Genomic DNA, 144,179 nt, shown 5'->3' with positions numbered 1-144,179 from the left:
ACAATTCCTCGGTATAACAGGTTATTACCGAAAATTTATCAAGGACTATGCTAAAGTTGCATACCCTATGATTAAATACCTGAAAAAGTCTCAAAAATTAAACATTTTAGATCCCCAATACGTAAATGCATTCAAAACCCTAAAAATCTTACTTACTTCCGATCCAATTTTGAAAAGTCCCGATTTTAGTAAGAAATTTATTCTTACTACAGATGCATCCGGTTATGCTTTAGGTGCAGTGCTTAGTCAGGACAGCCACCCTATCTCCTACGCTTCGCGAACGTTAAGTAAACACGAGTTAAATTATTCCACCATAGAGAAGGAGCTTCTTGCTGTTGTGTGGTCTGTAAAATATTTCAGGACCTATTTGTACGGAAGAAGGTTTGTAGTTCGAACTGACCACAAGCCCCTTGTGTGGCTCGATGGAATAAAGGAGCCAAATATGAAACTCCAACGTTGGAAAATTATGCTCAACGAATATGATTTTGACATCGAGTACCTAAAAGGGAAAGAGAATTGCGTAGCAGATGGACTGAGTAGGTTCATTGACAAAATTGAGACCGAACAAACTTTAAAAGATAAATTGGAAATAAATTTGATTGACCTTTTCAATAATGAAATGGATCTGAGTGACGAATGTGGTAACGATGAAGTTATTCCAGAAGTTTCATTGGCTAGGAGCCATAACGAAGAAGTTATGTCCACTGATGCCACTATCCATAGCGCAATGGAAGATGAAACTCGTCACATTTACATAACAGAAAAACCTGTAAATCTCTTTAAAAACCAAATTTACCTTTTTTATGGTCTTAATGAAAAAGTTTCAATGAAAATTGTGCACAAGAAAATCCAGAACTTGGTTCAAATTAAAAAAAATAGTAGTGATTTATTAGAAATTATGAAAAGACTCCTCATAAAAAAAGGACTCATCTGCATTTATTGCAATGATTTGTCTTTATTCTTACTTTTTCAAAATCTTTATGTTAAATACTTTTCAATGAATAGAAACCTAAAAATATTAAAATCCAGTTCCAAGTTAACAGATATCTTAGACAGAAATGAAATGATCGAAATTATAAAAAATGAACACATGAAGAAAAACCACCGTGGTATAAGCGAAATGTTCATGGAACTAAAAGTATGTTATTTCTTTCCCAAGTTACAATTGGAGATACAAAAGTTCATCAACAATTGTGACATTTGCAACCTAGCAAAACATGATAGACACCCACTTAAAACACAAATGCAAATTACAGAAACACCTACACATTTTAACGACGTAATCCATATGGACATTTGGTTTCCTGAACGAGGGAAAATGTACCTAACAACAATTGACAAGTTTTCAAAATATGCCACTGTTCATCCCTTGCAAGACAGAAACTGGATTGCTATTCTGAGTGCAATCAAGCAACGAATCCAATTTCTCGGAAAGCCGAATAAAATAATTTCAGATGGAGATACTTGCATCTTGCACTCGGCGGTTGAACAGTTTCTGAAGGAAAACAACATTTCCTTTCATAGAACAACGGCATCTTTGAAGACTGGTAATGCGGATGTTGAGAGGTTACACGGAACCTTAAATGAACATCTAAGAATATTGAATGTAGCAAAAGATAATTCCGAAATGGATGAGAAGTTATTTAAAATTATTTCAATTTATAATAACACAATCCATTCGACCACCAAGTTCAGGCCAATAGATTTCATTTTAAAAAACGTAACCAAGGAAGATATTGAATCACTAGCAGCCAAATTCAAAAGAGAAAAAGAAATTAGAACAAATAAAAAAAATAAAGATATAGGAAGCAACTTGGATCTGTGCGAAAACATTGTTCAAAATAGAACTGTTTTCAAAAATAAACCCAAGTACAAAAACCTGAAAAACTTTCACAGAGATGGAAATTATGTTGTTGATAAATCAACAAAAAGAAACATTAAATACCATAAAAAACAATTAAAACGTAAATACAAGCACCAAAATTCTCAATAATTAAAAATGTGCCTACATACATACCTCCAGAATAGTGCATACCTTTAATAATTTCTTTTCCTCATTTGTTTTCTTCTGTAGACCATTTTGTAGCAGTTTATTGTATTTTGGTTAGCTTATATTTTATCATTTAAATTAACTTTAATTCCAATATATTTTGCTTTTCTTGCTTTGATTGTTTTTATTTGGATTTCCTTCCACCATTGTTGTCTGTCTACAAATTTAAACTTCCGATTTGATTTGATTTGAATTTTAGTAGTCAGTTCACAATAGAACTGAAATGACATTTGGATGTTTTCTGCTACTGTGAGCTAAATTTTCTTCTAGTACTTTTTTTGTACTCAAAATGAGTTTACACATTACAGTTTAAATCTGGGATTTATTTAAGCATGTTTCATTGGGAAAACCGTTCAAGAAGTTTTTAACAGGAATAGAAAATTGAACTATGTATTGAAGTATTGGGATTAAGAGCACGATGAAGATGAATTCAGAAGGAAGAATTATGTTTGCGTAAAAGTAAAAAAAAAGTATTGGAAATGATATTTACCTTAAACTATTGACAACAAAAAAAAATAAGAAGCAAAACAACTTGTATTCATGCATAGATTGTATCAAACTAAAATTACAAATAATTGTTAAATTAAAATAAAAAAAAGCACACATAATGAAAATGAATTCATGAATACTAAAAGTTTAGGAAATTAGGCCGGTATTCACCAAGCCTTTTAAATATAAAAATTAAAATTGTCGTTGAAATGAAAAATATATAGACAAAAACTGAAAATGTATGATATAAGGCCGGTATTCACCGAGCATTATGAAAATTAAAATTGTTTAAATTCAAAATAATAAAATAAATTAAAAACTCAAAATGTAGTAAATAAGGCCGGTATTCACCGAGCTTTTCAAATATAAAAATTAAATTTGTTAAAATTAAAAATTATGAAAAAACAATGACAAAAACTGAAAATTAAAGATATTAGGCCGGTATTTACCGAGCATTATGAAAATTAAAATTGTTTAAATACAAAATAATAAAAAAAAACTAAATTAAGAAAATTAGGCCGGTATTCACCGAGCTATTTAAATATGTTAAAATTAAATTATAAATGAAAATGAAAAGATGAAAAATGTTAAATTTATTTATAATGGAAATAATAAAAATACAAAAATATGATAGTTTGTATAATATTAGTCTGTTAAAATAGGAAGAATTTCAATAATTGTGTTTCTGTAACTTATCGTTTGAATTTTTGGAGACCAAAAATACTTATTGGGGGAGGAGTTACATAATGAAATTCCACTGATAGTATTATATAGTGATTTCCAAACACTTCTCTTCGTATGCACGATGCACCTACGCTAGAAGTGGATTTAAGTTAAGAACGTATGCTCTCTCCAAGATTGTCTTCTTAAGAAGACAATGCTGGAGAGATCAATCGTGATATCGTAATCTTATGTACCTATGTTAGTTCTTAAGTATTTTGGGTAGTCGACTATCACCCGTCTTATTGTTAACTTGTTCTTTTTTTCGTTTTGTATTAAATAAACTATTTACATTTAAAATACAACAAAAAGTGGTTTTATTTAAAAGATAAATAAAACACTTAACTATATGCAATCAGTTTTTTCTAAATTATCTTCTGCAATAGAGCGACCAGCCTCTTCCGCCGTTTTTATTGTTTTGACGATGAATTTTTTTAATTTCCCGGCTTTCAAATAATATCAAATTGTTTGTGTTCAGCATTTGCCTCCGTTTATTCTGTAATTTTATTCTGAGCTCACAAAGCGCGCTCTGAACATGTTCAGAACTAAAAAAGAAACACGAGTTTGAAGCTCTGAACGATCAGAGCTCAAAAAGAAACACAATTATTTTTTCGACAGTTCGAGCTCTGATCTGAACTAAAAAAGAAAAACGCCATATGTTTGGGGAGATTCTTCTTGGCTAAATTTCTAGTCAACTTTCCAAATAAAGTTGCCTTGATTGGTAGACAATTTTTGGCAGCTGGCAAATCTGATACCAAAAACTTTCCTTAGTCTCAAGCCCTTTACGAGTATGTCATCTGAACCTGCTTATTTTTACGTAAAGTTTACGTAAAGTAAAAAAAAACAATATGGCTGCATTCGTACAAACTGTCAAATACAGTCTTCGCATTTAAATACTCAATAAAGAGAAATAAAATAACATGTTTTTCATGTATGTGATTCTCTGACTAAAAAGCTAAAATGAAACAGAAAGCTAATTGGATCTTGTAAGTCGTTATTTCAAGGTCGTTGTGCACAATTCTCCTCAGAATCGTATATTAAATTGTTGAACTGATAAAATCGTTGATCGATAAGTTGTTGTTCGTGAATTTAGTCTCAAAAGCTCAGTTACAAGAACTTCGTTCTGTTCTTTGTGACGATCCTTCATAATGGCCCAAACTTATTTTTAAAAAAGGCAATAGTTGGTACCGCAGTTCTCACTTGGGAAATAATTTTTCAATACTTTCGAAAGTTATTTTAAGAGTAGAGTGACTGAATTCATTCTTAAAATGTATGATAATGAATTTCTGTCAATATTTTGTTCGGGGAAACGCTGGAGTGTCAAAATAACCCATCAGATTAAAAAAGAAGCTACTAGAAGACCCACCCTGTGTTTGGAATAACTTTTTTTTTCTCAAAAACGGAACCAACTGAAACTTACTTGTTGAACACAATTTTCCATTTCTTCCCATGGAACAAAACCAACTTATCTATAACTATCAAAATGTAAGTTTGAAACTTTTATGAGAGGGTTGTTTTGCGCAAAGATTTAACTTAACTTATTTAATTCCCTATACAGAGATGTATAGGTACAGATACAGACCAATAAAAGGATCAGCGGGGCTAGAATGTTTGTGGCTAACTATGTGTGCAATGTATGCAATTGTGGTTGATGTGTACACTTCCGTTCGAAGATAATAAGATATCCTTACAGTTTCGAAAATTAATATTCTCCATGAATAGTTCTGATTTCTGATGTTGAATGAAGAGGAAGTCCGTCGTCGTTCCTTTACGTCCCAACACGTAGTGTTCTATAACTTTTATCTTCTGTATTTATAACTTTCACCCCCTTCCCTTGTATATTATATAGAATGCAAGTAATTTGCCCTTCTTGCGTTATTATCTTATTTGCACAATTAGGTACACACTTTGAACAGAAAGACGTTCATTTTACCGGTGATTTTATATGAATGGTGGAGTGAATAAACGAAACGTGGGAAGAGGGCTTGAGCTGGAGCTGAAGCTGAAGCCACAGTTAAGGAAATAATATATGTACATAATATTGAAACTTTAACTCGAGTAAGCGGTAGAAATTGACTTGAAATTTTGGTTTTCATATTGAAATGGTTATTATACCCTGAGGGAATACTCTGGACAGGATATTGGATAAATAAGTTGTCATCGTCCTCCTCCTCGTCGTCGTCGTAGCGTTCGTCGTCCTTTTCCTCTTTCTCATAGTTCAGTCGTTGTCGTTGTCATAGTCGTTTTTGTTCTTTGGTTTTGGAAGCATATGAAGCTCTATAAGCTCTATAAAGATGGTTCTTTTTCGCGTTGAGGGGCAAACAAATATCTATACTGTATCGTATCCTTTATCCAACTATGTATATATAAATATTGATTACATTTGCAGCCCGTTAACATGCACTATTTTTGTGTGCTGAAGGATGGTAAGGAAGATATGGTTGGTGAGTGTCTTTGATGGTATGTATTTGATTAGTTTTATGACAAATAATAGATATACATAGATGATAGATAAAGTTTAAGAAGGGAAATTATGAGTGATGGTATGTCCTTATGGGAAAAACTTTATCCAATCAAGTTGATAATTAATTTTTTATAAAACCGCATGCCCCTACATTTAAATATTCTTCGAAGAGATTTTATAGTATTTGATTTATTTTACTTAAATGACATTTCTATAAGTTCAACAATCTAAAGTGTGGTTTAATTTTAAGGGCCGATTTTGATTTTTAATAAAAGACAAATTATTTCGGAAATTACTGTCATTTCTTTTTATTATGATACTATTGGTATGGTTCAATTATGTATTTAACAAAATATTGGCCAAATGGCCAACGCGACCAAGTTGACACACCTTCAAATTTTCGATGATGCTAACTTATAATTAAGGTTCAATGCCGGTAATGGGCCAAATTATCTTCATCATCCTTTAGTTTATGTATTTTTGCTTGTTTATCAACGTGTTTGTTTTTTAAATATCCCAAAAGAAAGAAGCCAAACGGTGTTGAATTGAATTGGTCGCCTAATAAAGCCATTGTTTAGTTGCGTGACAAGTGGCATCGTCGTGTTGAAATCACATATCGTCTACATTCATATCTTTAAATTTGGGCCTTAAAAAGTTCGTTATCATCTCACGAGAGCGAACACTATTCACAGTAACAGGGTGACAACCCTCATTTTGAAAAAAAAAAATACGGCTGGGTGATGCCCTTAAACCGCACCAAACAGTCATTATTAGTGGCAACATTGGTTTTTTGGCAATCGTTCTTGGATTACTATTCGCCCAAATTCGGCCTTTCTGCTTACTGAGGTGAAAATGTGTTTCATCATCTTGATCACACATCTTGACACCATTGTGACCATTGTTAAGAGGCTTTAGTTCTTGAGTCCATTGCAGATTGTAAGCGTGTAAAGGCAAGTCTTTATTCTAAATGTTCATCAACAGCAAGCGTGCGAGAGATGAAATTATTAGCCACACCAACGAGTTGAGGTAAACGGCACCTCAGCTACACTAACAGCTAAAAGCAGCAATATTTTCTGCAGAACGAGCTGCACAAGCATACACAAGTATTTTCATATCTCTTACAGACCGTAGTTTAAATAAAATTAGTCTGAAATTGAGAAATGTCAAATGAAATGCAGAAAAAAGCTTGACCTTTAGGTGTAGTACACATTCATAATCGGCCCTTAAAATTTAACCACCCTTTAGACATTACGATTGGGACTTTTGAGAATTTTACCAAATTAATATACAATTATTAGTAAGTTTTTCCTGAAAAATTATGTGCGTAAGGATCACGTTCGTAGGGCTAATACTTATAACCGTTCAAGTACCTTCAACAACAATAAATCTGTTAAATGCCTACGTTTATCTCGTTAATTGAAAACGATATATTATATAAATACAATTTCCTAGAATTAAAGCAGAATTAATCAGCTGAAGAATTAATAAATTATAAGAAATATTTTGTGCAATGTATTATAATTATCACAAAATACATTCAGTGGAAAAAATGGGTCAACCCTGAGTGAAAAGAGTTTTGTCGAAACGCATTATTTAAGGAGAATGAGAGTAAGGACAGGTGCAAATATTATCATACAGGAATGACTTTTATTCTTGGAACACATTATTTAAGGGCAATTTTTAATTAGAGTAATTTAATTAAGTTAATGAATCTTATGATGTGCGTTAAAATATCTGCTATAAAAGGGCGTTTGAGAAACCTTTAAAACTTCTTACGGAAACATTTCCAAAAAATAGTTTGTTTGCAAAAGTTGGTAAGAATAATTCAGTATTCCAAGAACCGTGAACAAACCTTCATTTAATAATTATTTTTTTTTCGAAAATCATTATAACGGTGTTGTTCTGAAATTATTTTTCAAAGTAAAATTATTGGCATTTTTGATTATCAAACAAGACCGTATAGGAACTTGTGCCGAACAAAAATTTGTTGAAATCGGTTCATTAATTCTTGAGAAAGATTGACTCAAAAAATAACAGTTCTTCACAAATATTTTGTTTGTTGTTTTTAAGAAGCCAAGTCAAAAAAAAACTTTAACAGAACATTTTATAAAAATCTATGTGTTCGTTTTTGAGAAAAAAGCTTATAAAAAATGAATAAATGAGAAACGCGAATGGGTTTAAGACCTTAATTTCCACGTTGGGACTCAATCTACCAAATGGTTTGGGCTGTAAGGGTAAGGATAGACAGACGGAATCGAGGGACCCACTTTTTTCAACTTCTCTATAATCGTAATGTCATGTTTGATTTAAATCTCGAGTTTGAAATTTTTTACAAATGTAAAATGTAAATATATTTTTTAGTTCTACTAACCCCATCTGTTATAATTCACAAAAATCGGATTAATGCATATGATGAAAGCCTATGACCTAGAGATGGACAAAAAAATAGGGAAGCCTACTTATATTCTGGCCCTATTTGAAGGTTGGTTGAAGGAGTTGGTTATCCGGGGTAAATTTGTTTTATTTTTTATAATAAGCGCACACTTAAGGGGATATTACTACCCTATTATGCAAAGACACAGTGTGAGCACTAGGAAAGGTAGGGAGGGGTTGAAAGAAGGTGTCGGTGCACATTGGTTTTGAATTCCTGAATATTGCAATGGCTGAGAAAGTCAGAGTGTGGTAAGGAATTCCACATTCGCGTAGTACGGCTAAAGAACGAACTTGACGGTACGACCTTAGATGGGCTCGAGGGTATACTGATGAGCATTCCTAAAAGCGCTAGTATTACGGTTGAACTGTTTAAGGGGAGGAATACAGCTGGAAATTTCTCTAGAACATAAACCATTAAAATAACGGTAAAAGAGGGTGAGTCAGGAAACCTTACGGCGATGTTCAAGCGACGTTAATGATCCTATGATGGTATTATCAACAATCAATCTAAATGCTCTACGTTCAATACTGTCCAAGAGGCTTAAGTAAGTTGCAGGAGCACCAGCCAAAGATATAGGAGTTACACTCAAGCTTTGGACGTGTATAAGTCTTGTAAATAATAGCCAGATCAGAAGGGGAAAAAAACTTCTTGCATCATCTTAGAAACCCAAAAACCTTCCTGCATTTTTGACGACATCGCGTATGTGATGGTTGCATAAGAGGTGGTTGGTGACATACATACCCAAAATACCGAGGTGTTCAGTGTCATTGATGCGAGTTCCATCTATGGATACTAGCAATGGGGGTATATCTCAGTTCAAAGTTAAAAAACAGCATTGGGTTTTCGAAGCATTGAATTCCACGTGATTTTTTAATCCCCATTGAACAATGTTGTTAAGGTCGGAATTTAATGAGCTTATCATATTTTGTCGTTGCAGTTCCACATTCGAAGAAGAGGGATGTGAGTCTGAAAACGAATATGAAAAGCTAAGAGTATTATTGTCAGCGAAACAATGCATTGAATTAAAAATTGCAGACAGTAGATCATTAATAAAAATGAGAAAGAGTGTTGGAGATAGAACAGAGCCCTGGGGCACATCAGCATTTATTTTGTGGTTTTAAGACTTGAATCCGTCCAATACAACTTGTATTGAACGATTCCAAAGGTAATTACTAATCCAATGAAGCAGGGATTCGTGAAAACCGACAGCACGCATTTTCGATAAGAGAGCCTGATGCAAAACCCTATCAAATGCCTTTGAAATATCAACTGAATTAATCTTACTTTCTCCAGAACGATGTAAAGATTTGTTCCAGTGTTCGGTGAGATGAACCATGAGATCACTTGTGAACCTATTGCTACGAAAGCCGTATTGTCAATGATTAAGAAGCTTTCGATCTTCGAGATATTTATTGAGCTGGTAATTAATCAGCGTTTCCATGACGTTGGATAGAAGGAACGTAAGTGCAATTGGTCGGTGATTAGACGGTGAAGAAGATTTGCCTTTTTTGGGAATAGGCTGGACAAATGCGGTTTTCCATCCGCTTGGAACGAGATCTAAGGAGTAGGACAGATGGAAAAGCTTACGTAGTAGTTTTCCCAGCGTTTAAGAACACCTCTTCAGAACAATAGCGGGGATACCATCATACCATATACCCTCATCTGTTATTTACTTGATTTTGGTGTCAAATAAAAGGTAATTTAACTCTCTTACGAACAATAAAGGGTTGCCTAACAAAAAACTGTTATTACCCAGGTTTTGGGTCTTTGGTAAGTGTAGAAAATGTATATATGTACAATGTACATACGTTATTATTATTATCTGTCTAATAGCATAGGTTTACCAGACTAAGTAATCATAACCTGTAATTTTATTTTGAACATAAAAGGACGACTACTATACTTATAAAAGCTTACCCATGTTAAATTGAAAGGGGTAAAAGTTTGGGTCTGCTTTCGACCCTCCCGACGCGACATTCAAAGTAAACACCTAAAAGATATATTATCGCCAAAACAACCTCGGCTCTTGACCAAAGATGATAAAGTTAACAAACTCCTTATTGACAATAGTACGGACAATGAGTTTATTGACGAGACTTACATAACTTGAATGCATTGAAAACTGAAGTGTGCTTACTTGACTTACTAAGAGGAACTTATCATTAATGTAAATCCCAACAAAACTCGTAAAAAGAGAGTTTTAACAATCTGCAAGACTCTTAAAACAAAGATAAAGAAAAATCGTTTGCTCAGAGAAGGAAATATTGTTACAAATAATCGCTTTGTGCTAAATAACCGTATTAAAAATCACAAAGGTATAAATATGAAATTATACAAACAGTCAAACAGTGAGATTCCGTAGGGAGTCATGCTGAACCCTACAACCCCTGCTTGGGCTCACTATAAGCTTCACGGTGAAAAAAATCTTTTAGATTTAAAGAAGAAGTATAGTTTTACTATTTTTCCATTATCTCAAGAACTTGAAGACATTAAAAGAAGTAGTTTTCAATGCTTAATCAAAAAATAATTGGAGCAATTATCTACATCAATAAATTTTTAACGGTGTCCATAATAATTTTAATTTTGAATAAGAAATTGTTTACTTGGTTTGTAGATTGCAAAGCAGCATTTGATAAAGTCAACAGAGAGGCTTTGATACATAAGCTCTCATTACTAGGGATCTCCCAAAATTTCCTGATGATGTATTTTAATTTTCTGGAGTCATAAAGCGCCTCTGTATGGGATGGATCTGAGTTTTCGGATTGGTTTGAAACAACAGCGGGTGTTCCACAAGGCTGCATTTTGAGCCCAATAATGTTTGCTTTGTTTATCAACGATATCTGTCATGAACTTCAAGGAGGAATACTTGTTGCCGATATCCAAGTGGAAATTTTGCTTTACTAGATGGAAATCCTTCCAATCTGCAGCTATACAAATAAACAGATTAAATTCCTTCTTCGAGAGGTGGGGCTTGCATGTTAACACAAACAAAGCGAAAATAATAATTTTTGAAGCGCGTCAAAAAAAAGGCTACCGGAAGAGAATTGGTCACTCAACAATGAACGTATTGAAGTAGTACAAGAGTTTAAATACCTTGGAGTTTTGCTTACGCATAATTAAATTTTTTCTAAGCATGTCAAACAAAAAAGCAAAGAGACTAAAATTGCGTTGAGTTTATTATGGCCAAAGTTTTTTGCCAATCCAAAATTCGATCTTGTGTCAAAATATGGGGTCTTTCAAGCAACTGCCAACAATTGTATTTGCTACGGTGCTCAAGTTTTTGGATACTTGGCTCTCTAGAAGTTTGAAGCAATTCAAAGATATTTTTTTCAAACGCTTGTTTAGATTACCAAATTTAACACCAAATTATGCTATTTACGTGGAGTCTGGCGTAACGCCAATATATACTCAAAACCTAAAATGAACTCTGATTATTTTTTCTTCCCATAATTGTTGGGTTCTAGAGGGTAATTTTTGTAACATAATAAAAATTAACATTGTATCCCAATGTTCTACTGGCAATTCTAAATTTTTTAGGCCATGAACAACTTCGGTTGTTTGGTCCAACAAACTTTTCAGATTCTATGACGACTCCTTACTATGAGCAGTTTAACTGAAAAGAACCTTTAAATACGAATTGACCAACACTTTCTTATGGTCGTACCTTTTAATAAGTAACTCCCATGCCTTTTCATAATTCCCGATGCTCAAATCTAAATGATGCAACAAACGTTCAACAACTCCCCGTTAAACTCACCTTCAAAATATGCATTTTTGTGTAAGACCTTGAAAATGTTGGAGGTTTTATGGGAGGAAGCTGAAGCAAATTTGATGGTGTTGCTTGTGATGACGGTGGAAGTGTAGGAGCGGTTCAAAGAGTGTATGAGGAGTAGTTGGAGTGACACGCTAACGCATCCAGCAATTTGCACATATTCTATTCGTTTATCTGATCAAACACGGATATCATCTCTTCCTTTTTCAAACCCTCTTCCAGTTTCCCCTCGCTAACGATTTCCTCGTGATATCTTTTAGCGTTATTTAATAATAATACTTACTGAAGTTAGCTGAAATTAAGTTTCGCAAAGCCGACCAAATTAATTGGAAATCAGTACTACTAATAGTTTATTAAATTTGTTGTCACGTTCGCGATTCACTTTTGTATATTTTCGGAACGCGACATTAGATCCTCCAAAGCGCACGCGAAGACTATTTTCATAGATATGATAGAATTTGAACTTAATGCAGCTATAATAAATGTCAAGTTGGTTCTTTGACGTTAGGAACACACCTAAATTGCTAAGACAACAGTTAGCGATTATAATTTGATATGAACTTTATTGAATAGCAATAAAGTTCAAATTGACTCTAGAAAACGTTTGTATGGAAAGTAGAAAAGGGCTGATTTGTAGGGTTCGCCCGGAAATTATTCGATTTTTTCTCGACTTTTAAACCTTCCCTAGACCTCTACGAACATTTCAAGACTAAGATAAAATAAATCCGCTCAGCCGTTCTTGTGTTTTAGAGAGACTTACGAACAGCATTTCATTTTTATATAGATAGAGAGATGAATAGATGAAATATCAAATCAAGCAGACGGCAGAATTGCCAAGCCCTTATTCATAAGTTAGAATTATTGTTAATTTTTATAAGAAAAATAAAGAATTTATCTATCTATCTATCTAAAAATTAAAAAAAAATGTTTATAAATTTTAACTTTGTAGTCAATTATTTCAAAAACTATTGGTTGAATAGATAGACCCCCTCCCATGCTAAAAGTTCTTGATCTTTAACTTAATTATCTTAAGAACAAAGAAAAATATTAAACAAATTTCAAAATGCTATACAAAATATGTTAAAATATTAAGATTTCTATACAGAAAATTAATACCTAAAATAAAAAAAATGCTGAAAAGTATCTACTAAAAATACTGATTTGAAAGCTTATTAATTGCATAGAAATATTGCTGTCAATGTTTTGTTACATTTAAAGACAGTTTTTCTGACAAAGTCCTATCAAAATACTATTTAATAGATTTAATTTCTCGAACATATCTCGACCGTAAACGTCTTTAACTAAAGCTTTTGTTGGCATACTCTTTTAAGTTCCCTAAGTTTTTAAAAGGAATACTCTACTTGAAAAAGTCTATCCAACCTCTTTTTAACTTCATAATTTTAAGCTCTAAATAAATGTTTTCAAGAATCATGAAATAATCGTCATACGAGAAATTATAACCTATTTTAGATCATTCATAACTTACAGTAATTTTTAATTTTTGTAGCACATGTAATTTGCATTAAAAGCTCTCAAAATTAAAAAAAAAGTTAAAAAAAGTCAGCCAAGAATACCAGACACCTATATTATAAATTTTAAATTTTAAGTGGAAACAGATTTTTATCAAAATTTCAAATAATTTGTTTGAATTGAATTTTTTAATGCCCACAGTGACATACAAGTCAAATACGTCTTCATATGAATACTTCTTTCAATTTCGACACTTTTTCTGATCCTGAAGTGTAAAATAAAATCAATTTCATTCGAAATCTTTTAAGCCTTCAGAAACATTCTGCACTATGGATGTGTCCATCGATTGCATATCGTCCCCATAGCTCTTATGATCACCATTTTACGTCCATATACTCGTATATGCACTTTGCAATAACAAAAATATTGAAACCAAAAAAAAAGATTACTTTATGTTTTATTTTTCGAAGGTATACCTGCCTTGCCGAACGAAACGAGCCTCAAGGATATCATTTAAACGTGCACATCACTTTGACTTCCTACGTAAACAAACAGAATTGTGAGCTTAAAAACCAAATTCACTCCAATAAAAACCGAATTTATTGAATTTGATTGTGTTTGCATTGGTACACCACCCTATACCATCCCACATCTCCAAAACAACCCCGAGTCGCTCGTTTTTTTAACGTTGTGAAGTCATCCCCGTCTCGTCTGATGCTCACATCGTCGCTTTCATCCCTTTATACAGGAAGTTGAAAGGTGTGCTATCGACCCAATATAACAAGCACTAAAAATCCTCTTTGTGCCGAAATTCTATCGATAGGTATATCCACATCACAAATGCAGAAACTTAAGAACTCGAAAAAAAGGTCCACGACTTGACACCCCAAGCTCAGCCCAAAGCCGAAAAAATGGTTTTCTCTCTGTAAGATAAAAGTACACCAGCGTGGCGGCGGGTGGGTAGGTAGTTTTTCCGCCCCCAATGCCACACAGAAAAAAAAATCACAAATCAGAATCCTTAGCAAATAGACAAGGACGAATACGACAACAACGATGAGCAAGACGACGACGACGATGACGACGCCGAGCTACGACGATATGCGATTCGATGCCAATGACTCCGAGGACGAATGAACGAACAAACCAAACATTGGAATACGCTTTTAATGAAATTCTCCACTTCAATGTCGTATTTTATTAAAAATTTGCTAAAGTCAATTCTTTATCCGCTCTTTGCTTTTTAAGATTCCTCAAGAGTAAAACTTGATGTTCCGTTTGCTATTTGTGCATCATACCAACCAAAAAAAAAAAATAATACCGGGTCTGATCCTTCGTTATTTTTTCTGCTTTACTTGTATTATTTTTCATTAGATATTTAACCCTAAACGAAAATACACCATTGAAGTTCGAAAAAAAATAATTAAGTCCTAAAGGGGGTTTTAAGGAATTGCTCCTATATCGTCGTGTTTCGGAATACAAAATTCTTCTCATCATAGCTAATGATGTTTTGAAATAAATTAAATTTTAGGGAGTTTTTGGAAATAAAATCCAGAAGAAAATATAATTATCGGGGATTGTTGATACACTTATCAAACTAAGACACAGTGGGAGCATTAGGAAATAGAGATAGGGTTTGAGTGGAGATGCCAGTACACATTGGTTTTGAATTTCTGACTATTGCAATGACTAAGAAAGACAGAGTGTGTTAAAGCATTCCACATTCGTGTGGTACGGCTACAGAACGAATCTCTGCATTTGACAACACGTCCCAAGTTGGACTCGAGGGTATAATGGTGAACATTCCTGGAGGCGTGAGTATTAAGGTTGAATTGCTTAAGAAGAGGAATGCAACTGACTAGTATTTGGAGATTTTCAGTCCTAAAATTGGTAAATTGTGTTTTAACGACAGTAAGCAGCATTGAGTTTTCGACGCATTGAATTCTACTCGTTTTCCCATTTAACAGTGCAGTCTTAATCAAAATTTAATAAGCTTATCATACATTACCGTTGCAGGTCCACATCCAAAAAGCAAGGTTTTAAATCTAAAAACGAATATGAAAAGCTTAGGGTACTATTATCAGCGAAGCAGGTGAGTGAATTAAAAGTTTCAGACCATTAATAAAAATTAGAAATAGTGTCGGAGACAGAACAGAGCCTTGGGGCACACCTGCATTTATTTTCTGATTCTCAGACTTGAACCTATTCAATAATACTTAGATTAAAGGGTCCAAAAAGAGATTTCTAATTCAACGAAGGAGGGATTTGTCAAAGCCGAAAGCACTTGTTTTCGATAACATACCCTGCGGCTATTTATGCATTTTTTAAAAAATTAATTGAAATTGGTTGTTATTTTCTTATACTTTTTTACCATTGGGTATTATTTCCTTATACTTTTCTTAGGTATTTCTTATTTTTCGTCGGTCTTCTATTGCTTTTTCAAAATATGAATTACCATTAGGTGTTATTTCCCAACACTTTTTTATTTCAAGCGAAATAATTCCCTCGGGAATACATTTACCGCCCAATTGTTTTTACGGGTTAAAATAAGTTTCATTTACACTTTTAAGTCTTATATTTCTCTTTGCTTAGGGTATATGATGCACCTGCTTGACCCTCTAGAGACATTCTTATTTTCATACTATTATCACAGCGTTTTGATAAAAATTCGGAAAGTATTTCGATAGAAGAAATATTTTGTCCTATTTTTGGTTAAAAGGGTTTTATTTCTTTTTTGTAGTTCAAATTAAAATAAAGAGGATTTAAGGCCCAAAGCATATATTGGAACCTCAGAAGAAAAAATTAGATAACGGGTGTTATTTTTTCTCTTTATTTTATTTATTTTTATTTTGGGACATAAGACCCAAGGGTCTTATTTATCACATAAAGTTTCAAATAATTTTCAATACCAATTCTTTTATGAAAACCTTAATCACCCTTAAATACCTTTTATCAGAAGTTTATACAAAAGAATCAAAATAACAAAACGGCATCCAGAGCAAAGGGAAAGCGAATAAATGTCAGGGGTTTATGTATTATAAGAGCTTTTAGGCCAGGGAGGGATAACTTAATATAAAAATGTTGCCAACCAAAAAATTGTTGGTTTGAGTTTGGGTTTGGGTTTGAGTTTGATGTTTTGGGTGCGAAAAAGTGGTTTTCTTTGGGGCACCTTGAACGAAGAACTTCGCAGCTCAGATAATATTATTCGAGGGTTGATGTTGACATAGAAAAAATGTTAAGTATATCATTTTCACTATCAAATAAGTGGGGGTGTATATGACGATTGAAAAAGGGACTTACACTGTTTTTTTTTGTATCTCTTTTAGGTTAGTGTTGTTATTGTATATAATTCTTGGCTGATGGGTGGAAGTTCAAGGCAAGCGAACTCTTACTCTTTTTTATTTACTCCCTCCTCTGTTAGTCAGATTAAACTGGTGGATTTCGTTTTATTAAAGAAGTAGGCAGGTAGATTTATGTTGTAGGTAGATGAAGAAATAATTAATTTTATTCGAAATAAATGTTGACAAAGTCGTTTTTTATTAAAATGTCAAATTGTATAAAATGCGAAGTGAAAAAAGTTTGCGGTTCTTTACAATTGAAAATTAAGAGCTAAGAAAGTCTTGTTTTATTTTTTTAATTTTGATTCCTTGACAATTTTTAAACGCCGAATAATTATCAGCAACTTAACTTTCTAACAACTGAAGGCAACTTTTGTTGCTAGCAACTTTTTTTTACTAGCAATTAAAGTGTGAAAAACTACATTTTAAAATAACTTTTCTGTTTGTCATTAATAAAAAGATTCATAAAAAGATTGCCGCACGCACTTGTTTTCTATATCTATTTGAACGTACAAAAGATTTATTGGACTATTAATACCGAATTAATTTCCAAAATTCATGGCGAATTCTAATTATGTTTTTATCATTTCATACAAAATTCAACATAAACTTATTGACAGTTTAGTTTTATTTAGTTTAATTTTACGAAATTAAAAGAAACAAAATGGCTCCCTTGGGATTTAATAATTTTCTGAAACCATTAGACATACGTTTCTGGCATTTCTAATTTAAAGGTCCGTTTATTGTCTGTCATTGCTTAGGCGTGTTTGAATGCACCGTTGTAAATAAAAGTGGAACACAGGAAAAGGTTTAAGCAAGCCAGGAAGACCTGCAACACCTATATTCGAAGGACCAAATTTTTACATGACCAAAAATATTTCAACGGCGAAAAATATTTCAATGTCCCAAAGGCAGTAAGAATTTTTGCTTATTCGTAAAAAACCCTGAGGAATTCTTCCTCGGTTCCTACGCTTGTTGTCAATGACAATCTTTTAGTTAGCTCTATTGATAAAACCAACTTATTTGCAAGGTAGTTTGCCGAAAATTCCACCTTACCAGATAGTGTCATGGCTCCGCCAGTTCTTGAACGCGTAAATGATTGGACCAATCTTTTTTCGTACTTGAACTTTCGAGAAAGTTCTTAAAGATCAAAACATTTATAAATCCGCTGGCGATGGCCCTGATGGTATCCCTGCTATTATTCCGAAGAGGTATTCTTCCACGCCAGCAAAACCACTGCATTAGCTTTTCCATCTATCCTATACTTCTGGGCTCGTTCCGAGTAATTGGAAAACTGCATTTGTTCAGCCAATCCTAAAAAAAGGTGAATCTTCTTCTCCCACAAATTATCGGCCAATAGCACTAACGTCGCTTCTTTCCAAGGTCATGGAAATGTTGATTAATTATCAGCTTTAGAAATATCTTGAGAAACGGAAGCTTTTTAATGACCGGCAATACGGCTTTCGTAGCAATATGTCCACTATGTGATTTCATGGTTCATCTCACTAAACAGTGGAACAAATTTGTACATCGTTTTGGAGAAAGGAAGATTATTGCTCTTGATATTTCAAAGGCATCTTGCTCATTCATCGAAAATGCGGGCTTTCGGTATCGAAGAATCTCTTCTTCGTTGGATTAGAAATTTTCTTTCGAACCGTTCAATAAAAGGACGGATTCAATTCTGAAACCCGTAATATAAATGCTGGTGTGCCTCAGGGCTTCGTTTTGCTTCCGACCCTTTTCCTTTTTTTTATAAATGATCTCCGGTCTGCTACTTCTAATCCAATACATTGTTTCGCTGACGATAGCACACTCAGCTTTCATATTCGTTTCTAGACTCAGAACCCTCCTCTTCGTACAAATTGATCCAGGTTTCTTAAATAAACTGTGCAAAACCCTGACATTAGTTCTGAAACTCTAGAAATACTTTTGAATGCTCATTTTCCAGGATACCTGGTAGCAATAAATTTTCGTAGACAATTGACTCCTTCTCAGCTTACAAATCTCCAGGGCCTAATGGAATAATCCTAACCTAATCATATTGGTCCAAAGCTCTAAAGACATAATTGTTCTGATTCTAGTGAACAAATAAAAGGGGAATTTGACAACTTTTCTAGCGCTGCTATTCGACAAACCCTTAATCCCGTCAACATAAAAGCAATGTTGTCCAATCAGATTGATTCTGTCTTTCACACAAGAATTTTAAAATGAGTAACAATAAGTTAAAAGTTAGGACATGTATCTCTACCATGCTTTGGTAACTAGTTGTCAATCATATTCTGGACGAACTAAGCATAAATGGATCAAAGGTCTTTGAATATGCTGATGATATTGATATCCATATAATGGCTTCACTTTGTGAACTTCTCTACTATCTATCTCTACTGTGAATGGGTTTTAATAAGCACAGTAAATGGGCCAGTGATTGTAGACTCATTTTCAACCCACTTAAGACAGAACTGGTTTTATTCACAAGGAAAACATTCCAATTGTAGACTGCCTTACCATTAATGGTGCTCCTTTACACATTTCTGGTTTGGTGAAATATCTTGCAGTATTACTTGATCGAAAAATTGCCTGTAAAAAAAAACATTAAAGAAAGAGAAAGAAAAACATAAGTTTACTTTTATACCTGCAACATAATTTTTGGAAGAAGATGGAGTCCAATCTCCAAAACCATTTTATAAATGTAAACAGCCATTGTAAGTCCAATATTTACATAACCATATTTGGTATGGTGGCCAGCTGCTGTGAGGATTAATAATGTTGAAAACATGAATTCTCTTTTGAAAAATGAGAATAGCATGATAAGATACTATACTATTGCCATAAGGTCTTCGTCTCGTTAAACCCCTCTTGATATATTCGTCGAAGAACTATGTCTAATACAGAATAATAAACTGCTGCTTTGAGCCAAAGCCACAAGACTAGCCTCTCATTGGGACTCTTACAAAGAATCCCTAAGAATTTACAAGAAGTTACTAAGGAAATCTAAGCGATCTTCTTCGCAATCCTTCTGTGGTACGATAGATGAAACTTCTGAAGCCTCTAGGTTACGAAGAATTCTTTCAACGAATCCAGCGATGCTGTTCAAATTTAAGTAATGAATCATTGAACTTACTATTGGATACTTATTTTCTGGTTGTTCTCTTACCGAAACAGACAAGCTAAAATGGATTCTCAACAGCTTCAAACTTAAATCTGAGGGCCAGATGGAATAATATAAGTCGAGCTACAAAAGTCTTCTGACTTAATTGCACCAAACCTGGAGACAATTTTTGCCAGCTGTCTTTATCCGGTCCATGTTCCCTCGGCATGAAGAGAAGTTAAAGTTGTTTTTTTACCCAAAGCAGGTAAATGCTCGCAAGTCAATCCTTAAGATCTACGACCTGTAAGTCTATCATCATTCTTAAGACCTTGGAAAGATTGATTGATATCCATCTATATGTAGTTCGCTTCCTGAGTTGATTCATTTAATGCTGACTAGCAGAATAAGCAACTCAAAACTGGTCAACTCTTCTGGCAGACGATTCGTTAGTAGAGGGACACCGCAAGGTGGAGTTCTATCCCATCTCCACTGAAACCTAGTGGTGAATAAAATCAAAACTGGTCTGGATGCAGAGGGCTTCAGAGTAGAAGCCTATGCGGACGACGCGACGTTGCTATAGCAGTGTCAGGAACACCTTAAAAGAACTCTTACAAAATGACTTAGACTGATCGGTGTGGACTGGGCGTTAACTCACACAAAACTGATTCAGTCTTATTTTCGAGGAGACACAAAATTCCATTTGTCAACCTTCCTCATATTAAAGGAATTTAATTAAAATTCTCAGACGAATCTAAATACCTGGGTCTTGTCTTAGATAAAAAACTAAATTGGAAACGCAACGTACAGGAAAGAGTCAAAAAAGCTGCTGTAGCTCTCTTTTCTTGCAAAAAAGCTATTCGTAATAAATGGGGCTTACAACTCAGAATCACGCATAGGCTATAAACATCGGCAATTAGACCCATTTTAATGTACGGTGTGGCAGTATGGTGGACTGCTTTAGAGAAAGCTATAAACCTTTACAAATTAAATAAAGTCCAACGTTCAACTAGCCTATGTATAGCGGATCGCTTCGCACGACCCAATCTGCGGCACTGTACACCTTACTCTACCTAACACCTTTTGACATATTTAGCAAACAAATAGCTGCTAGTTCTGCTATTCGCCTCAAAGCTTCGTCGCAGTGGACTAACAACAACATTGGCCACTCCGTAATTCTAAGGTACTTAGAATCAATTCCAAAGCACACAGACTACACCATCCCCCCCACTACAATTCGACAGAAACTTCCAGATCTCTATACCTACTAGATCTTTTTGGGAGGATAGGACATTCTTGGAGGATGAGTCAATCCATTTTTACACAGATGGCTCAAAAACCAAAGAAGGGGTTGGTGGTGGTGTGTACTCTGAACGACTAAAATTAAGTCTCTCATTCCGCCTTCTCAATCATTGTAGCGTGTTCTAGGAGAAACTTTCTTTGATAAAAGAAGTCTTGTCCTGGCTTAAAGAAAACGTGATATCAACATCTGATATCCGTATTTTCTCTGATAGCCAAGCCGCTATCAAATCTCTGGACTCTGCCTCTACAAACTCTATAACAGTCCATAACTGGCGATCATCTCTAATGGAGATGGCGCAACAGTTTAATATTCACCTTTGCTGGGTGCCGGGCCATAGAGGCATTCCAGGAACTTAAAAGCAGATGAATTCACCAGGAACGGTACAGTACATCCCACTCTACCACGTTTGGAAAATGCTGGCATACCAATCGCTACATGAGTTTAATGCAAGACGCTATGAAGAAGGCAAACACCAGGTGCAACCGCGTGTCAGGTCACAAGAATCATCTGACCTACACTAGATTTAAAGCGATTAAGATCCTTGCTATCTCTAAGCAGATCGCATATAAACTCGACCGGACACTGTCTAATTAGAGAGCACGCCTTGCGGCTAGGCGATTCTGAAATGACTTTTGCAGAAGCTGTATGGACGAGGAAGAGGAGGAAACAGTTCTGCATTTTCTCTGTACATGCTCTGCTCTGGCTCGAAAACGCAAGAATTACCTTGGAGAATTATTCTTTAACGATCTAAACGATCTAAATCATATCAGCATAATCAGCCTCTCACGTTTCGTAAGGGACTCAAACTGGTTGCATTGAGCTTAGGAGGAAGCCTCAAGATTCATGTGGTATCACAATAGGCCATTAAACTGGCATAAGTGTGTCCGTTTCCATCTTGGACAGCCACTTTAACCTAACCTTACGGAAATTGATACCTATAATATAGAAAAATATTTTTTCCATGACTCGTGAGGCATTTCATCTTTGGCACCTTAGGACATCGTGATACTTTCCCAGACTTCAGGATGTTTTAGGAAGGCACCTTCAACCTTAATCATCATCAACTTTCTTTATACCTTACCAAAAGCTTACCATTTCCTGATGGGGGAGCACAATAGATCGGTCCACTGTTGCACCAACACGTTAAACCTTACCTTACATATTAATGAATAAAACTCAGGTCAGAAATAAAATACTTAGGGTTTTCAAATGAACCTAATTTTATATGTAAACATGGAACTCCATTATAAATAAAATCAAGGAACTGCCGCCTTTTCCAAATTTCGATTTTAATACTCGTTCATGTATCAACCAAATCATATAAGTATTGAAAAATGTTGCATTAGAATTGAGAAATCAGACCCCAAGTCTTCTTTAAAAAGAAAACACACAAAATTTGATCGTATGTCAAAAATAAAATGCATTAAATCTTCATTACTCTTATCCTTAAAAGCTCACTTAAATGAAATTTCATCAACAAGTCCTTCAACAACATGAACTCTGGGTTCCATTAAATAAAACACATAGAACACAATTAAAATCTTTTAGCCAAGAAAAAAAATGTATTATTTCTGATGTAAAAATATCCCTGTAAGGAGTCACTACATACATACATATGCATATATATATTAGATCCAAAACACGATTAATAAATGACATTTTTCTACACATGTACCTACAAGGTTGGAATTCATTATTATTAAGGCAACGGAAATGCATTAAATCGAAATGAATCCTTGACATTTTCAGGAAATAGCGCTGAGTTCCGTTTAAAAGAGTATTAAGAAGGTAGCTATGAGCTATGTATGTATATGTAAGGTACCTTCAGCGTCATTCTTGTTCTTCTTGTTAAGAATATATAAAAAAAATCTTCATCTTGAGGAAATGTAACTGCGATTTAATGTAAAATATTAGTGAAATATATGATGGTTATGGCAATATGGTGTCTTAAGTTCAGGTTGATACTCTAATGTATAACCTATGTGTAGTGAAGGAGCCACCATGTAAGCTAAAATGAATCGGGTGTTTTTTTAAGAGGTTTATGACTTTAAATAATATACATTACGATACCAGTCAACTTTATCAGTCAAATTTCTCACATAATGCGAATGTCGTCAATGGTGGCTTGAATATTAAGTTCACAAGCAGATCCTTTCACAATTCGCCAGAAATAAGGACCTATAAAGACGACACACCGCAAGAGGTAAAATTCATCACAAAACTCTGTTTTTCCCGTAAAAACTTCTGATAAATTCAGAATTCAAAGTAAATGTACAGGATTTGGTAGCATTCGTGATAAATTGCATAGAAATGTCAACTCTTTTTGACATTTCCAACTGTCAAACCATAGACAGCAATTGCACAAAACTTCTCATGCAGTTTATGAAACACCCATTACATATTTCGAAGAAATCGAAGAAGTCATATTGTATCAAATGAACTGAATAATGATTCTTTTTGTTTAAGGTTTACTTGATAAGGTATAAAACAAGTTTAAATACAATAATGGGGTTGACAATTACGGATTTTTGTTATTTTGTTTTATTTATTTTTTCTATAAGGTTTAAGGATGGATTTGTTTTGGATGGTAATGGATCTTGAAGAAAGAAAAGTAAAATAACGAGGGATATGCGAATGCATTTCTAATACTTGAGAAAAATTACAAAATAGTGCATTATTATTCATTGAATTTCTTCTACTTTTGAAATATATGTATTTACATGTTTTTGTAAGTATTTCTATAAAGGGCAGACTTAAACAAAACTACGTACACATTTTGATAATGTATAGCGAAAAGGACTTTGCATTTGTTCGAATAAAACGAAGCACCTGCTCAAAACTAAACTTCTATTACCTTTTAAGGGAGGACTAGTGATTTCTAGGGAGGTCTTAAACCATACAATTTGAAGGGAGGTATGGAGATTGCAAGGGAGGTCTTGAAATATCAAAGTCTGGGAATTTATGGGATGTCTTAAAATGTCTGGGGATTTCAAAAGAGGCCTTAAAATAGTAAGGGATGTCTTAAGATATCAAAAGTTGTCTTAAAATTCAAATGGTGGACTTAAAATATTAAGGGAGGTTTTGAAATGGCAAAGGGGGTTTTCAGATATCAAGGGAGGTCTTAAAAAATAAAAAGAGAGGTCTTAAAAATCTAAGTTATGTCTTGAAATTCTAAGGGACGCGTTGAAATATCGAGGGATGATTTTACATATTAAGAAAGGTCTTAAGATTCCAAGATAGGTCTTAAAATATCAAAAGAGGTCTAGGGATTTCAAAAGAGGTGTTAAAATTTTAAGGGATGTCTTGAAATATCAATAACTTACAAAGTCTGGGAATTTCTGGGATGCCTTAAAATATAAAGGAAGGTTTGAGGATTTCAAAAGAGGTCTAAACATTTTAAGGGATGTCTTAAAGTATCAAATTTGGTCTTAAAATTCCAAGATACCAAGAGATTTCAAGAGAGGTTTTAAAATATGAAGGGAGGTCTGGAGATTTCAAGGATTTAGTAGTACCCGTGGTGTGATGGTAATTACGTAGGACTGTCATCATGTGCCGCCTTAAAGCTTTTTTACGGGTATACTACCTCTTTGCGAGGAAATGATACTTCAAGAGTAACTCTTATCATGAAAAGTGCTCCCTCAAATTAGCCGCTCTGATTCGGCTTAAGACAGTAGGTCCCCTCTAGCCCTGACAACATAAATCGCACACAGGAATGGTTGGGAGTTGTAAGTCACTAGGCCCTAGTTCTTAAATTAACAATTGCGCCACCTAATTCATTTATTATCCATGAATGAAGAGGTTTTGGAAAAGCTAACGAAGTCTGTAGAATTCAATTCTTAAAATATGAAGGTAAGTCTGTGGATTTCAAAAGAGGACTTCAAATACTAAGGGATGTCTTGAAATATCAAAAATTCAAACGCGGGTCTTGAAATATTAAGGTTGGTTTGGAAATAGCAAGGAAGGGAGATTTAAAGGGAGGTCTTAACATATTAACGGAGGTCTGGAGATTTCAAGGGAGGTCTTTAATAACAAGGAAGATCTTGAAATATCAAGGGACTTTTTAATATACATATCAAGGGAGGCCTTGAAATTCTAATCTAGGGCTTACAATAGAAAGGAAGGGCTGGAAATATTAAATGAGGTTAGGAGAGTAAAAGGGAGGTCTTGAGAACCCAAGGGAGGTCTTAAAGAATCGATGGAAGTCTTGAAAAATCTAGATATTTGTAAATTATTAAATGGGATTTTAACATGCACAACATTTCCTTCCGTAGAATAGTTCTTGCTATAAATATAATCCATCTGAGGTTGAGCTAAGCTAAAAGGTGCGGAATATTTTGCTGCGTGCACTAACTAAACCATACTCAATAGCCACGAGTATTTGCATACTAAAAATTAAAGTTTGACAAAAAATAAAGAAGTGGTCTACTTATTTTAAACAGTATTTACGGTTTATAAGAAACACGCTTATAAGACAACCTTTTTTACAAGAAACTCAAACAAAAGCAACCTATACTTTCCGATATATTTTTATTTTGAATTGTGCGTTCATAAGAAACACATTTATAAGAAAACAATGATAAAAGAAACATTTCCCAAACCAAAAGCTTACTTTTATTCAATATAGAGTAATTGCAGGGATGGAGGGGACCTACAGTTTATGCGCCGAATCCGAACGGCTAATTTGAGAAAACACTTTTTCATGACAAAAATTACTCTTGGAGAATTTGTCAATTCCTCTTTTTGAGAATAACTTTAAGTTGCCTGTTAGGTTTAAAAGGAAATTAAAAAATATATAAGCTTAGTAAGTAGATTAAGTTACATACATATGTTAGATGCTCCCAATCTGTTTCTTAGATGCTCATTCCAAGAAATGTTGTAATTAAACACTACCCCAAGATAATTGTATTGATAAGACACTTTTATTTTAGAATTTATGTAAACCCATTTTTCGCACGCTGCTCTTCTTCCACCATTGCTTCACAATGATAGGAAGAGCCGACATCGAAGGATCAAAAAGCTACGTCGCTATGAACGCTTGGCCGCCACAAGCCAGTTATCCCTGTGGTAACTTTTCTGACACCTCTTGTTAAAAACTCCTTAAACCAAAAGGATCAATAGGCCGAGCTTTTGCTTTCTCTGTAAATGTACTGAATACCGAGATCGGCACCAATGCGAAATATTACTATTTCCGACTTATCAAGATTTATTTCAAAATTCCATTGAATGAAGTAAACTCCTCAATTAGCTGTTGCAACTTGGAAGGATTATCTGAGAACAGTACAATATCGTCCGCATATAAAAGGGCGTTTATTTGAAAATCGTCTAAAACAATACCGATTGGAATTTCCACATGAAGATCATTTAAAAACAGAACTAAGAGAAGAGAGCTTAGCACACATCTTTCTTAGAGGGGAAGACAAACACGAAACATCCCAAACAGCTGCAGTAGTATCCTTATAAGGGGACTCTATAGTAGCCAGTATCTTCGATGATATTCCTAGAGTCGATAGCTTATAAAAAACAGCATTACTGTCAATGCTATCAAAAGCAGCCTTAATATTGATGAAAAAAGCGTAGAGTTTCTTCTTTTGGCATAGTTAAAGTTGAATTATGCATGAAAGATTATAAACTTGGTCCATAGTTTGTTCTATAAGCAGCTTGAAATTCATTGATGATGTTTGTCCTCTATAGTTTGAGCTAAATCAAACCAAGGCTTTTTTGGCTCAAATTTAACATTTTGTTCCATGGAAACTCCGTTTTCTTCGTAAATAAAGCTTTTAGCTTTGCATCGTTCTTCAATTGAATCTGTTGGTATTGTGATGGAGGATATAAGTGGCTCGAGTTTATTTTTATTTTACTCTGCCCATAATGCACCATCACCTCCGGAGGAGGTGTGCAAAATCATAACCGAAGCTAACATCAAAAAGGTAAAGCTTCTGATCGGAGGCGACGCAAATGCTCGGCATACCCTTTGGGGAAGTTCTGTGATCAATGAACGAGGTGAGTCACTTTTTGATTTTATTATTGAAAATAATATGACCATTTGTAACAGAGGCAATACTCCCACTTTCGTCTTTCCGAGCTCGGAAAATTATGATGGGAGGATGTGCTTGATGTTACTTTAGTAAACAATCGTAATTTATTAGTGGGGAATTGGAGAGTTTCCCCTTTGAATTCGATTTCGGATCACAAGTGGATTCTTTTTCAAATTAATTTCTAGTCGAAAAACCCTCCGCCTTACAAAAATCCCAAAAGAACTGACTTGACGAAATTCATTCAAATTGCGAATTCCAAACTAAGCAACTTACCGAATCTCACTGAATCGATAGGAGACCTTGAATCAAAAGTGAAAACCTTTGAAACTACTATAAGTAAAGCTTTTAGAGTCTCTTGCTCAGTTAAATATAGCCGTAAAACCCTTCCTTCTTGGTGGAATGAAGAACTGTCCAGTCTTAGGAAAATGACTGTCCAGTCTTAGGAAAAACTCGAGACAAGGCTTGAGAGAATACTGTCAATCAATCGAAGACATAAAGGACTCCGCAAGGCTCAGCAAAGTTTTATCGAAGGAACATTGTAATCCTTCATTTCTAAAAAAGACTGATGGGTCCTGGACAGCCTCTCCAGCCGAATCTCTTGAGTTACTGATGAAGACGAACTTTCCGGGTTGCGAGAGTGATAACCCCGAATCGCTTGAAACCACAGAGCTAAACGTAGCTCATGTGGAGCAAGTCAATTCCGTTATAACCAGAGGAAATATTTTCTGGGCCATCAATACTTTTTCTCCATAAAAATCCCCAGGCATGGATGGCATACTTCCACTTATGCTTCAAAAGTTGCATGATGTGGCAGCTCCATGGCTGGAACAAATTTTCAAAGGATGTCTCCTTTTCAAACATGTGCCCATTTCGTGGAGACAAATCAAAGTAGTTTTTATCCCGAAAGTGGGTAGGCGAGGTCACGAATCCGCGAAGGATTTCAGAACAATAAACTTAACATCTTTTGTGTTTAAAACCTTGGAGCGCATTCTTGATTACCATATAAGAGAAATCCTAGTTGGACGACCTCTCGAAAGCTCTCAGCATGCTTATCTTAAGGGAAAATCTACGGAGACTACCCTCCATGAGGTACTGCGTACTGTAGAACAAACAATCCATTATAAAGAATTTACTCTTGCCACCTTCCTAGACATAGAAGGTGCTTTTAACAACGTCCTTACCGAATCCATAGAAGAATAGCTCGGTAAGTTCGGTGTAGAAGACTTCATTCGAGAATGGATGATTTCCATGCTCAGTGGTAGGAAGATTCGAGCCACTCTAGGCAATACAATCGCAACAAAACACGTGAGTAGGGGAACACCCCAGGGTGGTGTCCTTTCGCCTCTTCTATGGCTTCTGGTCATGGATACAATTGTCGTTAGATTAAAGAGATGTGGAGTGATGGTGGTAGCCTATGCGGATGATTTGGTGCTATTGGTGTCAGGAAAATACATCTCTGTGATTAGTGAAATCACAGAGTCAGCTTTGAAGAAAGTTAGCAACTGGGCCACGAGTTGTGGACTAGAAGTTAACCAAAGTAAAACTGAACTGTTGCTCTTTACCACCAAAACTAAAGCACCGCTCTTCACGCTACCTCGACTCCCTGAGATATTATCTCGGTAGACACTCACTACTGCACTCCTACTTTGAACCTTAGTAAGGGTTTAAGTTTATTTTCCCATCGAGAGAAGATTGGGAGGATGACATCGTGTCGATAGGTTTCGACACAACCATCTTTACTGACGGCTCAAAGATGGAGTGCGGAGTTGGTTCTGGGATCTTTTCTGAGTCCCTAAATGTAGCCAAATCCTTTAGGCTTCCTGACTTTGCTAGCGTTTTTCAGGCTGAACTGCTGGCAATAAGGGAAATGTGGATATCTGTACAGACAGTCAGACAGCTGTCAAAGCCATTAACTCTGCCACATCCTTATCTAAATTTGTCCAGCAATGTCGCGATGAGCTTGTGAGCCTAAATATTAACCTCGGTGTTACCCTGATCTGGGTTCCGGGCCATAGTGGTATCGTGGGAAATGAACGTGTTGACGAGTTAGCCAGGCAAGGATCGGCCCTTCATAGCTCACTTGCGGAAATGGTTAACATTCCTCTTGGTGCTATGAAGGGTAAAATCTTTTCTGTCTACCAAACTGAATCAAACCGAAGGTGGAGCAATTTACCCAACTGGAGATATGGCCCACATATAACAAAACCCGTACAAACGATCTTCTATGCAGGCCAATGCAAGACATAGCCAGGATTTTTGCGGTTTGTACCGGACATTGTCCCATAGGAGTTCATGCAGAGAAGTTGGGTATCTCTTACAACACCTTTTGCCGTAACTGTAGTGACCAAAGAGAAAGTGAAACCATAATCCATTTCCTCTGCAAATGTCCTGCTTTGGCAAACACCAGAATGAACTTGATGAGCTATCTGAGACAAAGATTAGAGACCTAATCTTTTTTCTCAATGCGACAAAATGGCTCTAACATAATCGCTATGAAGCTTCTCTATCAATCTATCCCTTTCAATCAAAGGTCAAACGAGTTTTTTGTATCAAAACGGCGCACTACAGCGCTAATTGGTTCTCAGGCTAGGTTGCCTTGAGATCGCCATTTCTACCTACCTACTGTCACAGTTAGAATCTTTGGAATATCTTCTTTCCATTATCAACGATGTAGGAATCAAGTTGCGTTCCACTATTCTTCTTGCGCCTGTTCTCACATTTGAATCCCCCCCGAGAATGAAAGTGGTGGATGCGAACTCAGAAAAGAAGTTTTTAAGAAGTGTAAAGTCTCTATTCCAATGACTACAATTCAAGTAAAAAGGTATTAAATTTCCTATGTTCTATGCTTCCATTTATTCTAAAATAGACTAGTGTCGTTAAAATTAGGCTGAATTTAAAAACTCTATGTCAATCATTTAAAACAACAAAATAAGTTTTAATAAAAACATACCTCGAAACTAAATGTTCCAAATTCAAAGCTTATTTCATTCAACTGTAAGTCGCATCTCAGGAAATGTAAAACAAAAACAAAAAACGAGTTAAACACAACAATTCGCATAATGATTCATGATTGCTCAAGAAGGACTGAGTACAGGATAATGATTTTCTCATAAATGATGAATAACTTACCTACATTATATTCTACAGACAGAACCTAGATACTTTCATTTACATATTTACATAGCTAGTAGATAGAATTATTTAAAGTATAGTTGTTAAACAGACGACAATAATAATCTCATCTAATTGTGCATAAGACTTATCATCTACTATATTTAAGTGAACCTACACACATATAACGCATTAAACTACTCACAGACTCACAAACTAACTTAAAATACTGCGAATAAAAAAAAAAAAAAACAGAATCATCTTGAAGGATTTATAAAGTGCGCCAGCCAACCAAGAGCTAGAACAGAGGTATGTATATCTAAAAAATACTATTCGTACAATTCGTATAATACAACAGAACCCATCTTCTTGTATGCACATTTGATTAGAGAGTTTCCATTTTTCTCAAAAGCTTATTTAATATTCTACATTGTCTTGTAAACTGAAACTATACACTCCGAATCGCTTGCTTAACATCGAATTTTATATGGGTTTTGTTTGTCTAAAAATACCAAAGAAAAGTTTGACCAAATATATTTGATTATTTTGTGGAAAAAATAACAACGTCTAGTAAGAGTTTTATTTTAGTAAACAAATTAAAAAAAAATGGTAAAATGTTCGTAATTAAAGGTTGAAAACAGTAAACCCGGTAGTAGTAATGTAAAAGCAAAAAAATTCATCAAACAGACAGTAAAGAAACTTGGTGAACCAACAAGCGTAAAATCTTAAACAAGAACTTCAAATGAAGTCAAAACAAGGATATAAAGCAGAAATAAAACTAACAAGTCAGCGTGACCTAGAAACATTTTAGCCAAAGCACCAACAATAATTGGTTCACTTAAAAAAAAACCTAGTGGCCAATTAACAGAATCCTGTCACCAAAAGTTAAAACTCATGATGAACATCCACTTCCCGTGTTGAAATCATGAGGATATCAGAAGCAGATCCAAAAAATTACTCTGAAAACTTAATCCTGGTATTTTATCAGCGTACAACGAAATGGGACCTTTTTCAATGTTTAAATCACCGGACCCTGAAAGCATTTCCCTATTATACTGATCTCGTCATCCCACACATTGGTAATTTTTTCCTTATTAGTCGCAGAAGGTGATTTGTTCTAAAGTTGTATCGTGAAGTCAGAGTAGTTTTAACTTCCCATAGGAAGTTATTGTAATGGGTCCGATTTGCAAATTTTTAACATTTCTCGACGTTTCAAGGTCACTAGAGTCGAAATAAAAGATTTTTAGAAAGATGTCTGTGCGTGCGTGTGTACGTACGTTCGTGACGTTTTTTTTATTTTGTTATACGGATAATAAGGCAGAAAGATGCAGAAAAAGCTCTCAAGAAAATTGCGTGGGTAGTTTTTTTACCATAGCAGTTTGAAAAAAAGGTGAAAATGTTGGTGAACCCTAAATATCTTACGAACTAAAAACGCTAGAGACTTGAATTTAATAGTATATAATATATTGTAACGTGATATCAAAGAAGTATATTTTTTGCAAAAAGTCCATTTAACGGTTTTTTTACAAATCAAAAAAACTGAAAAAAAATGTGTCAATTCCAAAATTTTACGACTAAAATATGATTCCATCTCCAAAACAATTTTGTGCAACGAAGAATAATGTTTTTGATATGTGATACAAATTTGAGAAAAATCGAACTAATAGTTTTTTTATAAAAAATAAAAAACTAAAAAAAAAAAACATTACTCAAAGTTGGTAAAAATTGAATATCGATTCAAATAACTTTCCAAAAACTTGAAATTTAGGCTTCAAACTAATTTTATCTTATAAGAAATATTGTTTTCAACATTAGGACACATTTTGAGAAAAATAGACAGTTTTTTTACAAAACATAAAATCCTTAAAAAAAATTGAATACAAGTTGGTAAAAATTGATTACCGACTCAAATATCTTTTCAAAAATTGTACCTTTAAGGTACTTTTATCTTATAAGAAATATTATTTCAATCATTCGATAAAATTTAAAAAAAAAATTGAATTGACAGTTTTTTTACAAAAAATAAAACTCTAACAAAAAAATAATACTAAAACTTGGTATAAATTTACTTTCGACTCAAATAGCTTTTCGAAAATTAAAAATATTGGCTTCAAACTTATTTCATTTCATAGAAAATATTGTTTTTAATACTCAGTATATTTTATATAAAAATCCAACAGTTCGTTTTTTCCATAAATAAAATCTACCAGAAATAGTACGCAAATTTGGTAAACATTGATACGAGTACATATAGACAAACTTTTAAGCAAGACAAATCGACAGACGGGATGGGAAGTTATCAGTGTGAGTCGCATCCCAGACTCTTTTTCATTCCTAAAGCTGGTAAGCCCAGCTTCACTTATGCTAAGAACTATAGACCCGTAAGTCTAACATTATTCTTCAGACCATAGAGAGATTTTCATTCACGTTCTCATGCCTGAAGCCTTAATAGCATGCCTATTCTAAATGCTTAAGCATGCAAACAACCTGTGTTGTGATAACAATTGAAAAACAAAACTCAACGATAAGGAGTGTAACTACCTCGTTCAACAACGTGCAAAATAGCGCAATTAAAAGCTAAAGCAAGTCTTGTAGTAGTTGAAATATTTACCAATCTTGAATTAAGTGGACTCAAAGTTGTTGCTTATGCTAATGCCGTAGCTCTATATCCACAACTGAACAACTGAACGAAGCCTAAACTAGGATCTGCATTTGGAAATGGAACTGTGACGTGATGATTAACCTCTTTATTTCTTTTTACAGACTATTCCTAGTATCGATGGGACTCCATTTAAAGTATTAGATTAAGGTAAATATATCTTCGATAAAAAGCACAGCTAATGCCCAAATACGCTAGAAAGATCCCAAAAAACTCAGATCGCATTCCTACTTATGTAACAAGATCTTCAGTGAAAACTGGAGACCAACTCCTAAAATCATATTCTGTATGTACACTGGAATAATTAAGCCAGTCCTCACTTATAGTAACATGATATGATCTAATGATCTGGAAAATTCTACAAATCTGGGGACCATCCTAACTGAGGGATTGGAAACAATACTCAATCTCTTACAAATGGACCAAACAACGCCTTACTCCTCAGCCAAACCAGTTGCTGGAAAACTAGCCAAATAGGACATGAACGGTTTTTACAAGAATACTTAGGGAGCAATGTCAGCACAGACTACATGATACCATGTGTCCATCTATAATGACGGCTTTTCGGAAGCATTTGATTTCTCCAATCAAAACAGCGTCTTTTTACCCGAGGTATCGGCAGTGACAACCCCTGTAAAACAGGTTTAAATTATGGCTTTTTACTGGCTGATATCATCATTTTTATTGATAGCCTAGCAGAAATAGAATCGATTTCTGCCACAACAATCAAATAGAAGCTTGTAAAGTATTGTCGCCATGACCTTATAGTTCCTATCTGACAGCTTAACTCAGATTCGAGGCTAAGTGATGGGAATAAAAAAGCTGATGAACTTGCGAGGAAATGTAAAACAATGAACAATGAAATACGGCTTGAAACCCGCCAAAACTTAAAACAAAATTATGCAAATCTGATGTAATTTGAATATTGATTTTATTTTACGGCAAAAGTCAAAAATGCTTGTGCCAATTCGAATATAAGCTAAACACAAAATTTACTTAAGCCCTACAAATTTGTTTTAAGTCTGCCTGGTGAGGTGACCCATCTGACAATAAGCAAATTTTTAAAAACAATATAAAAATCAAAACTGTACACAATCTCTTGACGAGCATTGTATCCACAACCGTTTTTATGGCACTAAACTGTACCTACTCTATATTTCAACAAGGACAACAAGAACACGACTGTGTACATTATTATTTTCTATTAACAAAATAAAAATAAAAAACACAACAATATTCTCCATCAACAAAATAAAAAGGAAAGAGCAATTATAATCGTTTAATTTTTACTTCATCAACGTTAATTATCCTTGATCAGAATGGAAAAAATTAAAAACTTCAACTTATATGCAAAAACAAAAAAGGATGTAAATTGTTGCAAATGTATAATGATTATGCGCTTAAGCTATAGTTAAAAGTCTCCATCATAGACATTAGCTGATGCTATAAGGGAATTAGGAGAGTAGAGTCGGGAAGGTTCTGGATGGAAAGAGGGGTTCGAGGCTTGAGCACAAAGTAATGCCATAGAAAATTACCTCAATTACGCTGAGTAGCATAGAGCTAATGCAGTGAAATATGAAGGTATATGGAGAGTAAAAAATAAAAACGTTTCCCACAATTATCTGGCATTATGATGAAATTAAATACAACAAAAAAAGAAGGACTTTCTTCCCTTAAGTCGTATACGAGTACAATTCTTCCGTCATCGTCCTGGTTGTCGTAGTCCTTTAATTGAAATACACAATTAGTTTTCTACATCTAAATAAGCTCTCTTAATGTGAATAATTTATTTCAAGTGATTTGTAAATTAGTTAAAATTTTAACTTCCAAGTATGTATGTATGTATTTTTTGTAATTTCATGAAAAATTACGGTAATGTTCTCCATTAAGTTTTCCAACATCACGGTATCGTTGTTCTTGTCTGCGTTGTTGTTCTTTACCATCGATTCCAACTCCAAGGCTTTCGATCAATTTCGATGCTCGAAAACCATTTTTCTGTAAAATGGGAAATGTTTTTAATAAAAAACACAATTCGCTTTTCAAAATTAAAATGTACCTCATAAAATAGTCCCCGACGAGCTTTGCTTATTTCTGGATCGAAATCCCATTCTGTTCTTTCGTGTGTAATAGGCTCTCCAGCTACATTATTTTGAAGGGTTTCGGTTATAAGTCGATATACCACTTGTTCTGATTTGTGGATTGTGTTGAGCAGGCAGCATAATACGATCTATAAGATAATAGAATTTGTATTATTATAATTCTTTTGAATGTATTAAAATAAAATCATAAAATTTAAAATAAGGGAAACAGTCTAAAATTCCTTTTAAATAAAAAAAACTACACAAAATATTCGCCACCCCTTATATTTAAAGAACGAAAAATGATATTACCACCAAAATAATATGCATCGAATAATGTTGTTTTTGATATCTGGGAAAATTTTCAGAAAAATCGAAGTTTCAGTTTTTTTTACGAAAAATTAGAATGTAAAAACGGATATCTTCAAAACAAATGAAGGTATTGGCTTCAACATTATTTCATTCTATACGAAATATTATTGTTAGCATTAGGTTTTGCTTTTAGAAAAAATCAACTATCAATTTTTATAAGAAATACAAACCCTAAAAAGTACTACTAAAAATTTTTGTTATTAGAATTTTGTAAAACCTTTTAGCAATTGCAAGAATTCGAAGTTATCACTAAGGGTCGAATCCCATCAGCCTCTTCTTAAATTGTGTGTTTCCGACAACTTTTCCAAATCTATCAATTTTATGAAAAAAATTGTCATATTTTTGTGTAACTTAATATGAGCTGCAGGTTTCTCTTTTAACCTAAAAAAATGTTTGATGAAGATCAAATTTAAGGACCTAAAATGAAAGCTCCTTAACAATTTATATTTTTTCTCATATATATCTTGAGAAGGGAAAGCTACATTGCCTTTAATTTTGATACGGCATTAATGACTTTTTTAACATTCTTTCTATTTTCTTTCATTTTCGTATAAACTTAAAGTAAATATTTACAATAATTTTAATAAAGAATGAAAATTTAAATATAATTAAATGAACAAAATAGTGACATTCTGTATTCAATTTACAAGGAATTTAAAATAGTGTTGAATGCCACTTCAATTAATATACTTAATTAAAATTAATAGGTGGGGTGACCCTTAACATTAAAGTTTAGAAAAAGTTTTAGTCGAATCCTTTTGAGAATACATAGAAAAAAAAGATGTTATTAAATTACAATAATGAAAATAAAATTACTTTTTTAAATAACCTAAATGATGAAATAAAATAAGAATTTCGAAACGCAGTTGTACGAAATGTGGGAACGGTAAGGATTTTCGAAGAGTTTCCACGTAAACTAAAATTTGAAATTAAACGGAAATTACGATTACCAGACTTCATATAAAAAGTTTTAAGCACTTTAAAACAATACAAATGACGCACTGGAAGAATTTTCAGGTCACAAAAAAAGAAGAAAACTCAGATATCTACTTGGCTTAAGGCAAATTTTTCTTATAGCCTATTTTTGCAAAACTAACAAAGGCTGAATTTTGTTGAAGTAGATACCACCCAATAAACAATTCCATATTGTAGCTTACACTGGAAAATGCCATAGTAAATGCTTTTTAAAAGCTTAGTTGAAACCAAATTTTTGAAAAAGGAAAAATGCGTCATTGTTCACCTAAAGTACTTTCCCAAGTTATCCGTGTGAATTGAGATTTTTATTTTGGAATCCATTACAAGGCCTAAGTATTTAAAATCATTCACTTTTTCTATTGAAAAACAATTGGACGCACAGTTTTGGTTAGTATAAGTTAGATAAGTCTTGGTACCGGATAAAAAGTTACAGTTAGAAAGCTTGAACTTTTGACATTGTGGGGCATGGTACTGAAAATCAACTTCAAAGTTTTGGAAGGAAGATAAGCTGAACAACATTAGCTCCGTTTTCGAACTAATAACCAAATTATGTACCGAAAACCATATTCTCAATAACTCAAGGTCCCCATTTATATCTGAGACCAAATTTAATTTAATATTAGTGCCATAAGACAAACCAACATAAGTTTATGTACACTAGAAATAAAATTGGTCCCAAAACAGATCCTTGGGGTACACCGCGGTTGAGAATCATAAATTCACTTCTGATCTCATCCAACTTCACTCTCTGGCATTTATTTTCAAGATAATATTCAAACAACTTATACATAAAACCACGGTACCAGCTTTTTAATCATATCAAAAGACTTTGTTATATCAATAAAAAAGAGGCTGGGATGCGACCCACACTGATAACTTCCCATCCCGTCTGTCGATTTGTCTTGCTTAAAAGTTTGTCTATATGTACTCGTATCAATTTTTACCAAATTTGCGTACTATTTTTTGTAGATTTTTTTTTATGAAAAAACGGACTTGTTGGATTTTTACTGAATATTGAAAACAATATTTTCTGTGAAATAAAAAAAGTTTGAAGCCAATATTTTTAATTTTTGAAAAGCTATTTGAGCCGAAGGTAAATGTTTACCAAGTTTTAGTATTGTTTTTTTTTAGAGTTTTAGTTTTTGTAAAAAAACTGTCAATTCGAATTTTTTAAAAAAATTTCCAAATGCTGAAAACAATATTTCTTATAAGATAAAATTACTTTGAAGCCAAGATTTAAAATTTTTAAAAAGATATTTGAGTCGAAAATCAATTTTTACCAACTTTTATACATTTTTTTTAGATATTTATATTTGTAAAAAAACTGTCAATTCGATTTTTCAAACTAAAACTGAATGTTGACAACAAGATTTTTTGAAAGATAAAAGTAAATTAAAGCCAATATCTCAAAGTTTTGAAAAGATATTTGAGTCGAAAATCAATTTTTACCAACTTTTAAAAATTTTTTTTTTTTGTTTTTATTTTTTGTAAAAAAACTGTCAATTCGATTTTTTTAAAACTTTAATTGTATGTTGACAACAAGATTTTTTTAAAAGATATAAGTAAATTAAAGCCAATATCTCAAAGTTTTGAAAAGATATTCGAGTCGAAAATCAATTTTTACCAACTTTTATACATTTTTTTTTAGGTTTTTATTTTTTGTAAAAAAACTGTCAATTCGATTTTTCTCAACATTTTTTTAAAATGTTGAAAACAATATTTCTTATAAGATAAAATAAGCTTGAAGCCTAAATTTCAAGTTTTTGAAAAGATATTTGAATCGATATTCAATTTTTACGAACTTTGAGAAATGTTTTTTTTTAGATTTTTATTTGTATAAAAAAACTGTCAATTAGATTTTTTTCAAAATTTTATCAGATGTCAAAAACATTATTCTTCGTTGCACAAAATTGTTTTAGAGATGAAATCATATTTCAGTCGTAAAATTTTATAGGTAACAAATTTTTTTTTTCAGTTTTATTGATTTAAAAAAAAAAACCGTTATATTGATTTTTTTCAAAAAATATACCTGTTTGGTATCACGTTACATTATATTATATTAAATTTAATTCAAGTCTCTAGCGTTTTTGGTTCGTAAGATATTTAGGGTTAACCAAAATTTGCACCTTTTTTCAAACTGCTATTATAAAAAAACCACCCACGCAATTCTCTTGAGAGCCCTTTCTGCATCTTTCTGCCTTATTATCTGTACAACAAAATCTATTTGAAGTCGATATCTCTTCTGGTTCTTGAGCTATGGACGACGAAAAAACGTCGCGAACGTACGGACGCACAAACGTACGTACACACGCACGCACAGACATCTTTCTAAAAATCTTTTATTTCGACTCTAGGGACCTTGAAACGTCGAGAAATGTTAAAACTTTTAATTTGACAAATCACACCCATTACAATAACTTCCTATGGGAAGTTAATAAACCAGCTGCATAGCCTTTGCATATGCTTTCGATGAATTTACAAATAAACCGTGAGTAAAGCTTTCTCGAATAAGCCTTTCGAATTTGCAACAAGGTTAGAAAACTCTTCCTTCAAAATTGTTTCATTGGTTATGTTAAGTATAGCATACTTTCAATACCATACAAAATTTACCTTCACACCAAACTTATTTTCGAATAAGAAAAGTCCAATCACACCGCCAGATAACCGGGAGGTTTTTTAAAAATCATTCTTGAAGTTCATCAGTTCTAAATGTGATAATTCTACTTTTTACTGTTTTCAAACATCTGCGAGAAATCGATGAAACCTGACTGTTTTTTTCTTGTCAAAGTAAAAGTAAAAATAAAAAGTTAAACCAGTTATTGGTAAACCATTTTTAGTCGAAATAGCCAACATTTTAAACAACTTTTTTGTAAGGGTTAAGCGGGTTATAAGTTAATAATTTTCTAACCATGAAGTAATTTATAGCTGTTTACAATGTGTACTATTATTATACTCGTAAAGCTGACAAATTTGTTTCTTTGTTTGAAAGCGCTAGTCTCAATAGCTACTGGTCTTATTTAAAATTTTTGTTCAGTGTTAGATAGCCCATTTATTAAGAAGATCACTCATAAGGAATGTTTAAAAATCGAGGATTCGTTTCACCTTTGAGAGACTCCACTGCGCGTTTCATTGTGGAAACGTATAAAGACCAAGAGCATAATATGAAACGAATATTCAGCCCAATCCCAAAAACACAGCACAAATTCATAAACTTTTGACTAATGGACGATCAAGGGAGGGGGGTAATATGAGCCATAAAGCTTATACAGCTAAGTTGTATAAGTAAAGATTTCATCTAATAAATTAATTTAACGACGTTCACCAAAAAATGATTTGCTGTCAAAAGTAACTAAAATTTTTGTTTTCACTCAATTTAGAAGTTGAAAGTTGAACTTTAACCATGCCTCTAATTATTTTCATAAAAATTGTTTCTTAGAAAAAGAGCAAATATTCAGATTCTTAAGAAGAAACCTTGAATAAGGGGTCATCAATTTTATATTAAGTTGCCTTAAGATTCCTTAAACTAGCCATTTGATTTTATTATTAAATTTTTTGACACACTTAATTAGTGAACTTTACTTGCGACATATAAGAGATAAAAATCAAGTTTTGCATTAGTAAACAATTTCGAACAAGAGCTTTTAATCAAATATGACATTACGACGCTATAGAAGTCGAACTACGAGTTCCCTGATTCCGTCCGTCTGTCTGTCTATCCTGGGCCCTACAGTTCAAACAATTGTGTTGATTGAAATTAAGATTTTCAGCGCCGATTAGAGTAAGGCTTTTTTTTCATTTTATTAAAAGAAAAATTAAAGCAGTTCCAATACAATTTTGTTGATTAAAACATGTTTTCTAAAACTTTCTCTAAATTTTGTGTTCTTAATTTGGCTTCTTTCTAAAAGAAAAACATATTTTGACATTGGTCCGAAAGGACAGCCCTTAAAAAAACCTTCATTTTGTTTTTAAGTTTTCTCAAGAACTAATGAACTGATTTTTAAAATCTTCTCTTTTTGTGTAAGCTCTTGTAAATGATCAAATCGATGATCATTTTTTATCAAAATATATTTTTTTATTTTTTTTTAAATATCAAATTTGTTTACAAAACTCGACATCTCAGAAAGGGTTCACGATATTTAAATGTAAAATGTAAAATGTAAAATGTAAAATGTAAAATGTAAAATGTAAAATGTAAAATGTAAAATGTAAAATGTAAAATGTAAAATGTAAAATGTAAAATGTAAAATGTAAAATGTAAAATGTAAAATGTAAAATGTAAAATGTAAAATGTAAAATGTAAAATGTAAAATGTAAAATGTAAAATGTAAAATGTAAAATGTAAAATGTAAAATGTAAAATGTAAAATGTAAAATGTAAAATGTAAAATGTAAAATGTAAAATGTAAAATGTAAAATGTAAAATGTAAAATGTAAAATGTAAAATGTAAAATGTAAAATGTAAAATGTAAAATGTAAAATGTAAAATGTAAAATGTAAAATGTAAAATGTAAAATGTGAAATGTAAAATGTAAAATGTAAAATGTATATAATCTCTTTATTTAGTGCTTACGAAAAATATTTAAAAAAAAAAATAACTTTAAAATGATTTTCGAAAAAAATAAGTTTATCTAGAAATTTGACAAATAAAATGGCATTCAAATTTTTGAGAAAAACTTATTTTTTAGGTACATTTTTTAAACTTAAAATACATATAGAAAATATTTTTAAATGGACTTTTTGGAGGAATTTAGTAAGTTCTAGCGACCCATTCGGAAATTGTATTTTTTTTCAAAATTGGTTTACTGTTGAATACAAAAGATCTTAAAAAATTAAATAAATTTACTTTTGAAGTGAATTTGCTTTGGATGCTTGGAAGCAACTCCCCATATTATTTGTTTACCATAATTTGTTTTAAGTTATTTTAAGAGAAATTATGTATTTACTTATTTATTTACTTAAATTTAAGAACCAAACATTTTTCTCTCCCCAATTTTTAAGTTTGTTGACGCCTTTAAGTTCAAAATACGAGTTAGCAGACTGATAGCCATAGTAATAATAGACTCAAGAGAATTGAGTTCGAAAAAATTTCGTCAATAAAAGCCCGAAATTTCTTCATATCAGATTTTTTCTCACTTTCTGGATTTTGGAATTTTCGTAGCGTTCTTCACATTAATAGAGATGAAAAAAAAAAACAAGAAAAGCGTTTTTCAAAAACCCCTTTAACTATTGTGTTTAACTCTTAAATATGGCATATTTAGAAAACTGCTAGAATCTAGGAATGCTTTCATATGTATAGGGTGTCACAATGGCGGATCCAAGGATTCTAAACTAATCGTATTACGTTAATGGATATGACCCCCATTATATTTTGAATTATTTGTATTTTGTATATGAAAACAACATTTATATTTTACTTCCTTAAACTTTGTTCCTAAAAGTACTACTTTTGACTGAAGATTGGACCAAGAACATAATATGAATCGGATATTCAGCCTTATTCCAAAAACACAAATTCTCAACTTTTGACCAATTGACGATCCAGGGGGGGTCACATGAGCCAAAAAGCTTATAACAGTTAAGTTGTATAAGTAAAGATTGCATTTAAAGATTTATTATTAATTTAACGACATTCACCAAAAAGTGGTTTGCTGTGAAAAACAACTCAAATTTTGATTTTTGCTCAATTTAGAATTTGAAAAAAAAACTTTAGTCATGCTTTAAATTACTTTCATAAAAATTGTTTCTAAGAAAAAAAGAAAATATGTATTCAGGTTCTTAAGAAGAAACCTTGAAAAGGATATCATGAATTTTATATTAATTTGCCTTTGAATTCCTCTCTCGCCTTCAATTTTATTATTACATTTTTTTGACACACATAAATAGTGATTATTGAAGTGATTTTTACTGCGACATAATGTAGGAGCTTTATAGCAAGTTTTGCATAAGTAAACAATTTCACACTAGAGCTTTTAATCAAATATGACATTACGACGGTAGAGAACCAAAAAAAAATGGGTACCACGATTCCTTTCGTCTATCTGTCTTTCTTGGGTCCTATACAGTCCAAACAATTGTATTGATTGAAATTAAGATTTTCAGCCGATTAGTGTAAGGCGTTTTTTTCATTTTATTAATACGAAAAATAACAGCAGTCCCCACACAAATTTTTTAGTTCAAGATGTGATTTTTCTAAAACTTTCTCTAAATTTTGTGTTCCTAATTTGGCTTCTTTCTACAAGAAAAATATATTTTCGTATTGCTCCAGATGGGTACCATTCAAAAAAACCTTAATTTTGTTTCTACGTTTTCTCAAGAACTAATGGAACGATTTCAAAATTCTTCTCTTTCTGTGCAAGCTTTTGTCAATAATCAAATCGATGATGATTTTTTATGATCAAAAATGTATTTTTTTTTTATTTTTAATAAAATACTAATTTTGCTTACAAAACTCGATATTTCAGAAAGGGGACAACATTTTTTGACAAAATGTTCATATATTTATTAGCTCTTTTCTTAGTGCTGATACCAAATATATTTTTAAGACAAAATTTAAAAATAAATAAAAAAAAATAGGTTAATCTAGATTTTTTGACAAATAAAATGGCATTTAAATTTAAAAAAAAAAAAACTTAAACAGTCTTTTTGGAAGAAATTATTAAGTTCTAGCGACCCAGTAGTGCGTTTCATTTCTTTCAAAATTGGTTTTCAGTTGAATACAAACGATTTTAGATTTTGGATGCTCTAGAACTGAGATTCCAACACGAATTTCAAGAATACAAATGTCCCAAAAAAATCAAGTGACACTTTTGTTAAATAAATGGCTAAGTGAAAAACATAATAAACGTTTCATATCTATTGATATAAACGCTTTGAAACGTGTAATTTGTGAGTACTACAAAACTTTTCTTCCCAACTTATTTGTTTACTTACTTATTATGTACTTAAATGCAGCTATTTCCTTGAATTCAAGGAAGTGTTCTAAATAATTTGATAACTAAAGTTGGCATTTTAGCAATTATTAAATTTTGTTAGCTTCCTTTACAAAACATTTTTAAGCGGTGAGTAAAAACTCATCTTAGTGTGTGAATCAACATCCCCCCCCCCTCGACGAAAAGTCTGGATCCGCCCTTGCTTGCAGGACTTGGAGTTTTGAATTAATAAATTAAATTTGTAAATCTTTAAGTTTTGACTGTACTGAAAACATCGAAATTTCGAACATAAAATAATTATTTTTTGCCTTTTCGAACAAGAAAATATTATGTGGGTATTTTGCAGTGATACAACGACCGTACTTTTAATATTAGTTTTTTTACTTTCTTTGTTAAAAAGAAAAAGATTTAATAACAAATTAATTCGTTCTCAGACTATAACACCTGATATTGAACTAAACTATAACATTGATCTTAAGTACCTTTTCATAATTATATCATTCACAAAACCAAACAAGTGATCAACACTTTTCAAGACAACAGTCTGTGGGTCAAAAAGCCGAGGCAACCATTAAAATATAATTAATGTAAAACAAGTTGTACCTTGAAGAAACAAACCGAACTGAACGAAATAACTTTATGTAAACAAGGTACAGTAGGTCCAATAATCAGAGGTAACTGGCAGAGAATGTTTTCTGACCCAGTTTTTACTTATTTTATTTATATTTATTTTACGCACACAATACCTACGTTCACTGAAAAGAGAAAAAGATACAAATGTACCGGTTTTACTCAAAATTTCTAAGCTACCACAAGTTATGTTATTAAGACTCATCACTTAATGACATTCGAGTATATTTTGCTATCCCAAAAATTTACGTTATGTAAAATATTTATAAAGGTATTCAAAAACATGCCATCAGACCATTAAAAGTCTTAACATATAGATCATCAAGTTCGACTTTTTAACTGTTAAATTTAGTTTTTAATAGAATTTGTATTTATTTAGCTAGTGACGCTGTGATATTAAGACATCCTCAATTGGAAAACAACAATATTTTTAAAAATTTCATTAACTAAAGTAACGAGCGTTATTTTTGTCATCTAAATGAAATAAAACTAAAGCACAATCAATTATTGCATAAATTCTGGTTTAAACTAAACTAATTAAATGTTACAAGACTTAAGACTTAAACTAAAGTCTAAACTCTGAATTAAATGTCATTCACACATTGAGATAACCACTGCACTTTTAAATTGGAACTTCTGTCATTCAATAGTTTTTTAAATGCACTTATTTTCGTTGACCCTAAGATTAAAAATCTTGTTGTATATTTCCCAAGAACAAGTTATAACTTTTTAGGCATAATAAAAGTTCAAAACATACCACGATTGACACGATAATAAAAGTTCAAAACATACCACGATTGACACGAACTTATTTGCAACCATTCTTAACGAATTAAGTTAATTTCAAAATATATCAATTTATATGACTTTCTACTATCTATCTATATAAAGATGCCGAAGATAAATTAACTCGATTGATAAAGAAATATAAGAAACAATCTTTTCTTTTAGCTTATAGAGTATCTTAACTGTTGAAGTATCGCAAATCACTAAATGCCGCAGCTAACAGAAGTTACGTAAATTATTTTTTTCGGCTTCTTTTTACCCCCGCCAAGTCTACAGGTAAATAAAGAGAAATAATCCAATAGTAAGTCCGATACAAACATACAAACTGAACAACATTGGATTTATCTCTAAAATACGAAATGTTTCGTTTTAACCTAAGTTTGTTTCATTCATCACAAAATGTAAACACTATAAACAGCAACTTGTATACATATCTATCATTATCATATTAACGGGCTTTGGTTTGAAAATCTTGCGAAATTCTGTGATCAAGCGGACCATGGAAGAATTTCATATGACGCATTCTTTTGATATTGTACGTTGCATTTTCTTATAGTCTGGCAGTTAATGTTACATTTTGAGGATCAATAAGTTTATCTTTCTGAAATACTGATGAATTATGAGCTATTTGATAAAATTATTTGTTTGAATTAAAAAGGTCAACACTAACATTGTCCATAAGATTTGATTATGGAAGTTTGAAAGGTTTATTGGAACTCATTTAAAAAAAGGGACTGGGATGCGACCCACACTGATAACTTTCCATCCCGTCTATCGATTTGTCTTGCTTAAAAGTTTTTAGGTTTGCATGTTGGGTTAAAAAAGTTGTCAATTGAATTATTCTTACAAATTTTAAAATTACAAACAGTATTTTTCATATAAAGAAATAGTTTAGTTTGAAAATCTAGTTTTGTTAAATAGATTTTTAGTCGAAAAAAATTTATTACCAATTTAAGTAGCATTTCTTAAATTGTTACAAATTGGATAAATGAAATTTATTTGAGAGATATCAAGAACCGAAAATCAATTTTTACCAAATTGTTTTGTTGGATTTTTATAAAACAAAAAAACTACTAAATATCGAAAAAAATATTTTCTGTAAAGTAAAAAAAAGTTTGAAGACAAAATTTTTAATTTTTGAAAAGCTATTTGAGTCGAAAGTAAATTTTACCAAGTCTTAGTTTAGGTTTGTTAGGTTTTTATTTTTTGTAAGCAAAACTGTCAATTCGATTTTACTTAATGTTGACAACAATATTTTTTAAAAGATAAAAGTAGTATAAAGCCAATATCTCAAAGTTTTGAAAAGATATTGGTTTCAAACCAATTTTAGTTTGTGAGAAATATTATTTTTGAAATTGGGTAACATTTTGAGTAAAATTAATTTGACAGTTTCATGTAAAAAAAAATAAAAAGGCATTACCAAAACTTGGTAAAAATTTACTTTTGAAAGTGAATAATAGAAGATATTGACTTCATATACATAATTTTTCATTCATCCAATTTGTATTTGTTTTTACATATAAGAAATACAAAAATTTAAGGAATAGCTACTAGAAATTAAAATCAAACTATTTAATTATATGCAAAATATTGTTTTTAATTTTTTTTTAACTTTTTTAGCATAGCACGAAAACCTACAAACCCATGAGGCAAGACAAATCGACAGACAGGATGGGAAATTATCAGTGTGGGTTGCATCCCAGCGTCTTTAACTTTAACTGCAACATATTAAATGATTCTTTTCTTGTCAACAATATGAGTACCTTAAATCTCTTTCCTGTTAACACTTCATCACCAACCCATTTCACTTCTCACAGTAGCACCCTTCTTGATTTTTTTTGTCAGTTATATTTATAAAGTTCTCAAGTTTAATCAAATATCAGTTCCTGCCTTTTCGCTTCACGACCTAATTCATTTGACATTTCAATGTGATCCATTGATTTCGAGCAAAACTATAAGATTCCGCGACTTCAAACGAGTGAATACGAGCCAATTAGAAGATGATTTAAAACGAATTGAATGGTTTCGAGATTATGAAATGCCTTTTGTCGACGATCAAGTTTTTTTCATTCAAGAGAATATAAGAAACTTATTTGAAACACACATTCCACTGATCACAAAAACGGTAGTAACAAAAAATTCTTCGTGGTTTAACACGCACATTACAAAATCTTATATATGAACGTGACCAGGCCTATAAACGTTGGAAACTTTTTCGACTAAATATTTTGTATATTGAATTTAAACGATTGAGAAACAAAGTTACAGCTGAGATACGAAATGAAAAAAAAAAAATTAGCACCAAAGTTAGATCCTTCACAAGCGGGTAGAAACCTTTGGAAAAACTTACGTGAAATTGGCTTGGCAAGCAAAAAAAGATGAACTATGATGATGTTGACTGTGATGAGCTCAATAAAAAGTTTTTGTCGCTTCAAAACTCTGAATTAAATGAAGAAACATCTTTTGCTTCATTTGAGAATGCGTCTTTTTCATTTCCTTGTTTTAGTTTCTAGCAGGTAACTGAAGCTGACGTCTTAGAGAGTTGCATTAATATAAAATCCAACTCTATTGTAATAGATGAAATCCATCCAGTCTTTGTTAAAGCTTTACTACCCTACATTCTAAGATACTTAACACATCTTTACAATACAATATTAATGTCGAACGTTTTTCCATCAGCTTGGAAACAAGCAAAAATTATTCCAATTCCAAAAAACGAACGTGAGTTTCTACCAATTGCGATTTTACCTTTTCTTTCCAAAGTTTTAGAGACAATTATGAATGGTCAGATAAGGAATTACCTAACTGAGAACAATCAGCTTTGTGTTAACCAATCTGGTTTTCGTCCTAAGCACAGCTGCACCACAAATCTCATTAACGTTGTAGAAAACATCAGACAAGCTGTTGACAGCGACAATGTCACCTTTTTAGTTCTCCTTGATTTTTCAAAGGCATTTGATACGGTCAATGATAAAACACTGTTTAGTAAACTAACAAATCAACTTAATTTTTCTACTTCTTTAGCAAGTCTAGTTCATTCTTATCTGCATTTACGATCTCAGGTTGTTATTGCAAACTCTTCTGCTGCAGAACTTCTTATGGTTAAAAGAGGGGTTCCGCAGGGTTCAATATTAGGACCACTATTCTTCTCTCTGTACATCAATGATTTACCCTTATGTAAGCAGAACTCTAAATTGGATATGTATGCTGATGATGTTCGAATAAGTAAAAGTTTTCCTTTAGGATTGGTTGAAAACGCTGGCGTTGAAGTCAACGAAGACCTTGCCAGTATTTTTTCTTGGTCAGAGAAAAATGGACTTTGTCTCAATCCAGTAAAATCAAAATGTTTAGTAATTTCAAGAAAAGCCATCGACACATCTTATTTTCCCGTGATAATTTTAAATAATAAACAAATTGAGTTTGTCGATTCAGCCAAAAACTTAGGTTTAATGTTAACAAAAACGCTTTCTTGGAATTTCCACATAAGATTGACAATAGGTCGTGTTTACGGAGGCCTTCGTCTTCTTTGGACAAATCATAAAATAATACCACTCAAAACTCGTATGATACTGGCTAAAACATTGCTCGTGCCTATAATGCTCTACTGCTGTGAAATCTTTCATAATTGTGATTATGAGCATAAGCTCAAACTTAATATTGCTTACAACAGTATTGCCAGATACAATTTTGGATTAAAAAGATACCATCGAGTTTCTAATTTCTCAAGGTCTATCTATGGCCTTACTCTTGAAAACCTTTTCAAGTTTAGATCACTTGTAATAATAAATAATGTTATACAAACGCACCAACCATCTTACCTTTATGATAGGATACGTTACTCACATTCTACTAAATAGAACATTAAATATTGTACCCATACGTTACACGTTCTTAGTATCAGAACGCCAATTTTTCATAGCTGCGATTCGTCTGTGGAACTGTCTTCCTCGATCTTTAAGAATGATAAACTGTACTAAGCTCTTTCGAATTAATATTGAGGAATATTTGCAAACCTTAAGGTAGTGATGATTTGAGTCCTTATTATTTTTTTTTTCTGTTAGTTACTCGTATATATGTGTTGGAATCAGATTCTGTGTGTTCTAGAAGTTGGCCATAAAAATAGGTGTGCTCCAAAAAAATCCAAGCTTCTTATAATATTTTTTATTTTATGGTATAAACTCTTGAGGTGGGTTGTTTAAAATCATTTAATTAGCTTCAAATAATATTTTTTTCATTTATTACTGTTTGAATATGGGTCGTAGAGTCCACTGCTGGCCAGAGGAAAGGAAATTAGTTCGTAGATTTAAAGATGAGGGCAAGACCTACAAATTTATTGCGGAGGTCCTAGGCAGATGTCAAAATTTAATAACAAATGCTCTCAAGCCCAGAGAAATACGTGAAAATAGATGCTGGAAGAAAAAAAACATCAGCAAAAGTAAATTTGTTTTTATCGGCTTCTGGGCTTAATTTTAAGGCGACCAAAAGGTATTGACTAACAGCCCCGCTATACACCGAAAATTATTAAACACGCAGGATGGAATATAATGGTGTGGAGCTGTTTTTCCTAGTACGGTGTAGGAACTTATTCCGTTTCAATAACATCTTAACAAAATACGGATATAGTGATATTTTGGAAGATGTCATGTTACCGTTTTATGAGGAAAATTTGCCCCTGCGATGGCACTTTCATCAAGACAACAATCCTAAACATACCGCAGGTCTTGTAAATGATTGGTTTCGAGAGAAACAAGTATCCGTTGTCACATGGCCAAGTCAATCACCTGATCTCAATCCTATTGTGAACTTTTGGAATGAGATTAAGCGTTAGTTAAGGGGTCAATATTTCACTAATGGAAACCAATTGCGGTTCAAAGAGAATGGTATTCCATACCCCAGCAAACATGCCAAAAGTTAATAGAGTCAATGCTGTAGTCAATGTAGAATACTCAGGTTATTAAAGTAAGTAAAACAAACATTGCGATAAGATACATAAATTATTGTAAAAAATAATAATATTACTAATTTAGGAAGACGCAACTATTTTGTTGTCCAAGTGAAAAAACCTCCATCTGTAGTTTTGGGTCTATATTATCTATAATTGTAATGTTTTTTCAAAGCCTTAAAGTGTTTTTTTTTATTTAATTAATATAAGAGCTTTAAAAATATCTGCGTAAAATAAATATTTAACATAAAAAAAGAATAGAAATTGAATTAATACAATAATTAATTTTTATACCTATTTTTTTGACCAGCTCTGTATAAAAATACATTTATAAATGGATCAAAAATTATAACTTCAATGTACAATTAGTTCCAAGTAAGTTAAACCCTTAATTATGATCGCCATCGTGATTTTTTAAAAGCTTTATAAAAGTTTATAAAAAAAACACATATAATTCAGAAAAATGCATGAAATCTTTAATTGAATCGATAGTTTGGTCCATATAATTTAAGGTTTGAAGATTATTTCATACAAATGTTGACCCTGACTGCTCCTTAAACAGTCCATCCGCTTAGTGCAATTTTAGCATACTCTTTTCAACGTTTCAGCCGGTATCTTACGAATAAATGCTTTAATGTTGTTTTCAATGCTTGAAGTTGGATATTATCTCACGGTAGCCCTTACCATTCACAGTTAAGTTACGATTCTTATCATCTTGGAAGAAGTACGGTCAAATGTGCCACCAGCCTATAAACCGCACCTAACTGTGACTTTTTCTGGATGCATTGGTAGCTCTTGCAATGCTTCTGGCAGATATTTACTCCAAAATCGACAATTCTACTTGTTTACGTCAAAAAGTTTAAGCCAAAAATGAGCTTCGTCGCTGAACACAATTTTTCGGTAACAAAGTGGATTCTGAACTTTGTTAACAGAGCACGTATTTTGTTCGTTTGTAAGACGATTTATGGTTAAATTTTAGACCATACTGAAGATGTTTGACGGTGAAACAAAACATGAAACGTGCGTCAGCTATTTAAACCAGTGTTGCCAAAAAGATAATAGCTAAAAAAACACCCATTATAAGCAAATGATGATTATCAATACAGATTAATTGATGTTCTAAACTCATAAGTAAGAGCTAAACTTATAAATTCTGAAATTAAAATGTTGGTATATAAACGTATTTGATAATAACCCACTCTTAACAAACTGACTTTGAGTACCAAATGGATATAATGTAGATTATAAAAATGTCCTCATATAAAAATATTGTAATCATGCTAATTCTTCATTTTACAAAATTACTATAAAGCCTTATCTTCACAGCTGTCAAAATGCAAATGATATACCCCCTTAATAAATTATATGTATTTCTTGTTGCGCTTAAGCTTTGATGCATCAAATATAACTGCAAATGATAACATTAATGATAATATATCAAATATTATTACAATTACATATGTACAAACAATATACAAATATATATATTGAACGTCGATTAAATTAAAGTTCAGTTTATTCCAAAAAATAATACATTTATTCTTGTTTATGATTCTTTTTGGAATATTGCAGCTTTGTTCTTTACAAGAATTTCACATAATTAAACACACACACACACTTGCTGTGTGGGGCTTGTTATTTGTTATTAGTGTTGTTAACAATTTATTAAACAATTTTATGGTATCAGCTAAAATTTATTTTTGCTGTTAACAAGGTACAAACTCGTCCTCTATTTGATTATGAAGATATAATAATACCGATAATATAATAGCAATAATTTTTATCACAATATTACATTCCACGAGTATGTTTATTTTATCATTATTGCGTTTAATGAAATTTTCTTTGTAGACTTGTGTCATCCTTGTTTATCCTTTTTATTTGTTTGATAAGCACAAAAAGGCAAACAAAATAATGTTCTAGCAACAATTATCAATTCAAGTGTATATTTATAAATTGACATGCGATTGATTTTTGATGGAGAATCATTTACTACACATTTTCCTAAGTGATGAAAATTGTGTTAAAAAGATTTATTTTAAATACATAAGCAGTTTTGCTTATTGGGATCAATGCACGACTAGTTCTAGAGAAGGGACGATGATCAGTAATTTTTAATAATTACGGATACTTTGTTCGTACTCATGGTACATACTCGTACTAAGGGCTTAAAAAAGACTACAAAAATTGCAAGACATACACAAAAGTTCAAGGCTTCTGGTCTTTTTACGTAGAATATTGAAAGTTCTTCATGCTACTACTTTCTGCAAAAATATACTTTTCTAGAGTTGTTTATCATTTTTTTTATTTAATGGTTGCGGTTTTGAAAATATAACGAGAACATAAAATTTCGGACCAAAAAATACAATTTTACTTCCTTTTATATTCAAGTACATTCTTATTTTTCACCGATTTTTATTGACACAATCTGGGTCTGATTCAATACACTTGAAAATTCCCAAGAAAACCCATCGGCAGTACTTAGATTTTTATATTTAAAAATTGGTAAAACTGAAAAAGACCTGTCAGAATAATAATAAAAAAAAAACACAAATAGAAAAAAGTTTCGTACAATTTTCAAGAAGAAATTGAAATGAAATTTGGAAATTGAGAATCTATAAAAAAAAAAGTTCATTTAACAATAGCTTCAAGAAGGGGGTTTGTTCGTAGACTACTACATTAACATTTGGTGTTGAAGCGAGCTTGAAGTTCACCTCAATTCTTTATATAGCTGAATCGAGTTGAAATGAGCTTGATACGACTCGACTCCGGTTGGGGACCGATTTAACACGACTCAAAGTATTGCACTTGCACTTCATAAGAAACATCGAAACACTATTTGCATTTTAGAAAGTGATGTCAAACTTAATCATTATATCTTCTTGTGCGTGGAACCAAAACGGTTTATTTAATCTAAACTGACATAAACCTTTGGTGGAAACATAACAAAACTTAATTATCTTTTCTATTATTTTCTCTTGCAAAATAAGCCCAGTAAGTCCATTTTTGAAAACAAAGCTAAATAATATCAACAGTAACATATTGATTTTCCCCCAATGCAAAATACATGATTCCAAATGCTATATCAATGGTACCAACATTTAAGAACGAAATCACATGAGATCCATTCGAGACTCGTATAAATGTCAAAAACGCATCCGTAGTAAAATTCTACTTTAACTTTTATTGGTAGTATTCATACTGCGGATATTGTTTTTATTACTTGTGTAAAATCCTACTATACTATTGATAGATTTTCCAACAAAACACGGATAATATTTGATGTTGGCTTACAAAGTGGTTCCACATTTGTATATGTGACAAACTTTGGGTTAACTTCACTAAATTCGGTAAGTTAAAGTTGCTAAACCACATTTTATATTGAACCCTTAATGTTCCATTATCCCTCAAAAACGAAAATGAGTGATAACGGAGTAACAAAATAATGTTGTTAAATAAAACCAAAACAAATTTAAAATTGTACTTTAATTTTTCAGAGACTTTCATTGCAAAAGAAGCCAATATATCAAAAATCCAATTTCCTTGCGCCATGGTGGACGTCCCTATTGTACAGGAGTCGCCTATCCACGGTTCGTCTTCTGACGTGGTAGATTAGCGGAACTGCCAATCTATCCTGTATTAGACCGCATCTATCTAAAAAGAGGAATGCCTATGAAGCGGCTTAAGCGTGAATTCTCTAAATACTCGTCGGTCGTTCGGATAGAACGCCCCGACAATTAAATTGTTGCTCGAAGACATATCTCTTGCAATGTGACCTCGAACATATTACGAAATTTTCAATTCTGTTGATTCGATCCCCACTGTATATGACCTTGTTGGAAAAGTAATGCCGTAAGAATTTTTGGCTGTTCGATATAAACTCGTACAGCGTCATAAACACTGCCACTTGAACATCCGAAACTTCTAAATCTGGGAAAGAGCAACGTAAACCACACCACAAACGATCATTTGCCGTATGAGGGCCATGTAGCAAGTTACCTCCTGGTCAGAGCAGCATTTATGTGTGTCGAAATATAAATGCTGATCTAACCAGATACCGAGGTACTTCACTGCACATTTGCTCGCTAATTGCTGCCCGTGAAGATGAGCGATGACCATCTTGCACCAATTCTTGCACGTATCCCTCGTGGCCCTAGCCAACGGAGTCCGGAACAGAATTGTCTCCGACTTCTGGACATTTATTTTCAGTTTCCAGTCGTCGCAATATCGCTGAATCTTTCTGTACGCAATTAGACTACCTATCAGATCGCTGATGTAAATGCTAAAGAGAATTGGCGAATTCACCGCTCCCTGTTGAAGACAATGGCCCTTTAACCATACGGTGTCAAAGGCTTTTTCCAGATCAACCAGAGCAGCAACTGTGCATTGTTGATTTGATTTATTTCATTGGATATCAGAAACGAGTTTAGACGCAGCAAGAATTGTGTCATGACCCGCCTTGAACCCGAACTGTTTATCCAGAATTATTTTTTTATCCGCAGCCCACTTAGTCAGAGCTCTATTAATCATTTTTTCGAAAACTTTTCTGATGCTCGGAAAAAGACTTATCGATCGACGATTTGACGGGTTGGAGTTGTCCTTTCCCTTTTTCGGGAGAGGATGAACCATAGCGGTCTCTACATCTCCAGCTGCCCACTCAAAATTGGGTGCTTCACCTCCCACTGATCAACGGTCTTCCTCTATTGCGTTGGTCTGTGGCCATGGATTCGAAGACTTTTCGGGCCGGAGCATTGGTTTAAATGAGCTCTACGTGACCCAGCCATCTCAGTCGTTGGACTTTTATCCATCCGGCTACGTTCACCTCACTGCACAGCTCGTGGTTCTATTTTCTCCTCTACTCATTTTCTATGCATACGGGACCGTAAATCGCGCGAAGAACTTTTCTCTCGAAACGACCCAAGGTATGCTTTCATCCTCTTTGGTTATAATCCATGCTTCTGCATCGTATAGCAGGACAGGCATGGTTAGAGTCTTATACAGTGACACTTTAGTTGCTCGAAAAAGGGGTTTACTACTTAATTGCTTTCTTAGCCCAAAGAAACAGCGTTTAGCAAGAGTAATTCTTCGTTCGATCTCAGCGCAGACAAGTTACGAGCACAGACTCAAGGTTACGTCCGTTGATGGTTAAGCTTTTTGACCAAGATGTCGGAATTTTATGTGATTTCTTGCAGGATTTTAGCGATTATAACAGTTTTTGATAATGAATTTATCAAAAAACAATCAAAATAATTTTAAGCTGCATAAAATTGCTTTTTGATAGCTCGTAAATGCTCAAAAAAATCCACCTGATAGTTTTTTTTTCAAAAACTAAAAACCTACAAAAATGTTACTAAAATTTAAAAAAAAAATATTTTCTATTTATTTCTATTAGTTCGAGAAAAAATAAATGTACAGAGTTAAAACCTAATTAATCTAATATAAAATATTATTCTTAACAGTTGGTAGTTATTTTAGAAAACTTAAATTGAAATTTTTGTTTTATTTACAAAAATTAACTTTTTGTTTGGTTGGTTTTATAGGGCCTACAAAAATCTTGAAATTGACTAATTTTGTTCATTCCAAAGGACTTTCAAATCTTTACTCTGCCAAGACAATAAGCTAATCAAAATTTTGTCTAGTAATTCATGCTCACCATTTTAAACTTTCCATAGGAAGTTATTGTAATTGATCCGATCTGTCGAATTGAAAATTTTGACATTTCTTTACGTTTCAAGGTCCCTAGATTGAAACAAAGGATTTTTAGAAAGATGCCTGTATGTGCGTGGTTGTTTTTTTACCATAGCAGCTTAAAAAAATAGGTGAAAATTTTGGTTAACCCTAAATATCTCACGAACCAATTATAGAGTCTTGAATTAAATCTTATACTTTGTATTCTAATGCGATACCAAACAAATATATTTTTGGGAAAAATCGAATTAAGATTTTTTTTATAAATCCAAAAAACTCAAAAAAAATATTTGTCACCTCGAAAATTGTACAAACAAAAAATTATTTTATCTCCAAAACAATTTTGTGCAACGAAATTTTAAAATCTGGTAAAATTAAAAAAAAATCGTATCGGCAGTTTTTCTTTCAAAAAAATAAAAACCTAAAAAAACATTACTCAAAGTTGGCAAAAATTGATTTTCTACTCAAATATCTTTTCAAAATTTTGGAATATTAGCTTTAAACTAATTTCTTCAAACTTATTTTATCTCACAGAAAATTGAAAATTCCGTAATTTTTAACTTCCCATAGAAAGTTATTGTAATGGGTCCGATTTGTCAAATTGAAAATTTTGACATTTCTCGACGTTTCAAGGTCCCTAGAGTCGAAATAAAAGATTTGTAGAAAGATGTCTGTGCGTGCGTGTGTACGTACGTTTGTACGTCCGTACGTTCGCGACGTTTTTTTTGTCCTCCATAGCTCAAGAACCAAAAGAGATATCGACTTCAAATAAATTTTGTTATACATTTAATAAGGCAGAAAGGGCTCTCAACAAAATTGCGTGGGTGGTTTTTTTACCATAGCAGTTTAAAAAAAGGTGAAAATTTTGGTTAACCCTAAATATCTTACGAACCAAAAACGCTAGAGACTTGAATTAAATTATGTATAATACATTGTAACGTGATACCAAACAGGTATATTTTTTGAAAAAAATAAATATAACGGTTTTTTTATAAATCAATAAAACTGAACAAAAATTTGTCACCTCTAAAATTTTACGACTGAAATATGATTTCATCTCTAAAACAATTTTGTGCAACGAAGAATAATGTTTTTGACATCTGATAACATTTTGAGAAAAATCTAATCGACAGTTTTTTTAATAAAAAATAAAAATCTAAAAAAACATTACTTAAAGTTCTTAAAAATTGAATATCGATTCAAATATCTTTTCAAAAACTTGAAATTTGGGCTTCAATCTTATTTATCTTATAAGAAATATTGCTTTTAACATTTTGAAAAATATTGAGAAAAATCAAATTGACAGGTTTTTTACAAAAAATAAAAAACCTAAAAAAAATGTATAAAAGTTGGTAAAAACTGATTTTCGACTCAAATATCTTTTCAAAACTTTGAAATATTGGCTTTAATTTACTTTTATCTTTCAACAAATCTTGTTGTCAACATTCAGTTAAAGTTTGAAAAGTTTTTTTATAAAAAAATAAAAACCGAAAAAAAAAATTAACAAAAGTTGGTAAAAAATGATTTTCGACTCAAATATCTTTTAAAAACTTTGAGATAATAGCTTGTAATTAATTTTTTTCTTATAAGAAATATTGTTTTCAACATTAGGACACATTTTGAGAAAAATCGAATTAACAGTTTTTTTACAAAAAATGAAAACCTAAAAAACATTTATAAAAGTTGGTAAAAATCGATTTTCGACTCAAATATCTCTTATATCTCTTCAAAAATTTTAAATATTGGCTTCAAACTAATTTTATCTTATAAGAAATATTGTTGTCAACATTTGGTAACATTTTTAAAACATTTTTAAAACATTCGAATTGACAAAATATAAAACTCTAAAAAAAACAATACTAAAACTTGGTAAAAAGCTACCTCCGACTTAAATAGCTTTTCAAAAATTAAAAATATTGTCTTCAAACTTTTTTTATTTCACAGAAAATATTGTTTCCGATATTCAGTAATTTTTATATAAAAATCCAACAGTCTGTTTTTTTATAAAAAATAAAATCTACAAAAATAGTACGCAAATTTGGTAAAAATTGATACTATTACATATAGACAAACTTTTAAGCAAAACAAATCGACAGACGGGATGGGAAGTTATCAGTGTGGGTCGCATCCCAGCCTCTTTTTTTTATAAAAATCCAACTGTCAATTTTTTAATACAAAATTTAAATCTACAAAAAATAGTACGCAAAATTGGCTAAAATTGATGTTCTTAATATCTCGTGAACAATAGAAAATATTGGCTTCAAATTATTTTAATTAATTAAAAAAGTAATTTATAAAAAATTGGTTAACGAATAAAAACTTCGTTAACAAAAATAGATTTTAAAATCAAAATATTTCATTATATGCAAAATATTGTTGGTAATTTAAATTTTTTTTAAAATAATTCAACTGATAACTTTTTTAACAAAACACGAAAACCTACAAACCTTTTAATCAAGACAAATCTACAATCGGGATGGGAAATTATCAGTGTGGGATTCATCCCAGCCTCTTTTTTTTTCTTTTTTTTATCACTCATACGCCCGAGTGTTCAAGTTATATTTTTTCTTATTAATTTAGTTTGTTTCAATGTAAACTTCTATTTAAAAGATGAAATTAGTACACACATTTAAAACGCTTTTTTTAGTTACGAAATGTTGCAAGACATAAACTTGTCTTCCAACAAGTTTTAAACAAGCTTTAAAATTCACTTCTCATTGAACATAATGTGAACTATGTTTATGTTGTTTGACATGAATATGACATGAGCTGCGGTGTCCGAGTGGTTAAGGAGATGGACTTGAAATCCATTGGGTTCTACCCGCACAGGTTCGAATCCTGTCCGCAGCGAGAGTTCTTTTTTATTTTTTTAAAACAAGACATTATTTCTGAGACATTAAGTTAGCATTTTTGTTCTGGAAATACACATTTTTCAAATTTCATTATCATCATCATCATTATTATTCAAAAAGACATTGAAAACAAGTATTTTATATGATTTAAATCTGATTATATTGAACTTGATAATAAAGTTGTATCCTTTCCATTTCCCATTATGATTTGTCTTTAGTGACTTATTGAAGGAAAAGCTATTAACAGAAAGCAAAAGAAACAATATGGCCGACATGAGCTGTCAAAAACAAACCATCCCTATTGCAAAACCCTCTATACAGTTTCCTAATTCATACTCAAACTCGACGATTGTTTATAACAAAAACTATTATAAGATCGAGGAATGGTTCGTACAGAAAATACAAATTGTCATTTATTTACATTTACTTAATTTTAATTGTGTTTCTCAAGTCAATAAAACCTTGATAGTGAAAAAATACAAGGCCACTTTTTTACATAACGATAAAGCTTAAAACTGTTAGTTTACATTTAAAGATAAAACTGTTTTCAAACCACATTCGCTTTGACTCTCTTGTCTGTTTGCCTTTTTGACATTTGATGACAACAAAATTATTTGACTTGATAAGCAGTTAACTGTTTGGTGCATTATGGCCTACCTGTTGCTGTAAACTTAAAACGTAGTGTGTACATAAAATAACAAAAGCTGATAGTTGCGTAATAACCCACTTATTTTTCTACAGAGTTTGTTGTGATCAAAAGTTATCTCAGACAGTTTCCGCTTCACTCACTAAATTAACAAGAGTATGGTATCTCCACCAAACCTGTAAGTAATCTTCCAAATCATACCCACCTTACCTTCCAAACAAAAATACAAGAAGTAACATAGTTACCTTACCTACGCCTCTACCATCACGTAATACCTACGAGTATCTTAACAATAGATAGTTTTAAGCTACACAAAAAGACAATCGAACTAGTTCCGAGTATTCGGCTTCATTAAAATATCTGCACGAGACTGCAAAACATTAAAAAAAAAAACAACAAAAACAACAACAAAAAATCATCAAGACAAGTGGAACATCGCTCTCTGGAACGAAGCAAACTTGATTTTAGTTAAAAAATAAGTTGATTGCACAGTTTCAAAAAATGTCTATGCCGCGAAATTTGAAATAAGAAAAAATATTACTTTCACTTTCTTTAAGAGACATTGGTGCCCTGTGGTGGAATAAAATAAAGATAAGTGATGTTCAACTGTAGAAGAAGAAATAAAACGAAGTGTAAAAAGGAACGAGCAGATCATTGAGGCATAGGTTAATTCAGATGACGAGCTTATAGACTTATTTTTATTTTAAAAACATTAAATCAATGCATATTTATCTTTATACTTCTTAATCGCACATTGTTAAAATTTGTATGTATATTGTCTTTTATTTCGTGATTTCATGTTGGGAACGCTGGTGTTTGACACCTGTCAAACTTAGCTGTCATTCGAAGTGTCAAAATATTACATTAACGACTGAAAACTTTACTCATATCGTGAGGTCTGCGCATAATCGTAATGTGCACTCAGTTAAAAATATTGATGCTGAAAATGCAAGCATTACTGAATATCTGTATTTCGCGATATATGCAATTTCTACTGTTATGACCGAAATACCCAAAATGAGCGACAAAAATTTCCTCAAAAGAATCGTATCGTGTAAATCATTTCAAGGCCCTTTGAATTATATTGTGTTTTATAACTGGCAAAGTCCAGAATTAATACTGAAATTGATTGTGCATCAAAAATTTATCGATGCATGTGTTTTATTTAGCCTTGCTTTCAAAACAAAGAAATTCGTTGTAATTAAAAATATTTACAATCCAAATTCGTAGCAAACAGAAGTTTTCAGAGCAATAAAGGACTGAACTTTAAGACATTTTGAATCATTAAACAAAATTGAAATAATTAAAAAAACTAATTTTGAAATTTTTAATCAAATCTGAAACTTGGTTCTGATGAAGCAAATTTGTTGAGATAACTTTAAAGGAACCTTTTTTGAAACAATTATTTAAAATTTTTAAAATTAATGTCAATTAAAAATAAACAAACAATTACTGTATCCAAGCTGGAAGATCTTATAATATTGGCTGAATTGTGCAAAGACTTTCAATAGAAACCAATTAGCTGACAGTTGCCAATTTTATGTCAAGTGAAAACTGTCCGTTTATACAGTTGGATGATTTTATCTAAATTTCAGACTATTTTTTGGTAGAAAATCGGCTGATTTTGCCAACAATTTTTTGACTTGTCTGCTTACACGGTTGGAAGACTATATAAAAAACAAAACAAAAATTGTTAGACTCATTGAAAAACAAGATTTCTGTTGCCAAAACCAGCATCGACTTAAAGAATCTCTAGTAGATGGAGACCATAGGTCCGTTCGCGTACTTTCTGCACTAAAATTCGTAAAAAGAAATATTTTAAAGAGCGCGGGAAAAGTTCTCTCATAAGAAGACAAAACTTCAAATAAGTAAGCGAACGGGAAAACAACACATTTTTCCCACAATATGAATTTTTTTGTAAATGGATAAATTAAGACAATTGGTTTTTTTTTTATGAAAAAACTTGATTAAATTGAAACTTAAAAATCGCAATCTTGTTGCTGTTCTTTGGAAAAGAATTTTTAATTTTATAAGTGACAGCAAAAACGAGCAATCAATTAAATTTATTTGAAGTTCTATGAAATTTGACACTTTTCGCGAAATCAGCCTAAGGAAATTTCTTGGGCTACAATTCGTAGGTTGGAGAAATATTTTACTCTTACGTGAGTGCTCTCTTTTACGTAAAACTACGAAATTTTTGAGTTCGCTAACAGGATTTAGTTATTTCATAATTTTTCGTAAAATTAGACTGTTTAAGGAAGGTACATGAACGGACCTATTGTCGCTCGTCCCGAGTGCGGTTTTTTTCGTATTTTTTAACTTCCCATAGGAAGTTATTGTAATGGGTCCGATTTGTCAAATTGAAAATTTTGACATTTCTCGACGTTTCAAGGTCCCTAGAGTCGAAATAAAAGATTCTTAGAAAGACGTCTTTGCGTGCGTGTGTACGCACGTTCGTACGTCCGTACGTTCGCGACGTTTTTTTCGTCCTCCATAGCTCAAGAACCAGAAGAGATATCAACATCGAATAAATTTTGTTAATCAGATAATAAGGCAGAAAGATGCAGAAAGGGCTCTCAAGAAAATTGCGTGGGTGATTTTTTTACCATAGCAGTTTGAAAAAAAAGGTCAACATTTTAGTTAACCCTAAATAATCTTACGAACAAAAAATGCTAGAGACTTGAAATAAGTTGTATATAATATTGTAACGTGATATCAAAGAAATATAGTTTTTGAAAAAAATCCATTAAACGTTTTTTTTATAAATCAAAAAAACTGAAAAAATAATTTGACACCTTTAAATTTTACGACTAAAATATGATTTTATTTTGGTAAAAATTGAATTTCGATTCAAATATGTTTTCAAAAACTTGAAATTTAGGCTTCAAACTAATTTTATCTTATAAGAAATATTGTTTCCAACATTATAAAAATGTTGAGAAAAATCGAATTGAGAGTTTTTTACAAAAAATTAAAAAACTAAAAAAAAATTAACAAAAGTTTGTAAAAAATGATTTTTTGCGACTCAAATATCTTTTCAAAAATTTGAAATATTGAGTTCAAACTTATTTTATTTCATAGGAAATATTATTTTCAATATTCAGTAATTTTTATATAAAAATCCAACAGTCCGTTTCTTCATAAAAAAAAATAGTACGCAAATTTGGTAAAAATTGATACGATTACATATAGACAAACTTTTAAGCAAGACAAATCGACAGACGGGATGGGAAGTTATCAGTGGGGGTCGCATATCCCAGCCTCTTTTTCAAAGTTAAAAAATACAAACAAACTTAGACAAGTTCAAACCATTACAAGAAGTCGGCAAATTTGTTGATACAAAATAATCCAAGATTCTCCCAATTTGGTGGATAAAATTTGGAGCCAAAATTGGTTAAAATTTATTGGAATTTATTGAAATATTTAAAACTCATTTAAAAAAGGTCAACATTTTGCAAATACAATTCGTAATTTTGACGGAAAATATTTTTGAGCATATAATTTCTCGAAGAAGTCTTCCAATTTAACACATTTAGACATTTTTCTTTAAATCCAAGTGAAGGTTTATGCCAATACTGCACAGTCAATTCAAGACTTTAATGTTGGAATTCGTGAAATTATCGAGAATCTCATGAAAAGCTGCTTCCGTAACCGTAGCTGCTGACGTGATGAGTTGACTCTTTCGGGCATAGTTCTGATATTTCAAGACTATGTATACAATTCTCATGTTAAATTAACCCTTAATTAAACAATCTTTCTCGCAACTTTAAAGCTCATCTTTGAAGTGAAAATTAAATGAACTTCTTCGCGAAAATTCAAAGAAACGCATAGAGACATCAGCAGACTCGGGCACACGTCCCCATGCACAGAGGAGAGGTAAAACAAAATAACTTCTGTCTCATCCCCATTCCATTGCCATTGACGCGTCGTCGTCTTTTCGTCGTCATCATCGAAGCTCTATGTAACGTTTTCAAGCAAACCATGATGGACTGCATCAAGTACTTTGGTTGGGCCACTTACGATTTTCCAACTGACTTTAGTATCCAAGTGATCGCGATAGTATTCAAACGGCCCATCAAGCTACATTAGCGGCTCTAAGCATTTTATAATTCGGGTTTGGCCCAAGAAAACAAGCTAACAAAATTTTAATAACCATACAAGTTGACAATTTAATCAAACGTTTATTATTATCAACTAAGTAATTTGTGTTTTGGTTAATGTTATAATTTCAAAATGGCTAAATACATTTCAAAATTGTTATTTCCCGTAAGTGTTGCCATTTAGATTGTGCTGTGTTATTTTTCTATTAGCAGCAGCGTATAAATAGTGTAACGACAGTTACTTTCACACTTCCGCCGTCGTGGTTAATCATCGCCGTTTTGTGGTCTTTTTTGTTGTTGTTGTTGTTTGGATTTTCTTTTTAATTTTATTTTCTTTTAAGTTAGTTGCAATTAGCGATCGAATGTGAAAATGGCACAGTTTTTATATTGGAACATCACCGTATAAAATGTAGTGTTATAGTGGTCAAAAAATGTATAAACGTCTTCATGATGCATTTAAGAACTTATATGACGCATAGATTAGATGAAAGTTCGTTACTTTTAAAAATGGTACAATGACATTTGTTTTTTTCTCGAAAGACCTTGAATCAGAAACTTTGCAGAGAAGTGGGGCCTATAGAGTACCTTTGCCTTCTGCCTTGCCTTCCACTTAAACTATTGAGGTCACTAGTACAACAACAGCAACTAAAAAAGTGGTGTGGAAAAAGCTTTTGCGGGATTGTGGGCAAACATTATACTTCTCATAAAATGGAGATATATAATTTTAAGTTTTAATGAAATAACTTTTGTATAATGAAATGAACGTTAAACGTGTTTCAGCAGATATACGAGTGTTGGGAAATTTTCATATTCACATCACGTAATTTTTGTTGGTTTTTTTCTCTGTGTCCAATATGAAGTTGGGGAGGGTTTGGGTAACTATAACTATTGGTGTTGTTTGACATAGATTTATTCGGTCTTTACACTTAAATTATAGTTTGCTATTCATAAATAAAGACAAACAACGGTTTGGGTAAAATATGCATATGAGTCAAAGAAGCGTTATCAAATGGTTATTGCTCCATAAAGTTATTTGACATACTGAATTTGTATTTTGTTTGTGGCAGATATGTCAAAATTAAATTAGAGACTTTCTTACGTCAATCTTTTGGTTTTTGGGTATGAAATCAATTTGAATAATGTTTGAAATTGCATTAGAGAATACAAATTTGCTGGCAACAGCAGTGCTAAGAATTTAGTTTGATTAATCATACTTAATTTATGGTGAACAAATAGGACTGACTTGCACGAAATTTGTTTGACAGTCGTTTTTGACAGCAAAATTATAGATGGTAGGAATTTGTTTTTAAATTTTATCATCTAAATAAAATGTATTTTATTGCTTAACTACAATACAATAATGCTCACTTATTGAGTTAAGTAACTAAAAACAATTGTCAGACAATATGCAGTTCTATAAAAAGCCGACCTAAATATTAGTAACAACTTTGTATGACATTTTCACTCAGCGTATCAATCAAATAAGTTTTGCTTTTATTCCTTTTGGAATTGTGCAATAGATTAAATAAAAATTCTATTCTCAGTTGTCTGACAGCAAAAGTGAAACCTCTCCGTAAAAATTGTGTTTATACATATTTCTGAGAATGCAGATATCCCTCAGATCCTAGAAATATAAACTATTCAAACATATCCAGAAACGTCATTGTCAACAATGTCATACTTACTACGTCTGACAATTGCTACCATTATTTTCATTGTAAAAAACATGTGTACATAATAATACATAAATCGTTTGCTCTTCAGCTAAATCCATTGAGCTAAAGCAAATTTGACTATGATATTATTGTAAGAGTGGAATAAAATCTGCTAACATTTGTCATTAAAAAGTATTTGGCTATTGTCATCCCATTAGCAGAAGACATTGTCAAAACACTGAATTATATGACAATATTGTAAGATCTGACAATAGTTAAATCGTAGTTTGAGTGATATCCAAACAACACCTATTCAATATAATGCAGTTTAGATGCGATTCGTTAAGTTTCGTTAAAAAAAATTGCAAGAGCATTTCTAGTGGCGCGGCTCTGAATTAAATATCACAGCTCAAAATATACAAAAAACTGTATCTTTATGGAAACATAAGTCATAAGCTCTTTTTAAATGGGGGTTGAGATGAAATTGCAATATTTTTGTTTCGTTAAAAAAAAAAAAACAATAAAAAACAAAACGAACGTTTTCAAATAAATGGAAATAAGGGCCAGTTATTGTTCTTTTATTTTTTATAAGAAATACAATTTAAGTACAAAGATTTTTTTTGAGAAAAACACTTTAACTATAAAATTGTATTAGGAAAGTATCTAATAAAAATAAAAATTGGAGTTCTAGAAGAAGCAAAAGCCAAACGTTTGTATTCAACTGTATTTTAGGGGCTACGTTATGAGACTTCAAATTAAGCCCATTTTATTATTTGCAATCTTATGGGGTTTTCCATGGATAATTTCAGATTTCCGTTCAAAATTGATTTTTTCGTGGTGTATGGAACACGATTTTTATTTGTCATTGTGTTAGTGTAACTTCGTGTTTTTGTTAATGTGAGCTGTAGAGCTGTCAAACTTCCATAACGTTTTATATGAACTTGACAAAGATAAATAAGATAGACTAAAGGCCCAACTATAATAGGCATAAGCTCGCTTATGCGCGCATAAGTGAACGTGCGAATACAAAGAATCTCAATACGTTTGAACATAATGGAGTCTAGCTCCGTTTCGTTCAATTTTTCTCAGTTTCTTGCAAACTTAAGCAAACTTAAGCAAGAGTGATCCCAGTCGTTCGCCGCATAAGTAAAATTTGACATGTAGATACGTGAGCAAAATTGCATTATGGCTATCCGCAGTAATTTCACAAACTTAAGTGAATTTTCGTTGGGTTTTTGACATAAGCTTATGTTTGCTTATGCCTATTATAGTTGGGCCTTAATTCAAAAGTTTTCAAGTATAACTCCTTATTGCCAGAAAACAATTAAAAATATTACAAGTATGCTTATATTTTGCTTATTTGTATTATAAAATACTTGGGTTAATTTGTTGACAATTTCTCTAGAAAATGTGAAATTTTCTCATAGATAAATTAATTAATTATTAAGACAAATTTATTATTTATCACTCACCTCTTTCTCGGAATATTTATTTACAACATTCCTAACAAAGTCAGGAACCCGATTTGTGTGCTCTTTTTGAAATGGAATCCTCCTTCAGAAGTATGTAGTTGATGAATCTGCCAATTTGTTTAAAATTGCTTCCATAATTTGTTAAATTTGATTGTTTAGAAGCAAACTCTTTCCTATCGAAATAAACTACAAATAAAAAGAAAATCTTGCCTCTGTTAAACTGACAGCTAAAAATTGTAACAGTATTAATATAAAGACAGGTGAATCTACCAAAAAATCCAGATTTGCAGATTTTATCTTAAATAAAAAATTCAATTTATTTTGTCCCATGGAATGCAAAAAAGGGAAATTTGTTTAGTTTTGCAGATATTAATCAAAAACAAATTGATTTATTTTACCTATGGAAACCCCCTTAAATAACTATTTAGTTTTTCAGATGTCATTAATCTAAAACTTGAAAACTAACCTCATAAACTTTGTTAGTTCTCATGATTACAATGTCTAGTAATACATACATTACAGCAAAAGAGCAAAATTTCTTTTGTTGAAGTCGTATAAATTATTTAAAGTGACTTTTGCTGTGAAAAGGACATTTTTAACTGTCAGACTTTAATTTATTATTTGGTTATAAATAGAATTTTTTTATTTTTTAAATACTTAATACAAAAAATCTACTATAAACGCAATTTATATTTTTTGTGATTTCAGATGCTTCTTCTTTTCATCTGCATTGTTCAATTAACATCATCTACTGTACAACCAAGAGCACCAAATTTCCAATATTTTGAAAGGTAACGTCAGATAAAATATATAACCTATTATATAAAAGACTTCTAAATTATATTATTTTTTGTTCTAGGCCAAAATATCGATACCCTTATTATGATGAAAATGGCAAAGGAAAGTTACTTTATGGTTATGGAGGTCCCGAACTCTATCAATATAAAACATACACACCGTTAGAAGGAATTCATTGATACCAAAATTTATAACAAATTATGTACCTATACTCCTATTTATTTCTTTTTTGTTTTAATTGCGTGTATGTGGATGGAAAAATGGTGACAAAACGTTTCCAAGTAATAGATTTAAGTTTAAGGAATTTGTTGAAATAAAAAAACATATATGTAAATTTAAAATTTAATGGGTTTCTTAATTTGTCTTAGAGTAAAATAAAACAAAAGCCATTGTTACATGACTACGATATAGTCATTGTTTTTATCAGAGAATCAAGACTGGAAACGCCAGTAAAGGCAATATTATAACTGTCAAGCTAATTTACAATGCTTCTTTTTTGACTATTCCTTCATCTTTCTTAAAGAGCAAAGAAATATTTTAGATTAGACAGTATGTTCACAAATATAGACAGATCATTTTGACATCTCTACCCACTCATCTAAAAATAAAATCTGTCTTACTTTCATGTCCCTTTTAAACTATGGGAAGGAAACAAAATTATGAGATTTCGAGATTAGTTGACTGAATAAAGTCCAATGCGGGCACCGTTTAGTTATTACTTTCAAATTTGACACATGTACTGTAACTCTGACAGTTTTCTTAATTTGACAGTTTGGCAGTCTAATCAAATACCGTTATAAAATGAATAAAAGAAATAATAGTCTAACTTATTCATTTATCTAAAACAGATTTAACTGTCAATTTAAGAACTTTTGGGGTGTTATGTTAACATAGGTTTCATTTTGATATGTCATCGTAGCAGAAAAATGTATGTCATAAGTGTGTGTTACTTCCTCTATAAATAAAACTTACTTTTATAGCACTTAGCGCTAATTTTGCATTGAATTTTAATAATTTGTTAAAACGCCCATCGTTGCATTTTTAAAAAAAGGTGACAGATTCAAAAGTGAGCCATTCAGAATTAAACGCCTGAATTTGACATACACATATATCTGATTTGCTATGACAAATGTACTATATATTGTATATGAAAAGTTTTCATAATTTACTATTTAAAATTTCAATGATGGGATAAGAAACAAATCGATTTTTAAATAATCAAAGCCAGAAAATATGCTTTCATTACTTCAACTTGCGAACATATGCGCCCTCTGCATTTTCAATCGGTCAACTTTATTAAGAGGAATTTTTTGGCTCTGGGATATTTCTTGACAGATGTCAAACTTCAAAAAAAAAACATTTTTGTAGTTTAGTAAAATACAAACGTTTTAAGAACATTTTCAGAATTTTTCTTCAAACAAAATAATTTTGTTCGGGTTCATTAAAAGAAATTAAAAACAATTATGTCCCGCAAAGAAGCTCTTTCACAATTCATTAATCAAATCCACGGCCGTCCGGTTGTGGTGAAACTAAACTCTGGAGTGGATTACAGAGGTTAGCAAGAAATTTTGCCGGGGTTTTTCTCAACATTTTCATCCAAATTATTGTTTCTTGTCGATTCTAGGAGTTTTGGCGTGCCTAGACGGATACATGAACATAGCTCTCGATCAAACCGAAGAATATCTCAATGGACAGTTAAAGAATAAATACGGAGATGCATTTATTCGTGGTAACAACGTTCTTTACATTTCAACACAAAAGAGAAGAGTTAATTAAAATTGAATTAAAACCAAAAATATAATTCTATGTTACTATGATTTTATATTTAATTTAAGATCTATTTTCTAATAAATAAATAAAAGTGGCATTTAAGTAAAACAACACGTCTATAAGTCGAACTAATGATATGAACCAAAGTCCTGTGGTAAAACTCCATGGTATTTTAGTTTATCCACTGATGCTCCACTTCCTAGAAGTTCAATCAGTCTTTCAGCCCTACGACCGTAATGGTGCTCAAAGTAAGGCCGCCATGCCTTACCATAGTTGGGATGGAATTCAATTGGCGTTGGTGGTCCGAGAAGGGAATTCCCCAGCAAAAGTCTATCCAAATAATCTAGAACCGCTTTTTTCTTTTGAAAATGTTCCAAAACCGGATTAGCATAGGGAGCTGTTGCTGGATTTTGTGATGGTAGATTCCTGAAGAACCGAAATTTACTCCAATCTAGATTTGAAAAGTCAAAAATATCCGTAGTAGCTTGAATGGTTGGAACCAATAAAATGCCCTGAAATCAAAAATGCTTCAATATGAATATAAAAAAAAAATATGACAGGACTTACCAAAACAATTGCCAATCCTAGTTCCTTCATAGTATGATCCTTTTCTAAAATTCACAACCGATTAACAATAACTCAAAATATTTACTAAAACCTACCTGCAGAAAAACTATAAAAATCATGATGGAATCGAAGAAGCACCACCAAAAGCCACAGACCTAATTAAAAATTCAATATGCGTCCTCTGCAATTCAGCGCATTCGATTACAAGTCTTTCGTCTGTTTAGTTTGTGTGTCCCAATGAAAGTGAAGCTATGGGAGGTTTGATTTGTAAGTTTGGTCTCAAGATTATGAAATTTAATTTTGTTTTTATTTCATACAAAAGACGTAATGAATGATTTTCTGATAGTAGGGTTACAGAGTTCCGTGTTTACCGTGATGTAGGTACGTCTACTATAAATAATGATAACGAAAGGTGACCAATCGTCCCGCGTTATAATTTTTGGCTAAAAAATAATTAAAATACATGTAACGACAAAATATAATATGTACACAATAGTTGTGGAAGAAGCCCAAGAAATTGGGGAAAAATGCTTTAAGATGAGTGCATGAATCAAAAACACGTTTCGCATTTGAAATAGACTCCATGGATTGATTGTGCACTGGTTATCAATTGATAGTCGTAAATTGTCGGGTTCACAATATTTAAATTAAGTCAAGGTGGCTGTTATAACGATTTAAGTTGGCAAAAAGTGTAGTTTATGTTTTTTTTTATTAGGTTATAGAAAAGTTGAAGACATTTGGATGACTTTTCAGAAATCCCCAAAACAACTTTAGGTAGGTATTTAGTATATTATTTTTAGGTTCGTAAGGCAGTGCCTTTTTAAATTCATTTGAAAAAACCTCGTGTTGGTGATGAGCATTTTCTTTTTAATCTTTTTGTAGTGGAAATTTACAGAGGTACAAAAAGACCGTTGAACTCGCGATAGCTTAAACCATTTCCAGAAAGTAGACAAGATAGACTGTTATATTCTTTTGAAGCAAGATAATTTATCTGTATTTAAATATTTTACGTGGTTGGCTTAACTAAGAAAACTGATACAAAGCTTATGGTTGTATATTGTCGTCTTCAATTATTTTGTAATTGCTAATTTTTTTTTATAATTTTTGTCTTAACTTTAACCAATTTGGTCAACGTTGTTAATACCAGAAGTAGATAACGTTTCGTTGAGTATCCATTTCTCTAAAGTTGTAGATTTAGCAGGGCTGGATTTAGAGGTCCAGAGGCCTCGGGGCAATAAAGAATCGGAAGCCCCCTCGGCCCAAATTATTTTCAAAATAAAGTAAACCATTTTTTTCACTCGAGTTTTTCAATAAATAATTTCTTGTGAAACCAATTAGATTCCTTTAGTACACATATAAATACAAACGGAAAAAAGAATTATCTGAAATTAAATTTTAGAGTAAACGAACGGAACCTTTCGATCTTTTTTCGCCGAAAAATCTATGATGATTTCGTTGAAATCCATTCCTCGGAGTAAATAGCTTTCAATGCTCAGGAGAGAGAGCTTTGATAGACGGTTTTGTCCCATCGTGCCAATTTTGTATAGTTTTTATTTTTGAAAATAAGCGTACTCCAGTGCAATTTGTTACCATCAAAACCAAATACATTCTGAATGCAATTTCGAGGTTTGGGAATGTAGCTCTGAAATTTTGATTTTCGAGAATTTGGTATTAAAATAGTTCCAGCGATTGATCTGCTCTATAGTCCTTTTCCTTTTTGTATGAGTCAATCAAAGACACAAATTGAACCAACTCATTACCAAGACTAGACTCCAAATCATCCGGATACACTTTCACCAAATCCTCTGTTGCAGCGTGCAAATTTTCAGCATCCATATTCTCGATGTGATTTAGGAATCCAAATCTCCAAAGAAAAATGGATAGCTGGTCAATCACTGGGATGAAGGCGGATACTTTGTATTTTTCCTTCGGTGACAGATTTGCTTCTTGTACTTTCCCGTAATCGAGCGTATTCAACCTCACATTTCTAGTTCTGGTCAGTACGGGATATATTTTTGGCTGGTTCCTTGTATTTATCAAAATCATTTTGTTTGGATTCCACGAATGATTTCAATTATTCTAGTACACGCATTGCCGATTCAAGAATCATGTTTGGGTCTTGCAACATCATGTCTTGCATCAACATGTTTTTTAGCGTTGAATTGAATCGCTCCAAGATATTTTCTGAAATGTTATAAACAAAGCGGTGTCGCAGAGCTTTTTCAAGACTAAAATCTGGCCGCTTTTCTTCTCTGATAATTTCTCAATCAGAATTCGGTGCCGCTCTGTACTGGCTGTGCAAAACGTGTACGAATTCTGCACGAAATCAAATAATTGAACAGCCGATGGACAAGAGTTAGCAGCTCTCTTCGTACTAAATTTAGAGAATGATAACAACAAGATACGAACGCCGAAAAATGATTTTTCTCCAAAATCAAATATCTCCTTCGCTTTATAAAAAGCTCAAAATGGTTCGAGTAGTGGGAAGTAACTCTCTAGATTCATGTGGTATCACAATGGGCCTTTTCTTTTGGCCTATGTGTGTGGATTATGAATTCGCAGAAACTTTAACCAAGCCTAACCTATACTCATTTTCATTCATAAATGTGGCTAATTGATGCACAGATGGTTGTGGGCTTGTTGATATAGACCTGTGATTTTAAATAACCCCGAACAAAGAAATCTAATGGTTCTAAATCATACGATCTTGGGGTCCAATTCTGATCATTGAAACGAGAAAGTACACGACCTCTAAATGTCTCCTGTAGTAATTGCATTGTATCACAGTTGAAAATACATACAATACAGGGCACAGTAATGTCATGTAATTTGGACAAAAAGAATTGTGTTTTCATATCACGATATCGATCACCAGTAATAGTCACTGCTTGACCAGCCGCTTTCAGGCCAAAGATCACGTGAAACAGTGAAATGTTGTGGGTCCATTTGTTGAGCCAGCGCTAGATCCGACATAATTAAACAATTATAATATTATAATGCATAATATAAAAATAAGATTTCAGTAAAGGTCAACAAAATGCTTTGGAAAAGTATTGTTTATATACAAAAACTTTTATTTTTATTTGTCTCAAACAAAAGTTGGTTATGACAATCCATAACTTCTTTAAAGTCAAAACATATTCCCAAGCATTGCCTTAGTTTTTCATGGCTGTCACTTTACTTGATCCGAAATCCGTACGACCTTCTTAGTTAAAATATATTCTTTTGAGCCACACAACACGAATGTGAACCCTGAAAACCAAAAAGATTCGGTATCTCTTTCGCAATTTTAATCATACCCCCTGTACTTGATTTTATACTTTGTTCTTTCTATTCCCAATTAGTTTGTCTAGGTGTATGAACATTTAAGTGACGAATAAAGCTACTAAAACGAATGAACATAACATACATATCTGGACGCGACAAAAGCAATGAAAAATAATATAATTCAAAAAATAAATCTTGTATAAGGCTTATTGAACCTATGCAAATTCATGATGTTTTTTTTAATAAAATTGGTAATGATTTTCTAGTACTACAACTCATTACTTCGATAACCAGCTTAAGCATTTGTAGTTACTTAATTTTCAAAAAACATTCATTAGTTGGAAAATGAAAATCTTTCCATTATTCAGGCCTATTCTGCTATACGATTCGTTCGAATCTTTCGATTCACGTTAAAGATTCGTTACATTTACTTCAAAATATTTCTTGAAATCGTGCATCCTTTGAATGCAAAACTTTAACAATATTTATTATTGGATTTCTAAAGGCAATCTAATTGTTTAAATTTTATTTCGCTATCAATTTATAAGCATTTTCAAGTAATTTCTTTTATCCTGGCGGATAGCAGAATACAAACATTCGCGTGAACGTTTAGCAGAATAGGGATGATTATATTAACCTTAAATGAACGTTGTGGCATTTAAATGGTTCTAAACAGAAAAAATAAAACGAAATATGCATTCATAGTCATAAGTTTATAAACATCAAGTCAATTGAAAAAATTTTTTTTTTAAAAAGTGTTTGCTAAAATCAAAGTCGAAATAAGAACTAAAAATTAGATCTAAAATGAACTAATCAAATATGGAAAGTAATTTCATTCAACATTTTTCAAAAATTCAGACAGAGTTAAATGAAGAGCCACAAAGTAATCTAATAACCAATGAGAATTTACGAAAACTAAGTGAGATATTAAAATGATTTAAGCTGTATCTAGAAAATTCCTTTGAAAAAGTTTTGTATAGACCACAATACAGGAACAAAAATGTTCTTTGTTGACCCATACAATTTACGTCTAAAAATATGGATTCATTTTTAGAAATGTTGAATATTAAAAAAATAGTCCGTAGAGAACTAGCGGCTAGTGACACCAACCATTCTGGGCCTGATTATGAGGTTCGATTCGATTTGCGTCGTATTTCCTTAATAACAAATTCGCGGCGAACGTAAATAGTTCTTCCTATATTCCAGTGATTTGACACTTTTGATTTGACTTTTTCTTCCTATATTCCAGTGACTTGACAGGTTTTCACATATTTTGTTTTGATTGAATTTAAATTTTATAAGTTAGTAGGTTTTAGTGTTGGTTTAAAAAAGTTGTTAGTTGAATTATTCTCACAAATTTTAAAATTACCAACAATATTTTTCATATATAGAAATAGTTAAGTTTGAATATCTTCTTTTGTTAAATAGATTTTTAGTCGACAAATTGTTTTTACCAATTTTAGTAGCATTTCTTAAATTTTTACAAATTGGATGAATGAAATTAATTTGGGAGATATCAAGAACCGAACTTCCGTTTTTGCCAAATTTGCTTACTATATTTTGTAGATTTAATTTTTTTATGAAAAAACGGACTGTTGAATTTTTATAAAAAAAACTACTGAATATCGTAAAACAATATTTTCTGTGAAATAAAAAGATCTTAAAGACAATACTTTTAATTTTTAAAAGCTTTTTGAGTCGAAAGTAAATTTTTACCAACTTTAAGTAAAGTTTTTTTAGGTTTTTATTTTTTATAAAAAAACGTCAATTCGATTTTTCTCAAAATCTTACCAGATGTTAAAAACGTTATTTTTCGTTGCACAAAATTGTTTTCGACATAAATTATTTTGTATTCGTCAAATTTTCGAGTTGACAAATTTTTGTTCAGTTTTTTTGATTTATACAAAAATACGATGATTGGATTTTTTTTTCAAAAAAATATACTTGTTTGGTATCACGTTACAATATATAATATCAAATTTAGCGTTTTTGGTTCATGAGATATTTAAGGTTAACCAAAATGTTCACCTTTTTTTAAACTGCTATGGTAAAAAAAACCGCCCACGCTATTTTCTTGAGAGCCCTTTCTACATCCTTCTGCCTCATTATCTGTATAACAAAATTTATTTGAAGTCGATATCTCTTCTGGTTCTTGAGCTATGGACAACGAAAAAAACGTAGCGAACGTACGAACGTACGTACACACACACGTACAGACATCTTTCTAAAAGTCTTTTATTTCGACTCTAGGGACCTTGAAACGTAGAGAAATGCCAGAATTTTCAATTTGACAAATCGGAACCATTACAATAACTTTCTTTTGAAAGTTAAAAAAACTTATTTTGGTGAACCATACAATAGACGTCTGATACTATAAATTCATTTTTAAAAATGTTCACAGTCGCATTTAAGGATATTACAAAATAACTGGTGCAACAGTCCGTAGAGAACTAGCCCCTAGTGTCTTAAGACTCTCAACCATTTTGTGTGCGAGTCATTTCAAGGACGGAGAAGACCTACAGTTTGTTTATAATAAATCCGAGCGGCTTATTTAAAAAAAATTACATGGCAAGATTTACTCTTCGAGAATTTTTCAAAATTTTAAATGGCACAGATTGAACCTAAGGTGGTTGTCCATTTGAGAGTAAACGTGCTGCTCTCGAGAGCGATCTCACAAGTGGGCATAGTCTGCAGAGTAACTCGCGGAGAGTTGACTAATTACTCTCAACATTCCATCTTTTTGAAAGACACTCGCTAGTGGACACTTGTGTTTACCACTATCCGAGATAAGCTCGCCGAATACCAAAAGACTTCGTATTTTGCGAGCAGCTGTCGAGAGTAAACATGGCAAAGCAGTGGACATTGAAGGAAACCAATCAACTAATTGAAGAGTATGAGACAGTTGAATTATTGTGGAGAACTACGGATAAATCATTACGCGATAGAAATAAAAAAAGCGTAATATTAACCGAATTTGCGAACCAGTTCTCGTGTTACGAAGACCAAATAAAAAGTAAGCTTCACAACTTAAGAAACCAGGTGATATTCATTTTTACTTTCAAAATATTTTTTATAGTCGTCAAAAATATTACAGATGTCCCAAGAATTGAAGGAAAACGTGGAGCAGAAACTGACGAAATATATGTATATGCTAAAAATCTAAGTGTTACCAGTATACGTTCGCGTACTGGTAGGCATTCACTTAATTGGCTATCTTTTTAAAAATTATGGGTCCAACGTTTTGTAACAAAAATTCAATTTCACTAACTGACAAACAAACGGCAAAAATTTTAAAACTGTTGAGGATGTTCAATTTGAAGTTCTCTTGAACGAGCGCACCTCGCACCGCATTGTTTTTTTTTTGATTCTTTAGTCTTTTTTAAGAACAGTGCCGATAATTAAAGCAGCTGCAACCCTTCGCTTGTAAGAATACATGGCCAACTGATAATATGCTAGCAGAAGAAATCTATCAAGGGGACATGATTACGAGAGTACCCTCAGCAAAAAAAAACTCAATATTCTAGCAGAGACTTTGCGATAGCAAAATTTCTAAAATTTGGCTCTCAAATGGACAACCTCCCGAGAGTTAACTAGCAGAAGTAGTCTCAAATGGACACTCACATTAAAACCTCTAGCATGACAGTACTACTACTCAACTCAACTGTAACAAAGTCTTTTCTTGGACTTCCTGACATCTGTAGCGATATAATATTCCAAAAACTTTAAATCAACGTTTAAATAATTAATTATCAGCATAAGTTTATTGTATTTATTCATAATCAACATAAAGTTAATAGTGAGAGAAAAAAAATCACGTTTACATTCCGACGACAACTTTGATGGGTGAAAAATATAAAAATTAAAATAAAAACTATACCAAAAAAGACTTTAAAAAAAAAATTAACAAAAAACACAAAGTTTATTTCTAAAAAAAAGAAAACAAAATTCATAGAATTAAAATATGTAACTAATGAGTTTTTCTTTTACTTGATTAAACTTAGCAAGGATTATAATATTTAAATTGCTCTTGGAATAAAGATTTGCCATAGTGGTTTAACTCACAATCAATTTGTTCCATTCCTTATTTTGACTTTTTCTCATTTTATTTTTGTTCAATTTCGTGTTTTTTTTTGTGTTGCATAGAAAATTTTATAGAATTTTCCTAATTTTAACGCCTTAGCGAGACTTTTTGTTTTTTTTTTCAGTGTTATTTATTTTTTATTATTGTATAAATATCGAAGCATACTTTTTCTATATATTTTAAGAGACAAAAGACGGTTCAATTATTCAGCCCAGGCTAGGAGTTCCTTCATGCTGGGATCATTCATGTCGTCATCTGGGAAGATGTCATTTGAGTGTTATTTAGGATCAGTGTGATTTCTAAAAGAGAACTTACTTGCTGGTTGTTTCTTTTCTTTTTGTTTGGTGCCACCGGCCTTTTCTTTGACATCGTCCGTGGGTACTTCGGGAAGAGGTGTTGGCTCGCCAATTCCAATAATTTCTTTGTCGAAGTTTTCTTGTTCGAGCTCATCCAATTCACGCTCAAGCTCTTCATCATCGATATCGGCTCCTAAACAATGGAAAGTGCGTAATTAGTAGAGAGTTTAGCAGTTTTTCTATTCATGGATAAAGCTTAAAATAATCTTACCAAAGGCAACTGGATTCGAAATAGCATCTGAGATTTCCTTGGCAACGTCTTGTTGCTCGGCAATGTCGTCCATCATATCGTGCACTTGGTCGACATCCCTAAAAATAGAATTTTTGAACTACCACTCTTGACATAGACCTTTTGGAGAACTTACATATTTTGATGGGCAGCCTTCAAAGCATCGGCAGCGTTCTTCATTGTGGTCAGAACAGCTGTATTCGTGTTTGCACTTTCGAGCGCTTCCCTTTGCATTTCAATTGTAGATAGAGTACCATCGATTTGTTGCAATTGCTTCTCATAGCGCTTCTTCCGCTTCAAGGCCTGGATGGCAGCTATTTGAAAATGTTAATTAAACACATGACTCAATACGCTCGCGTTCACGAACTTCCGAGTTTGCAGTTTCGATTGCGACGCAAATATCATGAGCGAATTTTGTTTTTCTTTTCAAATAAACTTACCTCGCTTATTTTTTGATGCATTCTTTCGGGCCATATCGAGTTCCTGTTCGATTTTGGTTTCTAAAAATTCTTGTTTTTTAATTAGCATATTCTCTGTTTCACGGAGTTTTTGTATTGCTTCGCCAGTTGTTGGGCCAGTCTCTTTTTTTGACCCAAACATTTTGCCAAAGAAACTCATATTTGCTGTGTTTGTTATTTGCTGGTTTTGGTTGAAAAACTATCACAATGATTTTGTAGAGATTTTAAGATTGTTAAACAAAGCAGAAGAGTGCAGAGAAATCGACGAGTAATAAAATTTATAAAGAAATTTGTAAATTTCTTTATGATGTTTCTTATTGTGTCTCCTACTAAAGTGCAGATGAAAAATCTGACAGCATGCGTCATCCAACAAACATACAAAAACAACACTTTACTTAAGATAATGGGATTTTTCTAAAACCAAAATTCTACTACAATCTTGTGTTCTAGTTGGGATTACTTTAGCTTTTTTTCTAATTAGATTCTAAGGCACCAGTTAGGCGCAGACATATTTGATTCAGTGCATTATAAGTTCATCAGAATTAAATTCCAAAATTTCTGATAAATTAATTCTTACAGCTCCTTAATAGCTACTTATCACTTTAATTCCTATTTAAGGTATTCACAAAATTTTAAACACTGGATAAGTTTGCCATTTGGTTTATTTTACTATTTGCTAAATGAGCTGTCAGATTCTGTATGAGAAATGATTTACATAATTTGGTTAATATTTTCCTAGTTTTTTTTATATAAGTTTATTCAAATTGTGGTGGTTATGTAAACTAAACGTCATTGTGAATTTAATTGCTATAATTTTACTTTCGTTAAAGAAAATACACAAACCGAAATTGTTTTCGCATAGGTCTAAAATGAGTGAATTATTAAAAGTGATTTGTTCATATAGTTGAATAATTTTATTTTTGGTACAAATGTGATCATTAAGTTTTTAAAGTGTTTTCCGAGTATATACAAAATTACATAATTTTTCAATAACACATTTTTCATAAAAAACTGTTGCTTCTATCGATTCCCAGCTTTTGCATTAATTGAATGTGTCGTACATATCCTATTGGGGCTGCTGCGATTGAAGATCATTGATGCGACAGTTATGGCCTTATTGCTTAAGAAGTTACCTTATTCACCCAAATCATATCTGACTCATTAAAGATATTTTTGAAGTTATCACCGAGATACCAGTGTGAAAAAATGGCTGCAAAATATTATATTATAGTTAAAGGCTTGGCGCGCACATGCAAATTTAGTTTCGAAACTGTTTGGTTTCTAAACTGAACACTATAGACTTATACGAGAGTCCGCGCACATGCAGAAACCATTCTGTCGCCCATTCCAGCAACTTTTTAGTTTGTGTTTTGACACAAACTAAACGATCACCTCAAACCAATTTCTTAGTTTATGTCACAAGAAATTTTAGGTAAATGCACGGACATTCAACTTAGTCGTTGAAAAATGTTCTCTAAGTGCGAGAGATGAATAATAAAATAATAAAATTCAACTAAATAGTTTCTTCGGTATGCATTTCAGTCAAATGATTCTTTGAAGTATGACGAGGTTAGTAGGATATCTAGACGTGCAGAATAATATATCCTTCTCATAAGCATGTTTTCATAATTTAATTTGCTACTTTTTAAACGTCAAATGTATTTATGTACGTAAATATTTTTTTGTATCTCATAACAAAACATATTTTTTTATTTTTTTTATTTCCAGATTATTATGTACTTCAATCATATCGAAGTGTTTCATCGGAATAAAGCCTAAGAACTCATCAAACGGCACAATTATTTCAAATGGAATTTTGCCTCTCACAAATGGGAATGTCAAGAGTAAAACAACGCTGTCGCCGTCGCTGTCGACTGCAAATGGAAATGTATATAACAAAGAGTAACATAAACAACACTACAACGGAGAAGCAGTTACAGGAACAACAGTATCAGGAGAATTAGGATTCTATGACGATCCTAATCGGAACAAATCGACATTCGATCTCTACACATAGCCTGCCTTAAATATCTTAGCTTTACCGGCTCATGATATTTGGCTACATCAATCAGTTGATGTGTGCCCCAAAAGTAGCTAAGGAAAATAATTGAGAGGTAAGATGACGATTTGAATCGATTTGAATTCTGAAATTCGATTTGTTTTTTTAGGATTATGTTAAGCCTTACGATGCCTTCGAGAGCTTCTATTCACGCGTAGTGTCTCTGGTGTGGAGGAAACACTCAAGGATCGCATAACATCGCATCAAAATTGCCCTTTCACAAGGCGTTGTTAGTTCAACGGGTTAACCTCCAGATTTGAGCCGAATCCGAACGGCAAATTTGAGAAAACACTTTTCATGACAAGAATTACTCTTGGAGAATTTGTCAATTCCTCGCAAGACGCAGTACCCGTGAAAAAACTTTAGGTGGCATAGACAGGGATTGAACCCACGACCTCTCGCACGCCTAGCCTTAATGGTATTTTTTCACACATTATGGTAAAATCCTAACTTTAATTAAAATGTTCATAGAAAAAGTATCATTTTATGTGTGCCATTCAGTTTTACCTTCCAAAGCGAAAAATTTCTCAGGGTTAGTTATTATTAACGATGTTTAAAATATGATTCATATGGCGTTGCATTTCCTTTAAATCAAAAATTGTGTTCTTCAATTTCTTTGTATTCATTTTCATTTGATGAGTCAGTGAAAAATATCCAATTGAACACATACAGTTCATAGCGATATCCAAAATGTATGTAAATCAATAGAAATCACCACCTTCGTTCGCTTTTTTTGACCAAGGTTTAATTTGCTGGTGTGTTCATGGTGTAAATAAATCTGAAACTATAAATGAAAATTTAATGTTAGTATAGACTTATGGTGTTGTTCTACTACTTTTTTTCTCTGAAGGGATATTTTTGGAATTGACATTTTTTTACTGTCAGTTGTCAAACACTATTTTTCGGTTCTTGAATTTATTTACAAAAATATAATTTCTTGAAATAAAAAATAACATTTTAATATCATCCGATGGCAAATCGGACAGTTAAGGAGGCGAAAAACGTCCATGGGACTAATCCGCAGTATTTAATTGAAAAAATCATCCGTTCCCGCATTTACGACTCGAAATATTGGAAGGAACAATGTTTTGCCCTAACCGCCGAATTACTTGTGGACAAAGCCATGGAACTACGATTTGTTGGAGGTGTCTATGGTGGCAACATTAAGCCAACCCAATTTCTCTGCTTGACACTGAAAATGTTACAAATTCAACCCGAAAAGGATATTGTTGTGGAATTCATCAAGAACGAAGAATTCAAGTATGTCCGTGCTCTGGGTGCTTTCTACCTCCGACTCACTGGCTCATCAATGGATTGCTATAAATATCTAGAACCTCTCTACAATGACAATCGAAAGTTACGAAGGCAAAATCGTGGTGGTCAATATGAAATTGTGTACATGGACGAATTTATAGACGAGTTGCTCAAAAGTGACCGAGTGTGTGACATTATTTTGCCGCGTATTCAAAAGCGCACTGTTCTGGAAGAGAACAACGAATTGGAACCAAAAGTCTCAGCTTTGGATGAAGATCTGGACGATGATGTGGCTAGTGACGATGAAGTGGTTCAAGAGAAATACAAAGATACTCCAAAGAAGAAGAAGAAAAAGGAGCGCTCCCGGTCAAGATCTAGGTCGAGATCGAGAGAGAAGAAAAAGGGTCACTCTGATCCCATTGACTATGACCGCGAATGTTTGAGATACGAACGAGATAGGGAAAGAGATCGCGACCGAGGAGATCGTGGAGACCGAGACCGGGACCGCAGACGCTATGAACGTGATGACCGAAGAGAAGATTGGCATGGTGGTGGTGGGGGTGCAGGATTTGGCAGAGCAGACGACCGACATTCGGGAAGAGGAGAACGCGATGGTCGTTTTGCAAATCATGATGAACGCGACCGACGCAGGGACAAGGATAGGAGTGATCGGGATCGAGACCGAAGGAGGCATTAAAAAAAATCATAAGTTTAGGTACTAATAGAACTTTGAATATTACTCATAGAATTTTTTTTTAATAAAAAAGAAAAATTGAAGTTTTGTTTTTATTTTTAAGTTCTACCAAAAGATTTTAGGAAAAATAAACAAACGGATCTTTTTTGGAAATATATCAGACATTTTTCAGTTTATTTTTATTTCGTTCCCAAAGCAGAATTTGAACATAAAAATGAAATGAAAAAAAGCCAGTAACAAAATGAAAATTAGGCCAGAAAACGAAACATATATATTTGTATCTACTTTAACTTTTTCGAAAAGAAAAAACGAAAAAAGAATAATTTCTGGTGTTTTTGCAAACAAACAGATTGTGTGGTGTTTTCTCCAAGTTCTGTAAATAGAAAATTAAGAAAAAATAGCAGAATATGAATGGTTTCGGTTCAAAATAAATCTTGTGTAGCTAATTCTCTGCCTCATCTTTCGTACCTAAGTCGTAAAACTGGTCCTGAATAAATGTTGCGGGAGTAGAGAGATTTCCAAGCTTTGTTAGATTTCAATGTGGCCACTGCTTAAGTTCCTTTTCTTTGATTGAAGATTCCACATCTAGTAACAAAGCCTATATTAAAGGGTGTTTTTCTTAGATGACAAAACTTTTTTTGGAATATGTCTTTTTGACAGATGTCAATTGACTTATGATCAATTTAGTTTGTCATTTTGTTAGTCAAAATTAACAAATCTAGAAATTGTATTACCAAAATAAATGTTCGGTTCACGCAGCACATCAATTTATTATTAGAACATTTTGTTGAGCGTTTTATCTTACGTCGTGGCCTTTAAGATTGTGTGATTTCATACCTTTATACCGCTTTTATGTAGATAAGCCCGAGACGATTGTCGCTTTGCAAAATTGTTCCCAATTGGCGCAAAATTGGTCGAAAATTGAACATATTGGCAAGAATTTATTCTAGACATGCCCGGCGGGCAGTTGTCCGAAATCAAATTTTAAACAATGGCCAATTTGTGATAAAGCTGAACTATTGGCAACTCACAGCAATAATAACAGCTTATGATAAATCGACTTTCGGAATACTGTAGACTTGGTAATGAACATGAATAAGTCGAAAGTGATGGCTATCAAGAAAGGTGGAGGAACATTAACCTCAACTGAACAATGGTACTTCAACAATGAGAACATAAAAAGAGTGAAAGAATACAAATACTTAGGAGTATATTTTACCCAAAACTTAAGTATGGATAAACACCTCAACGAAACACTTCTTAAGGCTAAATTAGCATGGCGTGGAAAGAATGTTTCAACAATAGCCGCGTTTTATTATCACCATGATCTGATCCGGATCTTGGATTTACATGCATTACAACAACAACACAAGATCCTGCTTTGTGTTTGCATCTCAATTTGAGATCCAAAATTTAATTCTTTTTTCACAACAAGGAGCGTTCTATAATTGTGATTTCACATTTAAGAATTTTGTATGATTTTCTTTCGAAATTCTTGGAAGTGTTACATACAAACCACTGTCATTTCAAAACTACTCTCTTTATTGAGATGGTTAAGACGGTTCTGAGTTCTTATTTATGTCACCTAAGTGTTTCTTACAACCATTTTTAATTTAAAGAATGATTTCAAAAAAATCCCATGTAAAAGTATTTTCAACATTTTTTTGATTTTTGTGATTTGCACATTTTCAGAAGTTGTGGAGCTACAACTGGAACTTGAATGATCATCGATAAGATTCAATAGGGATAAAATTGAATTGTTTGATTCTTCGCTTTCATCACTTTCAAATAAAAACTGCAAATTATAAAAGTTTTTAATAGAGAAAAGAAATAAAAATTAAAATGAATACTTCGATCAACCACAGCAGCTTCCATTTTGGGTATTTGTTTATATTTTTTTTGCTTCAAAAGGTCACTTTTGAAAGAACGAATTTGACACTGCTACCAAACTTTAAATAATAAAAAATATGATGATCCAATGCTGTTTTATTATCATGATCTGATACGGATCAGATCACGGTGATAATAAAACGCGGCTAATAAAAACATTGTGCATAGCTGTAAATATAGAGTTTTCGAAGCAGTATCATAATTAGTCCTGTTTTACGCAGCCCAAGTGTGGGGAGCAAAGATATTCGAGACTGTGGAAAAACTCCTGAGATTTTATTTAAAACGAACTTCCGCCTGCCTTTATGCACCCCAAACTACATGATAATTTTAGAAACAGACTTATCCCCACTCTTCATAAAAACGTTGAAGCTTGAAGCTTCTTGCCTCACCCTTTTTTACCGTTATTTTAACGGACTATGCTCTAGTGAAATAGCCAGTTGCATTCCTCCCCTTAAACAATTTAACCGTAATACCCGCGCTTCTAGGAATGCGCATCAGTTTACCCTTGAGCCCAACTTCGGACGTACTATGAAGTACAGAGATTCTTTTTTTAGCCGTACTACGCGAATGTGGAACGCCTTGCCACGCTCTATCTTTCCCTGTCATTGCAATGTTCAGAAATTTAAAACCAATGTACACCGACACCTCCTATCCAACCCTTCCCTCTTTTCCTAATGCTCACACTGTGTCTTTGGCATATTAAAGGTATAAAAAAACCCTTTAGTGTTTGCGAATTATAATAAAAAAAAAAAGCTGCAAGTCGATTACATTCTGAAAGTACTGAATGTGCCCAACAATCGCTTACCAAAAAAAGCAGCTTTACAAGCGATACAAAGCAAAACAGGATGGGTTAAAGATTGGGCTAGCAGAAGTGCAGGTGAAAATTAAATATCAGTGGTAATTAGCCGTCTGGATAAACATTTTAGAAATGTTTTCACAGAACAGGCATAAAGCTCACTTCAGCGGATGATCTATAGCAGGCTGAATAATAATCTTAATGAAAGAAACTACTACCAGGACATAAATACTGTAGAGCAAATCTCCAACATGTTTCGGCTTAGAGGTGAACAGCTTAACATAAATTACGTCCACATCGCGAAGTTCTTCCACTGCTATGTGATATTTGCAACATGGCTGAACGAGAGGATATTTTTATTTTCTCGGAAGGTGTCCAGTCCTGAGAGAAACAAGAAGAAATGTACTTGGTTGAGACTTTTTATCAGAAAAGGAAACTTTAGCTCTCTTAAATGAAGTAGATCTGTCTAAAATGTTTATATGTATATAGAATTAGAGATGAAAATTTTTAGTTGACACACTTGCAACTTAATTAATTACAAAACTTTAATACATTTAAAACTTTGTCAATCAGGCAGACAACAAAACCATGCTTTAAAGATTGTTAATAAAATTCTACAAATAATTGCAAGTAAATAAAAATCTATATTAATCGAATCTAAACTCTTGGTCATAACAATAAATGACATAACTTTTAGTTCTTCTTGAAATTCTTATTTTATATGCCCTTTATATAATTTACGCCCTCTTCAAGAGTTCCTCGACTCAGTTAGCTCTGGTAATGTGCCTTGACGTACTCTGCCTGGTGTGTCGCGTCTATTGTGTTTAGGTGGTGCTTAAAATTGCTTGTAGCTCATGTCATGCCATCCCATGTTAAGCCAAATGTACCATGTAGATCGAGGCTATGTCAGCTGTCTGTTCTATTTGTATCGTCTTCTTCTGTTTGCCTGGTTTTGTTTTTATTTCAATTTCGTGTTTATGCACAATTTTATTATTTTGATAATCTCTTTTATTAACAACCAAATCAACGAATACCAACAACTTTTTATATTTAATTGACAACGAAAAATTGTGTTGAATCATCAGAGATTCAGAACTGGCGAGGCGGTTCGGCTCGGAGTTGACAGCGACTGCGAGTTTCTTTCCTGGTCTCTAGCAGTGGCAGGCTTTCATTTATTATTTTCAGTGTTCAGTCTCAGTTACTTATTTCGCTCGCAATGGCTTGGTCGTGGTTACTGAATCGTTGTACCTTCACATAATCTGTTGATTCATTGTACATATATAAATTTAGTTATAGATAGTGCAATTATTGTTTATTTTTCTTTGTTTAATTTTAAATGCTGTTTTACTAATAAGTTTCAAATAGTACCTACATATAACTACTTATATTTTTAATATTTGCCTCAAAAATGAATTCCGATGAGGAACGTTTGGTTGTCAGTGGATATTCTGAGCAGGTAGCAGCTCTTGATCCATCTATTCCAAATGTATCAAGTGCCATCACTGCAACAGATCCAGGTCCATTAGAAAATGTAGATAGAAGTACAAAAAAGCGATGGTTTATATTGGAACCAGCTGTATTGTTGCTATTTTTTGCCATGAGTCTGTCGTGTAAGTTATTACTGTGTTGTTTTGGTGAAAGTGTTAATCTTAAAATTACCTTTCCCTCCTACCTTTAGCTGCTGTTTATCAAAATCAGGTGCTCTATCAAACATGTATCATAGTTTTCAAATACAACGAATCAAGTTGTACTCCATTGTTGGGTATTAAAAAAGAGGATCCATCACCAGAGTCGAAGGTAAGCTTGAACTATTAAATCACCTTAATATGAGGTATGTAAAGTTATTTAAATATTGTTATTTTTTCTTATTGTTGCAAGTATTTTTGTTCCCAGCTTCAATAAGCTTTAGAACTTTTTATTTAACTACTTTTTCATTTTGTTGTTGCATTCAACTTATGAAAACTTTAAGATATTAAAACTTATTATCTCTTATCACAAGCGTATTCGTTTTTGCATACAAAAGGAATGTTATCATTTTTGATATCGGAAATAAGTTGGTTTTGTGTAGTGTTTATAAAGATAAGTAATTCTCAATTCAATCTTATTGTTTGCTTTGCTTGATCCTTTGTCATATTGTATTTATTTTTTTTGAAAATTTGTTTAAATTTTAACAAAGTAAAGAATATTCAAAACATCTGCCAGACAACGCATAGCGAATTGTTGTATCATATGCAAACAAAACAAATTACCAATTAAGGCTTTAACTTCCAGGAGCTTCAGATTACATATCAAAAATAAAGATAAAGACAGTTTATAAAATTTTCGTAACTGTCATTTTTGATGGTTAGGATCATTAATGGAGGCGTTTTTAAGCAATTTCTCATACCAACGGGTGTTCTTTTAGACGTGTGGTTTTCAATCTGGAAATACTTTTTTGAAGTTGGTCTTTTTGACAGCTCTCATTTGATTAATGTAGATAAAGCTAAGTATACACGATTGGAAAATGTTCTAATGTTGGCAGATTTTTCGGTACAAATAGCCAGTTTCAGACGATATAAAGGACAAGTTTCTAATATCTGAAGGGTCAGCTGCCAAAAATTATTTTCCAATTTAGGCAACTTTAATGGAAATTTAGTCAAGAAGCATCTCACCAATTATACTCCTGTCGAAATGACAGTTGATATTTTTTTTTTATTCAACAGAAAGCTAAACTTTATTATTCTATGACTTATTAATTTTCTGCACAACAGCAATTAATGCTTTCTGTAAAAAGGTTCCTTGTAATTTGGAAAAGAAATAAGTAAATTTCAAAATAATACAAAATACAAATCCTGAAAGACTTTTGTTTTTGGTAGTTTTTGTTCTATGAACTTAAAGTAGAGGTTTGTGAAGTAAGGTTCTGAATTTTAAATTCGTGACACTTTCAAAAGTAACTAGTTACCTTGGTCAAAATTTACGGTCAAAGAATAAAATTGGCTGTTAATAAAGTCCATTATGTTGTCTGAACCCGCCCAATAAAACCAATTTTCTATCAACCACGAAAACACCCAATTTTATCTGTCAAAATTAAAAATTGGATGTTTGTTGTTTTGTCAATGGCTGCGTTTAATCTCGTGTTGGATTTTTAGATACTCTGTTGAACGAGTTGGATAGCTGTATTGAGATAGCTGTCAAAACATAAAACCAACTTTCAGCTGTTCACAAAAAGCAGAGGAACATTTAAGTTTTAAAGTCAAAATTGTTGTAAGATAAAACATTTTATCTATTCTATCTATTACATATGTACAGAACATCCTCAAACACAACTTCAACTAACATTTTGTATCTTTATGTTTACCAACAAATATAAAAAGCTGAAATCCATTTTCAAGTTTTTTGAAATTCAACCATGTGTTGAATCAGCTGCTGTCAGATACCTACATACCCCAGAAATTCTTGGATACCTTTGGATTCTTTTTTTGACATCTCAACTGTTTATGATCAGCTGTTATTTTACACGTAAAACACTAACAAAAAGGTATCCGGATACCCTATCTGTCTGAGATTAAACGCAGCCAATTAGATTAAATTATCCAATTTTTATTTGACAGAAAGTCAAGCATTATCTTGCATCGTGTTTGAAGAGAATAATCGGTACGTCATTACTGACATACGATCCAATTGAAGCGAAAAGAAGTAAACAAATTAGGTCTTCGGGCTGGCATTTATTCAAGAAAGCCGAGGTGGGGATTTGCACGAAATCATTTTAAAACATAATGGCAAACCCTTCTTTTTAAAATAAAGCTAAATTTTTGGCCATACCATTAAATTATATGCGGTTTATTTTTTCTTGAAACCACTCGTCCAAAAAAACATCCTTTACTTTTTGTTTTGGCATTTCGTAACTGTTCACGCACTATCAGGTAATAAACCTGATAGTAAATCATATCTTTAATCTTTGGCACAAATGCGCGCTAGTTTAGACATATTATTATATTTTTATTTACAAACTTTTTCTTATTCGTATCGATTAATTTTCAATATCATTTGTTTTAAAAAGTACATTTATATGATTTCATGCAATCCCGTTCATGAACTGATGGCTGCATGATTAATGCTGCAAAATAATCATAAACAGAGAAGAAAAAAGCAAACAGAAATCTCTTAAAGTCTAACACAAAAGCTAAAGTCATTTTATAAATAAAAAGATTGCTATGGAATAACCAAAAGTCTCTAGAAGAGCCTTAAATGAGTTAGAGGACACTTTACTTGACCAAAAACGACTAGAGTCTAGAGTCATCCACGCTTAGGTTTTTACCAACAAATTCTTAATTTCGTTGAAGGAAGAAAATTAATGTACGACTTGGATGGTAAACTTCACAAGAACTTCACATAAATATGTCAAAATACGGAACTCGATTTTTTCAGAACTAAAATCATTTAACTCCTTTTTATAAATAAAAACATTTTCTTCAAATCATATTGTATGCATATGAAACAAATATATTGGAATATATACTTTTTTGTATGCATTATATACAAAAATATTTACTATCCTATCTACATTTAAAGAACAAGGTCACGGTGGTCATAGCTCTGATTATAACAATCTCTAAAGAAAAACTTATCATAATTCGGTGTTTTTTTTTTTTTAATTTGTAACTGCCCCCTAATTTACACTTGATAGAAAACTATTATCTTAACAGGCTATACATAAAACACGCTGCCACTACCGCAACTAATTCGCTTTGAAATAGATATCAATAGAAAATAATTATATACAAACGCAGACCCTTTGCTTGATTAAAAAAATGCATTAGTTTTCCCTTATAACGTAAAATAAACATATACACAAATTTAATCTATCTATAATATGAATTTCATCAGAAAAATAAATCTTTAAAACAATATTAGTATTAAAAATAGAAAAAGACTTTGAATAGGGCAAATATTGCTTTTGATTAAGAATGACTTTCGAGGTCTTAAGCTTATACAAAGTCGTGCGTCTGCCTATCTGCGAGCTGTTGAGCTAGGCCAGTTGCTACAAATGTGGAACAGATAGAATAATTTATTTTAATCAAAGCTACTACATATTTTATGTTTTAAAATTCGTATCTTCAATGTTCTAGTTCTAAAAGGGTTATTTTAACTTTGTATTCCTATATTTTGTAACATCTACTCCATAGAAAAATTGCGTGGCCAAACTTAAACAATAAGAAAAACTTTTAAAAAATCATGTCAGGTTCAATGTTGTCCATATTGCTGCTTCAAAAGTAAACCTAAATAAAACACAAAGCCAAATTGGCGAGTTGTTTGGCATGTGGAACTGTCTTGTTGAAACCGTATATTCCATAAGTCGTAATCTTCAATGGCAGGCAAAAAAGGGCGGTTATCATATGACCATAGCGTTCCGAATATAAGGTGATAGTCGTTCCATCGTCGTTTTTGAAGATCAGACATCCAGACCAAAGAGCACACCAAACAGTGACTTTTTGTGGATGCAATGGCCTCTCTTAATTGAGGATTCTCAGAACCCCAAATACGACAATTTTGTATATTAACATACCCACATGGTCAGCTGGCTTCAGTTGTTGTGTGAGCTAATATTCATGTGGGTTTAGATCCAAATGCGAAATCATAATGTGCAGTAATACAGTCTTAATTCCCGAAAAAGACGAGGAATCGACACATTCCACGTTCGGTTCTTCGGCAAAACTTTCAATTACATCAGCTATATTTTCAGTGGTACAAGCGAAACGATGAATCACAGATCTTACAACAAGGTTTTAACAATTTGTATGCCTTGTGCGATTGTTAAGCGATCAATTTTCGTAAATGTTAGACTTTTAACTGAAAAACAAAATTGGTTTAACAACTTAGTTTGACATATGTTTATCGAACTCCAGCCTTATGCTTTTGAAACCGCAAAATGGATAACCCGTAATATGTACATTATGTATTTGCCAAAACACAATTCATACAAAATATTCCTCATGTTGCTAACACACATGAATGTTCATTGCAAATTGTTTAGTTTTATTGAATAATTGACGAAAAAATACACAAAAAGTATGTAATGTACATACATGCCTACATTATGTACTCGCTATGTTTATGCCTTTATACTCACTGAGTCACAATTTCAATATTTTTTTAAACTTATTTTTGCTCTGATTGACTTCATAACATAAAATCATATAACTGCATTAAGGCGGATGGTCCAATATGTATTTTGTATTCCTAAAATTGAAAAAATACATGATGTTAGTCCTTATCTTGATTTAAAAAAAAACTGTCGCTTAACCCCGTTGCCCTTGTTTACCTGACAAAAATATGTTTAATCAATCACAATCTAACAAAATAATAGCAAAAAAAGCGAAACATCACAGATTCATAAAATTAATTAGATTTTGGAATATATTTTTCTTTGTTAATATTTTTGTGTAATTAAAGAATTAATAAGCAGTCATGTACATATAAATGGGTTTCGTTATCAGCTTCGGACAATGCATGAATCGAAACCTACGCAACTAAAAAAATCATTTTGCAATTATTTAGAACAAAAAATGAATTATAGATTAAGTGCAGTAATAGGCAATTTAAACAATTAAAATAACTACATATGAGTTTTGTCTGTGAAAAAAAGCAAACAATAAAATTGTCATGATCGATGATCGCTAGCGATTGACAAAAAGTTATATAGTAGATGCCTTATTTTATACTAAACTAGCTGACCCGGCTAACCTTGTTCTGTCATATAGGTAACTTATTTCTAGTTGCCAATTAAGAATAAAAATTGTATTGCAAAATTGTGGTAATGGGATAACAGAAAGGTGAATGAAGCATTGCATTTATATTCTTAACACAATTTAATAAATTTATAAATATTTTTTGATTTTTTTAAAAACAAAGTAAAAATGTAATGTATTCAAATATGACAATAAATTAAAAAATAATCAATATAATTTTCATAGAAAAATTGAGTCATTAATCATCAGATTTCACTTAACCACAAATATTTCTAGAGCTAGAAGTCGCAGAAACATTAGGTTCGTTAGCATCGCAAAACTTATCGATCGATTTGCATGTCAAAACCGTTATTTTAACGGTTTATGCTCTCGTGAAATAGCCAGCTGTATTCCTCTTGTTGCTGTCGATTTTTCCAAAAGTTTTACAAAACATTAATAACAACATTTTTTTTTAAAAACAATTTTTTATTGTTTTTTTAATATTTTTGTCAAAACAGGTCAATTTTGGTCAATTTGATTTTTCTAAAATATAACTCAAAAGTTAACATTAATATTTTGCATATAATAAATTAAGTTTGATTTATAACATCTATTTTTGTTCCCGCGATACTTTAGGTCTTGTTTTTCATATACAAAAATTCCGATTAAATTTTTATAAGAAAATTAACTTATGTTTAAAGCAATATTTTGTATAATATGAAATAATTTTGTAATACCTTCAACAATCTCAGCATGGAACCTCACTTGAAATAAAAATTAGTAAAAGCCAAAAGTGCCATATCCGCAACCTGGAAAAAATGTTTTTTAAATAACATAGTTGATCACAGTGTAAAATATAAAGTATTTCAAGCTGTATCTGAGTCTGTTATGCTGTATGCAGCACAATTTTGGGGGTACTATCAGTACGAAACCGTCGAGAAACTGTTAAGGTACTACGTCAAAAAATGTTTCAATTACAATGCCCAACTACATGATAAATATAGAAACAGGACTACCACCACTTTTTATTAAAACCTAAAAACTGCATGTTGATTATGTAACGAAAGTTCTAGAAATGCCAGATGATAGACTTCCAAAAATAATTGCTAGAAAGGCAATTGAAAGAAGAACTCTTTGCTTTAAAAAATTAGAGGAGCTTGCAACGAACTGCGGAATAGAATTCAATCTCGTGAATAGAAATGGAAGGTACTGCACAGATGTTTTCCAAAACCTTATTTCAAAAGTAGATGAACAATACAGAGCTGACTGTATAAGCTTAGCTACTGCATCAGTCCACAGATCTACATACAGCATTTTAAATCATAATTTAAGCGAAAGAAATTATTTTCACAATTAAAATGTGATCGAAATTATATCGTTTTTTTTCAAAATGAGAGGAGAGCTTATTCGTCTTAATGATATCACCCACCGTCCTGACTTACCAATTTACTGTAACCATTGCAACCTATCGATGAGAGAAGATGTTATGCATTTCTTTGGAAGATGCCCTGTTTTAAAAGAAGTACGAAGAAATTATCTTGGAAGTAACGCGTTATCGGAAGAAGAAGTCTTTGCACATCTCAACTGTGAAAACAATTTAAAGCAACTTTTTTATTTTTATAAATATGCTATGAGCTATCGCCATCAAATTATCAATGAAGGGTTTTAACAACAAAGAAATTTTTTATTTTTTTACCACAATTATTTTGTGTATACATTATGTTCTAAAAATAGAAACAAACTTAACTTTAACCTTAAAATAAACTTTTTTTTTACTACATTTAAATTATTCTTAAAATGTTACGAAATGCTAAAAAAATGTTTTTATAAGTTAATATTAATTTAAAGCCAATATCTTCATTTTTTCAAAAGTTGTAGTCGAAAATTACTTTTTGTACGGACACTGGAAGAAGGGGTTGGTGGAGGTGTGTACTCTGAACGACTGAAATTAATTCTCTCATTCCGCCTTCCCAATCATTGTAGATAAAAAAAGTCTTGTCTTGGCTCAAAGAAAACGTGATATCAACATCTGATATACATACGTATTTTCTCTGATACCCAGGCCGCTATCAAATCTCTCGACTCTGTCTCTACAAACTCTACAACAGTCCATAACTGTCGATCATCTCTAATGGAAATAGCGCAACAGTTTAATATTCACCTTTGCTGGGTGCCGGGCCATAGAGACATTCCAGGTAACTGTAAGGCAGATGAACTCGCCAGGAACGGTACAGTACAGCCCATCCTACCACGTTTAGCAAGTACTGGCATACCAATCGCTACTTGTAAAATGCTGCTAATGCAAGACGCTGTGAGAAGGGCAGGCACCAGGTGGCCAACACTGGTGCTTGCTCTCTTTAAGCAGATCGCATAAAAGCTTGATAATAGGTGTCATAACCGGACACTGTCTATTAGGAAAGCACGCCACGAGACTATGCGTATTCTCAAATGACTTTTGCAGAAGCTGTATGGACGAGGGAGAGGAAGTAACGGGTCTTCATCTTCTCTGCACATGCCCTGCTCTAGCTCGACAACGCAAGAATTACCTAACGTTTCGTAAGGGACTCAAGCTGGTTCCATTGAGCTTAGTCGGAAGCCTCAAGATTCATGTGGTATCATAATGGGCCATTAAACTGGCCTAAGTGTGTCTGTTTCCAATCTAACCTAACGGACACTGTCACATTGATTTTTCTAAAATTAATATTTTATTATTCCATTAATTCATTAAAAAACATTTTTTTACAATTTGAAAATCAAAATAATATATGAACATGAATTGCATAGGTTGGAGTCGAATTAGGTAACCGAAATAATCTTTTGAAAAAAAGCGTTGTTTCATCTCAAATTCTTCAAAAAAAAGAATACAGTTTGACAACCAAATTTATTGGTTGCTTTGAAAACTCGCTATTTAGATCCTTAGTCTATGTTTTGATTGAGAAGAAAGTTGTCTACATTATGTTGAGAGCTACTTTAGCTTCTTTAGTCTTCCGCTGAACATGTTTATTGAAGCTACCGTTAGCAGACATCAACACTCCTAGATATATGAATTCCTGTACTAATTCAATGGGTTGGTTGTTAAGGAACCACCTTTCTTCTCTCAAACTTCTGAAACTCCGTAACTCAAATACCATCATCTTTGGTTTCTCTGAGTTTATTTTAAGGTCCCAGATATTGTAGTACGTTTGGACTCTATTGATTTGTAGCTGGAGAGAAGATGGGTTATCCGCTAGCATAGCCAAGTCATCCGCGCAAAGAAGTTCTTTTATAAAAATATCACAAAAAGAAACTCCACCTGGTAAATTATCTGAAATATCATCAATGTAGAGCACAAACAAGATTGGGCTGAGGATACATCCCTGGGGAACACCTGCAGTCGTTTGAAACCAATTTGAAACCTCGGCCCCATCCCAAACTGTAGCATATGTTTTACATACAAATTTTTCGTAGATATTTAGAAATTTTCTAGATATACCAAGTGAGACCATTTTGTAAATGAGAGCTTGTCGACTGACGGTATCAAATACAACTTTTAAGTCGATAAAGCAAGCATACATCTTCTTCTTAAAAATTGTACAATGTGTCATAAACGTCCTTTTTCGGTTATTTGATTTTTTTCTTCGAATTTATACGAATTTGATATCACGTCACACGCTTAAACCCAACTTGCTTATTGTCTGAATCAAAGCTGGACAGAGAAGATGGTACAAGAAATAGATTTGTGTATAACATTTATTTTTTACATAATAACATTAAAATTAAATATATTTTAACTCAAACAATGTTATTTTCTGAACCTCGTTTCTTTCGTTATTGTTTTTTTGCAGAAAATAGAAGAAAACGTTCAAGAATATGTGACGAACATACTTATGGCTCAATCTATTCTAGAGAGCGTCATACCAGCGTTTATAAGCTTTTTCTTAGGTCCATGGTCAGATAAATTTGGTCGGCGACCTGTCATTATTCTAACTTACACTGGTAAGTATATTCAGAAGTTGTGTTTTCTTCAGTTTGCGAAAAACAAGACTTCGGACATTCCGCTTAACAACAGCTACTCAAATTTATTATGTTTCTATTTTTCAAGGATATACTATTTCCTATATCATAATGGGATTATTAACATTAATTTCTGAGCACACACAATTTAGTCCATGGTTCTACCTCATATCATCGCTTCCTTCTGTTTTCTTTGGAGGAACTTGTGCGTTGATTACAGTTATATATTGTTACATATCTGACGTGGCTGTTTCAAAAGCTAGAGATCTTCGGTAAGAACATTTTTATTTAATCCCAATAAACATTTCAATTCAATTAACCTAATCATGTTTATTAATTTTTCAGAATGGTTCTTAACGAAGCTTCAATTTTAATTGGAATAACAACTGGTTCCGTTGCCAGTAGTTTCATTTATGAAGCAACAAATGTTTTAACAGTTTTTGCTATCAGCTGTGGCTTCATGGTTCTTGCCCTTTTGTATGTTATATTGTTTGTTCCTGAGAGTCTACGACCGGATCAAATTTCTACTGAAGTAAAATAACCAAAGTTTTGTTTAAAAAACTTTAAAAAATTAATTTCCAAATATATATTCCAGTCCAGAATAAGAGGTTTCTTCAGATGGGACTTGGCTGCAGATCTATTTAAGACTTGTTGCGAACGTAGACCAAAATATGATCGTGCAATAATTTGGCTTATTATGCTTATACTCACATTATCAATTGGAACTATGCGTAAGATCGTTGCTTAAAAGTAATATACAAAAATAAAAAGAAACATTTCTTTCAGAGGGTGAATCTTCTGTAACGTATCTTTTTGTGAGAGAACGTTTTGAATGGACTCTGGAAGATTTTAACCTATTCAATGCAGCTAGAATTATTGTTCAAATTGGAGGAAGTGTTTTAGCAATGATCGTTTTAAGAAAAGTAAGTAAACCATATTTTGTAAGATACAAAAAAAAGAGAATTTAATTTATTTTCCTTTAGTATTTTGGTGTTTCAATTGTTGCAATGGGTCTACTTGCCTTAGGTTGCAGTGTCTTAGAGTCAACGGCTCGTGCTACAGCATTATACTCATGGCATATGTACTTTGGCATGATAGTAGGATCATTGAGAGGAGTCACGGGGCCAATGTGCCGGGCAATTTTATCGCATGTTACACCCGCTGCTGATCTTGGTAATTTCTCTATTTTTAATAATTAATAATATCTAAGAAAAAAATTCAAAATATTATTTTAATATTTAAGGTAAAATATTTGCGTTGACAACATCATTGGAAATGATCTCACCAATTGCATCTGGACCATTATACAATCTTGTCTATCGTGCAACTTTGGTGAATAATCCAGGAGCGTTTAATTTTATAAGCAGTGCAGTTTATATGATTTGTTATATTTTAATGGCGTAAGTTTAATTGTTGACATTTTAAAAAAGAATCATGTACATAATTATTTATTTTGCAGATTTGTTTATGGAATTCAAAAATCGTTTGCTAATTCTTCATACAAGGAAATCGGAAGTTAGAAGTTTTTTGAAAGTTCAAAGTGCAATTATTTTCAAATGAATATTATTTGTATTCAACTAACTTAACACAATAGCCTTGAAGGCAGTGATATTTGAAGTAAACTTTTATAAAAATGTATTAAGTTTTGCCAAAGTAGAAATGTTTTTGAATAAAAATGTTCAATTTTATTTTTTTAAAAAAAGGTGTTTTATGCATACAAAGAAATAAAATGTAGATGGTTTCGCTTGGATTCTGAAACCGTTTGTAGTTTGAATAAAGTTATGACAATTGGTGCCAACAACTTCGAATTCGAAGGCAATATTTTTCCTAAGGCTAATGATACTTTTTTTTCCAATCGTAGCACAAATCTTCTTCTTTGGGTCCTGTAATAGCATCTTAAATTATATACAATTCATTTCAACTTTCTATAAATATCATTGTATTTCAACAAAATTTGAACTGTAACAATATTCTTTGGAATAAACACCATACAAGTACTTTAAAATAAGTATTATAACATGTAAACGAATTTAATTGATTAATCTACGAGTATTACATTTGATTTCAAAACGCTTTAACATGACCAATAAAAAATATTGTTTCTGGATTCCTAATGACAAACATAAATGGGTGATCAGCAGTGAATGTGTCTTCAGGTACAGAACCAGCAGATAGGTACACGAGTTTAGTATCTGTAAATAATAAAGTTAAAATAAATACAAAAATAATAAATGGGCACTTTATGTAGAATCCTTACATGTTGAGGCTGCAGCCTCAGATCCATTCTCATTCACATCTATAAAAGCTTTATGAATAACCTCAGAAATCTTGGCAGGTCGAACTGTATCAAATATTCCCTTGAAATTGGCACCATATTCGAAAGTTTTGTTCATTCCCATCTAAATTGAGTAAAAAAGAAAAAACCTTTTAGTCATTTATGTCGCAAGGTACATAACACGGAAAACATACCTCTTTGAGAACAGGAATAAGATTAGTTTCGAACTCAATTCTAAACTTGGGCAGCCTAACGTTGACGTCTTGCTCAATAATATTTTCAAACATTTTGCCTAAATCCATCACAGAAAGTCTGTGCTCCAGATCTCTCAAACCATCGTGCTTGTTAGGAAGGATCACATCCATAACAATATTAGTTTTTTCATATCTCAACTGAATAGCTGTAGCGTCGAGGTCAGGTAACGGAACATATTTACAACTAATCTCACCAAACATTGTATCCACATCAACGGTTTTATTGTCGCTCATGTAAAATGGTCGTTTTTTGGTGGCACGCATGCTGAATTGATTTGCCCATTGTGCCTTAAAGTAAATAGCATTCACAAGCATAGCAGTTGTGGTGTCATCGATTGAATTGGGACTAATTAAGTTCTTGATCTTATTATTTGTATTTTCCTCAACAAAAGTATTTATTTTCTTTGCAGTTTCTTCTCTCAACTTAAAATCCACCATTTCCGCCTCCGCTTGGAAATATGCCTCGGCAATTTCATTGAATTTCGGAACAAGCTCAAATCTAGTGTAAATTCTGTTGGCACTTTGGATTTGCATTGTTCCATTATTTGCTGATGAAATTGATTTGAGAATTTTTGAATATCTAGCTGCAGTTTCTATTTTATTCGATGAATTATAATGGAGGACATTTTCGAACTCCTTGGCGGTATCGCCTTCAGCACCCATATAGAGTAGTGTCAAAGCCGATTGAATGGAAAACGGGGACATGATTATATTTTTGTTTTCATCTTGGTTTGAAACCGAATTAAAGAGAATCGATGGAAAGGTATCATTTTTTCTTGAATCCAAGGTTGTGCTTCTTGGCCAAAAATTGTTGGAAGGATATAAATGAGTGGTAGATGGCAGCACAAAAAGATCTTAAAATAAAATAAAGTAAAATTAAATTACACAAAAAAAAATAGTACTTCCTGCTAAAAAAATTACATTTCACTATCAAAAAACCATTAATAAAAAGCCAAAGTTCACGAGGCACAAATATTCCATAAGTACCTACTATCAACAATAACATCAGTTTGGACAACAAGTGACTGTTCTATTGATAGCAGATAATTCGAGGAAAGGGTATTTTTACTGGGGGCTTTCCATTGGGAAATGAAAAATCCCAAAATGAGTGCTAAGACTGATCGGGAATTATGCTTCCAAATCCGAAATTTACGTAAGAAATCCAAAGTTAAAATTTTCTTGTGCTACAAAGCTGCAAAAGTCTTTAATTCCATGTTGCTCAGACATCGGATTTAAGCTATAATATTTTAACATATTTTGAAACGATGAACATAAACATGGAGTGATGGTTAGTGCGTAGGACTGTCATGCTAGAGGGTTTGATTTCAATCCCCTCATATGCCAAATGAAATCATTGACATTTTTGGCACACAAAAATGGTTGAGAGATGTAAGTCACCAGGCCCTAGTTCTTTAAAAAATATGGGAACAATTTTGCAGTCTGTGTTTTCGTAGTCTGTAATGTTGACGAAACCCCAGATTTGTCCATTTCTCCTCGACATTTGGAATTAGACATTCTACAGAAGATATTTGACCACATTAAGCATAAAGACTTAGTTCTTAAGGCTTTTAAAGTTCAGTTAACACAAGAACACAAGTCGGTTTATAACCACCAACGTGTCGTATTTACGTTGATTGGGTTCTTAAAATGCATCAAGTCCTCTTCATTGATGAACCCCATTTTTAACTCGACAGTTACGTTTGAAAGCATTGCTGTCACATTTAGACCTCTTTCACACGGCTTCATCCGTACGGTTAAATTCGTATTTTTTTCCGTACGTACCTTGTTTTCACACATAACGTATTTTCCCCGTGAATCGTCTACGCTTAGTTATATTTTAGATATTTTTTTTAATACAAGTGACCACAAAAACGGACGGCAGACGAATAAAAATCGTCTTTTGTGAATGCGTTCGCGTAGCCACGTACGCCACTGATAAGACGGTATATTTCAGTCGTTGAGACGGCTGTTTTAAGTCGTCCGTACGAAAAAAAACCGGTCACCGTCCAGTGTGAAAGCTTTAGTTAATTTTATTAGTTTACTATCAATTGCTCACGGATAAAAACCGTACGGATTTCAACCGTACGGACGAAACCGCCTCATGTGAAAGAGGCCTTACGGATCGGAAAATCCAAGAATGATTGCTGAAAATCCCCTTCATTAGCAACGTGTCGTTTCGTGAGTTTTTTTGGCTGACGATGGCGAAGTTATTGGAGCTTTCTTATTCGAAAACGAGGCTGGTGTGTCAGACCTCTTTCACACAAGACGGTTTCGTCCGTATGGTTAAAATCCATACGTTTTTTTTGCCGTACGGACTTTGTTTTCACTCATAACGTATTTTCCCTATGAATCGTCTACGTTGGGTTATATTTAAGATATTTTTCTTAAGTAGAAGTGACCCTAAAAACGGACGGCAGACGAATAAAAATCGTCTTTGGTGAATGAATGCGTTCGTGTAGTCACGTACGCCACTGATAAGACGGTGACGGCACGGTCGCCCTATATTTCGGTCGTTGAGACGGCTGTTTTAAATCGTCCGTACGAAAAAACCCTTCTCCGTCCAGTGTGAAAGCTTAAGTTAATTTTATTAGTTTACTATCAATTGCTCACGGATAAAAACCGTACGGTTTTTTTGTACGGAGAAAATCTTCATATGTGAAAGAGGCCTCACCCTGAATGGATTGCGCTACTAAATATTACTAACGGTTTTTATGGTCAGAATTAAAAGACTTTGATGAGAACGACATTTATTTTCAACAACAAGGTGGCGTTACGTGCTACAGGAATAACGATACAATATCAATTTTGCAAGAAAAGTTTCCTGGTCGTATTTTTTCGCGAAGAGCATAATACACACGTTTTACCACCGAGATTCAGTTATTTCGCCTTAAGCATTTTTCTGTTGATCTTTGAGCAAGGTTCAAGACATTAAAAACGGAGTTCTTGAAGTTATCTAGGACACAAATGCGCGAACTGGTTATGAAAAGATTTATTTAACGAATTTGCTGCTTTGGTAGCCATTCCACTGATATCGTTTTGCAATGTTAATAGCATACCTAGCTATTTGAATGAAATGAACATCCATTGATTTCTTTAAAAAAAATTGTTTTAATTGTTATTATAATAAAACCTGTTTTTGGAAAACCGTGTTGTATACCTAATTTTCGAAGTCAGTTTGATTTTTTTTCGTAGCTCTTTTAAACATTTTACCATGTTTCTGTTAGGGTTTAAAAGTGACAAATATCCAATTGTGTTCTTGTAAGGGTTCGATATGCTCAGACTCACACTGTTTGGGTCTATTCACGTCATCCTTAAGTTTCGTTTGTATCCTCTCGAATTTGTTTGTAAAAACAAAAGTTTATCAGTAGCAGGGTCTAATAGATTCGCTTTAGGTCCCAAAATTTTAAGAAAAAACATATTTTGTTATCTATACAAAAGTGACACTTTAATTCACCATATTAAACCTCTCTCTACTTTTTCAAGATAATTAGGTAGGTATTGATTATAATTTCATCACTGTTTTGTTTCCACTTAAAATAACTTTCAGCTATTTATATTTCTCACAATCTTAATTTATTCCAACTTGATCTCACTCTCTGACCTTTATTTTACCTTAATAATCACAAACTAATAACAATTATAAAGGCATTTCATTAAAAAAAACAAAACAAGCAATAATTCTAAATGAAGAATCAACCGATAAAAATATTTATAGGAAAAAGTTTATGCTGTTTTGAGCCCAAATATTTATGAATCGATTTATTTTTCTTACATAAAATTACACTCGGTGACATTGTTGATTTGATTCTGAAAAACTGAAGATCGCAAAGAATATTAAACTTCTTTATACAAAAACCCGCTTTGAGAAAAATAAGATGTTAACTGAAGCACAAACTTGTACCTTTTACAGTACTTATACTCTCTCTCTCGTAAAATAGAAGCCAACTTACTGTCTATTTTATTTATTTAATTTAAGCTTAAAGTTGTTATCATGCAAAACATTGGAAATACCCAATTAACAATGCTGGTTAATATAAACCACAATTCATTGAGTTGAGCGCACGCTTTTTTATTTTTACGATATTTTATTTTTACTAAGAATGAGATACGTCATTAAAAAAAAATTTAAAGTTGACAATCCCTCGGGAATTTGTCATTTTATTGATCTGAAAATGTATCAGCAAAAATAAAACCTGCAGCTTCTCTCTATTTTTAATATTAATATTGATGGTGCATTAATGACCAATATGATCTCTACTACGAGCTACAAGTTGAAAATGTACATGAACTTGTATTTTTTCTTAAAGAATGAACAGACGATTAAAGATAGACAGAGTGTATTGGGTTCATGGAAAATATAAACGATGTTCAAGAAATGCATTTGCCTCTGTAAATTGTTCTTAAATTAAGTTCAAAACTTATGAGAACGGGTAAAGTTGTAAAACTACATCAGTATCAAATTGTTTGCGATTTTTAGTCATGCTTCGCAAAACACAGAGAAGTCAAAATATTAAATTAATAACAAATTAAGATAACGACATTCCAATTCAAAAAAAGAGGCTGGGATGCGACCCACACTGATAACTTCCCATCCCGTCTGTTGACTTGTGTTGCTTAAATGTTTGTAGGTTTTCGTGTTGGCTTAAAAAAATTGTCCGTTGAATTATTCTTACAAATTTTTAAATTACCAACAATATTTTTCATATAAGGAAATAGTTTAGTTTGAAAATCCAGTTTTGTTAAATAAATTTTTAGTCGTAAACAAAATTTTTACCAAATTAGCAGCATTTCCTAATTTTTTACAAATTGGATGAATGAATGAAATTAATTTGAGAGATATCAAGAACCGAACATAAATTTTTACCAAATTTGCGTACAATTTTTTGTAGATTTTATTTTTTTAATGAAAAAACGGAGTGTTGGATTTTTATAAAAAAAATTACTGAATATCGAAAACAGTATTTTCTGTGGAATAAAAAGAGTTTGAAGACAATATTTTTAAGTTTTGTAAAGCTTTTTGAGTCAAAAGTACATTTTTACCAAGTTTTAGTATTGTGTTTTTGTTTAGGTTTTTATTTTTTGTAAAAAGAACTGTCAATCCAAAACAAAAAAAGAGGCTGGGATGCGACCCACACTGATAACTTCCTATCCCGTTTGTCGATTTGTCTTGCTTAAATGTTTGTAGGTTTTCGTGTTGGGTTAAAAAAATTGTCCGTTGAATTATTCTTACAAATTTTTAAATTACCAACAATATTTTTCATATAAGGAAATAGTTTAGTTTGAAAATCCAGTTTTGTTAAATAAATTTTTAGTCGTAAACAAAATTTTTACCAATTTAGCAGCATTTCCTAATTTTTACAAATTGGATGAATAAAATTAATTTGAGAAATATCAAGAACCGAACATCAATTTTTACCAAATTTTCGTACTATTTTTTGTAGATTTTATTTTTTTTAATAAAAAAACGGACTGTTGGATTTTTATGAAAAAAAAAAGAGTTTGAAGACAATATTTTTAAGTTTTGTAAGACTTTTTGAGTCGAAAGTACATCTTTACCAAGTTTTAGTATTGTGTTGTTTGTTAGGTTTTTATTTTTTGTAAAAAAACTGTTAATTAGATTTTCCTCAAAATGTTACTGAGTGTCGACAATAATATTTTTTAAAAGATAAAAGTAGTTTAAAGCCAATATCTCGAACTTTTGAAAAGATATTTGAGTCGAAAATCAATTTTTATCAAGTTTTATTAATTTTTTTGTTTAGGTTTTTATTTTATGTAAAAAGAACTGTCAATTCAAAACAAAATAATGCTGTATAACATAAGTACAAAGAAAACATATACCGAAATCATCCAAAAATTCCAAAACAAAGTGCTTCGTGGAATAGTTAATGCACCTTGGTACATAAGAAATACCGATCTACATCGTGCCTTACAAATAGAAATGGTTACAGAAGTTGTTAAAAAATATGATGTATCTCACAACCTGGGACTGCAACGTCATACTAATTCTGAAATGGAGTCCGTCTTGAATATAAGAAACCATGTTCGGAGATTAAGAAAAACCAAGCCTTTTGAGCTTATGGTCTAAAAAAACATGGTAAAGTATTAAAAGTTTAAACTTTCCCCAAAGTGATTGTACAAAGTTAAGAAAGAAAAATCTTTAGTCGATCCTTCAAGATTGTTCCTGATGAAGAGGTGGTTTTAGTGGTTAAGAGTCCCACACTACTTGGTATCGAATACTGCCAAGTGTTTTATGAAGGATTCCTCCTGTCAAAAAAAAACTGTCAATTGGAATTTTCTCAGAATTTTACCAGATGTTGAAAACTTTATTTTTCGTTGCACAAAATTGTTTTGGAGACGTGACAATTTTTTTGTTCAGTTTATTTTGATTTATAAAAAACCCTAGTTTTATTTTTTTTTCAAAAAATATATTTGTTTGGTATCACGTTACAATATATTATATAAAATTTAATTCAAGTCTCTAGCTTTTTTGGTTCGTAAGATACTTTAGGGTTAACCAAAATGTTCACCTTTTTTTAAACTGATATGATAAGAAAACCGCCCACGCAATTTTCTGGACAGCCCTTTCTGCATCTTTCTGCATTATTATCTGTTTAACCAAATGTATTTGAAGTCGATATCTCTTCTGGTTCTTGAGCTATGGACAACGAAAAAACGTCGCGAACGTACGGGCTTACCGACGTACGGACGTACCGACAACCGCGGATCGTTTTTTTTTTGTCAATTTCTCACTGTACTATGTACACAGTTGAAAAGAGTCAAAAATATGTTTTCCTTCAGTTAGTTTTTATATTAACATTATTTTAAGGGAATTTTTACAATTGTCAAACGTACATATTATATAAGTGACTATCAGAACAGGGTCTTACTGTAATTGAAGTCTCTTAGAGGAACAGCATGATATTTGTTTGTAAAAAACAATTTTACTTATTAAAAACAAATTAAATTGTTTATTATGACTTACAAAATAATGGTTCTTAAAACTATAGTTTTGAATTTTGTATTTATTAAAATTTAATGTTTAACTTAGTTCTGGTATTTTGTTTTTTAATTTTTTTTACAATTATTTTCATTGTTTTTCACTGAGATTTCTTGAGATGTTTCAACCACCATAAGTGCTGTATAGCTTGTTCTGTGGACTTGTTAGAACAACTTTTCCTCCAAATGTTTTCCAATCGCATGATAAATAAAAATTCTACTAATCATTTGCCTATAGAATTGGCCATCCTAGGTAATGTTTCACATGTTAACTGCACGAAACAGAGATTTGATGAAGTTCTCTAAAAGTCTCATCCAAAAACTTCGATTCTGTTTGCGTTGGAAAAGTGTATGAAAAACCTTTTTGTTATAAAATACTCATATGTACAAGTGTTTTAATATCAAAATAAACCCCTTATTGAAAGACATGTCTTGTGAGGTTTTCCATGGGTAAATTCAGATTCCCGTCAGAAATGGATTTTTCTTCAATTACTTACTAAAAAACTTTCCTTAATTGGAAGGTAATTTTGTGGCAGCTGGGCAATAAAATACAAGTAATTTGCCTGACTTTCTAGTCCCTTATGTCGTCTGAACCTTCCCAGGGTCGTCAAAAGTCTGAACCTGTCCAACCTGTTTGACAGCTTCAATTAGAGCGGTCTGATTTTCTGGTAAACAGAGAATTTCTTAAAACATCTTGTTTTTTTTTTATTGTATTCCTTATCTATTAAACTTTATCTTAAAATTACAATTTAAATTTTCAAAAATATCTAAGACACACATTAAATTATTGTATGGATAAGTAAACAGAACTCAGTACATGTTTAAAATCTCTTAAAAAAAACGAAGCTCATATTTGTTCCTCAATAAAATATTAAGCTTATTTGCCGGTTCGTGCGACTTAATCGTGTAATTTATTTTAAAACGAGATATAAAAATGCTCATTAATGTAAGTACGTCATAGACTTGTCTAACAACATAATACGAATATTTCTATAAATAAATATAAATATAAATTACATATCATACATGTGTTGTGTGTATGTAGAAAATATGGAAATATTTAGGTTTTGTTAGGAAAATACAAAACACTGAGTAAGAATAAAAGTGATTCTGTTTTCGATTGGATTATTTGGGTTTTTAAACCCATCACCAGTAAAGGGTTCATATTGCAGGTCAATAGCTACTGGGCTCGAAATGAAATTATTTGTACGACAAAAGTTTAATTTTACAAGACAATTATTCGACATAATTCGTGTTTAAAAGTGTGCAATTTGATGAATTGAGATTTTTTATACCTATACAACTTTTTAATGGGGTCAATTTGGGTTCCTTGAATGCAATTTTTTTGACTGGAACGTGGTCAAAATCATACTAAAAATATGCCTTATTCTTTTAAGCCTCTTATGATGTCTGACAGTCTCTTGAATCTAATCTGGACCATGGGAAATGACGTAAAAATAAGTTACAGATTATTAGTTTAAGCACTAGTAGTATGTGTTTATTATTTTATACAATTTGTTCCCGTTATCATGTGGGTTTCCCCACTTATTTTGCTAATTAGTTCATTTATCTGTATTAAAAATAAAGCATTTAATAATGAAAAAAGACCGATAGAAGAAAGGAAAATTTTCAATAAGGCTTTCCATATCACCCCCTTATAACCAGAAACATAAATGTAAGGAGGTTTTCCAATAGGAACTTCCTTTTACCAGTTTAATTTTTGGACAGCTAACACATTTGAAGCTGCCAATTTTTGACTATTGACAAGTATTATTGACAATATTACTGCAAATTGAAGAAAACACATTAAAAAAAGCATTGATATTGTTAGAATGTTGGTTATTACAAAAACTTCAAAATTATCTTGATTTCAGTGCTGAGGCTCAGATAACATATCGTAGCCTTAGATACCCTCATCCGTTTTTTAAAAAAGAGGATGGGATGCGACCCTCACTGATAACTTCCCATCTATTCTGTCGATTTGTCTTGCTTAAGAGTTTGTAGGTTTTTGTGTTCGGTTGTCAGTTGAATTATTATTAAAAACTTTTAAATTACCAACAATATTTTTCATATATAGAAACAGTTTAGTTTAAAAATCTAGTTTTGTTAAACAGATTTGTAGTCGAAAACAAATTTAAACCAATTTTAGTATAATTTCTTAAATTTTTATAAATTGGATGAATGAAATTAATTTGAGAGATATCAAGAACCGAACATCAATTTTTACCAAATTTGCGTACTATTTTTTATGAAAAAACGGACAGTTGGATTTATATATAAAAAGTACTGAATATTGAAAACATATTTTCTTTGAAATAAAATAAGTTTGAAGCCAATATTTTCAATTTTTGAAAAGCTATTTGAGTCGAAAGTAAATTTTTAAAAAGTTTTAGTATTGTTTTTTTTTAGAGTTTTATTTTGTGTAAAAAAAATTGTCAATTCGATTTGTCTCAAAATTTTATCGAATGTTGAAAACAATATTACTTATAAGATAAAATTAGTTTGAAGCCAATATTTCAAATTTTTGAAAAGATATTTGAGTAGAAAACAAACGTTTACCAACTTTTGTTAAATTTTCTTTTAAGTTTTTATTTTTTGTAAAAAAAACTATCAATTTTTTATACAAAAACTGTAAATTCGATTTTTTCAAAATTTTACTGCATGTTAACAACAATATTTTTTGAAAGTTAAAGTAGTGCCAATATCTACAATTATTAAAAAGATATTTGAGTCGAAAATCAATTTTTACCAACTTTGATTTTTTTAAGTTTGTAGTTTTTTTGTAAAAAAAATGCCAATTCGATTTTTCTGAAAATTTTTCGAATGTTAAAAATAATATTTCATATAAGATAAAATAAGTTCGAAGATATAATTTCAAATTTTTGAACAGATATTTATGTGGAAAATCAATTTTTTCGAACTTTTATTACATTTTCTTTTAAGTTTTTATTTTTTGTGAAAAGAAAACTGTCAATTCAATTTTTCAAAAAATTTTACCGAATGGTGAAAACTATATTTCTTTTAAAAATATAATAAGTTTAAGGCCACAATCTCCCTTACGTGCAATTTTCTTGAGAGCCCTTTCTGCATCTTTCCGCATTATTATCTGTATAACAAAATTTATTTGAAGTCGATTCTCTAGGGACCTTGAAAAATTTTCAATTTGACAAATCAGACCCATTACAATAACTGACTATGGGAAGTTAATAATCACCAACTAATATTTTATCAAAGGTATACATTAGTATAAGAATTTGCGCTTGAGTTGCCTACAATAACCTGGCTGAATATTGCAAAATAGAAGCGGATTTTTGGGTTCAACTACTTTCATGTGTTAGTTAAAAGAAATGGTGTTTATAATAAATAACCATGACCTACATATGAAAAAAAACTAGGGCCGCCTACTTATATCCTGGCCCTATTAGGTTGCCTGGTTTAAAGAGGTGTGACGAGTGAATATACTCTCATATGTTATTTAATTCATTTTAGTGGCAAACGAAAGTTTATTTCATTCTATTTCAAAAATATTGGTTGCTAAACAAAACTTTTCATAACTTAAGGTTGTCGTGTTTTACATTACATTACATTACATTACATTTCACACTACTCTGCACATAAATGTGCAGAGTAGAGAACACAGCACCTTGAGCAACTAAGGCTATGAAAGGTGATAACAACACAAGACATTAATACAAGACAGAAGGACAGAAGAGAAAGAACAACAGAAAGAAAGAACACATGACAACAGCACGCGGTAGGTTTCGAGACGGTCCCCCATCTTTCTACTAACCACGCTCACTGATGCTTGATTTCGGTGATCGATGGGAACCGAAGCTTTATCAGTGACTAGGCCGTTGCCTTGTCGTGTTTTAAGTCTTCGTTAAGCGCAGGAAACTGATCACATGTGTTATATAGTCAGTCGTTCTTTGACTTCCAGCGAGTGAAGAAGTGTAAATCAATTTTCTTTTTATTTGCAATTTAAATTTAAAAGTGTTTGAGCAGTGGCTAAGTTGGCATTGTGCCACTGTTTTATATAAGTAATCGGTAGCCTAGTGGAGGTGGCGTCCGAACACCCGTTGGCTAGGGCCACGAGGGATACGTGCAAGAATTGGCGCAAGATGGTCATCGTTGATCTTCACGGGCAGCCATTAGCGAGCAAAAGTGTAGTGAAGTACCTCGGTATCTGGTTAGATCAGTATTTATATTTCGACAGACATATAAATGCTGCTCTGACCAGGGCCAGAGGAGCCTTCGCTCTGACGAAACGGCTGTTTTTTAGCAGTCGGCTTGACCCCAGAGTGAAGGTAATTTGCTACATGGCCCTCATACGGCCAATGATCGTTTATGGTTGTCCTGTGTGGTTCAACGTTGCCCCTTCCCAGATGGAGAAGTTTCGGGTGTTCGAGCGGCAGTGTTTACGACGCTGTACCGGCTTATATCGAACAGCCGAATCTTCTTATGTGCATTACTATTCCAACGAGGGCCTATACAACGGGGCTCGAATCAACAGAATTGACAATTTCGTGATAAAACTCGTTCGAGGTCACATTGCAAGAGCTATGTCTTCGACCAACAATTTAATTTTCGGGGCGTTCTATCCGAACGACGAGTATTTTGAGAGTGCACGCTTGAGCGGCTTCATTCCCCCAGAGGCATTTCTCTTTTTAGATAGATGCGGTCTGATACAGGATAGATTGGCAGTTCCGTTAATCTACCACGTCAGACGAAGAACCGTGGATAGGCGACTCCTGTACAATCGGGACGTCATGGCACAAGGCGGAGCAGAGCTCCTTCGGTTCAGTAGGGCTGTGTCCGAACGGGACCGAACTGATAGAGTGAAGCAGGAGTACCAGTTTTGGTGGCTTCAATCGGCACTTGATATTGGGTAGTCGGGATGGGGCTTTAAGCCTTGGCCGGCTTACATACTTGTTTTATAGTTTTAGGGTTTAGTTTTAAGTAGAATAGGCATGGTGGCACGAAAAAAAAAAATAAAAAAAAACAAAAAACAAGAAATTAAAAAAAAAAAATTAAAAAAACATTAAAAAAAAAATAAATAAAAATACAAAAAAAAAAAAAAAAAAAAAGACAACAAAATATGAAAAACAAAAATGTTAGATAGTTAGATTTGCTGCTGTGGTTGTTCTAGTTTTAAGCAGTTTATAGGTAGAATAGGTAGTTTAAGTTAGTTTTAAGTTTTATTTAAGGACCTTATTTTAAGTAGTTTGTAAGTAAAAATAAATAAAAAAGGTTATTGATATTAGTTTTTTCAAAATTTTCTAATAGAAACAAAACAAATAAAATTTAAATTGAAGTAAAATAGATCTTAGGGCCGAAAGGCATTAGTATTAAGTGTTATAGTTTAGCTTAGAGTGTCCGTATGGGACCATTAAGTTAGTTGTAAGTTATGGATAATTTAGGCTAGTTTTATGAATTTTTGTCTAGCTTTAAGATAGGTTTAAGATTGAATTAAATAAAAATGAATTTGAAAAAAAAAAAAGTGGCGTCCGAACACAACGCCAAGGGTCGTGGGTTCGAATCCCGTGCGGAGCGCACCAAAAATATAGAAGCTTTTTTTCACAATCGTGAAATCGTCGATTTTATAGATTGGGAAAAAAAGCAAATGGAGAAGGAGAGGAAAGCAGGGGTATCGAAAGATACCTCTGCCAATACATCAGGTGATGTAAGTGTTGTGCAAGCAGCGGTACAAAACATCACCGAAACACAATCAGACCATACATCGGACCACTGGGCAATAGTGAAGAGAAAGAGGCAATCTCCCAATTTGGTGAAGCGGACCAATCCTGCTAAGCGGAACGCCAATAAAATAAAAATGCAGGCAAAAACGAAAGGTGTGACGTCAGATCACGAAACCTCAGAAAGTGACGACGCTGGGAGCATAGACTACATCTCAGAGGGTGGAGAAGGGCAGTATAGGTCTCCGAAATATAGGAACAAGATCCTATCGGAGCCAGAACCGCCAACAAATAAATCGTTGGAGGGGGAGGTGGACCAAATCCTCCAAGAAGAAAATTCACTGATGGCGGCCCTGCAAACTAAACAGGCAGCCATCAGTAAGTTCGAAGACAGCTTGAGGAAACTAAAGGAGGAAATGGAGCCACTCCTCAGCCAACTTAAGCTGAAGCAGGAAGCGCGCCGACAACAAGAGGCAGCGCAACGGCAACTGCAACAAAAACAACAGCAGCAAAAACAAAAGCAGCAAAAACAATCACAACCCAAGCCCGCTAATAAAAACACAGGAGCGGAGCAAAAGAAAAAACCGCCATCAGCAGTGACAGGCCCGGATGTTGAGGGCCCATCGACATCAAGCAAAGCAATGCAGCAGCAACAACAGCAGCAGCAACAATAGCAGCAGCAACAACAGCAGCAGAAACAGCAGCAGCAACAACAGCAGCAGCAGAAACAGCAGCAGCAGAAACAGCAGCAGCAACAACAGAAACAGCAGCAACACCAGAAACAACCACAGCCCAAGAAGGAGAAAGTGCCACCTATTAGGACCTACCGGGTTGACATACAGGACATAAAACAGGTATGTAAGTCGGCCACTAAGGGCAAATTTCTTATACAAATTTTGAATGAAAAAGAAAAGAGCTATTCGGTCCAGTGCTTCTCACTGGCCGAATACAAGCTAGTAAAAGAGTTGCTTAAAGAGGCCACAGCTGAGTTCTTCAGCTACACACCCAAAAGTGAAAAGTTTAAGACGGTCCTTCTGAAGGGCATAAGTTCCTGCACGGAACCGGAGGAGCTCTTAGCTGAGCTCCGCCAAAAAGCCAGTGACGATCTCGATTTTATCGGGGTCAAGCCTTTCACTACGGTGAAGTCAAGACGAGGGGGTTATAGGCTGCCAATGTTCCTCGTAACATTATCGCCCCAAAGCAGTTTGAATAGTGTCGAGAGAATCGTATCTCTCGACAATCAAGCTGTACGCTGGGAGACATTAAAAAGGCACGACGACATTCTACAATGTACGAAGTGCCAGAGGTTTGGCCATGCCAATGCTAACTGCAATATGCAGTTGCGTTGTGTGAGGTGCGGAGAAACCCACAAAGAAGGAGAGTGCAAGCTGGGGAATGAGCGGGTTGAGGATTTGACCCTGCTCAAGTGTGTCCTTTGTGGAAACCAAGGGCACCCGGCTAGTTATAGGGGTTGCCCTAAGGTCCAAGAAATTAAACAAAAAAAGGCCAGTCAAAAAGCCGAAAGAAGTCGAACAGTTCGACAGGCTCCAACACAAAAATTCGTGAATCCCAAATTCTCTTACGCCCAAATGGTGTCAGGGAGTGGAAACACGAGACAGGCTACACCAACGGTTGCCCCAAAGGCCCCTGTGCCTAAGGCACCAGAGGTGCAGCCTGACATTGTAGCCTTGTTGTTGAGCATTCAAGGTCAACTAACAGGACTGCAAAGTCATATAAAGGAGCAAGGCAAAAGGGTAGATCATCTCTACTCTTTGTTGCCTGGCCTGGCGCAATTTAGACCATAATGGGCGCGCTGCCGGAGACGCGCCTAAAAGTCGTAGCTGTGAATGTAAATTCACTGATTAGGATTGAACGAAGAGCCAATATGTTCCAATTGTTGAAAGACTACAGTCCCGATGTGTTTATGGCTAGCGAAACTAAGCTAAACCACAAACACAAATTGACTCATAAAAATTACAATATCGTAAGAAGAGACCGGCCCGACTCCACTCAAGGGGGCGGTGTCGCTCTCTTTATACGAAAAGGCATTAATTATAAAGTCATATACAACAATGAATTGCGAAAGCTCAAGACGCTAGAAGTTTGCGTTGTATGCATCTCTCTCTCTCAAAGGAAGCGGATGTATATGATTGCGGCTTATGCGGCTGGGGCTCCGCAGGTCACTTACTTTGCATCAGAACTCGAGATTGTTTTTAGGGAACTTAAACTGAGCTTGGAAGAAAACTATTTCATCTTGGCCGGTGATTTGAACGCAAAACATGAAGATTGGGGAAATCAACATAGTAATCCCAGAGGTAATCATCTTTTTAATTTGATGAATCTTTACAGCGTTGAATATGGCGTCGACCTGCTGGCTACTGAAAGGCCATCGTATCCAAGAAGCGGCTCCTTTCTGGACCTTTTGCTGTACGACACTAGACTGACAGTTACAGACAAAGTGGGTAATCACCCGCGAAACTGCTTACAGACAGTCGAGTACGACAGTGATCACTGCGGACTGGCTGCTGTAATGCAGATTCCGAACGAACGCGTGGAGTTGGAGGAATACGTTGCAACGCACTCTTACAATTACAGTAAGATGCGTTGGCCTCGTTTCACCAACGCCTTAGCGAGAGAACTTCGTTCGAGTGACATAGCCCCACCAAACAACAGAAACCTGACAAATACAGAAATTGACCAACATTTACAACAGATGGACGAAACAATAAAACGAACAATGGAAAGGACAATTCCAAAGAACAAAGAACTGGACCAAATGGACGCTTACAGAAACGCGACTATTGACGCACTACGTAGGCACAAGAGTGGCTTACTGACAAGACTCAAAAACTTGTACAGACGACTTACAGACCCACGCGACTTGGAGGTTAGGACACTGAAATCGTCAATAAAAAATGTCAATCTGTTGATTAAGGAGAACTACAGGTTATCAATTAACAAGTACTGGGACCGCAAGATCCGGTCAGTTAATTCAAGTGACCCTGGTATGTTCCCCAAAATCAATAAGATATTCAGAAAAAAAAAACGACAATGACCTTCCGTGTCTTAAACTCCAAAGAACCGAAGAGAACAGAGACGTACTCAGGACAGCGCAAATAGATCCAGAGGAAGCCATCTTTGACGATGACTTTTACATAATTGAAGATCCGAAGGAAAAAGTGGAGGCGGTGGGAGCTGCTTTCCAGCAAGTGTACAAGGTGAATGTTAGCATTCGCCCCAACCACGACCTGGAAAACAGAGCACTACTTAATCACTTTTACCTTCGAAATGATATGACACAATGGCGATCTGAGAACCGCGGTTTCATGCGGTTCAATGACGATTCCTTGGCAAATGCCATAATCGCCGAGCAAACGGGACCAAGTCCCTTGTTAGTGACGAAGGTTGAGCTTCAGCTCATCTTTAATTCAATAAAAAACAAAAAGTCAGCAGGTGTCGATGGTATATCCAACGTTGTACTTAGACATTTACCTATGGAAGCAATTGACATTTACACCACGCTCTTCAATAATGCACTGAATAATGCATATTATCCAGTGCATTGGAAGACCGCTGTGGTTCATCCTCTCCCGAAAAAGGGAAAGGACAACTCCAACCCGTCAAATCTTCGGTCGATAAGTCTTCTTCCGAGCATCAGCAAAGTTTTCGAAAAGATCATTAATAGGGCTCTGACTAAGTGGGCTGCGGACAACAAAATTATTCCGGATAAACAGTTCGGGTTCAAGGCGGGTCATGACACAATTCATGCTGCGTCTAAACTCGTTTCTGATATCCAATGGAATAAATCAAAACAACAATGCACAGGTGCTGTCCTGGTTGATTTGGAAAAGGCCTTTGACACCGTATGGTTAGAGGGTCTTTACCTAAAACTGAGCAGGCTTGGCATTAGCAAGCCATTGTTGTATATACTTTATGATATGCTTAACGGTAGAAAGTTTGTTGTCAAAAGTGGCAATGTAACTTCTACCACAACATTCTCAATTAAAAATGGTCTTCAACAGGGAGCGGTGAATTCGCCGATTCTCTTCAGCATTTACACCAGCGATCTGATAGGTAGTCTTACAAAGGCAATTGCGTACGCCGACGATCTAATTGCGTACAGAACGGCCCGAAAGGTTGAGGTTATAAGAATTCTCTTGCAGCGTGATTTCGACAAGATTCAGCGATATTGCGACGACTGGAAACTGAAAATAAATGTCCAGAAGTCAGAGACAATTCTGTTCCGGACTCCGTTGGCTGGGGCCACGAGGGATACGTGTAAGAATTGGCGCAAGATGGTCATCGTTGATCTTCACGAGCAGCCATTGGCGAGCAAAAGTGTAGTGAAGTACCTCGGTATCTGGTTAGATCAGTATTTATATTTCGACAGACATATAAATGCTGCTCTGACCAGGGCCAGGGCCTTCGCTCTGACGAAACGACTGTTTTTTAGCAGTCGGCTTGACCCCAGAGTGAAGGTAATTTGCTACATGGCCCTCATACGGCCAATGATCGTTTATGGTTGTCCTGTGTGGTTCAACGTTGCCCCTTCCCAGATGGAGAAGTTTCGGGTGTTCGAGCGGCAGTGTTTACGACGCTGTACCGGCTTATATCGAACAGCCGAATCTTCTTATGTGCATTACTATTCCAACGAGGGCCTATACAACGGGGCTCGAATCAACAGAATTGACAATTTCGTGATAAAACTCGTTCGAGGTCACATTGCAAGAGCTATGTCTTCGACCAACAATTTAATTTTCGGGGCGTTCTATCCGAACGACGAGTATTTTGAAAGTGCACGCTTGAGCGGGTTCATTCCACCAGAGGCATTCCTCTTTTTAGACAAATGCGGTCTGATACAGGATAGATTGGCAGTTCCGTTAATCTACCACGTAAGACGAAGAACCGTGGATAGGCGACTCCTGTACAATGGGGACGTCATGGCACAAGGTGGAGCAGAGCTCCTTCGGTTCAGTAGGGCTGTGTCCGAACGGGACCGAACTGATAGGGTGAAGCAGGAGAACCAGTTTTGGTGGCTTCAATCGGCACTTGATATTGGGTAGTCGGGAAGGGGTTTTAAGCCTTGGCCGGCTTACATACTTGTTTAATAGTATTAGGGTTTAGTTTTAAGTAGAATAGGCATGGTTGCACGAAAAGAAATAGAAAAAAAAATACAAAAAATACAAAAAAAGAAAAAAAAATAAATAAAAAAAAACATTAAAATAGAAAGAAAAAAAACATGGATGAAAAAAAAAAAAAAAAAAAAATAGACAACAAAATATGAAAAACAAAAATGTTAGATAGTTAGATTTGCTGCTGTGGTTGTTCTAGTTTTAAGCAGTTTATAGGTAGAATAGGTAGTTTAAGTTAGTTTTAAGTTTTATTTAAGGACCTTATTTTAAGTAGTTTGTAAGTAAAAATAAATAAAAAAGGTTATTGATATTAGTTTTTTCAAAATTTTCTAATAGAAACAAAACAAATAAAATTTAAATTGAAGTAAAATAGATCTTAGGGCCGAAAGGCATTAGTATTAAGTGTTATAGTTTAGCTTAGAGTGTCCGTATGGGACCATTAAGTTAGTTGTAAGTTATGGATAATTAGGCTAGTTTTATGAATTTTTGTCTAGCTTTAAGATAGGTTTAAGAATGAATTAATAAAAATGAATTAAAAAAAAAAAAAAATGTGTTATATAGTTTGTTTTTGGTTTGAATGAAAGGTTATTAAATTATCTGTCTAATAGCATAAGGTTGCCTTATCAAAAGTTGGCTAATTTATGATTGCCTGAATTCTTTGTTTTAACCCTTTGGTTAGAAAATTGATCCAACGTGTTATTGAGTCGGTTTTTATTTTAAATGCAAACACATTAAAATATTCGTCTAATAGCGTAAGGTTGCTAAACCAAAAGTTGGCTCAATCCAAAGAAGACTGCATTAGAGGTGAACGGAAGTTAACGCGAACACACAGGCATCTACCTAACAATCTTAAATTAGGAACGAGGAAGTAAGCTAGAATGAAAAACTTTTTGTATTTGAGTAAATTGTTTTAAAATAGGGAATACGTGCGACAAACATTTTCTCCTCTTTTCTTTAATCGGGTTTTTCAAGACGTGTAGTTTTCAATCTGGCAATACTTTTTTCGAAGTGAGTCTTTTGGACATCTGCCACTTTGGTTTGCTGCCGTTTTCATTATAAATAGACTTTTTCCTAAACAACGTTTCCAAATCGTGTAAATTTATTACCAAAGTAATGGTTCGTTTTGCGCAATGGAACGAAACAATCAATTTATTAAGGAAAACTTAACTATGGTAGTCGCATTATCCCACGTCGTTGGCCTGTTTCGTAGCCTCCAAGATCGTTTGATTTAGCATTTATTTTTGTGCGGTAATTTGAAGTAGTTGAAGTTGCTTGCCCACGAAGATAAGCTCGAGAAGATTGATGTCTGGGAAGAGAATATTCGGCGTGTTATTGCTAAGAAACGGCCCAGTTGCTGCTAAAATTGGTCAAAATTGGGGCTTCTTGCCTGGAATTTATTCGAGCGAACCATTATGTCTACTAGCCTTAAATCATTTTTGAAACATAATGGCAAACCCTCACCTTTAAAATAAGGCTCAATTTATGGACATAACTTTAAATAATATGCGTTTTATTTCTCAAAAAATATACGTTTAAAAACATCATATACTTTTTCATAATTTCAAAACTTCTACACTTAACGGTTTTGGGGAAATTTCATATTTTAACAGAAAGGTATAAGTATATTTGAAGAATTTCAGGGAGAGGAGGGGTAAGTTGTTCGGTACATAACCAATTAATACATTGGTCTTGTTTTTGGTTTTCTAAATTAATCGTTTTCATTTCGTTTTTTTAAAGAATTTCTGCCCTGATGGTAACTTGGATTAAATTTTAGTTAAGGGAATTGTAAACTTCTATCAATGAAAGTCACCCTCTGATTCTTTTGAGCATGAGTCCAATGTGTACCTTCTCTTACTTTAAGTGCTTTCTTTTATTTCTTTCATTTTATTTTTTTCAAATAAAAAAATACAAACAAATTATATTAAATTAATTTTAAATTTATTTATAATTTATTTATAATTTAACAATATGGCCAGCAAAATAAACAGTATTATCGTCTTTTATAGCAAAGAAAAATGGTCGGTCGACTTTAAAGAACTTCAAATTATAATCAAGTGACATAAGTGATATTTGCAAAACTGAAAATAAATATAAAAAAAAACAGTTAATATAACATCAATTAATAAAAAACAAATATAATAACATACATGTAGCGGCAGCAGCTTCAGATCCAGCTTCATTGACGTCAATATAAGCCTTTTGTTGAACATCAGATATTTTTACATTTGGAACCGACTCCCCAAAGATTCCAGGCAAATCAGCTTTCTCAAACATTGAATTGATTCCCATCTGTTTAGAAATTTTGGATTTTATAAATTAATGTCATTTATAAAAAAAAATGTGTCCTCAATAACTACTATACCTCTTTTAAAATAGGAACTAATGCAATCGAAAAGTCAATTTTGAACTTTGGTACCATCAAGTCGACTTTTTTAACTGTCATTTTTGATGATAAATCATTGATGGGTATCGAGCTCAACTTGGCCTCTAAATTGGCCAAACCATCCTTCTGTGATGGCAGTATCAACATCATGGATAAATCTGAATCTTTGTATGGCATTTCGACGGCAGTTGCATTCAATTCCGTAAATTCACCATACTTTATACGTCTATCGCTGCCACTCATCATATCAACTTGAATTGATCGATCTTTACTAATCCAGAATGGACTTTTGTGTGTAAGATCCTGACTGAAAGGTTCTTTCCATTTTCCATTGAAATAGATCGCATTGACAATTACTGAAATAGTATCCTGATCTATAGATCCTGGTTTCATAAGATTGGTAATTTTCTTATTTGTTTCATTTTCAACCCAAGTGTTAATGGTCTCAACGGATTCCGAAGGTGATTTCTTAAAATCTAGTGATTCTACACCTGTTTTGAAATATTTTTCCGAACGACCATTGAATTCAGGATTGAGTGAGAATTCGGAATTGATGAAAATTTTGTTGGCAATATTTAAACTAGCTTCACCAGATTTTTTGTTTAAAACCTGTGAAAAATATTCACCAACTTGGTCTTTGTCAGTTGATGGCAAACGGAGTGCAGTTTGTAGTTCTTCAGCTGTTTTTCCAGCAGCTCCAAGGTATGTCATAGCCAAAGCTGTTTGAATGGATATTGGTGACACTATGACATTTTCGTTAGCTTTGTTTTTTGTGATTTGTCCGATAAAATCGGCAGCAAAAAGTCCACTATTTGGAGAAGGTGTGGCAGAGGCCTGGTCGATACTGGCTGATGACGCCATCTGAATAAAGGCTACGAGCAAAGTGGAGAAAATAACTGAAAGAAGAAATAATTTAAGATTTGAATATTTTATTTCACAAGGCTTCTAATCAATTTAAGGTACAAACAACTTCATTTGTAATGAAGAAGTTCTATAAGATGTCTCAAAGTGCTTAACACTCTTTCTTTGAATCGATTTTGTAGGGGTTTTCACGAAAAGGTTTAATTTTGAATAGGCTACTTTTGGGTCACTTTTGAAACATTTAACATAAGGAAAAACAATGGGCAGGTTCTGGCGACATTGAAAGTAATGCACGTTTCTAGTATCTGATTGGTTACTTGCTAAAATATTGCGTTGCAATTTAGGCAATTCTAGCGGAAAGTTAGTCAAGAAAAATCTCCCCAACTATCAGGTCAAGTCTACTTCTGTCAAAATTACAGTTTGTTTTTGTTGTTGTTTGTTCATTCAACTGAAAGTTGAACTTTATTTCTCTTTGGTTTATGTATTATCTGCCCAACTTCATTTAATGTTTTCTGTAAAAGAGTTAATTGTCAATTTGGAAAATGAATAAGTAATATTTCTTTATAATGCAAAACACAAATTGTGCTGAAGTTGTAGATTGCCTGAGAAGTGTTATGTAGACAATAATGTTTTTGTCAGTTTTTATGCTATGAACTTTAAGTAGAGGTTTGTGATGTAAGTTTTTGAATTTGAAATGAATGACGTTTGGAAAACAAACAAGTTGCCTTGGTCAAAATTTACGTTCAAAGCCTGAAGTTGACTGCAAATGAAGTCCCTTATCTTTCCTGAACCTGCCGAATGTCAATACCAAAGTGGATACGATTGGAAATCTTTCAAAATTTGCAGACTGTCGAAAAAGACAGACATGGTTAGGTTGGGTTATAGTGGCTGGCCAAGATGGAAACGGACACACTTAGGCCAGTTGAATGGCCCATTGTGATACCACATGCATCTTGAGGCTTCCTCCTAATCTCAATGGACAGACATAAATTGGTAGGGAATTTTGCCTGCTGTCGAGAAATTGTTTTCCAAAAAGTCTACTAATTTGTTTGCTTCGTCTGGCGGTGTATAAACAGACGATTGTCAACTAATTGGAAGATATTGGAAAACTTCTGAAGGTTCGGACATGTTCGGAAGACCTTCTAATTGTGTACACTAAGCTTAAGAATTGAAGAATTCACACTTCGGTATTCTTCAAAGTGAGCTCGCAAAATTTCGAACATTCAACAATTACACTCCGTAGTTTCCGGACAATGTTGTGTTTCGAAGAAGTGATTTCAATTGACAAGTAACTATCGAGATCTTGTAATTTAACACTTTAAAACATTTTTCTTTAAGACAATGTGAAATATAAAATCCAATGCATCACCTTCAAGATAAAATTCGTGGAGTAATCGAGGTAATTCTACCACATATGTATGTTAGACAATTTGGTTGATATCATTTTCCATAATTTTAAATGGCATACTTTGTTCTCCACAAAAAAAATAGAAGCCTATTGATTTTCTTAGAAAATTCTCATATCTCTTTAATACCAATATGCAAGCTATTATTGGAAAAGTCTTATATTTGCTTAAAACTCATAAAACGCATTTTTGAGATTTCTTAAAGTGAACATATTAATTTTTCTTATACCTTTTCCAGGGTTAGACATTTCCATATACGCAGCTTAATTATTGTATCAACTGTCAATTGATAGTTGAAAGGTTTTTGGCTATCAAAATTTTCTACATTAAAAAGTTAAACAATTTCTCAATGACTATTACTAGAAATGTTCTGATATTCAGTAAAGTTTGGAAGATTCCAAACTGTTATAAGTTTGTTTCAGTTAAATGTTCAAATTGGTTATTTGTCAACTATCATTCGATTGGGAGTGACTTTACTTGTTTCCAATTAAAAAAAACGGCATTAATAACTTTGATAATCTTCATAAACATTCACATACAACGTAGTATTTCTTTCTTATTATTTGCAGCTATAGCACTCAACTCATTAAAACTATTTTTAGGTTAATTGGGAAGAACAAATACAAAACTGACATTATTTCATTCTCTTTAAGTGCTTGAAAATTTTGCTGTCTTATTTATTCTGAAATATTTATCTTAAAGTTAAATAAATATTACATTAACACAAAAAGATAAAAATAGTACCCAAACGATAAAAAAGTTATAAAATTATCGTTTTCAAAAAATATAAAACTGATTGGTAAGAAATATTCACCACATGGAAGTAGGTACTTAAGAGAACATTCAAAAACCTCTTAAATGATTACCTAATTAAACATTTACGACCAAAACACGTTTTAATAATTAAGAATTGAAAAGAGATGCTGAGATGCGCGACCCACACTAATAACTTCGCATTTTGGTACATGCTAAAAATGTTCAAATGGTTTGTTATAAACAAGTCAATATTATAAAAAGAAAATATTGAAAGAGTTGATAGAAATGCAAATGCAATCCAGAACTTAAGTTGAAGCTCTTTTATGTAAAGATTCATTCCAGGAGTTAAATCAATATATTTGTATAGGAAAACACTGTCTTATATTACAATAGCGAAAATTTTAAACAACCTTTTGTTAAGAGTTTAACAATTTAATGGTTAGCAATTTGCTAAATATTTAGCAATTTAATAAGGGAGTCCAAAATGTGTTATCATTCTTTTCGTCTTGCTTACTAGTGAATTGCTTATTGGCTTTAAATAAATCTTTTTTAAAAACGAGCACCCAAACAAGTCTGAAACATGACAGACGGTGAAAATAAACAAAGCAAATACGATTTAACGGACCTATTATTTGGAATTCCGAACTATTGACTAAACAATTCGATCCACTGCCCCTATAAAAATAATTGTACAGATGTCATACAGATTTAACAAATTGATAAAAGTAAAAATACCCATTCCATAACTTTAACTTTAGAAAATTGTTAAAATCGTTTAAAATTATGTAAATCATCTTTTAAGCTTAGTTAAGTTCTAAAAACGGCTTTAAGATTTTATTTTTGTGTCATAAGACAACTTGGAAATCAGGATCTTTGTCGAAATTGAAAATTTTAAAATTTCTCGACGTTTCAAGGTCCCTAGAGTCGAAATAAAATAATTTTAGAGAGATGTCTGTGCGTGTGTGTGTACGTACCTTCGTACGTCCGTACTTTCGCGACGTCTTTTCGTCGTCCATAGCTCAAGAACCAGAAGAGGTATCGACTTCAAATAAATGTTGTTATACAGATAATAGTGCAGAAAGGGCTTTCAATAAAAAAGTGCGTGGGTGTTTTTTTTACCATAGCAGTTTAAAAAAAAAAAGATGGAAATTTGGGTTGACCCTGAATATCTCACGAACCAATAACTCTAGAGACTTGAATTAAATTGTATATTATATACTGTAACGTGATACCAAACAAGTATGTCTTAGGAAAAATCTAATTAACATTTTTTTATAAATCACAATAACTGAAAATATTTGTCACCTCCAAAATTTCACGAACAAAATATGATTTTATCTCCAATACAATTTTTTGTAACGAAGAGTAACGTTTTTAACACCTGGTAGAATTTTGAGAAAAACCGAATTGGCAGCTTTCTTACAAAAAACAAAAACCTAAACAAAACATTACTAAAAGTTGTCAAAATCTGCAAAAAATAGTACCTACGCAAATTTGGTAAAAATGTATGTTCGGTTCTCGATATCTCGTGAATAATAGAAAATATTGAGATTTCATTCAACCAATATTTGTTTATATAGGAAATAAAATCTTTTAAGAAATATTACTATTGTTAAAAATTGGTTAACGACTAAAAATCTCGTCAGCGAAAATAGATTTTGGAATGAAACTATTTCATCAAATGCAAAATATTGTTGGTTATTTGAAAATTTTTCGGAATAACTGATAACTTTTTTAACACAACAGGAAAACTTAAAAACTTTTAAGCAAGAAAAAACGACACACGGATGATGAAGTTATAATAAGCATCCCATCTTTTTTTGTAGGTTTTTATTTTTCTGTCAATTGGTAAATAGATTTTAAAAATAAAAGTAACAAATTTTGTTTATAAAATGAAGAGATTATTGACGCTAAGTCAATATTTTGCCTTTGTTATCAATATACTTGAGGAGAAAATTATTATTAGTAGTTCTAAGTTTTTTGTTGCAGGTGTTGGTTTTTTGTAAGAAAAATGTGAATCGATTTGTTTTGTAATTAAAAAAGAGGCTGGGATGCGACCCACACTGATAACTTCCCATCCCGTCTGTAGATTTATCTTGATTAAAAGTTTGTCTATATGCACCCGTATCAATTTTTACCAAATTTGCGTACTATTTTTTGTAGATTTTATTTTTTATGAAAAAACCGACTGTTGGATTTTTATATAAAAATTACTGAATATTGAAAACAATATTTTCTGTGAAATAAAGTAAGTTTGAAGCCAATATTTTTAATTTTTGAAAAGCTATTTGAGTCGAAAATCAATTTTTACCAACTTTTATAAATTTTTTTTCGGTTTTTAATTTTTTGTAAATAAAAATGTCAATTCGATTTTTTTCAAACTTTAACTGAATGTTGACAACAAGATTTTTTGAAAGATAAAAGTAAATTAAGGCCAATAAATCAAAGTTTTGAAAAGATATTTGAGTCGAAAATCAATTTTTACCAACTTTTATACATTTTTTTTAGGTTTTTATTTTTTGTAAAAAAACTGTCAATTCGATTTTTCTCAACATTTTTCGAAATGTTGAAAACAATATTTTTTATAAGATAAAATAAGCTTGAAGCCTAATTTCAAGTTTTTGAAAAGATATTTGAATCGATATTCAATTTTTTTTACCAACTTTGAGTGATGTTTTTTTGTAGATTTTTATTTTTTATAAAAAAAACTATCAATTCGATTTTTCTCAAAATTTTATCAGATGTCAAAATGATTATTCTTCGTTGCACAAAATTGCTTTAGAGATGAAATCATATTTCAGTCGTAAAATTTTGGAGGTGAGAAATTTTTTTTTCAGTTTTATTGATTTATAAAAAAAACCGTTATATTTATAGTTTATAGTTTAACCAAAATTTTCACCTTTTTTCAAACTGCTATGGTCAAAAAAAACCACCCACGCAATTTTCTTGAGAGCCCTTTCTGCATCTTTCTGCCTTATTATCTGTATAACAAAATTTATTTGAAGTTGATATCTCTTCTGGTTCTTGAGCTATGGAGGACGAAAAAAACGTCGCGAACGTACGGATGTACGGACGTACAAACGTACGTACACACGCACGCACAGACATCTTTCTAAAATCTTTTATTTCGACTCTAGGGACCTTGAAACGTCGAGAAATGTCAAAATTTTCAATTTGACAAATCGGACACATTACAATAACTTCCTATGGGAAGTTAATAAATGTCAAAAACAAAATTTTGTTCAGAATCAAATAATTTAAAAGTAAATCTTCTAATTTTGTCTTTATTTTTTTCGAGTCGAAACTCATTTTTTAGGAAATGTTAATAATATTTTACTAAGCAAAACTGTCAACTGTTTTTAATTTAACGACACCTGTTATAAAATACAACTATTTTAAAGCCATTATCTTTATTTTTTTGCCAAGATATTCGAGTCAAAATGAAGTTTAACCAACTGCCGATTTGATTTTTCTACAAAAAAATTTACCAGATGTATAAAACGTTATTCATCGTATTACGAATTATTTTGGAATTAATATGATTCCTTTTTGGAATTAGATATTTGTGTTAACCTAAATGTTCACTTTTTTTAAAATTGCTGTAGTAAGAAAACCACAAATTCAATTTTTTTGAAAGTCCTTTCTGCATTATTATCTTTAGAACAAGATTAATTTGAAGTCGACATCTCTTACAGTTCTTGAGGTACGGGCACCGAAAAAGCTTCGCGAACGTACATATACATGCACCCACAGATACCCGTATCGCTTTTAAAATATTTTATTTAAATTCTAGGGATTTGTAATCGTCGAAAAATTAAACATTTTCTATTTGACAAATCGGAACGATTCCAAGAACTTCCTATTCCAAGTTTAAAAGAACACTTTCTAGATAATTGAGTAAAAAAATAACTCTTTGCGAGAGTTTTAACGGTTTAACGGATTTAAAACATAAAATCAACTTTTAAAATATTTCTAAGTGAATTTAAAAACATCAATTAGATAAAATAAAAAACTGATTCCGAAAACCATGATTTAAAGCATCACATTTAAATTTTAAACTTACTGGCTGTATTTTGTTTTGCCATTTTTTGTTTTTTTTTTTTTTAAATTTCAATTCAAACACAAACAAATATTTTTATTTTAACACTCTACTGGATGAGTAGATATCTGACTTTGCCAAGAATCCAAGTTCGACTGCGAAGAGAATACTAAATAATTTGAATTGAAGTTCTGGTGTATTTATAATTGAAAAAAAACAAAAAAAAATATGTATATTAAAGCTTGCTAAGTCGGAAGTTTATAATTTGTGTGCACGTTCTTAAAAAAAATATATAAATATTGTAGGTATTTGCCAAAGAAGTACACAACATTATTATATTGCTTTCATTACCTTGGGTAATGGGTAATCCCATATGTCCAATACAATAGGCATATTAATTTTTTCTTTTAATATTGAGTTCGATGATGATATTTTGATTTAAATTGACTTGAAAACCACAACCAATGTAATGATAACAGAACAAAAAAAGAGATTTACTTTCGTTTGTTATCAGTTGGATAGGTCTCATCAAAAAACATCTACAGGTCATTAATTTGATTTGCTAAAAATATTTATATACCTCGCAATTTCAGATAACAGTACTTGAGACAAACAAATTATGTTGGCTAATGTTCATTTTGCCGGCCAACAAAGAACTGAAAATATTTGTCGGCCTGTTAAGTAGGGATGTTGAAAACGGGGATTTTCTATCTCAATTCATGGAAAATTGAATTGTTTTGTTTACTTTCTGGTGCATGGTGTTTTATTATCGCTACTTTCTATTTCTTTTGTAAAATTTGTGATATGGGCACTTCATTCCTATCCATTGTACACAGTTGTACTTCCGGTTTCCACTTTCTGTTCGCAAATTGTCACAGTTGACAAAACTCTTGTTTTCAAATAATCTTGAAATGTTACCTTTAAATGAATCAAAATTTGTTGGAAAGGGAGACAAATGTACAAAGTCGGGAGTTTTAAGTCGTTGGAAGAAGTTAATCTATACTAATATTATAAATCTGAAAAGTTTGTTTGTTTGTTTGTTTGTTTGAATGCACTAATCTAAGGAATTACTCGGTCGATTCGAAAAATTCTTTCAGTGTTATATAGCCCGTTTATTAAAAAAGGCTAGAGTATATATTACTTCAAAGACTAATAAGAGCGGAGTATCACTAAACAATATTTAAAATCAGAGATTTCTAAAAAGGTCGGCGACAGTATATGGGTATATTTTAAAGTTTTCTATAACTATAACTTTTTTATTCGAACCAAATTTGTTTTAAAATAAAGAATGTTGAGTAATGCTTCTCTGGTGTCCCAGACGTTTTAAGTGTCGCCACGATCAAACAAAACCCAAAATTAGGAGAAAACATCTGTTTTTTTCTTCTAACTCTGTATTTTTGTATTGTTTAAATATGTGTAGAAAATTAATAAAGACGGAAACTGCTTTAAATAGACGCTTATCACGAGCAAGAACTTTCTAATCGGTTTGTATTTCGGTAAATTAACAGAAATCTAAAAAGTAGTTAATAACTATTTAGAAAACTCCTTATTATATAGAAGAAAATTACAAAGCGCGTACTTGAATCATTCTTTCAAGTAAAGGTAAACGTAAAATCATTAGAAAAGCCTCCAGATCGCTGAATAAGATCAGATATGAAACTGGATTAGATGAAAGCCGAATGACTGTTAGGCGAGTCATCCAAAATGTCAAAAACCTGAAGCGTATGAAGCTGCAAATAAATCTCCGCTAAACAATAAGCGCAAGTTAAATTTGCAAGGTTGCAGATGGCTTGGAATACTGATGGTAGCATCATTGGATTAAGAGAAAAGTGATCTTTTCAGATGAAAAGAAGTGATTTAGTTTTTGTACACTGAAAATAAGACAGCTTTATCTCAGTTTCTGGATTTGTGGACTGCTCATACAGCTGGTATAGTTTAAACGTATAGGCAAAGCCAAAATATAAAGCAGTTAAATTGGCCACCATACTCACTGTGAATATTATCGATATAAGAAAAGAGTAGCTTATTGAAGGTTTAAAATTGGCCTGGGCTACTATATTACCTTAGATCTATTTAAATCGTTATACTATTCCCTAAAGAATCGAATTTTTAAAGTAATTCAGAAGGCTGCACAAAGTATACAAAATAATTGGCTTAAGCAGGGTCGGATTTATGGGAGGGCAACCGGGCGGAAGCCCCGGGGCCTCCACAAATGGGGGTCCCCAACAATAGAGACTTCGTAAAATGTTTGTTTAAAATTCTAACTAATAAACACTAGCACACATCATTTACTTTGATATGTATTTTTTTTGCTCTTTTACCTTTACCTACAGCCTACAGTACTTTGTAAATACATGATTATATAATTATATTAATCTTAAATAACAGAAAACATTGATCTATATTTGTTCACTCCAATCAGGCAATCAGTGAAATATTTAAATCTCAAATGGTCCTGATATAGTATCACTTCCAATTCACTACTTATTTTGAGGGAGTATCCCAATCGCTTAATGGCTGAGTGGGATGGTAATGGGCCGCAACATCGGAGGTTGGGTATTCGATTCCGTGTTCTTCAATTCTTGGAAAAATCAATTATTATTGACTAATTGGTCATTTTTCCATCGGCTGTTCAATTCTTTGACTTCGTGCAGAATTTGTACACGTTTTTCACAGCCAGTGCAGAGCGGCACAGAATTCTGAGTGAGAAATTATCAGAAAAGAAAAGCGGCCAGTTTTTAGTCTTGAAAAAGCTCAGTGACACTCGTTGGTTTTGTCACGCTGAAGCTCCGAAAGCCTAAAACTACGGCTGTTCGGAAATCGAAGAAGCTCTTACCAGCATATCTTCCAATAAAGAGCAAACAGACATCGTGAGGAATGAAGCAACGCACCTTCTACAGAAGATGAGTGGTTTCGAAACCGCTTTGTTTTTGGAACGATATCTTGGAGCGATTCAACTCTACAAAAAAGATGTTGCAAGACCCGAAAATAATCGGCAATGCGTGCACTAGAATAATTAAAATCATTCATGCAATTCAAACCAAATAATTTTGATAAATACGACGAAATATTCCATACTAATAAATATGTACAATCACGCATCCGCACCAGAACGAGAAATGTGAGGTTGAATCCGCTCGATTACGGGAAAACACAAGACGTAAATCTGTCACCAAAGGAAAAATACAATGTATCCGCCTTCATCCCAGTGATTGATCAGCTATACGTTTTTCTTACTGAAAGATTGCATGCATATAAAGCTCTACGTTCGAGATTTGGATTCCTGAATCACATCGAGAAGATGAATGCTGGAAATTTGCACGCAGAAGAGGTATTGGTGAAAGTGTATCCGCATAATTTAGAGCCTAGTCTTTGTAATGAGTTGGTTCAATGTGTGTCTTTGATTGATTCATGCAAAAAGGAGAAGGACTATTGAACAGATCAATCGCCTGAACTATTTTACTACCAAATTCTCGAAAATTAAAATTTCAGAGCTACATTCCCAAACCTCGAAATTGCATTGAGAATGTATTTGGTTTTGATGGTAAAAAATTGCACTGGAGAGCGCTTATTTTCAAAAATGAAAATTATACAAAATAGGCTTCGGACCACGATGGAACGTAACCGTCTATTGCAGTTTTCTAGCTTTGAAAGCGATTTACTCCGAGAACTGGATTTCAGAGAAATCATCAACGATTTTTCGGCGAAAAAAGCTCGAAAGGTTCCGTTCGATAACCCTTAAATTTTATTTTAGATAATTTTTTTTCCGTTTATATTTATATGTGTTTGTTCAATACTAAATTAATCTACTTGGTTTCACAATAAATTATTATTTATTAAAGAACTCGAGTGAAAAAATGGTTTACTTTATTTAAAAAAAAAATTGGCGGGAGGGGGCCTCCGCTTCTTTGTTGCGCCGAGGCCTTTGGACTTTAAAATCCGGCCCTGGGCCTAAGTCCTTAATGTATATACAAAATTAAAAACAAAACAAAAATAGCTGTGTTTTACTCTATTAAATTACGGTGAGGATTTTAATGTTTCAAAAAACATTCAAACTTAAGTCTTTCCATACAAAAAAACCTTACAAAATTTCGATAGCGATTATAATTAACTTGTAACTTCTCAGATATCGAGTTACGAAAATTAGAACTTAGTTCCCACTTTTATATAAAATAAAAATATGGTTTTTCACGGGTATTTTCTAAAAATTTTGAGAACATCTGATTGGTTGCGGCCATAATTAAAACGTGTCTGACTGGGAACCACACATCCTTATAAGAACACCAGAAGGTAGTTCTTATAAGCTTACATTTAGTTTGAATTTGTTATATCTTCTTAAAACCTGGAAAATTACGGTTTAAAATCCCCCGATAAGCAGATAACGTTGAAGCTTATTTGACAGTTCTAGATTTATTTGAGGCTTTTTTGGTTTTGACAGTTCATTTTATGCACTGGAGGAGAAATGCAACATTTGTAAATCATTAAAATTTTATTATTTCTACATTTCTTTTACTGACAATTAGTGTTCAATGATTAATCACATTTTTGGTAAAATGACTGTTAACAATAAAAGAATTACAACATTTGAATCAATGATAACATTGGTCAACAAAATTAAGCATTGATTAAGTGAACATTTATAAACTGTTGAGTATTTATGTGAATTGTCATATTGCAATCAATTTCTGAGACTTAAATTAATGAAATCCAATGTTGTAACGAGTTCAGTTCTAAACGAAAAATTATGTTTAATGTACGAAGTGAACATTAAAGATTCAGAGTTTTGTTTGGGCTTTGATGATCAAAATCAGAAGACTTTATAAAAATTGCCAGTAATAAACTTATCGATCGTGTCGTGCTTTTGTTTTAATAATAACTTTCTTTTTCATAGCTTTGTCCTTAATAACGCTGCTTCTTCATGAATTGACTTTTCAAAATTATTCTGGTATCGAAATTGCTAAATTTTCGTTTTGAGCATTTTGTGTTTTACGGATTTGGATTTCGAAAACTTATTAAGATACATCATAATCTGTCATTGATTAAATTAAGCATAGAGGTTGATTTATTTTCGAGGGAATTATTATAAACCTCTTTCTGTTTAAATTTAATTTTGTGTTATGTTTAACAAATAAATAAAAGTAAATTATATATTTTTACCTGAGGGAATCAAATATCAATTGTGACATTTCTGCAGTAGTAAAACAGTGAAAATATGCTTCAAATTAATGTGCAACTCTTGTAATTTGTTCTTTTCCAATTAATTTCTTTTTAATTAACAAGCTAACTAACAAAATATTCAGGAAAAATGGATCTTTTAGCTTTGCAGGCTTAATTAAAAATTCATATGAATTAAGTACGCCAAATATATTTTAAGCAGATTTGTGATTGATAGTTTAATAGAAGAACAAATACAATTTATTGGTACATATTTATTTAAATTCAAAGTACAAGCACAAGTATATGCCTACTTTTTTAGTACCAATGTAGGAACTTGTATTTGAATTCATCGTTTAAATTGATTAATTTTAAATTTTTAATGAGTCGGTACTTTAATAATTCCTTTTCAATAACTTTAAATTACTTTTGTAGTTTAAGCCGTTATTGATCGGTTTTGTAATTTAACCTTTCCTTACACAAAAGGTATAAAAATACAAAAGAAATTAAAAGGTGTTTTAAATTAAAATATGAAAACACCAGCCCCAGCACTGGCAATTAAAACTTTCAAGTACAAGCACCCAAAGTTGCTCTACTTAAATAATTTTCAACCGGTAAAGCTGATATTATTAATACGTCATTAATTAAAGATTACTCATCGAAAAGGCAATTGAAAACAAAACAATAATCGGAATTCCCCGCCAAATCTATGTAGTTAATCTAGTTATTTGCACTAAATCATTAATTAAAAAGTAAAAAATGCTAATTAGAATAAATAAAAACCCTATGTAGGTAGGTTTATAATTTGCAATTGCAATCTATAACTCACCGCTTGAAATTTGTTATAGGATAAATAAAAATAATCTTCAACTTTATGCAAACGAATAAGAATATTCACTGAGAGAAATTTAATAATTTATGGTATTTTATGTATTCAGTTGTTTGATTTCACTTCACATAGAGAAAGAGTTGCTGAAATGAGAAATAATTTTTACTTGTGACATTTAGAACTTAATGACAAGTATTGCATTCGTAAAAAAATGTATACTCAAGATTTTAAAAAAACATGGCATTCGATTTTAGAAAAGTGAAAACAAGTTCGTCCCCCGATTTTGTCTCTCGTTTATAGATCAATCCATTTAAACTTGAAAATTAAGGCTCTAAGTAGATTTGCGTAAGGACTAAGAATGACAGTAGTCCCAATACAAATTTGTTGGTTAAAAATCGAAAGTTAAAATTTTCTTGAAAACAAACAGATAGATTTTTATTACATTTTCTCTAAAATTTGACTTCTTTTAAAAAAAAAAATATTTTTATTTTGCTCCAAAAGGGTACTGCCCATTATTTTGTTTTAAAGTTTTTTTTCAAGAACTAATGAACAAATTTCAATAATTTTTCTCCACAAGCTCTTATATACTCGTATTCTTAATAATATTTGATGATAAAAACTGCCTTTGTTTTTTGTTTGGATTTTTAAAAAATATTAAAATTTTATTTTTCAATTATTCGATTTCTCGAAAACGGGTAATTTTTTACAAAAATAAAATGTATAACGTATATTATAAACTATAACAAAAATATTTGTATATATAATTGAACAAATTTTTATACAAAGTTAATAAAAAAAACGCTCAAAAGCGAGAATCACACGGTCAACAATACAAATGTTCTATCAACTGTCAACTTTCACATCGTCAATGCTTATAACATTGACTATCACACGAATTTCATGCTTCGATTTTGGCGATTTCAATCAATAAAATTCATAAATCAATTATTTTGAATATTTAAGTTATGTTTTAGCTATTATTCCTGAATTATTTTTAATTAATAGATACAAACAACAATAGTTAACATACATTAAGAAATAGAGAGAGGAAGTCACTCTTTCAAGGCTTATGGTTCTAATAGACATCAAAACATGGAGAAACAAAACAAACAAAAATAAAACTCAACTGTATTTTAAAAATAAAGTTACAAAACCCTCTGTCAACTTAATTTCCTTTTTTTTATGTTGCTGCATTAAAAATCTGTATTGACCCTGTCCGATATTCTGCCCAGCCGATATTGGGACACAGTCATTGCGATGACCGACCGTCCCAAAGCAAGTCATCGTGTACACGTTCACAGAAAAGAGTCAACTCAAAAATGCGTGTCAACTTGAGCTTCAATGTGCTCGTCAACGCGTTGACAACGTTTTTCGTTGACGATTAAACAAGGTGAAACTCTGGGACACATTTTTACTGTTTAGGTTGGCCTTCTAATAGGAGCTTAACGATTTTCGAAACATTAATAAATACATTAAACAGCATTTAAATTTTTAAAGACACACATATTTTATAAGTAAATTAATTGAAAAATATTAAAAGAGTCTTTGGAGCAAGTTCCTGCGACCCAGTCGTGCACTTAATGTTTTGTTTTTAATTTGATTGGTTTTGCGGCACACTCTTAAAGATAACGCTTAATTTTGATTGATTTGTGATAAGCTTAAAAGTAAGCTAGTGTTTAAGGTATAGTTAAGTTTCCTGAAAAAGGTGTCGATATAAAAGAGAATCAATGAATTAGTGTCCTACATTTCTAAGACAATTATTTTCTTTTATAGTTTCTCAAATATAAATACAAATACCCAAAATAATACATCTACAAATATTACAGTAAAACCCGGTTATCTGAAACACAAACAAAAATATGTTGAATTCTTTCATTATTTAAATTTCTCCACATTTTCAAAAAAAAAAAATAACCATTAAATTTCTGATTAGACCAGAAAAGCCGAAATAAATATACTTGAAACGTTTGGATGTTTTTTCGTTTTCAATAAATGGTGATACCTAGCGAAAACTTACGAGTAAAAGGCACAATGTTAAAAAAACTATTATTTTTCTTGTTATGTTTGTCTATCAACATTTTCTGAGATTGGAATACGAAAAAAGTCCTCAACAAAAAACTTTGAGTTATAACCCATGTTTTGTTGGCATTCTATAAATAGTATAGTAGAAAATTCCCAAGAAAACGCATCGGCATTAACCAGATTTTTGTATTTAAAAATTGGTACAACTAAAAGAAGGCCTGTTCCTGGTGGAAACATAGCAAATCTTAATTATCTTTTCTATTGTTTTCTCTTGCAAAATAAGCCCACTAACAGAACTTAATAACATCAACAGTAAAAGATTGATTTTTTCCCCAATTGAAAACACATGATTCCAAATGCACAACTACTCAACGAACACAGCCACCGAGATACAAATGTAATATCAATCGTATCAACATTTGAGAACGAAATCACATAAGATCCATCCGAGACTCGTACAAATATCAAAAACCCATCCGTAGTAAGATTCTACTTTAACTTTTATGGGTAGTATTCATACTGCGGATATTGTTTTTGTTATTCGTGTAAAATCCTACTTTCCTATTGATAGATGTTCCAACAGAACACGGATATTATAGCTCGAAATTTTGCCAGTGTCACTTACCTCCCTTCATCAAAAACTTGCAATTATTTTTAACTTTAAATTTCCGCTTAATGGAATTTCAAATTCACTAAGGTTTATTTTTTTCACTTGATCTTTGTTTCATTTATTCGTGACCTTTTGCCATTTTCTTTAGCGGGTTTTATAATTTCATTGGTCAACAAGATTTTGTATTTGGCACACAATTTACTCTTTTTTCTCTGATTTTAATGGCACTTCGAATTTGACTTCAAAATCAATATAAAGAATCAAAACATTTTAAAATGCGAAAAAAACCTTTTTATACGTTTGTTGAAACTATCTTAACTTTTTTTTCAATTGAATTTGTGATGATTTTCCAACCTATGATTGCCATCTTTACTATTATAGTTTAAAATGGACGGTATCTTATTTACTTTTCAAACTTAATTCTGTGCGGAATGAGAAATGTTATCCCCAATGAAAACTCATGGTTTGATTCGAGCTGCAAAGAGGTTATTAGGATCAAAAATGTAAGTTTCCAGAATCACAAAGCCAACTCAACTGAGGAAAACCGGAATAAGTTCAAACAAGAGCTAGAGAGACCTGTAAAGGACATATACGAGGGACGCATTAATTTTTTGCATGACCAAAAATTACGGCAAAAAATACTACAATGTCCCAATGGTAGTAAAAATGTCTGGTCATTTGTAAAATATGTGCGTTACACTACGTCTTCGTTGGTTCCGACGATTGTTTCCAATGACACTTCCTATGTAAGCTCGATTGATAAAAACAATTTGCTTGCAACACAGTTTGCTGTTAATTCGATGCTACCAGTGAGTGACATGACTCCACCTGTACTTGAAAGCGTAAACGATTCTATGGGACGAATCTTCTCTTCTCTCGCACTCGTTCAGTTACTAGAGTACTTAAAAATCTTGACATTCACAAATCAGCTGGCCCGGATTGTATCCCCGCTATTCTGAAGTGGTGTTCTTCAACGCGCGCAAAATCCACTGCGTAAGTTTTTCCATCTGTCCTATTCTACAGGTCTCTTTCCGAGTGTATGGAAAACTGCATTTGTCTAGCCTGTCCCTAAAAAAGGCGGATCCTGATCAATTTTCAGCTTAAGAAATATCTTGACAAACGAAAGCTTCTTAATTACTGGCAGTGTAGCTTTCGTTGCAATAGGTCCACTGGTGATCTCATGGTTTATCCCACCGAACAGTGGAACAAATCTTTACATCGTTTTGGAGACAGTAAGATTATTGCACTTGATATTTGATGAAATATTCGTCTCCTTGAAGAATATTTCTAGAGTTTTCCTTTTTTAAATTAAACAACTTCTTCGTACGTTGAACAAAAACAGAATAATACAAATTTTATTTCAAAGTCAAAACATATTTTACAAAACATAAGTGATCATATATAATTAGAACAGTAGATTTTATATATAGTATTTTTCATTTGCAACATTCCCACTAAAACTTTATTTGATAAAATCTAAAAAATGCCCATTAATTTCGAAAATTTAGTATTCTTTGCAAGAGGTAAAGATTTAGTAAAAATGTCTGCAACCATATTGTTTGTATCTATTGTTCTTAAAGTGATTTGCTTATTAATAATTGTTTCTCTTACAAAATGATGACGAACTTGAATGTGTTTTGTACGTTGTCTATAAGCTTCATTCATAGCAAGATCAATCGCTCCTCGATTATCACAAAAAATGTTGGTTGGAGTTAGGTTTGTATTAAAAATTTCTTCTTCAAGACCTCTTAACCACAACGCTTCTTGCACTGAGGATCCTAAAGCCATATACTCAGCTTCGCAGGTCGATAATGCTGTAGTTGTTTGTTTTTTAGATCCCCAAGAAATCACTGACTGAGAAACACGTAACCTGTGATTGACTTTCTCTCATCTGGATCATTGGCATAGTCAGCATCACAGAAACCTTTTACATTAAATTCTTCTGACTTGAAATTGTTCAATTTGTAGTCAATTGTTCCTTTTAGGTATCGCAACACACGTTTAGCTGCCTTCCAATGTTCATGTCCGGGGTTATTGTTGAAACGACTGAGTATAGGTTTACTGCATAACATATATCGGGACGAGTTAACTGTGCAGCAAACAACAAACTTCCGATTAACTCTTGGTAGGGAATTTTAGCCATTTCTTCTTCCTCTTCTTTTGTTGAGGGACTTTGTTCTTTGCTCAATTTCACATTGGAATCTAAGGGTGTACTAACTGGATTACATGATTGCATGCTAAAACGTTCAAGCATTTTTAAAATGTATTGTTTTTGATTTATTGATATTTTTTTTTAAATCATATTCTAAATGTAGTCCCAAAAAAGACTTTGCTGGTCCAAGCACTTTTAATTTGAAATTTTCTTGAAGATGTTCTACTAATTTATTTCTTGAAATTTCATTTTTCCAAAGTATAAAAATGTCATCTACGTATACCATCAAAATTAAAAAATCTTCAGAACCTTCGTCAAAAACATAAATACATTGATCTGTTTTCAACTGCTTGAATCCAAATAGTTTTAATACTTGAGTTAACTTCATGTTCCACATTCTTGACGATTGTTTAAGTCCGTAAATTGGCTTGTGAAGTTTTAAGACTTTACCTTCTGGTATATCGAGACCTTCTGGAGCTTTTAAATAAATCTCCTCTTCAAGATCACCTTGCAAAAAGGCTGTTACTGCATCTAAGTGATCAATATGTAAGTCTTTGTTCAGTGCTAGTGATAAAAGATAACGCATCGAGTTGTATCTAATAACTGGTGAATAAGTCTCTTGATAATCCACTCCACTACGTTGTCCACATCCTCGTGCTACAAGTCTTGCCTTGTATCTCGATATTTCACCTTTTTCATTTCGTTTGGTCTTAAAAACCATTTTGTTGTTAAAGCCTTTCTTTCCTCTGGTAGATCTGCTATAGTCCATGTCTTATTTTCTTCCAATGAATTAACTTCATCTTTTGCTGCTTCTGACCATTTTTTTGCGTTTTCACTGTTTATGGCTTCATAATAATTTTCTGGATCATCGTCACAGTGAACGTTATCAGCCAAAAAACTAACACATTTACTCCTTTTTGTTTGGTTTCGAATTCTTTCAGAACGACGAATAATTATTTTTTGCTGTTTGTTCTTGGTTGAATTGTTCAGATTTTTCTGTTGCTGGGAAATACATTTCATTTTCTATAAATGTAACATCACGACTTATTAGTAGCTGTCTCTGGATTGGGTCATATAATCTATAGGCTTTAGTTGTTTCGGAATATCCCACCATAATACACTTTGTGGATTTCAAATCCCATTTCTTGCGTTAGGCGTTAAAACCATAGCAATGCATCCAAAAACGCGCAAATGAGACAAATTCTTGTCTACGCCACTCCAAATTTCTTCTGGCAACTTATAATTTATCTTTTTTCTTGGAATTCTATTAAGTAAATACGCAGCAGTGCATATAGCTTCTGCCCAATAAAATTTCTTCAAATTTGCATCTGCCATCATGGTACGAGCCATTTCACATAAGCTTCTATTCATGCGTTCCGCTTTCCCATTCTGTTGAGGGTTGTACGGAGCTGAAGTTTGGTGAACAATGCCATTTTCTGCACAAACTTTTTTCATATCAGCATTGCAATATTCCAAGCCATTATCAGTTCTTAATATTTTAATCTTTTTTCCAGTTTGATTCTCGGAAACATTTTTGAAAATTTTAAAATATTTAAAAACTTCAGATTTCATTTTCATAATGTAAACAAATACTTTTGATGAGAAATCATCAACAAAAATTACAAAATACCTTGAACCACCAATTGAATCTCGTTCCATAGGACCACAAACATCTGAATGTACTATTTGTAGTACATCGGTCGTAGAACTTTTTGAATTTTGATAAGGAATCTTAGATTGCTTACCGAAAAGACATGAAATACATCGTTTTTCTTCCGAACTTCTTGTAAGTTCTATTCTTCGAGCCTTGACTTGAGATAATTTTTGAAGATCGTCGTGATTTTTATGACCTAAACGTTTATGCCATAAATCGGTCTTTGTAGCTTGAAAAATCTTATGATCCTTTCTTATATCAAGTTTATACATATTATGAACTACCTTAGCTGAACCAACCAATTTACCTTTGTGTAAAATATGACATTTATAATCATAAAAATTGACAGTCAAACCATTCATTGTCAACTGGCAAACAGACAATAAATTTGCACATATTTCTGGCACCAATAAAACATTATGCAATGTAACGTCATAATATTTTTCGTTCAAAAACACTTGTAAAGGAACATTTCCTCTTCCAATGAATCTTAACTTATTGTTATTAGCCACTGTTACAAACTCTTCTGTTTTGAACTCTTGAAAGTTGAAAAAATATCTCTTTTTTTTGACATATGGGAAGATGCACCTGAGTCTATAAACCAGTTCGTTCCATCATCATTAAAATGTGCGATAAATGAACTGAGAAACCAGCTTGAACCCATACCACCATTATTCGAACTATTTATTTTCGATTTGTTCTTGCAAAATTTAGCAACATGACCTTCTTTGTTACATTTGTAACATACAACACGCTTTGTATCAAAACGACGTTCTCTATGGTCGTGTTTCTTACCTTTGTTGCTATACAGAGCTGCAGCACTTCCGCCGTTTGCACCTGCATCTTTATTGTAATATTCGTAATCTTGAAGTAGTTTTGTTTTTATTGCATCGCCAGTTATTTTTAATTCACTACTTTCCATTGCCATAATCATGGGTCTAAAATGTTCTGGTAACCCCAAAAGTAACAAACTTCCCACCCATTCTTCAGTTACTACCATTCCTATTTGGTTCAATTTTTGGGCAGTATCAATAATAATGTCAACGTACTCACTCATATTTGCACAATTTTCTAGTTGAGTTTTTGTAAGCTTCCGAAGTAAGCCCCATCGTCTTGTAAGACCGGAATCATCATATATTGAACATAATTTTGTCCAGATATAATTAGCTGTTGATATTCCCTGAATATGCGGATATAGGTTTGGAGATATATACAATATTAGTCTTGACATTGCCTTCTCTTGAATTTCTTGAGACTCTTCTGTCCCCTGGACCGCCTTCCAAAATCCTTGAAGCTTGAGAGCATGTTAGACCGTGAATTTCCATTTATGAAAATTTTCTCTTCCTTTTAGTTTTTCAATTTGTTCTGAAAATTTATCCATTTTTAAACAATATAGTTCTTAGTTACGTAAGTGGATGTAGCGAGGGCCCATAACCTGATGAAATATTCGTCTCCTTGAAGAATATTTCTAGAGTTTTCCTTTTTTAAATTAAACAACTTCTTCGTACGTTGAACAAAAACAGAATAATACAAATTTTATTTCAAAGTCAAAACATATTTTACAAAACATAAGTGATCATATATAATTAGAACAGTAGATTTTATATAAAGTATTTTTCATTTGCAACAATATTTCAAAAGCATTTGATAGAGTTTGTCGTCAAGCTCTCTTATCGAAAATGCTTGCATTTGGTATTGATGAATCCCTTCTTCGTTGGGTTAAAAATTACCTTTCGGACCGTTTAATTCAAGTAGTATTGGACGGATTCAAATCTGATATTCACAAAATAAACGCTGGTGTGCCCCAGGGCTCCGTTTTGTCTCCGACGCTTTTCCTCATTTTTATAAATGATCTTTTGTCTGAAACTTTTAACGCACTAAATTGTTCGCGGATGAACGTACCCTCTTGTTCTTCGGATGTGGACTAACAACGGCAGTGTATGATAAGCTCATTAAATTCTGATCTTGACAGCATATTTTCAGTGGGGAATCAAAAACGGTGTAGAATTTAATGCTTCGAAAACTCAATGCTGTCTACTGTCGCAAGAGCCAAAAGTGCTGCTAAGTGTTTAGCTTTTCTCCTACTATGCAAGAAGTTTGTTGCCCCTTCTGATTTGGCTATAATTTATAAAGCCTAAATTCGTCCAAAACTTGAGTACGATTCTCATATTTAGGCAGGTACTATTTTAAACCACATCGGTATCTCCTTTCAAATCCTATCCTCCCTTCCTAATTACTCGCACTGAGTATAATCATTATAATAATATACAAAAAAAATCATCATTAGTTATTAGGGTTCACCTGTTCCACATAAACCTTAAGTGAAAATGTATGTTAAAAAAAAAACTTGCTCTAGAAAGTATTTTTCAAAACTATAAAACCTTCATTATATGCAAAATAATTATCAAGTTGTTGTTAATAACTGTGTAGTGTTCAAACCCTAAGCTTTAAAACACCATAGTATCTGTTTTAAATTTTTAAAAAGGTGCATTTCAAAACCTTACCTGAAAAATAAATTTCGAAGCAAGTTTTTAAATCAGTAAAGAAAACTCGTTTGGAAAAGAGTATTTGGTTTATTTTGAAGAAGAAAAGGCTTAATTTTGTAGATCAAAATAATCTTGCCAGTAAGGTTAAAATCGGAAGCACAATTATTTGTATAAAAGTTGACTATAACATTCAACTGTCAACTGTCAACTTGAGAAAGAATTTATTTCAATTGTTTGTTAAAGCAGATTATGAAAAAAGTTAAAACTTGAATGAAATTTGTCAAAATTTAACAATTGACTTATAAAAGGTTGAAAAAGTGAACAAATTCAATTTCCAATTTACCAATAAAATATCAAATTAGCTTCAAAATAAAACAAACTTCGAGACTTTCTGCATGCTGCTTAAAAAAAGTTGACAATACTCGGAAGAAGCAAATGAAACAAACTTATTTGCAGGACGGTACGGCTATAATTGAAGCTGTATGTCCTCGATAACTTCAATAATTCCATTTGTACATATGTTCTTGAATCGATTTTGGTGTTTGACAATTTATATTCCATAAGGCTCCAAATGGAAAAGTGTTTAATTATAAGATCAGAGCGGTCGTTTTTGATCACCTCTAGAGCAATTAAAAACATGATCAGGAAACTTTTCATGCGTAGCGTATGGCGTATGGTTATTCATGTCTAAGTAACTTGTTTAGAACTGAAAGGCTTTTTAAAAATCAACAATTATTACATTTTTTGTTAATTTTGTTTTTTCAAATTTTCTTTGCGTTGGTAATTCTTTCAACCTTTTTTTCTTCGTGGTAAACTTGACTCGTTGAACTCTTTTTCAAAACAAAAGAATCCCTGAAATCAGTGAAACCTGTTCGAGTTTATAAAAAATAAGCTGAAGTCTAGAAATAATATTGTCAACCATCTTTATTCAAAACTTTGCTAGATGTCCAACAAAATAAACAATTTCCGGGCTTGTTATAGCAAATACAAACGGATGATCAGCATTAAATTTCTTCTTATTAAAATCCAAACTCATTGGTGATATTTTTACAACTGAAAATAAACAAAAAACAAGTTGAAGTTACATTAGGAAATTAAACATAGTCTTAATGTTACATACTTGTTGCAGCAGCTGCTTCGGAGCCTGCTTCGTTAACTTCGATGAAAGCTTTGTGATGGACATCAGATACTTTTACTGGTGGCCCTGACACAAACATTTCCGGTAAATTTGCATTTTCAAATAATGAGCGTATTCCCAACTGTGCAAAAAAAAAGCGAAATAATGAAATAAGGGTCTTTTAAGGAAATCAAAAAATGGAAGACAACACTTACCGCCTTAAGAGTATCAGTAAGTCTAGTTGTAAATTCGATTTTAAACTTTGGCATATACAAATCTAAGCTTTTCACACACATTTTCGCTGACATCTCATTTATCACAACCGAACTCAACTTTGATTCCAAATCGGCCAAACCATCACGTTCTTTTGGCAAAATCAAAATCATTGATATGTCTGAGTCCTTGTATGGCATTTCGACAGCAGTCGCATTAAGCTCAGGAAATTCTCCATACTTAAAATGCTCACTCCCATAAATTGTATCCACTTGGACGGACTCAGTTTTGCTAACCCAAAAATTACTTTTTCGTGTCATATCTTTGCTGAAAGGCGTTTTCCATTTACCCTTAAAATATATGGCATTGACAATTATCGCTTTTGTATCACAGTCTACCGATCCGTCCTGAACAACATTGGTGATTTTTTTGTTCGTTTTCTCTTCGACCCATTTATTGATGATATTGATGGCTTTTGAACTTTGGCTAAAATCAAGTTGTTCTGCATCAGAATCGAAATATTTAGTAGCGATTTCTTTGAAAAACGGTACGATTTTGTATTGGTCATTGGTGAAAATTCTATTAGCTATGCTTAGCTTTGCCTCGCCATTGTTTCTTAAAAGTATATTGGCAAAATGTCTTCCAACTTGTTCAACATCACTCACAAGCAAACGAAGGCCGGATTGAAGTTCTGTAGCGGTTTCACCTTTGGCTCCGATGTATGTTATTGCGAGAGCTGTTTGAACGGAAATTGGTGAAATTATAAGATTCTGCGATGATTTGTTTTTACAAATTTGATGAAACAAATCTGCCGCAAATAGTCCCTTATTTGAGGCTGGTGTTGTTGTTGTGGTCATTCTATAAAATCGAATTCCTGAAAATGCAGAGACTTTATACAAATATCTATAACACTTTATATATGATCACACTTTAAATAAAAACTTAATTATGAATTGGCCGATTTCGATGAGTATAACACGTTTCTATACTGAAGCTTAACATTTTTTGAAAAAGGTCTTGATCTTATCAAAAGGTTTAAGAGTGACTGGTATTATTGCATACTTTGGTGAGTTTACTTCGGGACTTCCCTTTTTATCAACTTGATTGTATGGATATTGAATTAAAAATGGATAAGGTCAAAAGCTTTAAATAAACAAACAAAGACTGTAAGCTCTTAAAGATCAACAAAGTTGAAACAGTTGTTATTGGATTGGCTTCCAATTTAATATTTTTACTTTTGTTTTCATTGTTTACAAATTATTTGTTTGAATCATAAACAATTTATTGGAGAAATCAATTTGGGTAAAAGTATTTAATAACTATGGCATAGACTCTTTTATAACTTTTTACGGAAGAAAAATACCTTTCTTGTATAAAATCACTTTAAATGTTGATGATTTCAGTTATAGTTTTTAGGAAATCTGAAATATTGATACTATTGAACTATTGAAAGTATTTTTTCCAACTAACTTGCTGCGATATTGTTTTGGTTAAATGAGTCAATTGTTTATAACTTTTTTTTGTCGACGATAAGATTGCAATGTTTTGATATCGAGGTAGATTGTGGAACAACTTGTTCGCTCTTAATTATTATTATTTATCACATATCTCATTGAGATAATAATTTAATGTTTAACTCACTCAATTATAAGAAGAGTGATATATTAAAAGTGAATAAAACCTTGAGAATTTGAGTAGAAATCCACATGTCAAACCCTTTATCAACATCTTCATTCATTAAGTATTTCAAGATAATGTATCTTGATACAATTTTTGGTTTAAACTTGATAAGCAACTTGATAAAAATGCATTTCTACTATTTTTAGTTTTAGATTCCATAGCTTTAAAAATAATGTATAACCTTTCAAAACTTATATTTGCACTTTTAAATCAAAAATTATAACACGAACTACAAGTAAATACGATTATAATAACTTTAACCATGTTGAAAAAAGGTTTGTATGTTTTGAACCTACCTCACAGAACTGACTGCGCTGAAAAAGACTAAACAATTGTCTCGCTTTGAAAAAAAGCTTTTTAAGGTTTTGTAAAGTTACAATTAATTATCAGAAAGCAGAATATTGTACCTGCGTAGATGGGTTTTTAATTGATATTGACAAGACAAATTTATTTACTAAAAACTTTGTGGAAATGGTTGAAACTTTGATGATAAATTTTATGAAAATTCAAATATTGAAATCTTTGCATTGTACTTGTAAAGAAGAGTTTGCAACTAGAATCAAATTACAATTTGCAGAGCGATCTTTTAGTCCGAATACTTATTCCTTACAGGATTTTGAGATTTCACCGAGTCGGGCTTTTAAGCCAATGTAAATTCGCAAAATAGTTTTTTTTTCACCCAGTCAGAATTTTGAGTTATGAGGATTTTGGATTTTTGGGATTCTGGTCTTTCAGGATTTGGTATTTTCGTGACTTTGAGTTTTCTAGATTTTGATCTTAAGGATTCTTTATACTTAAAACTCTCAACCATTCCTGTGTGCGAGTAATTGCAGGGATGGAGGGAACCTACAGTTTATATGCCGAATCCGAATGGCTAATTTGAGAAAGCACCTTTTCATGACAAGAATTACTCTTGGAGAATTTGTCAATTCCTAGCAAGAGGCAGTACCCACGAATAAAACTTTAGGTGGCACAGGCAGGGATCGAACCCAAGACCTCTCGCATGACAATCCAACGTTCTTTTTTTATTCATTTTTATTAATTCAATCTTAAACCTATCTTAAAGCTAGACAAACATTTATGAAACTAGCCTAGTTATCCATAATTTACAACTAACTTACTATTCCCATACGGACACTCTAAGTTATAATATAACACTTGATACTAATGCCTTTCGGCCCTAAGATCTATTTAACTCAAATTCAATTTTATTAATTTTTGTATTTTGAAAAAAAAAAAACTAATATCAATATCCTTTTTTATTTTTACTTAAAAACTACTTAAAATAAGGTCCTTCATATAAAACTTAAAGCTTACTTAAACTACCTAGTTTACCTATAAACTACTTAAAACTGGAACAGACGCAGAAGCAGTATTTCATTTTTTTTATTCCATGTTTTTTTTTGTGCCAACATGCACAAAACCCAAAACTAAAAACAAGTATGTAAGCCGGCCAAGGCTTAAAACCCCATCCCGACTACCCACTATCAAGTGCCG

At 32.5% G+C, this 144,179-nt stretch overlaps 9 protein-coding genes and 1 non-coding gene across 13 annotated transcripts; 5 read left to right on the top strand and 5 right to left on the bottom strand.

Annotated features, from left to right (window-relative positions):
* Positions 1-34,706: 34,706 nt before the first annotated feature.
* LOC129952222 (uncharacterized) lies at positions 34,707-44,913 on the bottom strand. The gene is made up of 3 exons (XM_056064709.1): positions 44,703-44,913; positions 34,984-35,154; positions 34,707-34,922 (listed from the first exon to the last, which is right to left on the bottom strand). Exons 1-3 carry the CDS (start codon positions 44,730-44,732, stop codon positions 34,785-34,787), a joined length of 339 nt encoding a protein of 112 aa, XP_055920684.1. The 5' UTR covers positions 44,733-44,913; the 3' UTR covers positions 34,707-34,784.
* Positions 44,914-58,094: 13,181 nt separating this feature from the next.
* On the top strand, positions 58,095-58,176 carry Trnas-uga (transfer RNA serine (anticodon UGA)). The gene has a single exon. It is a non-coding gene; the product is annotated as a tRNA-Ser (tRNA).
* Positions 58,177-62,773: 4,597 nt separating this feature from the next.
* LOC129950989 (uncharacterized) lies at positions 62,774-67,195 on the top strand. Its single transcript, XM_056062969.1, has 3 exons — positions 62,774-63,090; positions 66,760-66,842; positions 66,911-67,195. Exons 1-3 carry the CDS (start codon positions 63,058-63,060, stop codon positions 67,026-67,028), a joined length of 234 nt encoding a protein of 77 aa, XP_055918944.1. The 5' UTR covers positions 62,774-63,057; the 3' UTR covers positions 67,029-67,195.
* A 1,024-nt stretch (positions 67,196-68,219) lies between these two features.
* Positions 68,220-68,730, top strand: LOC129951323 (U6 snRNA-associated Sm-like protein LSm6). Its single transcript, XM_056063418.1, has 2 exons — positions 68,220-68,403; positions 68,474-68,730. The coding sequence occupies exons 1-2, from the start codon at positions 68,313-68,315 to the stop codon at positions 68,623-68,625; spliced, it is 243 nt and encodes an 80-aa protein (XP_055919393.1). The 5' UTR covers positions 68,220-68,312; the 3' UTR covers positions 68,626-68,730.
* LOC129951322 (uncharacterized) lies at positions 68,692-69,773 on the bottom strand. The gene is made up of 2 exons (XM_056063416.1): positions 69,187-69,773; positions 68,692-69,131 (listed from the first exon to the last, which is right to left on the bottom strand). Exons 1-2 carry the CDS (start codon positions 69,214-69,216, stop codon positions 68,748-68,750), a joined length of 414 nt encoding a protein of 137 aa, XP_055919391.1. The 5' UTR covers positions 69,217-69,773; the 3' UTR covers positions 68,692-68,747.
* A 6,866-nt stretch (positions 69,774-76,639) lies between these two features.
* LOC129952098 (charged multivesicular body protein 4b) lies at positions 76,640-77,933 on the bottom strand. The gene is made up of 5 exons (XM_056064530.1): positions 77,560-77,933; positions 77,256-77,433; positions 77,102-77,199; positions 76,850-77,023; positions 76,640-76,789 (listed from the first exon to the last, which is right to left on the bottom strand). Exons 1-5 carry the CDS (start codon positions 77,735-77,737, stop codon positions 76,737-76,739), a joined length of 681 nt encoding a protein of 226 aa, XP_055920505.1. The 5' UTR covers positions 77,738-77,933; the 3' UTR covers positions 76,640-76,736.
* Positions 77,934-80,509: 2,576 nt separating this feature from the next.
* Positions 80,510-81,744, top strand: LOC129949761 (pre-mRNA-splicing factor 38). The gene has a single exon (XM_056061403.1). It carries the CDS (start codon positions 80,607-80,609, stop codon positions 81,585-81,587), a length of 981 nt encoding a protein of 326 aa, XP_055917378.1. The 5' UTR covers positions 80,510-80,606; the 3' UTR covers positions 81,588-81,744.
* Positions 81,745-85,229: 3,485 nt separating this feature from the next.
* On the top strand, positions 85,230-96,672 carry LOC129952830 (proton-coupled folate transporter). Its single transcript, XM_056065681.1, has 10 exons — positions 85,230-85,880; positions 85,949-86,067; positions 94,802-94,952; positions 95,059-95,242; positions 95,316-95,502; positions 95,566-95,701; positions 95,757-95,893; positions 95,954-96,143; positions 96,214-96,370; positions 96,430-96,672. Exons 1-10 carry the CDS (start codon positions 85,679-85,681, stop codon positions 96,488-96,490), a joined length of 1,524 nt encoding a protein of 507 aa, XP_055921656.1. The 5' UTR covers positions 85,230-85,678; the 3' UTR covers positions 96,491-96,672.
* Positions 96,673-96,885: 213 nt separating this feature from the next.
* Positions 96,886-124,947, bottom strand: LOC129950417 (uncharacterized). Its single transcript, XM_056062359.1, has 8 exons — positions 124,790-124,947; positions 117,683-118,599; positions 117,468-117,609; positions 117,286-117,398; positions 106,008-106,065; positions 97,440-98,353; positions 97,228-97,369; positions 96,886-97,162 (listed from the first exon to the last, which is right to left on the bottom strand). Exons 1-8 carry the CDS (start codon positions 124,809-124,811, stop codon positions 97,035-97,037), a joined length of 2,436 nt encoding a protein of 811 aa, XP_055918334.1. The 5' UTR covers positions 124,812-124,947; the 3' UTR covers positions 96,886-97,034.
* A 15,633-nt stretch (positions 124,948-140,580) lies between these two features.
* Positions 140,581-142,999, bottom strand: LOC129949064 (serine protease inhibitor 42Dd-like). 4 transcript variants are annotated; one of them, XM_056060287.1, is made up of 4 exons: positions 142,979-142,999; positions 141,005-141,876; positions 140,793-140,931; positions 140,581-140,725 (listed from the first exon to the last, which is right to left on the bottom strand). In XM_056060287.1, the coding sequence occupies exons 2-4, from the start codon at positions 141,857-141,859 to the stop codon at positions 140,601-140,603; spliced, it is 1,119 nt and encodes a 372-aa protein (XP_055916262.1). In that variant the 5' UTR covers positions 141,860-141,876; positions 142,979-142,999; the 3' UTR covers positions 140,581-140,600. The 4 variants fall into 4 exon arrangements, with proteins under 4 accessions (XP_055916262.1, XP_055916260.1, XP_055916259.1 ...); XM_056060285.1 differs by having other exon boundaries at positions 142,864-142,981; XM_056060284.1 differs by lacking the exon at positions 142,979-142,999 and adding an exon at positions 142,366-142,544.
* Between the last annotated feature and the right edge of the window lie 1,180 nt (positions 143,000-144,179).

Source organism: Eupeodes corollae, chromosome 3, assembly GCF_945859685.1.
Source record: "Eupeodes corollae chromosome 3, idEupCoro1.1, whole genome shotgun sequence".
In the NCBI taxonomy this organism is placed as follows: domain Eukaryota; kingdom Metazoa; phylum Arthropoda; class Insecta; order Diptera; family Syrphidae; genus Eupeodes; species Eupeodes corollae.
Note: the sequence above shows the minus strand (reverse complement) of the source record. Positions and strands in the feature narration are given on the sequence as shown.

Bases quoted from the DNA above. Each gene is read 5' to 3' on its own strand.
- LOC129952222 (XM_056064709.1), bottom strand. From the start codon at position 44,732: ATGGTTGCAAATAAGTTCGTGTCAATCGTG. The intron at 35,155-44,702 runs GTATGTTTTGAA...ATTATCTTATAG, and splicing joins ATAAGTTCGTGTCAATCGTG to ATCGTATTATGCTGCCTGCT. The intron at 34,923-34,983 runs GTACATTTTAAT...CCCATTTTACAG, and splicing joins GTCGGGGACTATTTTATGAG to AAAAATGGTTTTCGAGCATC.
- LOC129950989 (XM_056062969.1), top strand. From the start codon at position 63,058: ATGGCTAAATACATTTCAAAATTGTTATTTCCC. The intron at 63,091-66,759 runs GTAAGTGTTGCC...TTGTGATTTCAG, and splicing joins TTTCAAAATTGTTATTTCCC to ATGCTTCTTCTTTTCATCTG. The intron at 66,843-66,910 runs GTAACGTCAGAT...TTTTTGTTCTAG, and splicing joins AATTTCCAATATTTTGAAAG to GCCAAAATATCGATACCCTT.
- LOC129951323 (XM_056063418.1), top strand. From the start codon at position 68,313: ATGTCCCGCAAAGAAGCTCTTTCACAATTCATTAATCAAATCCACGGC. The intron at 68,404-68,473 runs GTTAGCAAGAAA...TGTCGATTCTAG, and splicing joins CTCTGGAGTGGATTACAGAG to GAGTTTTGGCGTGCCTAGAC.
- LOC129951322 (XM_056063416.1), bottom strand. From the start codon at position 69,216: ATGAAGGAACTAGGATTGGCAATTGTTTTG. The intron at 69,132-69,186 runs GTAAGTCCTGTC...TTTTGATTTCAG, and splicing joins TAGGATTGGCAATTGTTTTG to GGCATTTTATTGGTTCCAAC.
- LOC129952098 (XM_056064530.1), bottom strand. From the start codon at position 77,737: ATGAGTTTCTTTGGCAAAATGTTTGGGTCAAAAAAAGAGACTGGCCCA. The intron at 77,024-77,101 runs GTAAGATTATTT...TCCATTGTTTAG, and splicing joins TTCGAATCCAGTTGCCTTTG to GAGCCGATATCGATGATGAA. The intron at 76,790-76,849 runs GTAAGTTCTCTT...ACATCTTCCCAG, and splicing joins AGAAAAGAAACAACCAGCAA to ATGACGACATGAATGATCCC.
- LOC129949761 (XM_056061403.1), top strand. From the start codon at position 80,607: ATGGCAAATCGGACAGTTAAGGAGGCGAAAAACGTCCATGGGACTAAT.
- LOC129952830 (XM_056065681.1), top strand. From the start codon at position 85,679: ATGAATTCCGATGAGGAACGTTTGGTTGTCAGTGGATATTCTGAGCAG. The intron at 86,068-94,801 runs GTAAGCTTGAAC...GTTTTTTTGCAG, and splicing joins ATCCATCACCAGAGTCGAAG to AAAATAGAAGAAAACGTTCA. The intron at 95,243-95,315 runs GTAAGAACATTT...TTAATTTTTCAG, and splicing joins TCAAAAGCTAGAGATCTTCG to AATGGTTCTTAACGAAGCTT.
- LOC129950417 (XM_056062359.1), bottom strand. From the start codon at position 124,811: ATGGCAAAACAAAATACAGCCA. The intron at 118,600-124,789 runs GTAAGTTTAAAA...TTCTTCTTTCAG, and splicing joins GGCAAAACAAAATACAGCCA to TTATTTTCTCCACTTTGCTC. The intron at 97,163-97,227 runs GTAAGGATTCTA...TATTATTTACAG, and splicing joins TGAGGCTGCAGCCTCAACAT to ATACTAAACTCGTGTACCTA.
- LOC129949064 (XM_056060287.1), bottom strand. From the start codon at position 141,859: ATGACCACAACAACAACACCAGCCTCAAATAAGGGACTATTTGCGGCA. The intron at 140,932-141,004 runs GTAAGTGTTGTC...TTTTTTGCACAG, and splicing joins TTACTGATACTCTTAAGGCG to TTGGGAATACGCTCATTATT. The intron at 140,726-140,792 runs GTATGTAACATT...GTTTATTTTCAG, and splicing joins CGAAGCAGCTGCTGCAACAA to TTGTAAAAATATCACCAATG.